Consider the following 144,179-nt stretch of genomic DNA (forward strand, 5'->3'; position numbering starts at 1 on the left):
TAACACACAGCCCAGAATATCGAAATCAATGAGTAACACACAGCCCAGAATATCAAAATCAATGTGTAACACACAGCCCAGAATATCAAAATCAATGTGTAACACACTGCCCAAGATATCAAAATCAATGTGTAACACACAGCCCAGAATATCGAAATCAATGAGTGACACACAGCCCAGAATATCGAAATCAATGAGTAACACACAGCCCAGAATATCGAAATCAATGTGTCGCACACAGCCCAGAATATTAAAATCAATGTGTAGCACACAGCCCAGAATATCAAAATCAATGTGAAACACACAGCCCAGAATATTAAAATTAATGTGTACCACACAGCCCAGAATATTAAAATCAATGTGTAGCACACAGCCCAGAATATCAAAATCAATGTGTAACACACAGCCCAGCATATCAAAATCAATGTGCAACACACAGCCCAGAATATTAAAATCAATGTGTAGCACACAGCCCAGAATTTCAAAATCAATGTGTAAGACACAGCCCAGAATATTAAAATTAATCTGTACCACACAGCCCAGAATATTAAAATCAATGTGTAGCACACAGCCCAGAATATCAAAATCAATGTGTAACACACAGCCCAGAATATCAAAATCAATGTGTGACACACAGCCCGGAATATCAAAATCAATGTGTAACACACAGCCCAGAATATCGAAATCAATGAGTAACACACAGCCCAGAATATCGAAATCAATGTGTAGCAGACAGCCCAGAATATTAAAATCAATGTGTAGCACACAGCCCAGAATATCAAAATCAATGTGTAACACACAGCCCAGAATATTAAAATTAATGTGTACCACACAGCCCAGAATATTAAAATCAATGTGTAGCACACAGCCCAGAATATCAAAATCAATGTGTAACACACAGCCCAGAATATTAAAATCAATGTGTAGCACACAGCCCAGCATATCAAAATCAATGTGCAACACACAGCCCAGAATATTAAAATCAATGTGTAGCACACAGCCCAGAATATCAAAATCAATGTGTAACACACAGCCCAGAATATTAAAATTAATGTGTACCACACAGCCCAGAATATTAAAATCAATGTGTAGCACACAGCCCAGAATATCAAAATCAATGTGTAACACACAGCCCAGAATATTAAAATCAATGAGTAACACACAGCCCAGAATATCAAAATCAATGTGTAACACACAGCCCTGAATATCAAAATCAATCTGTAACACACTGCCCAAGATATCAAAATCAATGTGAAACACACAGCCCAGAATATCGAAATCAATGAGTAACACACAGCCCAGCATATCGAAATCAATGTGTAACACAGCCCAGAATATCAAAATCAATGTGTAACACACAGCCCAGAATATCAAAATCAATGTGTCACACACAGCCCAGAATATCAAAATCAATGTGTAACACACAGCCCAAGATATCAAAATCAATGTGTAACACACAGCCCAGAATACCGAAATCAATGTGTCACACACAGCCCAGAATATCAAAATCAATGTGTAACACACAGCCCAGAATATCAAAATCAATGTGTAACACACAGCCCAGAATACCGAAATCAATGTGTAACACACAGCCCAGAATATCAAAATCAATGTGTAACAAACTGCCCAAGATATCAAAATCAATGCGTAACACACAGCCCAGAATATCGAAATCAATGAGTAACACACAGCCCAGAATATCAAAATCAATGTGTAACACACTGCCCAAGATATCAAAATCAATGTATAACAGACAGCCCAGAATATCAAAATCAATGAGTAACACACAGCCCACAATGTCAAAATCAATGTGTAACACACAGCCCAGAATATCAAAATCAATGTGTAACACACAGCCCAGAATATCAAAATCAATGTGTAACACACAGCCCAGAATATCGAAATCAATGTGTAACACACTGCCCAAGATATCGAAAACAATGTGTAACACACAGCCCAGAATATCGAAATCAATGTGTAACACACAGCCCAGAATATCAAAATCAATGTGTAACACACTGCCCAAGATATCGAAATCAATGTGTAACACACAGCCCAGAATATCGAAATAAATGTGTAACATACTGCCCAAGATATCAAAATCAATGTGTAACACACAGCCCAGAATATCGAAATCAATGAGTAACACACAGCCCAGTATATCAAAATCAATGTGTAACACACAGCCCAGAATATCAAAATCAATGTGTAACACACTGCCCAAGATATCAAAATCAATGTGTAACACACAGCCCAGAATATCGAAATCAATGAGTGACACACAGCCCAGAATATCGAAATCAATGAGTAACACACAGCCCAGAATATCGAAATCAATGTGTCGCACACAGCCCAGAATATTAAAATCAATGTGTAGCACACAGCCCAGAATATCAAAATCAATGTGAAACACACAGCCCAGAATATTAAAATTAATGTGTACCACACAGCCCAGAATATTAAAATCAATGTGTAGCACACAGCCCAGAATATCAAAATCAATGTGTAACACACAGCCCAGAATATTAAAATCAATGTGTAGCACACAGCCCAGCATATCAAAATCAATGTGTAACACACAGCCCAGAATATTAAAATTAATGTGTACCACACGGCCCAGAATATTAAAATCAATGTGTAGCACACAGCCCAGAATATCAAAATCAATGTGTAACACACAGCCCAGCATATTAAAATTAATGTGTAACACACAGCCCAGAATATTAAAATTAATGTGTACCACACAGCCCAGAATATCAAAATCAATGTAGAACACACAGCCCAGAATATCAAAATCAATGTGTAACACACAGCCCAGAATATCAAAATCAATGTGTAACACACTGCCCAAGATATCAAAATCAATGTGTAACACACAGCCCAGAATATCGAAATCAATGAGTAACACACAGCCCAGAATATCAAAATCAATCTGTAACACACAGCCCAGAAGATCAAAATCAATGAGTAACACACAGCCCAGAACATTGAAATCAATCTGTAACACACAGCCCAGCATATCGAAATCAATGTGTAACACACAGCCCAGAATATCAAAATCAATGTGTAACAAACTGCCCAAGATATCAAAATCAATGCGTAACACACAGCCCAGAATATCGAAATCAATGAGTAACACACAGCCCAGAATATCAAAATCAATGTGTAACACACTGCCCAAGATATCAAAATCAATGTGTAACACAGCCCAGAATATCGAAATCAATGAGTAACACACAGCCCACAATGTCAAAATCAATGTGTAACACACAGCCCAGAATATCAAAATCAATGTGAAACACACAGCCCAGAATATCAAAATCAATGTGTAACACACAGCCCAGAATATCGAAATCAATGTGTAACACACTGTCCATGATATCGAAATCAATGTGTAACACACAGCCCAGAATATCGAAATCAATGTGTAACACACAGCCCAGAATATCAAAATCAATGAGTAACACACAGCCCAGAATATCAAAATCAATGTGCAACACACAGCCCAGAATATCAAAATCAATGTGTAACACACTGCCCAAGATATCAAAATCAATGTGTAACACACAGCCCAGAATATCGAAATCAATGAGTGACACACAGCCCAGAATATCAAAATCAATGTGTGACACACAGCCCGGAATATCAAAATCAATGTGTAACACACAGCCCAGAATATCGAAATCAATGAGTAACACACAGCCCAGAATATCGAAATCAATGTGTAGCAGACAGCCCAGAATATTAAAATCAATGTGTAGCACACAGCCCAGAATATCAAAATCAATGTGTAACACACAGCCCAGAATATTAAAATTAATGTGTACCACACAGCCCAGAATATTAAAATCAATGTGTAGCACACAGCCCAGAATATCAAAATCAATGTGTAACACACAGCCCAGAATATTAAAATTAATCTGTACCACACAGCCCAGAATATTAAAATCAATGTGTAACACACAGCCCAGAATATCAAAATCAATGTGTAACACACAGCCCAGAATATCAAAATCAATGTGTGACACACAGCCCGGAATATCAAAATCAATGTGTAACACACAGCCCAGAATATCGAAATCAATGAGTAACACACAGCCCAGAATATCGAAATCAATGTGTAGCAGACAGCCCAGAATATTAAAATCAATGTGTAGCACACAGCCCAGAATATCAAAATCAATGTGTAACACACAGCCCAGAATATTAAAATTAATGTGTACCACACAGCCCAGAATATTAAAATCAATGTGTAGCACACAGCCCAGAATATCAAAATCAATCTGTCACACACTGCCCAAGATATCAAAATCAATGTGAAACACACAGCCCAGAATATCGAAATCAATGAGTAACACACAGCCCAGCATATCGAAATCAATGTGTAACACAGCCCAGAATATCAAAATCAATGTGTAACACACAGCCCAGAATATCAAAATCAATGTGTCACACACAGCCCAGAATATCAAAATCAATGTGTAACACACAGCCCAAGATATCAAAATCAATGTGTAACACACAGCCCAGAATACCGAAATCAATGTGTCACACACAGCCCAGAATATCAAAATCAATGAGTAACACACAGCCCAGAATATCAAAATCAATGTGTAGCACACAGCCCAGAATATCAAAATCAATCTGTCACACACTGCCCAAGATATCAAAATCAATGTGAAACACACAGCCCAGAATATCGAAATCAATGAGTAACACACAGCCCAGCATATCGAAATCAATGTGTAACACAGCCCAGAATATCAAAATCAATGTGTAACACACAGCCCAGAATATCAAAATCAATGTGTCACACACAGCCCAGAATATCAAAATCAATGTGTAACACACAGCCCAAGATATCAAAATCAATGTGTAACACACAGCCCAGAATACCGAAATCAATGTGTCACACACAGCCCAGAATATCAAAATCAATGTGTAACACACAGCCCAGAATATCAAAATCAATGTGTAACACACAGCCCAGAATACCGAAATCAATGTGTAACACACAGCCCAGAATATCAAAATCAATGTGTAACAAACTGCCCAAGATATCAAAATCAATGCGTAACACACAGCCCAGAATATCGAAATCAATGAGTAACACACAGCCCAGAATATCAAAATCAATGTGTAACACACTGCCCAAGATATCAAAATCAATGTATAACAGACAGCCCAGAATATCGAAATCAATGAGTAACACACAGCCCACAATGTCAAAATCAATGTGTAACACACAGCCCAGAATATCAAAATCAATGTGTAACACACAGCCCAGAATATCAAAATCAATGTGTAACACACAGCCCAGAATATCGAAATCAATGTGTAACACACTGCCCAAGATATCGAAAACAATGTGTAACACACAGCCCAGAATATCGAAATCAATGTGTAACACACAGCCCAGAATATCAAAATCAATGTGTAACACACTGCCCAAGATATCGAAATCAATGTGTAACACACAGCCCAGAATATCGAAATAAATGTGTAACATACTGCCCAAGATATCAAAATCAATGTGTAACACACAGCCCAGAATATCGAAATCAATGAGTAACACACAGCCCAGAATATCAAAATCAATGTGTAACACACAGCCCAGAATATCAAAATCAATGTGTAACACACTGCCCAAGATATCAAAATCAATGTGTAACACACAGCCCAGAATATCGAAATCAATGAGTGACACACAGCCCAGAATATCGAAATCAATGAGTAACACACAGCCCAGAATATCGAAATCAATGTGTCGCACACAGCCCAGAATATTAAAATCAATGTGTAGCACACAGCCCAGAATATCAAAATCAATGTGTAACACACAGCCCAGAATATTAAAATTAATGTGTACCACACAGCCCAGAATATTAAAATCAATGTGTAGCACACAGCCCAGAATATCAAAATCAATGTGTAACACACAGCCCAGAATATTAAAATCAATGTGTAGCACACAGCCCAGCATATCAAAATCAATGTGCAACACACAGCCCAGAATATTAAAATCAATGTGTAGCACACAGCCCAGAATATCAAAATCAATGTGTAACACACAGCCCAGAATATTAAAATTAATGTGTACCACACAGCCCAGAATATTAAAATCAATGTGTAGCACACAGCCCAGAATATCAAAATCAATGTGTAACACACAGCCCAGAATATTAAAATCAATGAGTAACACACAGCCCAGAATATCAAAATCAATGTGTAACACACAGCCCTGAATATCAAAATCAATCTGTAACACACTGCCCAAGATATCAAAATCAATGTGAAACACACAGCCCAGAATATCGAAATCAATGAGTAACACACAGCCCAGCATATCGAAATCAATGTGTAACACAGCCCAGAATATCAAAATCAATGTGTAACACACAGCCCAGAATATCAAAATCAATGTGTCACACACAGCCCAGAATATCAAAATCAATGTGTAACACACAGCCCAAGATATCAAAATCAATGTGTAACACACAGCCCAGAATACCGAAATCAATGTGTCACACACAGCCCAGAATATCAAAATCAATGTGTAACACACAGCCCAGAATATCAAAATCAATGTGTAACACACAGCCCAGAATACCGAAATCAATGTGTAACACACAGCCCAGAATATCAAAATCAATGTGTAACAAACTGCCCAAGATATCAAAATCAATGCGTAACACACAGCCCAGAATATCGAAATCAATGAGTAACACACAGCCCAGAATATCAAAATCAATGTGTAACACACTGCCCAAGATATCAAAATCAATGTATAACAGACAGCCCAGAATATCGAAATCAATGAGTAACACACAGCCCACAATGTCAAAATCAATGTGTAACACACAGCCCAGAATATCAAAATCAATGTGTAACACACAGCCCAGAATATCAAAATCAATGTGTAACACACAGCCCAGAATATCGAAATCAATGTGTAACACACTGCCCAAGATATCGAAAACAATGTGTAACACACAGCCCAGAATATCGAAATCAATGTGTAACACACAGCCCAGAATATCAAAATCAATGTGTAACACACTGCCCAAGATATCGAAATCAATGTGTAACACACAGCCCAGAATATCGAAATAAATGTGTAACATACTGCCCAAGATATCAAAATCAATGTGTAACACACAGCCCAGAATATCGAAATCAATGAGTAACACACAGCCCAGAATATCAAAATCAATGTGTAACACACAGCCCAGAATATCAAAATCAATGTGTAACACACTGCCCAAGATATCAAAATCAATGTGTAACACACAGCCCAGAATATCGAAATCAATGAGTGACACACAGCCCAGAATATCGAAATCAATGAGTAACACACAGCCCAGAATATCGAAATCAATGTGTCGCACACAGCCCAGAATATTAAAATCAATGTGTAGCACACAGCCCAGAATATCAAAATCAATGTGTAACACACAGCCCAGAATATTAAAATTAATGTGTACCACACAGCCCAGAATATTAAAATCAATGTGTAGCACACAGCCCAGAATATCAAAATCAATGTGTAACACACAGCCCAGAATATTAAAATCAATGTGTAGCACACAGCCCAGCATATCAAAATCAATGTGTAACACACAGCCCAGAATATTAAAATTAATGTGTACCACACGGCCCAGAATATTAAAATCAATGTGTAGCACACAGCCCAGAATATCAAAATCAATGTGTAACACACAGCCCAGCATATTAAAATTAATGTGTAACACACAGCCCAGAATATTAAAATTAATGTGTACCACACAGCCCAGAATATCAAAATCAATGTGGAACACACAGCCCAGAATATCAAAATCAATGTGTAACACACAGCCCAGAATATCAAAATCAATGTGTAACACACTGCCCAAGATATCAAAATCAATGTGTAACACACAGCCCAGAATATCGAAATCAATGAGTAACACACAGCCCAGAATATCAAAATCAATCTGTAACACACAGCCCAGAAGATCAAAATCAATGAGTAACACACAGCCCAGAACATTGAAATCAATCTGTAACACACAGCCCAGCATATCGAAATCAATGTGTAACACAGCCCAGAATATCAAAATCAATGTGTAACACACAGCCCAGAATATCAAAATCAATGCGTCACACACAGCCCAGAATATCAAAATCAATGTGCAACACACAGCCCAAGATATCAAAATCAATGTGTAACACACAGCCCAGAATACCAAAATCAATGTGTCACACACAGCCCAGAATATCAAATTCAATGTGTAACACACAGCCCAGAATATCAAAATCAATGTGTAACACACAGCCCAGAAAATTGAAATCAATGTGTAACAAACAGCCCAGAATATCAAAATCAATGTGTAACACACTGCCCAAGATATCAAAATCAATGTGTAACACACAGCCCAGAATACCGAAATCAATGTGTAACACACAGCCCAGAATATCAAAATCAATGTGTAACAAACTGCCCAAGATATCAAAATCAATGCGTAACACACAGCCCAGAATATCGAAATCAATGAGTAACACACAGCCCAGAATATCAAAATCAATGTGTAGCACACAGCCCAGCATATCAAAATCAATGTGTAACACACAGCCCAGAATATTAAAATTAATGTGTACCACACAGCCCAGAATAAACAAAACAAGAACAAAGAACAAAGATAATTACAGCACAGGAACAGGCCCTTCGGCCCTCCAAGCCTGCGCCGATCCAGATCCTCTCTCTAAACATGTCGCCTATTTTCTAAGCTTCTGTATCTCTTTTCTTCCTGCCCATTCATGTATCTGTCTAGATACATCTTAAAAGACTCCATCGTGCCCGCATCTACCACCTCCGCTGGCAATGCGTTCCAGGTGCCCACCACCCTCTGCGTAAAGAACTTTCCACGCATATCCCCCCTAAACTTTTCCCCTTTCACTTTGAACTCGTGTCCTCTAGTAATTGAAACCCCCACTCTGGGAAAAAGCTTCTTGCTATCCACCCTGTCTATACCTCTCATGATTTTGTACACCTCAATCAGGTCCCCCCTCAACCTCCGTCTTTCTAATGAAAATAATCCTAATCTACTCAACCTCTCTTCATAGCTAGCGCCCTCCATACCAGGCAACATCCTGGTGAACCTCCTCTGCACCCTTTCCAAAGCATCCACATCCTTTTGATAATGTGGCGACCAGAACTGTACGCAGTATTCCAAATGTGGCCGAACCAAAGTCCTATACAACTGTAACATGACCTGCCAACTCTTGTACTCAATGCCCCGTCCGATGAAGGAAAGCATGCCCAGAATATCAAAATCAATGTGTAACACACAGCCCAGAATATCAAAATCAATGTGTAACACACAGCCCAGAAAATCGAAATCAATGTGTAACACACAGCCCAGAATATCAAAATCAATGTGTAACAAACTGCCCAAGATATCAAAATCAATGCGTAACACACAGCCCAGAATATCGAAATCAATGAGTAACACACAGCCCAGAATATCAAAATCAATGTGTAACACACTGCCCAAGATATCAAAATCAATGTGTAACACACAGCCCAGAATATCAAAATCAATGAGTAACACACAGCCCACAATGTCAAAATCAATGTGTAACACACAGCCCAGAATATCAAAATCAATGTGAAACACACAGCCCAGAATATCAAAATCAATGTGTAACACACAGCCCAGAATATCGAAATCAATGTGTAACACACAGCCCAGAATATCAAAATCAATGTGTAACACACTGCCCAAGATATCAAAATCAATGTGTAACACACAGCCCAGAATATCGAAATCAATGAGTGACACACAGCCCAGAATATCAAAATCAATGTGTGACACACAGCCCGGAATATCAAAATCAATGTGTAACACACAGCCCAGAATATCGAAATCAATGAGTAACACACAGCCCAGAATATCGAAATCAATGTGTAGCAGACAGCCCAGAATATTAAAATCAATGTGTAGCACACAGCCCAGAATATCAAAATCAATGTGTAACACACAGCCCAGAATATTAAAATTAATGTGTACCACACAGCCCAGAATATTAAAATCAATGTGTAGCAAACAGCCCAGAATATCAAAATCAATGTGTAACACACAGCCCAGAATATTAAAATCAATGTGTAGCACACAGCCCAGCATATCAAAATCAATGTGCAACACACAGCCCAGAATATTAAAATCAATGTGTAGCACACAGCCCAGAATATCAAAATCAATGTGTAACACACAGCCCAGAATATTAAAATTAATCTGTACCACACAGCCCAGAAAATTAAAATCAATGTGTAGCACACAGCCCAGAATATCAAAATCAATGTGTAACACACAGCCCAGAATATCAAAATCAATGTGTGACACACAGCCCGGAATATCAAAATCAATGTGTAACACACAGCCCAGAATATCGAAATCAATGAGTAACACACAGCCCAGAATATCGAAATCAATGTGTAGCAGACAGCCCAGAATATTAAAATCAATGTGTAGCACACAGCCCAGAATATCAAAATCAATGTGTAACACACAGCCCAGAATATTAAAATCAATGTGTACCACACAGCCCAGAATATTAAAATCAATGTGTAGCACACAGCCCAGAATATCAAAATCAATGTGTAACACACAGCCCAGAATATTAAAATCAATGTGTAGCACACAGCCCAGAATATTAAAATCAATGTGTAGCACACAGCCCAGCATATCAAAATCAATGTGCAACACACAGCCCAGAATATTAAAATCAATGTGTAGCACACAGCCCAGAATATCAAAACCAATGTGTAACACACAGCCCAGAATATTAAAATTAATGTGTACCACACAGCCCAGAATATTAAAATCAATGTGTAGCACACAGCCCAGAATATCAAAATCAATGTGTAACACACAGCCCAGAATATTAAAATCAATGAGTAACACACAGCCCAGAATATCAAAATCAATGTGTAACACACAGCCCAGAATATCAAAATCAATCTGTAACACACTGCCCAAGATATCAAAATCAATGTGAAACACACAGCCCAGAATATCGAAATCAATGAGTAACACACAGCCCAGCATATCGAAATCAATGTGTAACACAGCCCAGAATATCAAAATCAATGTGTAACACACAGCCCAGAATATCAAAATCAATGTGTCACACACAGCCCAGAATATCAAAATCAATGTGTAACACACAGCCCAAGATATCAAAATCAATGTGTAACACACAGCCCAGAATACCGAAATCAATGTGTCACACACAGCCCAGAATATCAAAATCAATGTGTAACACACAGCCCAGAATATCAAAATCAATGTGTAACACACAGCCCAGAATATCGAAATCAATGTGTAACACACTGCCCAAGATATCGAAAACAATGTGTAACACACAGCCCAGAATATCGAAATCAATGTGTAACACACAGCCCAGAATATCAAAATCAATGTGTAACACACTGCCCAAGATATCGAAATCAATGTGTAACACACAGCCCAGAATATCGAAATAAATGTGTAACATACTGCCCAAGATATCAAAATCAATGTGTAACACACAGCCCAGAATATCGAAATCAATGACTAACACACAGCCCAGAATATCAAAATCAATGTGTAACACACAGCCCAGAATATCAAAATCAATGTGTAACACACTGCCCAAGATATCAAAATCAATGTGTAACACACAGCCCAGAATATCGAAATCAATGTGTAACACACAGCCCAGAATATCAAAATCAATGTGTAACACACTGCCCAAGATATCAAAATCAATGTGTAACACACAGCCCAGAATATCGAAATCAATGAGTGACACACAGCCCAGAATATCAAAATCAATGTGTGACACACAGCCCGGAATATCAAAATCAATGTGTAACACACAGCCCAGAATATCGAAATCAATGAGTAACACACAGCCCAGAATATCGAAATCAATGTGTAGCAGACAGCCCAGAATATTAAAATCAATGTGTAGCACACAGCCCAGAATATCAAAATCAATGTGTAACACACAGCCCAGAATATTAAAATTAATGTGTACCACACAGCCCAGAATATTAAAATCAATGTGTAGCAAACAGCCCAGAATATCAAAATCAATGTGTAACACACAGCCCAGAATATTAAAATCAATGTGTAGCACACAGCCCAGCATATCAAAATCAATGTGCAACACACAGCCCAGAATATTAAAATCAATGTGTAGCACACAGCCCAGAATATCAAAATCAATGTGTAACACACAGCCCAGAATATTAAAATTAATCTGTACCACACAGCCCAGAAAATTAAAATCAATGTGTAGCACACAGCCCAGAATATCAAAATCAATGTGTAACACACAGCCCAGAATATCAAAATCAATGTGTGACACACAGCCCGGAATATCAAAATCAATGTGTAACACACAGCCCAGAATATCGAAATCAATGAGTAACACACAGCCCAGAATATCGAAATCAATGTGTAGCAGAAAGCCCAGAATATTAAAATCAATGTGTAGCACACAGCCCAGAATATCAAAATCAATGTGTAACACACAGCCCAGAATATTAAAATCAATGTGTACCACACAGCCCAGAATATTAAAATCAATGTGTAGCACACAGCCCAGAATATCAAAATCAATGTGTAACACACAGCCCAGAATATTAAAATCAATGTGTAGCACACAGCCCAGCATATCAAAATCAATGTGCAACACACAGCCCAGAATATTAAAATCAATGTGTAGCACACAGCCCAGAATATCAAAATCAATGTGTAACACACAGCCCAGAATATTAAAATTAATGTGTACCACACAGCCCAGAATATTAAAATCAATGTGTAGCACACAGCCCAGAATATCAAAATCAATGTGTAACACACAGCCCAGAATATTAAAATCAATGAGTAACACACAGCCCAGAATATCAAAATCAATGTGTAACACACAGCCCAGAATATCAAAATCAATCTGTAACACACTGCCCAAGATATCAAAATCAATGTGAAACACACAGCCCAGAATATCGAAATCAATGAGTAACACACAGCCCAGCATATCGAAATCAATGTGTAACACAGCCCAGAATATCAAAATCAATGTGTAACACACAGCCCAGAATATCAAAATCAATGTGTCACACACAGCCCAGAATATCAAAATCAATGTGTAACACACAGCCCAAGATATCAAAATCAATGTGTAACACACAGCCCAGAATACCGAAATCAATGTGTCACACACAGCCCAGAATATCAAAATCAATGTGTAACACACAGCCCAGAATATCAAAATCAATGTGTAACACACAGCCCAGAATATCGAAATCAATGTGTAACACACTGCCCAAGATATCGAAAACAATGTGTAACACACAGCCCAGAATATCGAAATCAATGTGTAACACACAGCCCAGAATATCAAAATCAATGTGTAACACACTGCCCAAGATATCGAAATCAATGTGTAACACACAGCCCAGAATATCGAAATAAATGTGTAACATACTGCCCAAGATATCAAAATCAATGTGTAACACACAGCCCAGAATATCGAAATCAATGAGTAACACACAGCCCAGAATATCAAAATCAATGTGTAACACACAGCCCAGAATATCAAAATCAATGTGTAACACACTGCCCAAGATATCAAAATCAATGTGTAACACACAGCCCAGAATATCGAAATCAATGAGTGACACACAGCCCAGAATATCAAAATCAATGTGTGGCACACAGCCCAGAATATCAAAATCAATGTGTAACACACAGCCCAGAATATCGAAATCAATGAGTAACACACAGCCCAGAATATCGAAATCAATGTGTCGCACACAGCCCAGAATATTAAAATCAATGTGTAGCACACAGCCCAGAATATCAAAATCAATGTGTAACACACAGCCCAGAATATTAAAATTAATGTGTACCACACAGCCCAGAATATTAAAATCAATGTGTAGCACACAGCCCAGAATATCAAAATCAATGTGTAACACACAGCCCAGAATATTAAAATCAATGTGTAGCACACAGCCCAGCATATCAAAATCAATGTGTAACACACAGCCCAGAATATTAAAATTAATGTGTACCACACGGCCCAGAATATTAAAATCAATGTGTAGCACACAGCCCAGAATATCAAAATCAATGTGTAACACACAGCCCAGCATATTAAAATTAATGTGTAACACACAGCCCAGAATATTAAAATTAATGTGTACCACACAGCCCAGAATATTAAAATCAATGTGTAGCACACAGCCCAGAATATCAAAATCAATGTGTAACACACAGCCCAGAATATTAAAATCAATGAGTAACACACAGCCCAGAATATTAAAATCAATGTGTAGCACACAGCCCAGAATATCAAAATCAATGTGTAACACACAGCCCAGAATATTAAAATCAATGAGTAACACACAGCCCAGAATATTAAAATCAATGTGTACCACACAGCCCAGAATATTAAAATCAATGTGTAGCACACAGCAAAGAATATCAAAATCAATGTGTAACACACAGCCCAGAATATCAAAATCAATGTGTAACACACAGCCCAGAATATTAAAATCAATGAGTAACACACAGCCCAGAATATCAAAATCAATGTGTAACACACAGCCCAGAATATCAAAATCAATGTGTAACACACTGCCCAAGATATCAAAATCAATGTGTAACACACAGCCCAGAATATCGAAATCAATGAGTAACACACAGCCCAGAATATCAAAATCAATCTGTAACACACAGCCCAGAATATCAAAATCAATGAGTAACACACAGCCCAGAACATAGAAATCAATCTGTAACACACAGCCCAGCATATCGAAATCAATGTGTAACACAGCCCAGAATATCAAAATCAATGTGTAACACACAGCCCAGAATATCAAAATCAATGTGTCACACACAGCCCAGAATATCAAAATCAATGTGTAACACACAGCCCAAGATATCAAAATCAATGTGTAACACACAGCCCAGAATACCGAAATCAATGTGTCACACACAGCCCAGAATACCGAAATCAATGTGTAACACACAGCCCAGAATATCAAAATCAATGTGTAACAAACTGCCCAAGATATCAAAATCAATGCGTAACACACAGCCCAGAATATCGAAATCAATGAGTAACACACAGCCCAGAATATCAAAATCAATGTGTAACACACTGCCCAAGATATCAAAATCAATGTGTAACACACAGCCCAGAATATCGAAATCAATGAGTAACACACAGCCCACAATGTCAAAATCAATGTGTAACACACAGCCCAGAATATCAAAATCAATGTGTAACACACAGCCCAGAATATCAAAATCAATGTGTAACACACAGCCCAGAATATCGAAATCAATGTGTAACACACTGCCCAAGATATCGAAATCAATGTGTAACACACAGCCCAGAATATCGAAATCAATGTGTAACACACAGCCCAGAATATCAAAATCAATGTGTAACACACTGCCCAAGATATCGAAATCAATGTGTAACACACAGCCCAGAATATCGAATTAAATGTGTAACATACTGCCCAAGATATCAAAATCAATGTGTAACACACAGCCCAGAATATCGAAATCAATGAGTAACACACAGCCCAGAATATCAAAATCAATGTGTAACACACAGCCCAGAATATCAAAATCAATGTGTAACACACTGCCCAAGATATCAAAATCAATGTGTAACACACAGCCCAGAATATCGAAATCAATGAGTGACACACAGCCCAGAATATCAAAATCAATGTGTGGCACACAGCCCAGAATATCAAAATCAATGTGTAACACACAGCCCAGAATATCGAAATCAATGAGTAACACACAGCCCAGAATATCGAAATCAATGTGTCGCACACAGCCCAGAATATTAAAATCAATGTGTAGCACACAGCCCAGAATATCAAAATCAATGTGTAACACACAGCCCAGAATATTAAAATTAATGTGTACCACACAGCCCAGAATAATAAAATCAATGTGTAGCACACAGCCCAGAATATCAAAATCAATGTGTAACACACAGCCCAGAATATTAAAATCAATGTGTAGCACACAGCCCAGCATATCAAAATCAATGTGTAACACACAGCCCAGAATATTAAAATTAATGTGTACCACACAGCCCAGAATAAACAAAACAAGAACAAAGAACAAAGATAATTACAGCACAGGAACAGGCCCTTCGGCCCTCCAAGCCTGCGCCGATCCAGATCCTCTCTCTAAACATGTCGCCTATTTTCTAAGCTTCTGTATCTCTTTTCTTCCTGCCCATTCATGTATCTGTCTAGATACATCTTAAAAGACTCCATCGTGCCCGCATCTACCACCTCCGCTGGCAATGCGTTCCAGGTGCCCACCACCCTCTGCGTAAAGAACTTTCCACGCATATCCCCCCTAAACTTTTCCCCTTTCACTTTGAACTCGTGTCCTCTAGTAATTGAAACCCCCACTCTGGGAAAAAGCTTCTTGCTATCCACCCTGTCTATACCTCTCATGATTTTGTACACCTCAATAAGGTCCCCCCTCAACCTCCGTCTTTCTAATGAAAATAATCCTAATCTACTCAACCTCTCTTCATAGCTAGCGCCCTCCATACCAGGCAACATCCTGGTGAACCTCCTCTGCACCCTTTCCAAAGCATCCACATCCTTTTGATAATGTGGCGACCAGAACTGTACGCAGTATTCCAAATGTGGCCGAACCAAAGTCCTATACAACTGTAACATGACCTGCCAACTCTTGTACTCAATGCCCCGTCCGATGAAGGAAAGCATGCCCAGAATATCAAAATCAATGTGTAACACACAGCCCAGAATATCAAAATCAATGTGTAACACACAGCCCAGAAAATCGAAATCAATGTGTAACACACAGCCCAGAATATCAAAATCAATGTGTAACAAACTGCCCAAGATATCAAAATCAATGCGTAACACACAGCCCAGAATATCGAAATCAATGTGTAACACACAGCCCAGAATATCAAAATCAATCTGTAACACACTGCCCAAGATATCAAAATCAATGTGAAACACACAGCCCAGAATATCGAAATCAATGAGTAACACACAGCCCAGCATATCGAAATCAATGTGTAACACAGCCCAGAATATCAAAATCAATGTGTAACACACAGCCCAGAATATCAAAATCAATGTGTCACACACAGCCCAGAATATCAAAATCAATGTGTAACACACAACCCAAGATATCAAAATCAATGTGTAACACACAGCCCAGAATACCGAAATCAATGTGTCACACACAGCCCAGAATATCAAAATCAATGTGTAACACACAGCCCAGAATATCAAAATCAATGTGTAACACACAGCCCAGAATATCGAAATCAATGTGTAACACACTGCCCAAGATATCGAAAACAATGTGTAACACACAGCCCAGAATATCGAAATCAATGTGTAACACACAGCCCAGAATATCAAAATCAATGTGTAACACACTGCCCAAGATATCGAAATCAATGTGTAACACACAGCCCAGAATATCGAAATAAATGTGTAACATACTGCCCAAGATATCAAAATCAATGTGTAACACACAGCCCAGAATATCGAAATCAATGAGTAACACACAGCCCAGAATATCAAAATCAATGTGTAACACACAGCCCAGAATATCAAAATCAATGTGTAACACACTGCCCAAGATATCAAAATCAATGTGTAACACACAGCCCAGAATATCGAAATCAATGAGTGACACACAGCCCAGAATATCAAAATCAATGTGTGGCACACAGCCCAGAATATCAAAATCAATGTGTAACACACAGCCCAGAATATCGAAATCAATGAGTAACACACAGCCCAGAATATCGAAATCAATGTGTCGCACACAGCCCAGAATATTAAAATCAATGTGTAGCACACAGCCCAGAATATCAAAATCAATGTGTAACACACAGCCCAGAATATTAAAATTAATGTGTACCACACAGCCCAGAATATTAAAATCAATGTGTAGCACACAGCCCAGAATATCAAAATCAATGTGTAACACACAGCCCAGAATATTAAAATCAATGTGTAGCACACAGCCCAGCATATTAAAATCAATGAGTAACACACAGCCCAGAATATTAAAATCAATGTGTAGCACACAGCCCAGAATATCAAAATCAATGTGTAACACACAGCCCAGCATATTAAAATTAATGTGTAACACACAGCCCAGAATATTAAAATTAATGTGTACCACACAGCCCAGAATATTAAAATCAATGTGTAGCACACAGCCCAGAATATCAAAATCAATGTGTAACACACAGCCCAGAATATTAAAATCAATGAGTAACACACAGCCCAGAATATTAAAATCAATGTGTAGCACACAGCCCAGAATATCAAAATCAATGTGTAACACACAGCCCAGAATATTAAAATCAATGAGTAACACACAGCCCAGAATATTAAAATCAATGTGTACCACACAGCCCAGAATATTAAAATCAATGTGTAGCACACAGCAAAGAATATCAAAATCAATGTGTAACACACAGCCCAGAATATCAAAATCAATGTGTAACACACAGCCCAGAATATTAAAATCAATGAGTAACACACAGCCCAGAATATCAAAATCAATGTGTAACACACAGCCCAGAATATCAAAATCAATGTGTAACACACTGCCCAAGATATCAAAATCAATGTGTAACACACAGCCCAGAATATCGAAATCAATGAGTAACACACAGCCCAGAATATCAAAATCAATCTGTAGCACACAGCCCAGAATATCAAAATCAATGTGTAACACACAGCCCAGAATATTAAAATCAATGAGTAACACACAGCCCAGAATATTAAAATCAATGTGTACCACACAGCCCAGAATATTAAAATCAATGTGTAGCACACAGCAAAGAATATCAAAATCAATGTGTAACACACAGCCCAGAATATCAAAATCAATGTGTAACACACAGCCCAGAATATTAAAATCAATGAGTAACACACAGCCCAGAATATCAAAATCAATGTGTAACACACAGCCCAGAATATCAAAATCAATGTGTAACACACTGCCCAAGATATCAAAATCAATGTGTAACACACAGCCCAGAATATCGAAATCAATGAGTAACACACAGTCCAGAATATCAAAATCAATCTGTAACACACAGCCCAGAATATCAAAATCAATGAGTAACACACAGCCCAGAACATAGAAATCAATCTGTAACACACAGCCCAGCATATCGAAATCAATGTGTAACACAGCCCAGAATATCAAAATCAATGTGTAACACACAGCCCAGAATATCAAAATCAATGTGTCACACACAGCCCAGAATATCAAAATCAATGTGTAACACACAGCCCAAGATATCAAAATCAATGTGTAACACACAGCCCAGAATACCGAAATCAATGTGTCACACACAGCCCAGAATACCGAAATCAATGTGTAACACACAGCCCAGAATATCAAAATCAATGTGTAACAAACTGCCCAAGATATCAAAATCAATGCGTAACACACAGCCCAGAATATCGAAATCAATGAGTAACACACAGCCCAGAATATCAAAATCAATGTGTAACACACTGCCCAAGATATCAAAATCAATGTGTAACACACAGCCCAGAATATCGAAATCAATGAGTAACACACAGCCCACAATGTCAAAATCAATGTGTAACACACAGCCCAGAATATCAAAATCAATGTGTAACACACAGCCCAGAATATCAAAATCAATGTGTAACACACAGCCCAGAATATCGAAATCAATGTGTAACACACTGCCCAAGATATCGAAATCAATGTGTAACACACAGCCCAGAATATCGAAATCAATGTGTAACACACAGCCCAGAATATCAAAATCAATGTGTAACACACTGCCCAAGATATCGAAATCAATGTGTAACACACAGCCCAGAATATCGAAATAAATGTGTAACATACTGCCCAAGATATCAAAATCAATGTGTAACACACAGCCCAGAATATCGAAATCAATGAGTAACACACAGCCCAGAATATCAAAATCAATGTGTAACACACAGCCCAGAATATCAAAATCAATGTGTAACACACTGCCCAAGATATCAAAATCAATGTGTAACACACAGCCCAGAATATCGAAATCAATGAGTGACACACAGCCCAGAATATCAAAATCAATGTGTGGCACACAGCCCAGAATATCAAAATCAATGTGTAACACACAGCCCAGAATATCGAAATCAATGAGTAACACACAGCCCAGAATATCGAAATCAATGTGTCGCACACAGCCCAGAATATTAAAATCAATGTGTAGCACACAGCCCAGAATATCAAAATCAATGTGTAACACACAGCCCAGAATATTAAAATTAATGTGTACCACACAGCCCAGAATAATAAAATCAATGTGTAGCACACAGCCCAGAATATCAAAATCAATGTGTAACACACAGCCCAGAATATTAAAATCAATGTGTAGCACACAGCCCAGCATATCAAAATCAATGTGTAACACACAGCCCAGAATATTAAAATTAATGTGTACCACACAGCCCAGAATAAACAAAACAAGAACAAAGAACAAAGATAATTACAGCACAGGAACAGGCCCTTCGGCCCTCCAAGCCTGCGCCGATCCAGATCCTCTCTCTAAACATGTCGCCTATTTTCTAAGCTTCTGTATCTCTTTTCTTCCTGCCCATTCATGTATCTGTCTAGATACATCTTAAAAGACTCCATCGTGCCCGCATCTACCACCTCCGCTGGCAATGCGTTCCAGGTGCCCACCACCCTCTGCGTAAAGAACTTTCCACGCATATCCCCCCTAAACTTTTCCCCTTTCACTTTGAACTCGTGTCCTCTAGTAATTGAAACCCCCACTCTGGGAAAAAGCTTCTTGCTATCCACCCTGTCTATACCTCTCATGATTTTGTACACCTCAATAAGGTCCCCCCTCAACCTCCGTCTTTCTAATGAAAATAATCCTAATCTACTCAACCTCTCTTCATAGCTAGCGCCCTCCATACCAGGCAACATCCTGGTGAACCTCCTCTGCACCCTTTCCAAAGCATCCACATCCTTTTGATAATGTGGCGACCAGAACTGTACGCAGTATTCCAAATGTGGCCGAACCAAAGTCCTATACAACTGTAACATGACCTGCCAACTCTTGTACTCAATGCCCCGTCCGATGAAGGAAAGCATGCCCAGAATATCAAAATCAATGTGTAACACACAGCCCAGAATATCAAAATCAATGTGTAACACACAGCCCAGAAAATCGAAATCAATGTGTAACACACAGCCCAGAATATCAAAATCAATGTGTAACAAACTGCCCCAGATATCAAAATCAATGCGTAACACACAGCCCAGAATATCGAAATCAATGAGTAACACACAGCCCAGAATATCATAATCAATGTGTAACACACTGCCCAAGATATCAAAATCAATGTGTAACACAGCCCAGAATATCGAAATCAATGAGTAACACACAGCCCACAATGTCAAAATCAATGTGTAACACACAGCCCAGAATATCAAAATCAATGTGTAACACACAGCCCAGAATATTAAAATTAATGTGTACCACACAGCCCAGAATATTAAAATCAATGTGTAGCACACAGCCCAGAATATCAAAATCAATGTGTAACACACAGCCCAGAATATTAAAATCAATGTGTAGCACACAGCCCAGCATATCAAAATCAATGTGCAACACACAGCCCAGAATATTAAAATCAATGTGTAGCACACAGCCCAGAATATCAAAATCAATGTGTAACACACAGCCCAGAATATTAAAATTAATCTGTACCACACAGCCCAGAATATTAAAATCAATGTGTAGCACACAGCCCAGAATATCAAAATCAATGTGTAACACACAGCCCAGAATATCAAAATCAATGTGTGACACACAGCCCGGAATATCAAAATCAATGTGTAACACACAGCCCAGAATATCGAAATCAATGAGTAACACACAGCCCAGAATATCGAAATCAATGTGTAGCAGACAGCCCAGAATATTAAAATCAATGTGTAGCACACAGCCCAGAATATCAAAATCAATGTGTAACACACAGCCCAGAATATTAAAATTAATGTGTACCACACAGCCCAGAATATTAAAATCAATGTGTAGCACACAGCCCAGAATATCAAAATCAATGTGTAACACACAGCCCAGAATATTAAAATCAATGTGTAGCACACAGCCCAGCATATCAAAATCAATGTGCAACACACAGCCCAGAATATTAAAATCAATGTGTAGCACACAGCCCAGAATATCAAAATCAATGTGTAACACACAGCCCAGAATATTAAAATTAATCTGTACCACACAGCCCAGAATATTAAAATCAATGTGTAGCACACAGCCCAGAATATCAAAATCAATGTGTAACACACAGCCCAGAATATCAAAATCAATGTGTGACACACAGCCCGGAATATCAAAATCAATGTGTAACACACAGCCCAGAATATCGAAATCAATGAGTAACACACAGCCCAGAATATCGAAATCAATGTGTAGCAGACAGCCCAGAATATTAAAATCAATGTGTAGCACACAGCCCAGAATATCAAAATCAATGTGTAACACACAGCCCAGAATATTAAAATTAATGTGTACCACACAGCCCAGAATATTAAAATCAATGTGTAGCACACAGCCCAGAATATCAAAATCAATGTGTAACACACAGCCCAGAATATTAAAATCAATGTGTAGCACACAGCCCAGCATATCAAAATCAATGTGCAACACACAGCCCAGAATATTAAAATCAATGTGTAGCACACAGCCCAGAATATCAAAATCAATGTGTAACACACAGCCCAGAATATTAAAATTAATGTGTACCACACAGCCCAGAATATTAAAATCAATGTGTAGCACACAGCCCAGAATATCAAAATCAATGTGTAACACACAGCCCAGAATATTAAAATCAATGAGTAACACACAGCCCAGAATATCAAAATCAATGTGTAACACACAGCCCAGAATATCAAAATCAATCTGTAACACACTGCCCAAGATATCAAAATCAATGTGAAACACACAGCCCAGAATATCGAAATCAATGAGTAACACACAGCCCAGCATATCGAAATCAATGTGTAACACAGCCCAGAATATCAAAATCAATGTGTAACACACAGCCCAGAATATCAAAATCAATGTGTCACACACAGCCCAGAATATCAAAATCAATGTGTAACACACAGCCCAAGATATCAAAATCAATGTGTAACACACAGCCCAGAATACCGAAATCAATGTGTCACACACAGCCCAGAATATCAAAATCAATGTGTAACACACAGCCCAGAATATCAAAATCAATGTGTAACACACAGCCCAGAATACCGAAATCAATGTGTAACACACAGCCCAGAATATCAAAATCAATGTGTAACAAACTGCCCAAGATATCAAAATCAATGCGTAACACACAGCCCAGAATATCGAAATCAATGAGTAACACACAGCCCAGAATATCAAAATCAATGTGTAACACACTGCCCAAGATATCAAAATCAATGTGTAACAGACAGCCCAGAATATCGAAATCAATGAGTAACACACAGCCCACAATGTCAAAATCAATGTGTAACACACAGCCCAGAATATCAAAATCAATGTGTAACACACAGCCCAGAATATCAAAATCAATGTGTAACACACAGCCCAGAATATCGAAATCAATGTGTAACACACTGCCCAAGATATCGAAAACAATGTGTAACACACAGCCCAGAATATCGAAATCAATGTGTAACACACAGCCCAGAATATCAAAATCAATGTGTAACACACTGCCCAAGATATCGAAATCAATGTGTAACACACAGCCCAGAATATCAAAATCAATGTGTAACACACAGCCCAGAATATCAAAATCAATGTGTAACACACAGCCCAGAATATCGAAATCAATGTGTAACACACTGCCCAAGATATCGAAATCAATGTGTAACACACAGCCCAGAATATCGAAATCAATGTGTAACACACAGCCCAGAATATCAAAATCAATGTGTAACACACTGCCCAAGATATCGAAATCAATGTGTAACACACAGCCCAGAATATCGAAATAAATGTGTAACATACTGCCCAAGATATCAAAATCAATGTGTAACACACAGCCCAGAATATCGAAATCAATGAGTAACACACAGCCCAGAATATCAAAATCAATGTGTAACACACAGCCCAGAATATCAAAATCAATGTGTAACACACTGCCCAAGATATCAAAATCAATGTGTAACACACAGCCCAGAATATCGAAATCAATGAGTGACACACAGCCCAGAATATCAAAATCAATGTGTGGCACACAGCCCAGAATATCAAAATCAATGTGTAACACACAGCCCAGAATATCGAAATCAATGAGTAACACACAGCCCAGAATATCGAAATCAATGTGTCGCACACAGCCCAGAATATTAAAATCAATGTGTAGCACACAGCCCAGAATATCAAAATCAATGTGTAACACACAGCCCAGAATATTAAAATTAATGTGTACCACACAGCCCAGAATAATAAAATCAATGTGTAGCACACAGCCCAGAATATCAAAATCAATGTGTAACACACAGCCCAGAATATTAAAATCAATGTGTAGCACACAGCCCAGCATATCAAAATCAATGTGTAACACACAGCCCAGAATATTAAAATTAATGTGTACCACACAGCCCAGAATAAACAAAACAAGAACAAAGAACAAAGATAATTACAGCACAGGAACAGGCCCTTCGGCCCTCCAAGCCTGCGCCGATCCAGATCCTCTCTCTAAACATGTCGCCTATTTTCTAAGCTTCTGTATCTCTTTTCTTCCTGCCCATTCATGTATCTGTCTAGATACATCTTAAAAGACTCCATCGTGCCCGCATCTACCACCTCCGCTGGCAATGCGTTCCAGGTGCCCACCACCCTCTGCGTAAAGAACTTTCCACGCATTTCCCCCTAAACTTTTCCCCTTTCACTTTGAACTCGTGTCCTCTAGTAATTGAAACCCCCACTCTGGGAAAAAGCTTCTTGCTATCCACCCTGTCTATACCTCTCATGATTTTGTACACCTCAATAAGGTCCCCCCTCAACCTCCGTCTTTCTAATGAAAATAATCCTAATCTACTCAACCTCTCTTCATAGCTAGCGCCCTCCATACCAGGCAACATCCTGGTGAACCTCCTCTGCACCCTTTCCAAAGCATCCACATCCTTTTGATAATGTGGCGACCAGAACTGTACGCAGTATTCCAAATGTGGCCGAACCAAAGTCCTATACAACTGTAACATGACCTGCCAACTCTTGTACTCAATGCCCCGTCCGATGAAGGAAAGCATGCCCAGAATATCAAAATCAATGTGTAACACACAGCCCAGAATATCAAAATCAATGTGTAACACACAGCCCAGAAAATCGAAATCAATGTGTAACACACAGCCCAGAATATCAAAATCAATGTGTAACAAACTGCCCAAGATATCAAAATCAATGCGTAACACACAGCCCAGAATATCGAAATCAATGAGTAACACACAGCCCAGAATATCAAAATCAATGTGTAACACACTGCCCAAGATATCAAAATCAATGTGTAACACAGCCCAGAATATCGAAATCAATGAGTAACACACAGCCCACAATGTCAAAATCAATGTGTAACACACAGCCCAGAATATCAAAATCAATGTGTAACACACAGCCCAGAATATTAAAATTAATGTGTACCACACAGCCCAGAATATTAAAATCAATGTGTAGCACACAGCCCAGAATATCAAAATCAATGTGTAACACACAGCCCAGAATATTAAAATCAATGTGTAGCACACAGCCCAGCATATCAAAATCAATGTGCAACACACAGCCCAGAATATTAAAATCAATGTGTAGCACACAGCCCAGAATATCAAAATCAATGTGTAACACACAGCCCAGAATATTAAAATTAATCTGTACCACACAGCCCAGAATATTAAAATCAATGTGTAGCACACAGCCCAGAATATCAAAATCAATGTGTAACACACAGCCCAGAATATCAAAATCAATGTGTGACACACAGCCCGGAATATCAAAATCAATGTGTAACACACAGCCCAGAATATCGAAATCAATGAGTAACACACAGCCCAGAATATCGAAATCAATGTGTAGCAGACAGCCCAGAATATTAAAATCAATGTGTAGCACACAGCCCAGAATATCAAAATCAATGTGTAACACACAGCCCAGAATATTAAAATTAATGTGTACCACACAGCCCAGAATATTAAAATCAATGTGTAGCACACAGCCCAGAATATCAAAATCAATGTGTAACACACAGCCCAGAATATTAAAATCAATGTGTAGCACACAGCCCAGCATATCAAAATCAATGTGCAACACACAGCCCAGAATATTAAAATCAATGTGTAGCACACAGCCCAGAATATCAAAATCAATGTGTAACACACAGCCCAGAATATTAAAATTAATCTGTACCACACAGCCCAGAATATTAAAATCAATGTGTAGCACACAGCCCAGAATATCAAAATCAATGTGTAACACACAGCCCAGAATATCAAAATCAATGTGTGACACACAGCCCGGAATATCAAAATCAATGTGTAACACACAGCCCAGAATATCGAAATCAATGAGTAACACACAGCCCAGAATATCGAAATCAATGTGTAGCAGACAGCCCAGAATATTAAAATCAATGTGTAGCACACAGCCCAGAATATCAAAATCAATGTGTAACACACAGCCCAGAATATTAAAATTAATGTGTACCACACAGCCCAGAATATTAAAATCAATGTGTAGCACACAGCCCAGAATATCAAAATCAATGTGTAACACACAGCCCAGAATATTAAAATCAATGTGTAGCACACAGCCCAGCATATCAAAATCAATGTGCAACACACAGCCCAGAATATTAAAATCAATGTGTAGCACACAGCCCAGAATATCAAAATCAATGTGTAACACACAGCCCAGAATATTAAAATTAATGTGTACCACACAGCCCAGAATATTAAAATCAATGTGTAGCACACAGCCCAGAATATCAAAATCAATGTGTAACACACAGCCCAGAATATTAAAATCAATGAGTAACACACAGCCCAGAATATCAAAATCAATGTGTAACACACAGCCCAGAATATCAAAATCAATCTGTAACACACTGCCCAAGATATCAAAATCAATGTGAAACACACAGCCCAGAATATCGAAATCAATGAGTAACACACAGCCCAGCATATCGAAATCAATGTGTAACACAGCCCAGAATATCAAAATCAATGTGTAACACACAGCCCAGAATATCAAAATCAATGTGTCACACACAGCCCAGAATATCAAAATCAATGTGTAACACACAGCCCAAGATATCAAAATCAATGTGTAACACACAGCCCAGAATACCGAAATCAATGTGTCACACACAGCCCAGAATATCAAAATCAATGTGTAACACACAGCCCAGAATATCAAAATCAATGTGTAACACACAGCCCAGAATACCGAAATCAATGTGTAACACACAGCCCAGAATATCAAAATCAATGTGTAACAAACTGCCCAAGATATCAAAATCAATGCGTAACACACAGCCCAGAATATCGAAATCAATGAGTAACACACAGCCCAGAATATCAAAATCAATGTGTAACACACTGCCCAAGATATCAAAATCAATGTGTAACAGACAGCCCAGAATATCGAAATCAATGAGTAACACACAGCCCACAATGTCAAAATCAATGTGTAACACACAGCCCAGAATATCAAAATCAATGTGTAACACACAGCCCAGAATATCAAAATCAATGTGTAACACACAGCCCAGAATATCGAAATCAATGTGTAACACACTGCCCAAGATATCGAAAACAATGTGTAACACACAGCCCAGAATATCGAAATCAATGTGTAACACACAGCCCAGAATATCAAAATCAATGTGTAACACACTGCCCAAGATATCGAAATCAATGTGTAACACACAGCCCAGAATATCGAAATAAATGTGTAACATACTGCCCAAGATATCAAAATCAATGTGTAACACACAGCCCAGAATATCGAAATCAATGAGTAACACACAGCCCAGAATATCAAAATCAATGTGTAACACACAGCCCAGAATATCAAAATCAATGTGTAACACACTGCCCAAGATATCAAAATCAATGTGTAACACACAGCCCAGAATATCGAAATCAATGAGTGACACACAGCCCAGAATATCAAAATCAATGTGTGGCACACAGCCCAGAATATCAAAATCAATGTGTAACACACAGCCCAGAATATCGAAATCAATGAGTAACACACAGCCCAGAATATCGAAATCAATGTGTCGCACACAGCCCAGAATATTAAAATCAATGTGTAGCACACAGCCCAGAATATCAAAATCAATGTGTAACACACAGCCCAGAATATTAAAATTAATGTGTACCACACAGCCCAGAATATTAAAATCAATGTGTAGCACACAGCCCAGAATATCAAAATCAATGTGTAACACACAGCCCAGAATATTAAAATCAATGTGTAGCACACAGCCCAGCATATCAAAATCAATGTGTAACACACAGCCCAGAATATTAAAATTAATGTGTACCACACGGCCCAGAATATTAAAATCAATGTGTAGCACACAGCCCAGAATATCAAAATCAATGTGTAACACACAGCCCAGCATATTAAAATTAATGTGTAACACACAGCCCAGAATATTAAAATTAATGTGTACCACACAGCCCAGAATATCAAAATCAATGTGGAACACACAGCCCAGAATATCAAAATCAATGTGTAACACACAGCCCAGAATATCAAAATCAATGTGTAACACACTGCCCAAGATATCAAAATCAATGTGTAACACACAGCCCAGAATATCGAAATCAATGAGTAACACACAGCCCAGAATATCAAAATCAATCTGTAACACACAGCCCAGAAGATCAAAATCAATGAGTAACACACAGCCCAGAACATTGAAATCAATCTGTAACACACAGCCCAGCATATCGAAATCAATGTGTAACACAGCCCAGAATATCAAAATCAATGTGTAACATACAGCCCAGAATATCAAAATCAATGCGTCACACACAGCCCAGAATATCAAAATCAATGTGCAACACACAGCCCAAGATATCAAAATCAATGTGTAACACACAGCCCAGAATACCGAAATCAATGTGTCACACACAGCCCAGAATATCAAATTCAATGTGTAACACACAGCCCAGAATATCAAAATCAATGTGTAACACACAGCCCAGAAAATTGAAATCAATGTGTAACAAACAGCCCAGAATATCAAAATCAATGTGTAACACACTGCCCAAGATATCAAAATCAATGTGTAACACACAGCCCAGAATACCGAAATCAATGTGTAACACACAGCCCAGAATATCAAAATCAATGTGTAACAAACTGCCCAAGATATCAAAATCAATGCGTAACACACAGCCCAGAATATCGAAATCAATGAGTAACACACAGCCCAGAATATCAAAATCAATGTGTAGCACACAGCCCAGCATATCAAAATCAATGTGTAACACACAGCCCAGAATATTAAAATTAATGTGTACCACACAGCCCAGAATAAACAAAACAAGAACAAAGAACAAAGATAATTACAGCACAGGAACAGGCCCTTCGGCCCTCCAAGCCTGCGCCGATCCAGATCCTCTCTCTAAACATGTCGCCTATTTTCTAAGCTTCTGTATCTCTTTTCTTCCTGCCCATTCATGTATCTGTCTAGATACATCTTAAAAGACTCCATCGTGCCCGCATCTACCACCTCCGCTGGCAATGCGTTCCAGGTGCCCACCACCCTCTGCATAAAGAACTTTCCACGCATATCCCCCCTAAACTTTTCCCCTTTCACTTTGAACTCGTGTCCTCTAGTAATTGAAACCCCCACTCTGGGAAAAAGCTTCTTGCTATCCACCCTGTCTATACCTCTCATGATTTTGTACACCTCAATCAGGTCCCCCCTCAACCTCCGTCTTTCTAATGAAAATAATCCTAATCTACTCAACCTCTCTTCATAGCTAGCGCCCTCCATACCAGGCAACATCCTGGTGAACCTCCTCTGCACCCTTTCCAAAGCATCCACATCCTTTTGATAATGTGGCGACCAGAACTGTACGCAGTATTCCAAATGTGGCCGAACCAAAGTCCTATACAACTGTAACATGACCTGCCAACTCTTGTACTCCATGCCCCGTCCGATGAAGGAAAGCATGCCCAGAATATCAAAATCAATGTGTAACACACAGCCCAGAATATCAAAATCAATGTGTAACACACAGCCCAGAAAATCGAAATCAATGTGTAACACACAGCCCAGAATATCAAAATCAATGTGGAACAAACTGCCCAAGATATCAAAATCAATGCGTAACACACAGCCCAGAATATCGAAATCAATGAGTAACACACAGCCCAGAATATCAAAATCAATGTGTAACACACTGCCCAAGATATCAAAATCAATGTGTAACACACAGCCCAGAATATCGAAATCAATGAGTAACACACAGCCCACAATGTCAAAATCAATGTGTAACACACAGCCCAGAATATCAAAATCAATGTGAAACACACAGCCCAGAATATCAAAATCAATGTGTAACACACAGCCCAGAATATCGAAATCAATGTGTAACACACTGTCCATGATATCGAAATCAATGTGTAACACACAGCCCAGAATATCGAAATCAATGTGTAACACACAGCCCAGAATATCAAAATCAATGAGTAACACACAGCCCAGAATATCAAAATCAATGTGTAACACACAGCCCAGAATATCAAAATCAATGTGTAACACACTGCCCAAGATATCAAAATCAATGTGTAACACACAGCCCAGAATATCGAAATCAATGAGTGACACACAGCCCAGAATATCAAAATCAATGTGTGACACACAGCCCGGAATATCAAAATCAATGTGTAACACACAGCCCAGAATATCGAAATCAATGAGTAACACACAGCCCAGAATATCGAAATCAATGTGTAGCAGACAGCCCAGAATATTAAAATCAATGTGTAGCACACAGCCCAGAATATCAAAATCAATGTGTAACAAACTGCCCAAGATATCAAAATCAATGCGTAACACACAGCCCAGAATATCGAAATCAATGAGTAACACACAGCCCAGAATATCAAAATCAATGTGTAACACACTGCCCAAGATATCAAAATCAATGTGTAACACACAGCCCAGAATATCGAAATCAATGAGTAACACACAGCCCACAACGTCAAAATCAATGTGTAACACACAGCCCAGAATATCAAAATCAATGTGTAACACACAGCCCAGAATATCGAAATCAATGTGTAGCAGACAGCCCAGAATATTAAAATCAATGTGTAGCACACAGCCCAGAATATCAAAATCAATGTGTAACACACAGCCCAGAATATTAAAATTAATGTGTACCACACAGCCCAGAATATTAAAATCAATGTGTAGCACACAGCCCAGAATATCAAAATCAATGTGTAACACACAGCCCAGAATATTAAAATCAATGTGTAGCACACAGCCCAGCATATCAAAATCAATGTGCAACACACAGCCCAGAATATTAAAATCAATGTGTAGCACACAGCCCAGAATATCAAAATCAATGTGTAACACACAGCCCAGAATATTAAAATTAATCTGTACCACACAGCCCAGAATATTAAAATCAATGTGTAGCACACAGCCCAGAATATCAAAATCAATGTGTAACACACAGCCCAGAATATCAAAATCAATGTGTGACACACAGCCCGGAATATCAAAATCAATGTGTAACACACAGCCCAGAATATCGAAATCAATCAGTAACACACAGCCCAGAATATCGAAATCAATGTGTAGCAGACAGCCCAGAATATTAAAATCAATGTGTAGCACACAGCCCAGAATATCAAAATCAATGTGTAACACACAGCCCAGAATATTAAAATCAATGTGTAGCACACAGCCCAGAATATCAAAATCAATGTGTAACACACAGCCCAGAATATTAAAATCAATGTGTAGCACACAGCCCAGCATATCAAAATCAATGTGCAACACACAGCCCAGAATATTAAAATCAATGTGTAGCACACAGCCCAGAATATCAAAATCAATGTGTAACACACAGCCCAGAATATTAAAATTAATGTGTACCACACAGCCCAGAATATTAAAATCAATGTGTAGCACACAGCCCAGAATATCAAAATCAATGTGTAACACACAGCCCAGAATATCAAAATCAATGTGTAACACACAGCCCAGAATATCAAAATCAATCTGTAACACACTGCCCAAGATATCAAAATCAATGTGAAACACACAGCCCAGAATATCGAAATCAATGAGTAACACACAGCCCAGCATATCGAAATCAATGTGTAACACAGCCCAGAATATCAAAATCAATGTGTAACACACAGCCCAGAATATCAAAATCAATGTGTCACACACAGCCCAGAATATCAAAATCAATGTGTAACACACAGCCCAAGATATCAAAATCAATGTGTAACACACAGCCCAGAATACCGAAATCAATGTGTCACACACAGCCCAGAATATCAAAATCAATGTGTAACACACAGCCCAGAATATCAAAATCAATGTGTAACACACAGCCCAGAATACCGAAATCAATGTGTAACACACAGCCCAGAATATCAAAATCAATGTGAAACAAACTGCCCAAGATATCAAAATCAATGCGTAACACACAGCCCAGAATATCGAAATCAATGAGTAACACACAGCCCAGAATATCAAAATCAATGTGTAACACACTGCCCAAGATATCAAAATCAATGTGTAACACACAGCCCAGAATATCGAAATCAATGAGTAACACACAGCCCACAATGTCAAAATCAATGTGTAACACACAGCCCAGAATATCAAAATCAATGTGTAACACACAGCCCAGAATATCAAAATCAATGTGTAACACACAGCCCAGAATATCGAAATCAATGTGTAACACACTGCCCAAGATATCGAAAACAATGTGTAACACACAGCCCAGAATATCGAAATCAATGTGTAACACACAGCCCAGAATATCAAAATCAATGTGTAACACACTGCCCAAGATATCGAAATCAATGTGTAACACACAGCCCAGAATATCGAAATAAATGTGTAACATACTGCCCAAGATATCAAAATCAATGTGTAACACACAGCCCAGAATATCGAAATCAATGAGTAACACACAGCCCAGAATATCAAAATCAATGTGTAACACACAGCCCAGAATATCAAAATCAATGTGTAACACACTGCCCAAGATATCAAAATCAATGTGTAACACACAGCCCAGAATATCGAAATCAATGAGTGACACACAGCCCAGAATATCAAAATCAATGTGTGGCACACAGCCCAGAATATCAAAATCAATGTGTAACACACAGCCCAGAATATCGAAATCAATGAGTAACACTCAGCCCAGAATATCAAAATCAATGTGTCGCACACAGCCCAGAATATTAAAATCAATGTGTAGCACACAGCCCAGAATATCAAAATCAATGTGTAACACACAGCCCAGAATATTAAAATTAATGTGTACCACACAGCCCAGAATATTAAAATCAATGTGTAGCATACAGCCCAGAATATCAAAATCAATGTGTAACACACAGCCCAGAATATTAAAATCAATGTGTAGCACACAGCCCAGCATATCAAAATCAATGTGTAACACACAGCCCAGAATATTAAAATTAATGTGTACCACACGGCCCAGAATATTAAAATCAATGTGTAGCACACAGCCCAGAATATCAAAATCAATGTGTAACACACAGCCCAGCATATTAAAATTAATGTGTAACACACAGCCCAGAATATTAAAATTAATGTGTACCACACAGCCCAGAATATCAAAATCAATGTGTAACACACAGCCCAGAATATCAAAATCAATGTGTAACACACAGCCCAGAATATCAAAATCAATGTGTTACACACTGCCCAAGATATCAAAATCAATGTGTAACACACAGCCCAGAATATCGAAATCAATGAGTAACACACAGCCCAGAATATCAAAATCAATCTGTAACACACAGCCCAGAATATCAAAATCAATGAGTAACACACAGCCCAGAACATTGAAATCAATCTGTAACACACAGCCCAGCATATCGAAATCAATGTGTAACACAGCCCAGAATATCAAAATCAATGTGTAACACACAGCCCAGAATATCAAAATCAATGCGTCACACACAGCCCAGAATATCAAAATCAATGTGCGACACACAGCCCAAGATATCAAAATCAATGTGTAACACACAGCCCAGAATACCGAAATCAATGTGTCACACACAGCCCAGAATATCAAATTCAATGTGTAACACACAGCCCAGAATATCAAAATCAATGTGTAACACACAGCCCAGAAAATTGAAATCAATGTGTAACAAACAGCCCAGAATATCAAAATCAATGTGTAACACACTGCCCAAGATATCAAAATCAATGTGTAACACACAGCCCAGAATACCGAAATCAATGTGTAACACACAGCCCAGAATATCAAAATCAATGTGTAACAAACTGCCCAAGATATCAAAATCAATGCGTAACACACAGCCCAGAATATCGAAATCAATGAGTAACACACAGCCCAGAATATCAAAATCAATGTGTAACACACTGCCCAAGATATCAAAATCAATGTGTAACACACAGCCCAGAATATCGAAATCAATGAGTAACACACAGCCCACAATGTCAAAATCAATGTGTAACACACAGCCCAGAATATCAAAATCAATGTGTAACACACAGCCCAGAATATCAAAATCAATGTGTAACACACAGCCCAGAATATCGAAATCAATGTGTAACACACTGCCCAAGATATCGAAAACAATGTGTAACACACAGCCCAGAATATCGAAATCAATGTGTAACACACAGCCCAGAATATCAAAATCAATGTGTAACACACTGCCCAAGATATCGAAATCAATGTGTAACACACAGCCCAGAATATCGAAATAAATGTGTAACATACTGCCCAAGATATCAAAATCAATGTGTAACACACAGCCCAGAATATCGAAATCAATGAGTAACACACAGCCCAGAATATCAAAATCAATGTGTAACACACAGCCCAGAATATCAAAATCAATGTGTAACACACAGCCCAAGATATCAAAATCAATGTGTAACACACAGCCCAGAATATCGAAATCAATGAGTGACACACAGCCCAGAATATCAAAATCAATGTGTAACACAGCCCAGAATATCAAAATCAATGTGTAACACACAGCCCAGAATATCGAAATCAATGAGTAACACACAGCCCTGAATATCGAAATCAATGTGTCGCACACAGCCCAGAATATTAAAATCAATGTGTAGCACACAGCCCAGAATATCAAAATCAATGTGTAACACACAGCCCAGAATATTAAAATTAATGTGTACCACACAGCCCAGAATATTAAAATCAATGTGTAGCACACAGCCCAGAATATCAAAATCAATGTGTAACACACAGCCCAGAATATTAAAATCAATGTGTAGCACACAGCCCAGCATATCAAAATCAATGTGTAACACACAGCCCAGAATATTAAAATTAATGTGTACCACACGGCACAGAATATTAAAATCAATGTGTAGCACACAGCCCAGAATATCAAAATCAATGTGTAACACACAGCCCAGCATATTAAAATTAATGTGTAACACACAGCCCAGAATATTAAAATTAATGTGTACCACACAGCCCAGAATATCAAAATCAATGTGTAACACACAGCCCAGAATATCAAAATCAATGTGTAACACACTGCCCAAGATATCAAAATCAATGTGTAACACACAGCCCAGAATATCGAAATCAATGAGTAACACACAGCCCAGAATATCAAAATCAATCTGTAACACACAGCCCAGAATATCAAAATCAATGAGTAACACACAGCCCAGAACATTGAAATCAATCTGTAACACACAGCCCAGCATATCGAAATCAATGTGTAACACAGCCCAGAATATCAAAATCAATGTGTAACACACAGCCCAGAATATCAAAATCAATGCGTCACACACAGCCCAGAATATCAAAATCAATGTGCAACACACAGCCCAAGATATCAAAATCAATGTGTAACACACAGCCCAGAATACCGAAATCAATGTGTCACACACAGCCCAGAATATCAAATTCAATGTGTAACACACAGCCCAGAATATCAAAATCAATGTGTAACACACAGCCCAGAAAATCGAAATCAATGTGTAACAAACAGCCCAGAATATCAAAATCAATGTGTAACACACTGCCCAAGATATCAAAATCAATGTGTAACACACAGCCCAGAATATCGAAATCAATGAGTAACACACAGCCCACAATGTCAAAATCAATGTGTAACACACAGCCCAGAATATCAAAATCAATGTGAAACACACAGCCCAGAATATCAAAATCAATGTGTAACACACAGCCCAGAATATCGAAATCAATGTGTAACACACTGTCCATGATATCGAAATCAATGTGTAACACACAGCCCAGAATATCGAAATCAATGTGTAACACACAGCCCAGAATATCAAAATCAATGAGTAACACACAGCCCAGAATATCAAAATCAATGTGTAACACACAGCCCAGAATATCAAAATCAATGTGTAACACACTGCCCAAGATATCAAAATCAATGTGTAACACACAGCCCAGAATATCGAAATCAATGAGTGACACACAGCCCAGAATATCAAAATCAATGTGTGACACACAGCCCGGAATATCAAAATCAATGTGTAACACACAGCCCAGAATATCGAAATCAATGAGTAACACACAGCCCAGAATATCGAAATCAATGTGTAGCAGACAGCCCAGAATATTAAAATCAATGTGTAGCACACAGCCCAGAATATCAAAATCAATGTGTAACACACAGCCCAGAATATTAAAATTAATGTGTACCACACAGCCCAGAATATTAAAATCAATGTGTAGCACACAGCCCAGAATATGAAAATTAATGTGTACCACACAGCCCAGAATATTAAAATCAATGTGTAGCACACAGCCCAGCATATCAAAATCAATGTGTAACACACAGCCCAGAATATTAAAATTAATGTGTACCACACAGCCCAGAATATCAAAATCAGTGTGTAACACACAGCCCAGAATATTAAAATCAATGAGTAACACACAGCCCAGAATATCAAAATCAATGTGTAACACACAGCCCAGAATATCAAAATCAATGTGTAACACACTGCCCAAGATATCAAAATCAATGTGTAACACACAGCCCAGAATATCGAAATCAATGAGTAACACACAGCCCAGAATATCAAAATCAATCTGTAACACACAGCCCAGAATATCAAAATCAATGAGTAACACACAGCCCAGAACATTGAAATCAATCTGTAACACACAGCCCAGCATATCGAAATCAATGTGTAACACAGCCCAGAATATCAAAATCAATGTGTAACACACAGCCCAGAATATCAAAATCAATGTGTCACACACAGCCCAGAATATCAAAATCAATGTGTCACACACAGCCCAAGATATCAAAATCAATGTGTAACACACAGCCCAGAATACCGAAATCAATGTGTCACACACAGCCCAAAATATCAAAATCAATGTGTAACACACAGCCCAGAATATCAAAATCAATGTGTAACACACAGCCCAGAATACCGAAATCAATGTGTAACACACAGCCCAGAATATCAAAATCAATGTGTAACAAACTGCCCAAGATATCAAAATCAATGCGTAACACACAGCCCAGAATATCGAAATCAATGAGTAACACACAGCCCAGAATATCAAAATCAATGTGTAACACACTGCCCAAGATATCAAAATCAATGTGTAACACACAGCCCAGAATATCGAAATCAATGAGTAACACACAGCCCACAATGTCAAAATCAATGTGTAACACACAGCCCAGAATATCAAAATCAATGTGTAACACACAGCCCAGAATATCAAAATCAATGTGTAACACACAGCCCTGAATATCGAAATCAATGTGTAACACACTGCCCAAGATATCAAAATCAATGTGTAACACACAGCCCAGAATATCGAAATCAATGAGTAACACACAGCCCACAATGTCAAAATCAATGTGTAACACACAGCCCACAATATCAAAATCAATGTGTAACACACTGCCCAAGATATCAAAATCAATGTGTAACACACAGCCCAGAATATCGAAATCAATGAGTAACACACAGCCCACAATGTCAAAATCAATGTGTAACACACAGCCCAGAATATCAAAATCAATGTGTAACACACAGCCCAGAATATCAAAATCAATGTGTAACACACAGCCCAGAATATCGAAATCAATGTGTAACACACTGCCCAAGATATCGAAATCAATGTGTAACACACAGCCCAGAATATCAAAATCAATGTGTAACACACAGCTCAGAATATCAAAATCAATGTGTAACACACTGCCCAAGATATCGAAATCAATGTGTAACACACAGCCCAGAATATCGAAATCAATGAGTAACACACAGCCCAGAATATCAAAATCAATGTGTAACACACAGCCCAGAATATCAAAATCAATGTGTAACACACTGCCCAAGATATCAAAATCAATGTGTAACACACAGCCCAGAATATCGAAATCAATGAGTGACACACAGCCCAGAATATCAAAATCAATGTGTGACACACAGCCCGGAATATCAAAATCAATGTGTAACACACAGCCCAGAATATCGAAATCAATGAGTAACACACAGCCCAGAATATCGAAATCAATCTGTAACGCACAGCCCAGAATATCGAAATCAATCTGTAACGGACTGCCCAGAATATCGAAATCAATGTGTAACACACAGCCCAGAATATCGAAATCAATGTGTAACACACAGCCCAGAATATCGAAATCAATGTGTAACACACAGCCCAGAATATCGAAATCAATGTGTTACACACAGCCCAGAATATCGAAGTCAATGTGTAACACACAGCCTAGAATATTGAAATCAATGGGTAACACAGTTATAGCCCAGTTGTTTTCCTGGTGATGTATAAACTGTGTGGATGATATGACTCTGGGATAGTGGAAACCCTCCTGTATTGGTTCAGTGCGTGACTACACATCACAACAGGGGAGATCATGCCCATGGTAACCAGTGTGCTAGATCCTCATGTGATGGGGGAAGACTGAGTCTGATATCACACCCCTCAGTGATAACAGGGTTAATTTGACGCCAAGGACCCTGAGCACTGTTAGCTTCTTACATGTGTACAGGGCAATGTCACAGTTACAAAGACCTGAGTAATGGATCTCCAGGTAACTGCTGCTCCAAGCTGATCTCCACACCCCACTTCTAGAGACTCAGACTGAAAGGATACACTGAACAGGACACATTAATACAACCAAACACCTGCACAAAAGGGCATGCCCATAAAATATTTGTATTTATCTCAAGAATCTGATGGGGATTAATGGTTGTGTCCATTTGAGACATAAATAAAACAGATCATCACTCCAACTATACACAGCACATTCTGTCTTGATTTAGTGTAAAGGGACTCAAATCCCCGTCCAAGCAGGAAAATAAATTCTATTCATCATCAAATAGTTTCTCTCCATTTTCCTCGTTCTCCTTCTCTTCCTCTTCATCTGCATCTGTGTAAATATCCTTTGGACTGTAGTTCAACATTGTTTTCGTCAAGTCGACCTCGATGGGAAACACGTCAGCATCTTTTAAGACGGCGTAACACTCATCATAGTACTTGGACATAGCGGAGACAAAGCGTTGGAGCTGGAACACGATGTCTTGCACTGAGAGTTGGAACAGACCATAATGAGACTCAACACAGAGCGGTGAGGGCACAGGGTGGGGGGGGGGGGGGGGGTGAAATACAAAGGGGTCTGAGAGGGTGTGTATACATAGAACTTACAGAAACAACCCTTGTGGAACATCACTTCCCACCTTTTTCCAGTCTGAGTACCTTTAACCGCTACTCTCTGTTTTCTGTGTAGCCCAGCTTGCTATCCATTCTGCTACTTGTCCCTGACTTCACAAGCTCTGACCTTAGTCATGCGTTTACTGTGTGGTATCTTATTGAACGCCTTTGGGAAATTCAAATATATTACGTCTAATGCCCTTGCCCACCATTTCTGTTACTCTTCAAAGAATTCAATAAGGTTGGTCAAGCCTGACCTTCCATTTTGAAATCTGTGCTGATTATTCTTTATTATATTTTCAGTTTCTAGATGTTTTTCTACTACAGCTTTGAGTAAAGATTCCATTATCTTTCCTACTACCGATGTTAAGCTAATTGGTCTACTGTTTCCCCAAACTTGCTCTATCTCCCTGTGTAAATGCAGGAATCACAATAGCTGTCTGCCAGTCCTCTGGTACTATTCCTTTCTCTAATGTATTTTTATATATGTGTAATAGTGCCTCTGTTGTTGCTTCTCTAACTTTATGTACCATGTGTAGATACAATATTTGGTGTAAAAGGAGATTGAAGGGATGGTATTTTAGGGTGGGTTTGGAGACTGGGGGTAAAGACAGACTGGGATTAGAGGTTAGGATTAAGACACGAGTGAGACTGGGGAGAGACTATCTAGCTTCTTTTGTGCTAAAAGCACCAAATTGGTCATGTCACTTTTATCCTCATTTTAATTGCTCAAGTACCTGAAGGAGCTGCTGCCTTCCCTCTACTTCTTGTGGGAATGAGTCTAGTTGATAACTGAATCACTTTCTGATTGAACGCTTTCCCTTGTAAATCTGCAGTCTCTGGTCCAGTGCCCTATTTACCTCACTGAGTTGGGCTTGTTCCAGTAACTACCATCACTTTGATTGCTCTCTACTCAATTTTATATCAAACCGAATTACATTAAGGCCACTTTTTCCTGGTTATTCTCTTGCCCTTCCATTACCTAGTCACTGCATCTTCTAGATCTGGATCCAGCTCAGCCTCTTTCTGTGTTGGACTATTAATACAGATAGAATCAGAGAATGGTTACAGCACAGGAGGCACTCTAACCCTATCGATTTCTTGAAGGGTTGTGCTGTTGCTGCAGTTTGTCTCATCTGATAAAAGAAAGACTTGCATTTCTATAGCGCCACTCACGACCTCCGGACCTCCCAAAGCATTTTAAAGCCAATGAAGTACAAATGAAGTGTACTTACTGTCGTAACGTAGGAAAGGTGAAAAAAAGTACAAAAGGTGAAGTCACACGGGATCAGAGGTGAGCTGGCAAGATGGATACAGAACTGGCTCGGTCTTAGAAGACAGAGGGTAGCTTTTCTGAATGGAGGGCTGTGATTAGTGGTGTTCTGCAGGGATCAGTGCTGGGACCTTTGCTGTTTGTAGTATATATAAATGATTTGGAGGAAAATGTAGCTGGTCTGATTAGTAAGTTTGTGGACGACACAAAGGTTGGTGGAGTTGCGGATAGTGATGAGGATTGTCAGAGGATACAGCAGGATATAGATCGGTTGGAGACTTGGGTGGAGAAATGGCAGATGGAGTTTAATCCGGACAAATGTGAGGTAATGCATTTTGGAAGGTCTAATGCAGGTGGGAAGTATACAGTAAATGGCAGAACCCTTAGGAGTATTGACAGGCAGAGAGATCTGGGCGTACAGGTCCAAAGATCACTGAAAGCGGCAACGCAGGTGGATAAGGTAGTCAAAAAGGCATACGGCATGCTTGCCTTCATCGGTCAGGGCATACAGTATAAAAATTGGCAAGTCATGCTGCAGCTGTACAGAACCTTATTTAGGCCACATTTGGAATATTGCGTACAATTCTGGTTGCACACTACCAGAAGGATGTGGAGGCTTTGGAGAGGGTACAGAGGAGGTTTACCAGGATATTGCCTGGTCTGGAGGGTATTAGATATGCGGAGAGGTCGGATAAGCTCGGATTGTTTTCACTGGAACGACGGAGGTGGAGTGGCGACATGATAGAGATTTATAAAGTTATGAGTGGCATGGACAGAGTGGATAGTCAGAAGCTTTTTCCCAGGGTGGAAGAGTCAGTTACTAGGGGACATAGGTTTAAAGTGAGAGGGGCAAAGTTTAAAGGGGATGTGCGAGGCACGTTTTTTACACAGAGGGTGGTGAGTGCCTGGAACTTGCTGCCAGGGAAGGTGGTGGAAGCAGGTGCGATAGCGACGTTTAAGAGGCATCTTGACAAATACATGAATAGGATGGGAATAGAGGGATACGGACCCCGGAAGTGCAGAAGGTTTTAGTTTAGACTGGCATCATGATCGGCGCAGGCTTGGAGGGCCGAATGGCCTGTTCTTGTGCTGTACTGTCCTTTGTTCTTTGAAATGCGGCAGCCAATTTGTGCACAGCAAGCTCCCACATACAGCAATGACTGAATAATCTGCGATGTTGATTAAACATACGAACATACGAATTAGGAGTAGGCCACTCGGCCCCTCGAGCCTGCTCCGCCATTCAACAAGATCATGGCTGATCTGATTGTAACCTTGACTGCACATTCCCGCCTACCCCTGATAACCTTTCACCCCCTTGCTTATCAAGAATCTATCTACTCTGCCTTAAAAATAGTCAAAGACTCTGCTTCCACTGCCTTTTGAGGAAGAGAATTCCAAAGTCTCACGACCTTCTGAGAGAAATAATTTCTTCTCATCTCTGTCTTAAATGAGCAACCCCTTATTTTTAAACAGGGACCCCTAGTTGCAGATTCTCCCACAAGGCGAAACATCCTTTCCACATCCACCCTGTCAAAACCCCTCAGGATCTTCTTTGTTTCAATCAAGTCGCCTCTTTCTCTTCTAAACTCCAGCAAATACAAGCCCAGCCTGTCATGGCACCATGGACCAGGAGGCAGTCCAAGGGGAGCGAAGAACAGAATAGAAAGGCTGTAGTCATAGGGGATTCTATAATTAAAGGGATACATAGCGTTCTCTGCAGCCGAGACTGAGAGTCCAGCCAAGACAGAGTCCAGAATGGTGTGCTGCCTACCTGGTGCAAAGGTAAAGGATATCATGGAGCAACTGTAGAGAATCTTCTAGTCGTTGTGGACTATTTTGGAATCAATGACATAGGGAGAAAAGGGAGGAGGTCCTGCAAAGGGAATTTCCAGAAATGACTTTAAAAAAAAAGGCCCTCACAGGTGTTAACCTTGGGACTACGACCAAAGCCAGGTGCTAATTGGCTGATTGATAGGCAGATCAGAAAGGTGAGCACCTGGCTGACAGACTGGTCTGGGAAGGAGTTCCATTTCACTCGTTTCATTTCATTGGCACTGTATAGGAATAGGAAGGAGCTGTACCACCAGGATGGGCTCCACCCGAACAGGAGTGGACCAGTGTCCTTGCAGAAAAGATAGTTAGGGCTGTCATTCGGGCTTCAAGCTCGTCAGATGGGGGGAGGGATCTGGTGAAAATAACTTAAAATAATAAAATAACATAAGTGATAAATATTGGCTGGGACAGTGCCAAGTCGAATCGTGCCATGGGATCTTTAATGCCCACCTGAGAAAGCAGCTTTCATCTAAAGGACAGTACCTCCAACAGTGCAGCATTCCTTCAGAACTGCACTGAAGTGTCATACCGTCATTGTGGCACAGAAGGCCATTCGGCCCATCGACTCCATGCCAGTTCTCTGTAGGGAAATCCAATCAGACCCATTTCCACACTCTATTCTTGTAGCCCTGCAAGTTTATTTTCCTCATGTACCCATTCGATTTCCTTTTGCTACATTTTTGTGCTCAAGTGGTTAGCACCGCAGCCTCACAGCTCCAGCGACCCGGGTTCAATTCTGGGTACTGCCTGTGCAGAGTTCGCAAGTTCTCCCTGTGTCTGCGTGGGTTTCCTCCGGGTGCTCCGGTTTCCTCCCACAGCCAAAAGACCTGCAGGTTGACAGGTAAATTGGCCATTATAAATTGTCCCAAGTATAGGTAGGTGGTAGGGAATATAGGGACAGGTGGGGATGTGGTAGGAATATGGAATTAGTGTAGGATTAGTATAAATGGGTGGTTGATGGTCAGCACAGATTTGGTGGGCCGAAGGGCCTGTTTCAGTGCTGTATCTCTAAAAAAAAAGTCTCAAGTGGGACTTGAAGCCACTACATCCTGACTCAGAGGTGAGGGAGCGACCCACTGAGCCACAGCTGACACTGTTACTTCCATCCTGCTCTATACCTATAGTAAATGACCAGAGAGAACCACACCTGACCCGGCACTGCCACACACCTGACCCGGCACTGCCACACACCTGACCCAGCACTGCCACACACCTGACCCAACACTGCCACACACCTGACCAGGCACTGCCACACACCTGACCCGGCACTGCCACACACCTGACCCGGCACTGCCACACACCTGACCAGGCACTGCCACACACCTGACCCAACACTGCCACACAACTGACCCAACACTGCCACACACCTGACCCAGCACTGCCACACACCTGACCCAACACGGCCACACACCTGACCCAACCCTGCCACACACCTGACCCAACACGGCCACACACCTGACCAGGCACTGCCACACACCTGACCCGGCACTGCCATACAACTGACCCAACACTGCCACACACCTGACCCAACACGGCCACACACCTGACCAGGCACTGCCACACACCTGACCCGGCACTGCCATACACCTGACCCAACACTGCCATACACCTGACCCAACACTGCCATACACCTGACCCAGCACTGCCACACACCTGACCCAACACGGCCACACACCTGACCAGGCACTGCCACACACCTGACCCGGCACTGCCATACAACTGACCCAACACTGCCACACACCTGACCCAACACGGCCACACACCTGACCAGGCACTGCCACACACCTGACCCGGCACTGCCATACACCTGACCCAACACTGCCATACACCTGACCCAACACTGCCATACACCTGACCCAGCACTGCCACACACCTGACCCAACACGGCCACACACCTGACCCGGCACTGCCACACACCTGAACCGGCACTGCCATACACCTGACCCAACACTGCCATACACCTGACCCAACACGGCCACACACCTGAACCGGCACTGCCACACACCTGACCCAACACGGCCACACACCTGACCAGGCACTGCCACACACCTGACCCGGCACTGCCATACAACTGACCCAACACTGCCACACACCTGACCCAACACGGCCACACACCTGACCAGGCACTGCCACACACCTGACCCGGCACTGCCATACACCTGACCCAACACTGCCATACACCTGACCCAACACTGCCATACACCTGACCCAGCACTGCCACACACCTGACCCAACACGGCCACACACCTGACCCGGCACTGCCACACACCTGAACCGGCACTGCCATACACCTGACCCAACACTGCCACACACCTGACCCAACACTGCCACACACCTGACCCAACACTGCCACACACCTGACCAGGCACTGCCACACACCTGACCCGGCACTGCCACACACCTGACCCGGCACTGCCACACACCTGACCCGGCACTGCCACACACCAGACCCAACACTGCCACACACCTGACCCAACACGGCCACACACCTGACCAGGCACTGCCACACACCTGACCCGGCACTGCCACACACCTGACCCAACACTGCCACACACCTGACCCGGCACTGCCACACACCTGACCCAACACGGCCACACACCTGACCAGGCACTGCCACACACCTGACCCGGCACTGCCACACACCTGACCCAACACTGCCACACACCTGACCAGGCACTGCCACACACCTGACCCAACACGGCCACACACCTGACCCGGCACTGCCATACAACTGACCCAACACTGCCACACACCTGACCAGGCACTGCCACACACCTGACCAGGCACTGCCACACACCTGACCCGGCACTGCCATACACCTGACCCAACACTGCCATACACCTGACCCAACACTGCCACATACCTGACCCAACACTGCCACACACCTGACCCAACACGGCCACACACGTGACCAGGCACTGCCACACACCTGACCCGGCACTGCCATACACCTGACCAGGCACTGCCACACACCTGAACCGGCACTGCCATACACCTGACCCAACACTGCCACACACCTGACCCAACACGGCCACACACCTGAATCGGCACTGCCATACACCTGACCAGGCACTGCCACACACCTGAACCGGCACTGCCATACACCTGACCCAACACTGCCACACACCTGACCCAACACGGCCACACACCTGACCCAACACGGCCACACACCTGACCAGGCACTGCCACACACCTGACCCTGCACTGCCACACACCAGACCCAACACTGCCACACACCTGACCAGGCACTGCCACACACCAGACCCAACACTGCCACACACCAGACCCAACACTGCCACACACCTGACCCGGCACTGCCACACACCAGACCCAACACGGCCACACACCTGACCCAACACGGCCACACACCTGACCCAACACTGCCATACACCTGACCCAACACTGCCATACACCTGACCCAACACTGCCACACACCTGACCCAACAGGGCCACACACCTGACCCAACACTGCCATACACCTGACCCAACACTGCCACACACCAGACCCAACACTGCCACACACCAGACCGAACACTGCCACACACCTGACCCGACACTGCCACACACCAGACCCAACACGGCCACACACCTGACCCAACACTGCCACACACCTGACCCAACACGGCCACACACCTGACCCAACACTGCCACACACCTGACCCAACACTGCCACATACCTGACCCAACACTGCCACACACCTGACCCAGGAGAACCTACCTGACCCAAGATGTACAAATTTGCCAAAACAAAGAGAAACGGACTTGGGCAAGTTAGAACTAACCATGTTTTTGGTCCAAAAGTTCGATTTTTTCCAGAACATCCTTCCTCATCTTGGCGAAGCGTGCTCGGGCCTCCTGGCGACAGCGGAGGATCAAACGATATTCATAGTTTCCAGTGCCAACTCGGTATAGAGGCTCCTGCAGAGCCTAGGGAAGGCCGACAAGCAGAGAGACAGGTTAAACACTCCAACACATTGTATAATGTTTAGTTTAGTTTTAGTTTAGTTTAGAGATACAGCACTGAAACAGGCCCTTCGGCCCACCGAGTCTGTGCCGACCATCAACCACCCATTTATACTAATCCTACACCAATCCCATATTCCTACCACATCCCCACCTGTCCCTATATATTTCCCTACCACCTACCTATACTAGGGGCAATTTGTAATGGCCAATTAACCTATCAACCTGCAAGTCTTTGGCGTGTGGGAGGAAACCGGAGCACCCGGAGGAAACCCACGCAGACACAGGGAGAACTTGCAAACTCCGCACAGGCAGTACCCAGAAACGAACCCGGGTCCTTGGAGCTGTGAGGCTGCGGTGCTAACCACTGCGCCACTGTGCCGCCCCAGACAATAATGGACAACAACAATTCAGACAAAGACACAGCAGCACAACCTCTGGTTAAAAATGGGCAGAGGGGGAACCCAGTGGGTTCCAGTGCACGGGAGACCCCAGCCCTCTGTGTATCAGAGGCCTCTCGCCCAAGTGCCCTGTGCCAGAGGCCCTTTCCCACCAGCACATCAGGGGCCCCTCTGTCTGACTGCGTCAGGGACCCCTCCCCAGTGTGGCAGAGACCCCTCCCACCAGTGCAGCAAAGGCCCTTTCCACGACTGTCCCCAGTGCAGCAGAGAGCCCTCCCACCAGTGCAGCAAAGGCCCCTCCCACGACTGTCCCCAGTGCAGCAGAGGCTCCTCCCACCGGTGCATATCACCCCCTTCTCAGTGTTGCCTCTGGCCCTGAGTGAACGATGTGTCCTGCTTTAGATAGTCCACAGCTTTACACTCTGTACAGTGACATTATTGCCAGTATCTGAATCCATTCATATTCTTAATTCCGATCAGCTCCACACACATCGTGAGCCTCCTCAACACAAGCTGCTCACAAGAAGTCAGGTCAGTCAGCACGAGAGGCTGTCAGACTCTCCTGCGATCACTCACTATGCAGCTGTATTCTTCATCATCCATTTCTTTCACCTTCAAGCAATACGACTGCAAGAAACAAGAGAGAGACTGAGTCAGAGGAAGCAGCAACTCATTCCAAGTATTTGCCACAAGCACCCCATTTAATTCCAAATCGCCAAAGTGATTGATAGGTTTATGCACAACCTCAGGATGTCACAAAGTACTTTACAGCCAATGATGGGCTTCTGAAGTGTAGTCACTGTTGTAATGTTGAGAGGCACACAGCAAGCTCCCACAAAGAGCAATGAGGTAATGACCAGATAATCTGTTTTAGTGATGTTGGTTGAGGGATAAATGTTAGCTCCAGGTCACCAGGGAGAACTCTCCTGCTCTTCTTTGAACAGCTAGTGCCGTGCAATCATTTAAATCCACCTGAGAGCGCAGAGAGTGCCTTAGTTTAACATCTCATTCAAAAGACAGTACTGCCAACAGTTCAGCGCCCTGTCAGCACCACCTCACCTGACATTGCAGCGCTCCCTCAGCACCGACCCCTCTGACAGTGCAGCACTCCCTCAGTGCTGACCCCCTCCGACAGTGCACTGCTCCCTCAGCGCTGACCCCCTCCGACAGTGCACTGCTCCCTCAGCGCTGACCCCTTCCGACAGTGCAGCACTCCGTCAGTATTGACCCCCTCCGACAGTGCACTGCTCCCTCAGCACCGACCCCTCCGACATTGCAGCGCTCCCTCAGTGCTGCCCCCCTCCGACATCGCAGCGCTCCCTCAGCACCGACCCCTCCGACATCGCAGCGCTCCTTCAGCGCCAACCCCTCTGACAGTGCAGCATTCCCTCAGTGCTGACCCCCTCCGACAGTGCAGCGCTCCCTCAGCACCGACCCCTCTGACAGTGCAGCACTCCCTCAGTGCTGACCCCTTCCGACAGTGCAGCACTCCCTCAGTATTGACCCCCTCCGACAGTGCAGCGCTCACTCAGCACCGACCCTTCTGACACTGCAGCACTTCTTCAGTGCTGCACCCTCCAACAGTGCAGCGCTCCCTCAGCGCTGACCCCCTGACATTGCAGCACTCCCTCTTCAGTGGGAGCATGTCCACTTCTTCAGTGCTGCACCCTCCAACAGTGCAGCGCTCCCTCAGCGCTGACCCCCTCTGACAGTGCAGCACTTCTTCAGTGCTGCACCCTCCAACAGTGCAGCGCTCCCTCAGCACTGACCCTTCTGACACTGCAGCACTTCCTCAGTGCTGCACCCTCCAACAGTGCAGCGCTCCCTCAGCGCCGCCCCCTCCGACATCGCAGCACTCCCTCAGTGCTGACCCCCTCTGACAGTGCAGCACTCCCTCAGTGCTGACCCCCTCCGACAGTGCACTGCTCCCTCAGCGCCGCCCCCTCCGACATTGCAGCACTCCCTCAGTGCTGCCCCCCTCCGACATCGCAGCACTCCCTCAGTGCTGACCCCCTCCGACAGTGCACTGCTCCCTCAGCACCGCCCCCTCCGACATCGCAGCACTCCCTCAGTGCTGCCCCCCTCCGACATCGCAGCACTCCCTCAGTGCTGACCCCCTCCGAAAGTGCACTGCTCCCTCAGCGCCGCCCCCTCCGACATCGCAGCACTCCCTCAGTGCTGCCCCCCTCCGACATCGCAGCGCTCCCTCAGTGCTGACCCCCTCTGACACTGCAGCGCTCCCTTAGCACTGACCCCTCTGACACTGCAGCACTTCCTCAGTGCTGCACCCTGACAGTGCAGCACTCCCTCAGCACTGACCCCTCTGACACTGCAGCACTTCTTCAGTGCTGCACCCTCCAACAGTGCAGCGCTCCCTCAGCACTGACCCTTCTGACACTGCAGCACTTCCTCAGTGCTGCACCGTCCAACAGTGCAGCGCTCCCTCAGTACTGCACTGCAGTACTTGGGTTGATAACAGTTGTGTCTATAATAAAGCTGTGGGTTGGGCTTGTGAGAGGCACGGGGCCAGTGATCTTTTCTGGTCCCTTTGACGGACAGAGACTGAACTGGATTGGGGAATTAGAAGCAGTGTTTCTGTGCATATGCAAGAAGTGAAAGAGATAGAGGAGAAGAGTAAAGATTACAATTACTGGACTGTCAATAGGTACCGACAGACTGGTCTTACAACCTATCACCAAATACTGAGCAGGTGAAGACATATACCGAGTCAGAGAGGATTAACGGCCCGGAAAGGAGTGTGTAACTGGACTCAAGGAGAAGTTGTAGCTCAAATACCACAGACACATAGAACCTCAATGCACCTGCTAAAACTACTCAGGGCAAAGGATTTGAACTCAGCAGTGAGATTCTGAACAGAGTCCAAGGAACAGAGATACATAAATATCTTAAAACTGGGGAGTTGAGGTAGGAAAAGCCATAGGGAAAATGGGATTCTGAGATTTAGAAATTGGGTGGTTCGATGTTGAATTGGTACCAGGCTGCCATCTGAGTACAGGGGTGCAGTTCTGGGCTCCCTCAAACTGTCTCCCTCCTGCCCATTCAGTATCTACTCTCTGCTTCCTATTCACAGTGTTCTATCCATCCACTGACTGCATGGCCTTTAATAATCAATGCCTTCATTTTCATAGCCAGATTGCTGTGCTACTGGAACAATCTTTCTGTCCTGTAAGATTCTATGAGAATCTTCTGAAAGATCAGCTGGAAATCTGCCGCATTCCCTGCACCTGTCCTCCAATCAAAAGACGGAATTAAATTAGCCAACCACAATCTGCTCCTCGCAGACTCTCGCAGGCTATCTCAGATTGGCCATGTCAGCGAGTTCACTAGTTCCTCCTGTGCTGGATTTGACGATTCCTTTACAGGAAGAGAATGTTGGGCTTTTCACTGTTTCTGTTTTGACCAAGGCTCAGGAGGACAAGCTGGTGTCCAAAGCCTCACTGCCATCTGAGGACTGTGTCCGCCGACTAAGAACCATGCTTCAACAAAAAGATATTTCAAAACTAGTCATGAAATATCTCAAAATATGTTCCTAAAAACTCATTTTGTTATAAAAATTAAACCGATAAAACACAGTACAGGATCAGAGCTGGGACAGCAGACTGAGGTACTGTACAGGGCTGCTCACCGTTTAGAGGGACAATGTCAGGTGCCTGTTTAGTTTGTAAGTGAGACTCAGCTGGGGTGGAGTTGGGGTCAGTATCAGGGGGAGTCAGTGACAGGATCAAGGTTAGGATAATGGTGCACTATTGAAAGAAGAGATTAGAGTACGTACCAAATATTCAAACTTGACATCAAGGTATTTTTTGATGGTGAGCTTGGTGTCAGGAATGGCTTTGTTAAGATACGTGTTCAGGTCACTCAACATCTGCAAATCCAGAAATCAACCATTACTCAGTGAGAAAGAACGCAGCTCACATCCTGGGCACAAATAGGACAGAAACAACTGAGTGACAAAAGAAATCTGCAACAAATATGCACCATTCCTCAGGCACAAAACAATCCCAGGTACTTCACTTCTCCATCCTAATGAGTGATGGTGCAGGAAGCATCACACAGAATAAGGAGGGATCACACCAAATAAAATCTCCAGGCACTCAGCAAAACAGCCAGGGCAGTAGAAACACAGAAACATAGAAATTAAGAGCAGGAGTAGGCCATTCGGCCCTTCAGGCCTGCTCCGCCATTCAAAAAAGATCATGGCTGATCGTCTAATTCAGTACCCTGTTCCCGCTTTCTCCCCATATCCCTTGATCCCTTTGGCATTAAGAAATATATCTATCTCCTTCTTGAATATATTTAATGACTTGGCTTCACCCTCTGAGTGAAGAAATTTCCGCTCATCTCAGCCTGTCCTTTGATAACACTTGCTGATACAGCACTGACAGAGGTACTAACTATTGTTTTGGTGTCTGAACCTCTGCTCTTTTCTGGTTTCCTCTTTGTACTGTACTCAAGTTATGGCCATTCATTTATAGAAAAAAGTGGGCAGCACAGACCCCCAAGATGCACCTTTCTCCAGTTTGAGCAACACCCACCAGTCCTTTTTTTGGCCCACTCCTTGCCCGCCGGCCCGGCCCACTCTCCGCCTCTCTACCTGGCCCACTCCCTGCTGCCAGCTCGGCCCACTCTCTGCCTCTCCAGCCCAGCTCACTCCCTGCCTGCCTGGCCCACCTCCTGCCTGCCCAGCTCAGCCCATGCCCTGCCTGCCTGGCCCACTTACTGCCCAGCTCAGCCCACTCTCTGCCCACATGACCCACTCCCTGCCTGTCCTGCCCGGCCCACTCCCTAAGTCTTGATTTGTGTTTTTACCATTCGACTGAATGTTACCAAGAGGACTTGTCGACCTTGTTCTGAAGCTCCACAAAGATACCTGCTGCATTCCCTCATTGATCCAATTGATCACTTAGTCTAATCGATTTGTCAAACAACTTGCCTTTATCAAATTCATGCACTTCAATAGCTGAATAATTATGGATTCTCACAATTTGCACACAAAGCTCCTCTAAATCTACATTATCTTTCCTTCGTTTCTTGAATTACATCAAAGGAAACTGCCTTTAACAGCCTATTACCCAGTGACCTGGTGGCTCAGTGTGAGAGCAGTGTCCAGTGACCTGGTGGCCCAGTGTGAGAGGAGTGTCCAGTGACCTGGTGGCTCAGTGTGAGAGGAGTGTCCAGTGACCTGGTGGCTCAGTGTGAGAGCAGTGTCCAGTGACCTGGTGGCTCAGTGTGAGAGGAGTGTCCAGTGACCTGGTGGCTCAGTGTGAGAGGAGTGTCCAGTGACCTGGTGGCTCAGTGTGAGAGCAGTGTCCAGTGACCTGGTGGCTCAGTGTGAGAGCAGTGTCCAGTGACCTGGTGGCTCAGTGTGAGAGCAGTGTCCAGAGGCCTGGAGGCTCAGTGTGAGAGCAGTGTCCAGTGACCTGGTGACTCAGTGTGAGAGCAGTGTCCAGTGACCTGGTGGCTCAGTGTGAGAGGAGTGTCCAGTGACCTGGTGGCTCAGTGTGAGAGCAGTGTCCAGTGACCTGGTGGCTCAGTGTGAGAGGAGTGTCCAGTGACCTGGTGGCTCAGTGTGAGAGGAGTGTCCAGTGACCTGGTGGCTCAGTGTGAGAGGAGTGTCCAGTGACCTGGTGGCTCAGTGTGAGAGGAGTGTCCAGTGACCTGGTGGCTCAGTGTGAGAGCAGTGTCCAGTGACCTGGTGGCTCAGTGTGAGAGGAGTGTCCAGTGACCTGGTGGCTCAGTGTGAGAGGAGTGTCCAGTGACCTGGTGGCTCAGTGTGAGAGAAGTGTCCAGAGGCCTGGTGGCTCAGTGTGAGAGCAGTGTCCAGAGGCCTGGTGGCTCAGTGTGAGAGGAGTGTCCAGTGACCTGGTGGCTCAGTGTGAGAGGAGTGTCCAGTGACCTGGTGGCTCAGTGTGAGAGAAGTGTCCAGAGGCCTGGTGGCTCAGTGTGAGAGCAGTGTCCAGAGGCCTGGTGGCTCAGTGTGAGAGAAGTGTCCAGTGACCTGGTGGCTCAGTGTGAGAGGCGTGTCCAGTGACCTGGTGGCTCAGTGTGAGAGGAGTGTCCAGTGACCTGGTGGCTCAGTGTGAGAGAAGTGTCCAGAGGCCTGGTGGCTCAGTGTGAGAGCAGTGTCCAGAGGCCTGGTGGCTCAGTGTGAGAGAAGTGTCCAGTGACCTGGTGGCTCAGTGTGAGAGGAGTGTCCAGTGACCTGGTGGCTCAGTGTGAGAGAAGTGTCCAGAGGCCTGGTGGCTCAGTGTGAGAGTAGTGTAAACTCACTGGTTTCACCGTTTTCAGAAGTCTTATGCCAAATTTCTCGATACTCCGATGAGCTTCTGCGAATTTGACGAAAGCCTCACTGGCAGCTGGCTGGGGCTCCCTCACCCCAATAACAGAAAACACATCACCAAAACCTGCAACAAATCAGAACACTGTTCACAATCCCAGCCCCATAGACAGCAGAACCAGCAGCACATAACTCCCTCTGCCAGGTACCCCGAGGAGCACTGACAGTCAACAGCTGTGAAATCCGCCACAAGTGTTTGTACAATCATAGAATGATATAGCACAGAGAGAGGCTATTCAGCCCATCGCGCTGGTGCTATCAAATTAATCACACACAGCCCCCCTCCTCCCCCCACTCTTTCCCCAAAGTCCTGCAGTTGCTATTGAATCAACTGCCGCCAGATCACAACAACTCGCAAAATGCTCTGGTTCTTTTCCCAATAATTTGACATTGGTGTCTTCTGGTCACCAAATCTCCTAGCACTGGAAACAGTTCCTCCTGATATACTCTATCCATACTCTTCATGATTTTGAATGCTTCGATTAAATCTCCCTTTAACCTTCTCAGTTCTAAGGAGAACAACTCCAGCTTCTCCAGAACAAAAGCAAAAATACTGCGGATGCTGGAAATCTGAAATAAGAACAGGAATTGCTGGAAATACTCAGCGGGTCAGGCATCATCTGTGGAGAGAGAAACAGAGTTAATGTTTCAGGTCAGTGACCCTTCATCACAACGGGATGTGTATTCCCAAGCACTTTCTGTTTTTAATCCCAGCTTCTCCGGTGTCAATTCCCCTCAAGCTGGCCATTTTCAGGCTTTAGTTTCCAGTTCTGGGGCTCCTTACAGGACTGTATTACTGGGGACTTAATTCATTAGGACCCTGGCAATCCCCCACCCCCAACCTGGTATATGATACACCTAAGTGAGGCACTTAAGATAATTAAAGGAGTTTTCGGGTAGACAGAGAGAAACTATTTCCTCTGGTGGGAGAGTCTAGAACAAGGGGGCGGAACCTTAAAATTAGAGCCAGGCCGTTCAGGAGTGATATCAGGAAGCACTGCTTCACACAAAGGGGAGTGGAAATCTGGAACACACTCTCCCACAGAAAGCTGTGGGTCAATTGGATTGATCGATCTTTGCTGGATAAGAGCATCAAGTGATGTGGAGCAAAGATGGGTAAATGAAACTGAGGTACAGATTAGCCATGATGTCATGGTTCGAGGGGCTGAATGGCCTCTTCATGTTCCGATTGTCGCTCCGGCACTCCCTTGTGTGCACACAGGTTCTGGGGAATGAACATTGTTTGGTGCCTGTAACTGCATTAATCTGGTCTAAGTCACTGCACCCAATCTCCTGTAAACATGATGAACAGAAGAATTTACCTCGGTGTGTCTGTGACAGCTCAAAGAATGCCCTCAGCAGCCGCTTTGTGTGCTCCATCAGTCCTGTCACACATTGAGAAGAAGGAAATATTTTAGCATTTCAAACTGAGATTTAAAAATGCACTTTCCTCTCTTGACTGTTTCCTGCCCCGTCCCCCTTTCTCTCTCTCTCTCTCTCCCTGCCACTGCTTTTGCCACTCAGCAGTTGTCCCTTGGTCCTGCCCTCCTTGGGTCTGTGGGCATCAGCGCGAGGGTGAACAGAGCCCTTGTTTCAGGGAACTCAGTCTGATGCCAGTCGCTGCCACAATACACCCAGCACAGACAGATCCTGCCACTGAATCCCTGAGATCAGGAGAACCCAGGCAGATCTCCTGTGTGATGCTTGGGCTGTGAGTCACAGGCTGTTCCCTGCCTCACGTGTTGGGCTAATTCATTCACAAACTAAAGGGCCAGGTTTGAGATCGGAGGAACCTCTCCTCGCAGCGGTGTGAAGAAGATTCAGAATGTGCCACTCACAAGATACACTCCGCCATGCCAGCCACGCACTCGTCACTCTAACATATTGCAACTATTCCCCGCCATGGCAGGGAACCTGCCCTTAGGGAGGCCGAGTGAGGGAGAAGGGGCAGTGAACAGGACATCCACAGTTTGGGGGTCAGGAGGTACAAAGACCATTACTGACGCAAGAGGACAGTTGTATCTGACACTGGACGGGCTTATACACCAGAACCCTCCAAAAACAGCATTCCCACAAAACTCATCTCCCCAAGATCCTCTCCCCATCCCACTCTGAATCCCCATGCTCTCGATTCTCTCCCCCACTTCCCCAGTGCTCATCCCCAGTGCTCCACTACCCCTTACCTCTGTACAGCTCTGCCGTTCTTTCCAGTTCCTCCAGTTTCTTCACAAGTCCATCTAGAAGAAAGACCACTTGTTGAATCTGTAGGTCATCAGGCCCCACTCCCCACACAAAACCGGATAGAGTAAAAGCTCAATCTCACTCCCCATTAAACCGGATTAACCCCCAGTCTCACTCCCTACTAAACCGGATTAAACCCCCCAGTCTCACTCCCTATTAAACCAGATTAAACCCCCCACACTCACTCCCTATTAAACCGGATTAAACCCCCCAGTCTCACTCCCTATTAAACTGGATTAAACCCCCCAGTCTCACTCCCTATTAAACCGGATTAAACCCCCCAGTCTCACTCCCTATTAAACTGGATTAAACCACCCCAGTCTCACTATTAAACCGGATTAAACCCCCCAGTCTCACTCTCTATTAAACCGGATTAAAGCCCCCAGTCTCACTCCCTATTAAACCGGATTAACCCCCAGTCTCACTCCCTATTAAACTGGATTAAACCCCCCCCCCCCCAGTCTCACTCCCTATTAAACCGGATTAAACCCCCCACACTCACTCCCTATTAAACCGGATTAAACCCCCCAGTCTCACTCCCTATTAAACTGGATTAAACCCCCCAGACTCACTTCCTATTAAACCCCCCATTAAACCGGATTAAAGCCCCCAGTCTCACTCCCTATTAAACCGGATTAAATCCCCCAGTCTCACTCTCTATTAAACCGGATTAAATCCCCCAGTCTCACTCTCTATTAAACCGGATTAAATCCCCCAGACACACTCCCCATTAAACCGGATTAAAGCCCCCAGTCTCACTCCCTATTAAACCGGATTAAATCCCCCACACTCACTCCCTATTAAACCGGATTAAACCCCCCAGACTCACTTCCTATTAAACTGGATTAAACCCCCCCCCCAGTCTCACTCCCTATTAAACCGGATTAAACCCCCCACACTCACTCCCTATTAAACCGGATTAAACCCCCCAGACTCACTTCCTATTAAACCGGATTAAACCCCCCATTAAACCGGATTAAAGCCCCCAGTCTCACTCCCTATTAAACCGGATTAAATCCCCCAGTCTCACTCTCTATTAAACCGGATTAAATCCCCCAGTCTCACTCCCTATTAAACCGGATTAAATCCCCCAGACACACTCCCCATTAAACCGGATTAAATCCCCCAGTCTCACTCCCTATTAAACCGGATTAAATCCCCCAGACACACTCCCCATTAAACCGGATTAAAGCCCCCAGTCTCACTCCCTATTAAACCGGATTAAATCCCCCAGTCTCACTCCCTATTAAACCGGATTAAAGCCCCCAGTCTCACTCCCTATTAAACCAGATTAAATCTCCCAGTCTCACTCTCTATTAAACCGGATTAAACCCCCCAGTCTCACTCCCTATTAAACCGGATTAAACCCCCCCCATCTCACTCCCTATTAAACTGGATTAAAGCCCCCAGTTTCAGTCCCTATTAAACCGGATTAAACTCCCCAGTCTCACTATCTATTAAACTGGAATAAACGCCACTCTCCACCCCCCCCATCTCACTCCGCTATTGAGCCAGAATGACTCACAGTTTCACTCACCATTACACAGAATGGCTCGGCTCAGGCCCAGAGCATCAGCTGTGCCAGAACTCATGTTCTCCACTAGCCGATGCTTGACTTTCTTCAGAACTGCAAAACACAATACAAGTTGTCACTGTTAAATGTTCACCCCCACTCCTTGGTTTTCATTAAAGTGAAGCTGAATTGTAGAGTTGTCTCACCCTCTGTATGATGGGAACACTGTCTGCTTTCTGGGAGCTGCACTTACGGAATGCGCTGTTTGAAAGGGGCATCTCGCTGGGTTTTGCTCTGCACCCTACAGCTTGAAAAATGTTTGTGCTCAAGTTTCTGGAAGTGCGAGAGGATAATGGCACAGCAAGAGCAACGGGGAATCTGGAACCTTAGTAAACGACAGGACAAACAGTGTATCTCCTGAATCCATGAGATTTAAGGATTCAAAAATAAACAGAAGAACGACAAAGAAGGAATTAGGGTGAAGGAAATTAGGTACAGAAAGAGAAATAGAGAGGGAAAGAAAGATTGGATTAAAGACAGAGAATAAAAAGGACACAAAAAGGAAAGAAAAAAATTAAAAATTTTCATAATCTCTAACAACAATTTACTACCTGTAGAAATGAGGCTCCACAGTTCCCTTTCTGGGACGGAGAGGTTGCTTGGCATTGCAGGAATATATATCTTCCACATAAAGAGTCCTGATGTCATTAAATACCAGACCTAACTTTTTCCAGCAAGTTTAATAGGCAATTAACATGCAAATACAGCAACTTTGCAACACTCATGCAAAGATTGAGGGTGAGCTGGTATTTTTATGAGGCTGATGGCAGAATGACAAAGATTGTCCAGAAAATTTTGGCGATTCACAACTCACGGTGTACCTCTTCCTCGCCACAAGTTGCTGGGTTATTAACACTTTAGTAAAGGTGAGTGCATTAAACTTGCTGTTACTTTGGTGGTAAATTATGGCCCAAGGTTTGCTGCGTTTTGTAAGTTATAAACTCACTTCAGGCACAATGCTGGGTTCATTGATGCAGAGCAGAATGCTGGAGAGGGGAGCAGAGCGGAGCAACACCAAAAGCGGGAGCTGACTAACACCTCTCACCCGTCACTGTCACTCATGATACAACACAGCACAAAAGCATGAGGGGGAAGCAGTAGCCAACTGACCCGCATCAGGTGGGGCTGAGGAAGCCGGGGCTAGAGGATTAATGGGAAAGGAGAGAAAAGAAAACTATTAGCACACTGAATATTTAGGGCAATGCCTACCTATATCCAAAGTCTTGCCTTGTTTAGGATCGGCCTGGAGTTTATTATAGTGAATTGTAACTTCTCCCTTGCAGGATGTTAAAAGAACAATTAGTGCATAAAAAAAACAGCAACTTAAAATACTTATCACTGTAATGAAACCCCAGTTAGAGAATACACTCCATAACTAGAACAAGACAGGAGACAGTCAGGATGAGAAAATGAAGTTTGCTCCAAAGCCCATCTAGTCCCTAAATTCACCCATCTATGCCCATCTCTCTAATCTCCTACCTAATACAATCAAAGTTCATCCCTCTAGTCCCTAACGCTCCGTCAATACTCAACCTTCTAGTCCCCAAACTTGCCCATCCCTTTAGTATCCCAACTCTTCCATTCCTATAACTTCAACACTCCCAATGAATCCCGTCCTCTGGAGTTCTAACTCTATCAAAGCCCGTTCTTCTAATCCCCCGCCTCTCCCTCAAAACCTGTTCCTCTTGAACCCGCCTCTCCCTCAAAGCCTGTTCCTCTTGACCCCGCCTCTCCCTCAAAACCTGTTCCTCTTGAACCCGCCTCTCCCTCAAAGCCTGTTCCTCTTGACCCCGCCTCTTCCTCAAAGCCTGTTCCTCTTGACCCCGCCTCTCCCTCAAAGCCTGTTCCTCTAGCTCCCGACTCTCCCATCAAAACCCATTCCTCCAGCCCCCACCTCTCCCTCAAACCCCGTTCCTCTCGTCCCCCGTCTCTCCCATCAAAGCCCGTTCCTCTAGTTCCCCTGTCTCTCCCTCAAAGCCGGGTCCTCTAGTCCCCCACCTCTCCCTCAAACGCCGTTCCTCCAGTCTCCCAACTCTCCCTCAAAGCCGGGTCCTCTAGTCCTCCAACTCTCCCTCAAAGCCCGTTCCTCTCGTCCCGACTCTCCCTCAAAGCTTGTTCCTCTAGTCCCGTCTCTCCCATCAAAGCCTTTTCCTCTCATCCCCCGTCTCTCCCATCAAAGCCCATTCTTCTCGTCCCCCGTCTCTCCCATCAAAGCCCATTCCTCTCGTCCCCTGACTCTCCCATCAAAGCCCGTTCCTCTCGTCCCCGTCTCTCCCATCAAAGCCCATTCTTCTCGTCCCCCGTCTCTCCCATCAAAGCCCATTCCTCTCGTCCCCTGACTCTCCCTCAAAGCCCGTTCCTCTCGTCCCCCGTCTCTTCCATCAAAGCCCGTTCCTCTCGTCCCCTGTCTCTCCCATCAAAGCCCATTCTTCTCGTCCCCCGTCTCTCCCATCAAAGCCCATTCCTCTAGTCCCCCTGTCTCTCCCATCAAAGCCCATTCCTCTCGTCCCCCCTCTCTCCCATCAAAGCCCATTCTTCTCGTCCCCCGTCTCTCCCATCAAAGCCCGTTCCTCTAGTCCCCCTGTCTCTCCCATCAAAGCCCATTCTTCTCGTCCCCCGTCTCTCCCATCAAAGCCCGTTCCTCTAGTCCCCCTGTCTCTCCCATCAAAGCCCATTCCTCTAGTCCCCCTGTCTCTCCCATCAAAGCCCATTCTTCTCGTCCCCCGTCTCTCCCATCAAAGCCCGTTCCTCTAGTCCCCCTGTCTCTCCCATCAAAGCCCATTCTTCTCGTCCCCCGTCTCTCCCATCAAAGCCCATTCCTCTCGTCCCCCTGTCTCTCCCATCAAAGCCCATTCCTCTCGTCCCCCCTCTCTCCCATCAAAGCCCATTCTTCTCGTCCCCCGTCTCTCCCATCAAAGCCCATTCCGCTCGTCCCCTGACTCTCCCTCAAAGCCCATTCTTCTCGTCCCCCGTCTCTCCCATCAAAGCCCATTCCTCTCGTCCCCCGTCTCTCCCATCAAAGCCCATTCCTCTCGTCCCCTGACTCTCCCTCAAAGTCCGTTCCTCTCGTCCCGACTCTCCCTCAAAGCCCGTTCCTCTCGTCCCCCGTCTCTCCCATCAAAGCCCATTCCTCTCGTCCCCCGTCTCTCCCTCAAAGCCCATTCTTCTCGTCCCCCGTCTCTCCCATCAAAGCCCATTCCTCTCGTCCCCCGTCTCTCCCTCAAAGCCCATTCCTCTCGGTCCCCGTCTCTCCCTCAAAGCCCATTCCTCTTGTCCCCCTGTCTCTCCCATCAAAGCCCATTCTTCTCGTCCCCCGTCTCTCCCATCAAAGCCCGTTCCTCTTGTCCCCCGTCTCTCCCATCAAAGCCCGTTCCCCTCGTCCCCTGTCTCTCCCTCAAAGCCCATTCTTCTCGTCCCCCATCTCTCCCTCAAAGCCCATTCCTCTCGGTCCCCGTCTCTCCCTCAAAGCCCATTCCTCTCGTCCCCTGTCTCTCCCTCAAAGCCCATTCCTCTCGTCCCCTGTCTCTCCCTCAAAGCCCATTCCTCTCGTCCCCCGTCTCTCCCTCAAAGCCCGTTCCTCTCGTCCCCCGTCTCTCCCATCAAAGCCCATTCCTCTCGTCCCCCGTCTCTCCCTCAAAGCCCATTCTTCTCGTCCCCCGTCTCTCCCATCAAAGCCCATTCCTCTCGTCCCCCGTCTCTCCCTCAAAGCCCATTCCTCTCGGTCCCCGTCTCTCCCTCAAAGCCCATTCCTCTTGTCCCCCTGTCTCTCCCATCAAAGCCCATTCTTCTCGTCCCCCGTCTCTCCCTCAAAGCCCATTCCTCTCGTCCCCCGTCTCTCCCATCAAAGCCCGTTCCTCTCGTCCCCCGTCTCTCCCTCAAAGCCCATTCTTCTCGTCCCCCATCTCTCCCTCAAAGCCCATTCCTCTCGGTCCCCGTCTCTCCCTCAAAGCCCGTTCCTCTCGTCCCCCGTCTCTCCCATCAAAGCCCGTTCCTCTCGTCCCGACTCTCCCTCAAAGCCCATTCCTCTCGTCCCCCGTCTCTCCCTCAAAGCCCATTCTTCTCGTCCCCCGTCTCTCCCATCAAAGCCCATTCCTCTCGTCCCCCGTCTCTCCCATCAAAGCCCGTTCCTCTCGTCCCGACTCTCCCTCAAAGCCCATTCCTCTCGTCCCCCGTCTCTCCCTCAAAGCCCATTCTTCTCGTCCCCCGTCTCTCCCTCAAAGCCCGTTCCTCTAGTTCCCCTGTCTCTCCCATCAAAGCCCATTCTTCTCGTCCCCCATCTCTCCCTCAAAGCCCATTCCTCTCGGTCCCCGTCTCTCCCTCAAAGCCCGTTCCTCTCGTCCCCCGTCTCTCCCATCAAAGCCCGTTCCTCTCGTCCCGACTCTCCCTCAAAGCCCATTCCTCTCGTCCCCCGTCTCTCCCTCAAAGCCCATTCTTCTCGTCCCCCATCTCTCCCTCAAAGCCCATTCCTCTCGGTCCCCGTCTCTCCCTCAAAGCCCGTTCCTCTCGTCCCCCGTCTCTCCCTCAAAGCCCATTCCTCTCGTCCCCCGTCTCTCCCTCAAAGCCCATTCTTCTCGTCCCCTGTCTCTCCCATCAAAGCCCATTCCTCTCGTCCCCCGTCTCTCCCTCAAAGCCCATTCTTCTCGTCCCCCGTCTCTCCCTCAAAGCCCATTCCTCTCGTCCCCCGTCTCTCCCTCAAAGCCCATTCCTCTCGTCCCCCGTCTCTCCCTCAAAGCCCATTCTTCTCGTCCCCCGTCTCTCCCTCAAAGCCCATTCCTCTCGTCCCCCGTCTCTCCCATCAAAGCCCGTTCCTCTTGTCCCCCGACTCTCTCATCAAAGCCCATTCTTCTCGTCCCCCGTCTCTCCCATCAAAGCCCATTCCTCTCGTCCCCCGTCTCTCCCTCAAAGCCCATTCTTCTCGTCCCCCGTCTCTCCCTCAAAGCCCATTCTTCTCGTCCCCCGTCTCTCCCTCAAAGCCCATTCCTCTCGTCCCCCGTCTCTCTCCCTCAAAGCCCGTTCCTCTAGTCCCCCGACTCTCTCATCAAAGCCCATTCCTCTCGTCCCCCGTCTCTCCCTCAAAGCCCATTCCTCTCGTCCCCCGTCTCTCCCTCAAAGCCCATTCTTCTCGTCCCCCGTCTCTCCCTCAAAGCCCATTCTTCTCGTCCCCCGTCTCTCCCTCAAAGCCCGTTCCTCTAGTCCCCCGACTCTCTCATCAAAGCCCATTCCTCTCGTCCCCCGTCTCTCCCTCAAAGCCCATTCTTCTCGTCCCCCGTCTCTCCCTCAAAGCCCGTTCCTCTAGTTCCCCTGTCTCTCCCATCAAAGCCCATTCCTCTCGTCCCCCGTCTCTCCCTCAAAGCCCATTCCTCTCGTCCCCCGTCTCTCCCTCAAAGCCCATTCTTCTCGTCCCCCGTCTCTCCCTCAAAGCCCATTCTTCTCGTCCCCCGTCTCTCCCATCAAAGCCCATTCCTCTCGTCCCCCGTCTCTCCCATCAAAGCCCATTCCTCTCGTCCCCCGTCTCTCCCTCAAAGCCCATTCTTCTCGTCCCCCGTCTCTCCCTCAAAGCCCATTCTTCTCGTCCCCCGTCTCTCCCATCAAAGCCCATTCCTCTCGTCCCCCGTCTCTCCCATCAAAGCCCATTCCTCTTGTCCCCCGACTCTCTCATCAAAGCCCATTCCTCTCGTCCCCCGTCTCTCCCATCAAAGCCCATTCCTCTCGTCCCCCGTCTCTCCCTCAAAGCCCATTCTTCTCGTCCCCCGTCTCTCCCTCAAAGCCCATTCCTCTCGTCCCCCGTCTCTCCCATCAAAGCCCATTCTTCTCGTCCCCCGTCTCTCCCTCAAAGCCCATTCCTCTCGTCCCCCGTCTCTCCCATCAAAGCCCATTCCTCTTGTCCCCCGACTCTCCCTCAAAGCCCATTCTTCTCGTCCCCCGTCTCTCCCTCAAAGCCCATTCCTCTCGTCCCCCGTCTCTCCCATCAAAGCCCATTCTTCTTGTCCCCCGTCTCTCTCCCATCAAAGCCCATTCTTCTTGTCCCCCGTCTCTCTCCCATCAAAGCCCATTCCTCTCGTCCCCCGACTCTCTCATCAAAGCCCGTTCCTCTAGTCCCCCGACTCTCTCATCAAAGCCCATTCCTCTCGTCCCCCGTCTCTCCCTCAAAGCCCATTCTTCTCGTCCCCCGTCTCTCCCTCAAAGCCCATTCCTCTTGTCCCCCGACTCTCCCTCAAAGCCCATTCTTCTCGTCCCCCGTCTCTCCCTCAAAGCCCATTCCTCTCGTCCCCCGTCTCTCCCATCAAAGCCCATTCTTCTTGTCCCCCGTCTCTCTCCCATCAAAGCCCATTCTTCTTGTCCCCCGTCTCTCTCCCATCAAAGCCCGTTCCTCTAGTTCGCCAACTCTCCCACCAAAGTTCATCTCTCCAGTCCCCAAACATTTTAGCCCTGGTAATATTCTGGTGAATCTGCGTTGCACCTCCTCCAAGGCTACTACATCCTTTCTGAGGTGTGGTTCACAGAACTGACTGCAGTAAATGAGGTCTCACCAGAGCTCTGCAGAGCTGTAACAACCCTTTATAATCCAGCTCCCTTGTGATGCAGGCCAACGTTCCACTAGCCTGTTTGATTATTTGTGTACGTGCCCACCAGCTTTAAGTGATTTCTATACCCGAACCCTTAAACCTCTCTGTCCATCCACAGTTACTAGATTTTCGCCATTTAGAAAATACTCTGATCGATCTTTCTTCGGTCCAAAGTGGATGACCTCAAATTCCCCACATTAAAATCCATCTCCCACAGTTTTGTCCACTCACTTAATCGATCAGTGTCCCTTTGTACAGGGCTTAGGTGAGTTTGCATCAGGAGCAACATCCCCTTTTTTTTTGTTCTGTACAGCCTATTCTTTTAAGTTTGTGGGCCCTTTAAACATTTTTGGGTGGCCGTGCAGGCCAGCAACTTGAAGGGGCCGAACTGTGCGTGCTCTGCACAGGAACGTACATGTTGCTGTATTGTTACGCAGCTTAGAGGGAATGATGACCTGGATTACTGTGTACAGTTTTGGTGTCTTTACCTAAGGAAGGATAGACTTGCTGAAAGTTCCTTAAATTGTTTCCTGGGATGAAAGGGTTGTCCTATGAAGAGAGATTCAGTAAATTAGGCCTATATGCTCTGATGTTTAGAAGACTAAGAGGTGATCTCACTAAATCATACAAGATTTTGGGAGGACTTGACAGGGCCGATGCTGAGAGCCTGTTTCCCTTGGCTGGGGAATCTAGAACATGGTGCAGTCTCAGGATAAGGCTCAATCATTGAAGACTGAGATGAAGAGGGATTTCTTCAAACAAAGGGTTGTGAACCTTTGCAATTCTCTACCTGAGCTATGGACAAACAGTCGCTGAGTATGTTCAAGACTGAGATTGTTAAATGTTTGGACCCTAAGGGAATCAAGGGGTATGGGGAACAGGCGGGAAAGTGGAGTTGAGTTGAATGGCGGACCAGACTCGAGGGGCCCTATGGTCTACTCCTGCTCCTATTTCTTATGTTTTTTGCAACTTTCTGTTCTAATCTACACTTTTACTGTGCCACCTAACTTAGTGTCGGTAGCAAACTTCGATATATGGCTCGCTATTCCTTCATCCAGGTCATTTATAAATATAGTGAAAAGCTGCGGCCTAGTGGGGGACACCAGTAGTTATATCCTGCCAATTGGAGTACATACCCATTATCTCTATTCTGTGTTGCCTCCCTTCTAACCATGTCCATGTGCTCTGTTGTTAACAGTCTGTGTGGAATAAGCAATTTTAAATCCCCAACACAGACTCCTCCCCTCTGCCACCCTGTACAGCCCCCTCCTTTATTCCGCATATGATCCCCTCCTCTGCCCTCCCCCTCAGGCCCCCTCCTCGCCCCATCACACCTTCACAGCTTGAATCATCTTGGCCACCTCCACTTTAGTTTTTCCCTTCACCGATTTCCCAGTCACTCCCACAATTTCATCGCCTGCGGCCAGGGTCCCGTCCATAGCAGCTGGAGTGTTGTCAAAAACCTGTCAGTAAAAACACGCCACATTAGTCACAGGGTCTCACCAACAGAGCAGGAGAGCAGCTGGTGCTGGAGCACAGGCACAGCTGTAGCAGAGCTGGAGCGGAGATGGAGCACAGCCGGAGCGGAGGTGGAGCACAGCCGGAGTGGAGATGGAGCACAGCCGGAGCGGAGATGGAGCACAGACGGAGCGGAGATGGAGCACAGCCGGAGTGGAGATGGAGCACAGCCGGAGTGGAGATGGAGCACAGCCGGAGTGGAGATGCAGCACAGCTGCAGCAGAGGTGGAGCACAGCCAGAGCGGAGCTAGAGCACAGCTGGAGCACAGCCGGAGTGGAGATGGAGCACAGCCGGAGCGGAGGTGGAGCACAGCCGGAGCGGAGGTGGAGCACAGCCGGAGCGGAGGTGGAGCACAGCCGGAGCGGAGATGGTGCAGAGCCGGAGCGGAGATGGAGCACAGCCGGAGCGGAGGTGGAGCACAGCCGGAGCGGAGGTGGAGCACAGCCGGAGCGGAGATGGTGCACAGCCAGAGCGGAGATGGAGCACAGTCGGAGTGGAGATGCAGCACAGCTGCAGCAGAGGTGGAGCACAGCCAGAGCGGAGATAGAGCACAGCTGGAGTGGAGATGCAGCACAGCTGCAGCAGAGGTGGAGCACAGCCAGAGCGGAGATGGAGCACAGCCGGAGTGGAGTTGGAGCACAGCCGGAGTGGAGATGCAGCACAGCTGCAGCAGAGGTGGAGCACAGCCAGAGCGGAGATGGAGCAGAGGCGGAGCAGAGATGGAGCAGAGCCGGAGCGGAGATAGAGCACAGCCGCAGTGGAGATGGAGCACAGCCGGAGCGGAGATGGTGCACAGCCGGAGCGGAGTTGGAGCACAGCCGGAGCGGAGATGCAGCACAGCTGCAGCAGAGGTGGAGCACAGCCAGAACGGAGGTGGAGCACAGCCGGAGTGGAGTTGGAGCACAGCCGGAGCGGAGATGCAGCGCAGCTGCAGCAGAGGTGGAGCACAGCCAGAGCGGAGATGGAGCAGAGCTGGAGCGGAGATGGAGCAGAGCCGGAGCGGAGATAGAGCACAGCCGCAGCGGAGATGGAGCACAGCCGGAGCGGAGATGGAGCACAGCCGGAGCGGAGATGGTGCACAGCCGGAGTGGAGTTGGAGCACAGCCGGAGCGGAGATGCAGCACAGCTGCAGCAGAGGTGGAGCACAGCCAGAGCGGAGATGGAGCAGAGCCGGAGCGGAGGTGGAGCACAGCCGGAGTGGAGATGGAGCACAGCCGGAGCGGAGATGGAGCACAGCCGGAGCGGAGATGGAGCACAGCCGGAGCGGAGATGGAGCAGAACCGGAGCGGAGATGGAGCAGAGCCGGAGTGGAGATGCAGCACAGCTGCAGCAGAGGTGGAGCACAGCCAGAACGGAGGTGGAGCACAGCCGGAGCGGAGATGGAGCACAGCCGGAGCGGAGATGGAGCACAGCCGGAGCGGAGATGGAGCAGAGCCGGAGCGGAGATAGAGCACAGCCGGAGCGGAGATGGAGCTAGCCAAAGCGGAGCAGGAGCAGAGCAATAGTGTATCCTGTTCCACACTGTATCACACTCGAGCAATTGGACAGTGGGAAACCTAGAGTTGCCGTGAGTGGCTATTGGGGTTACCATTAGGCTTTGAAAATATCCAAGAGTCTGCTGGGAAGAAAGCACACCTGAACAGCTGAGTAGGCAAGGGATTGAACTGAGCTCATAGTGGAAACAACAGACACTCTCAACTTTAGCAAGGTGGATAGAGATGGGAAGAGCAGAGAGCTGGACTGAAACATACTGTTGGAAGCAGGACCAGAGGGGAAATTGAATACCTTCGGCATTACTGAGAATCATCGGAAATGAGCATATGCGAGGAAGGATGAAACCGACATCGCAACATGCGAAGTGATAGGGGAGTCGTGAACCTAGAACGGACATGTGAACAGAGCCTTTCACAGCAGACCCAGCCACAGGTGGAAAGAGACAGCCAAGTTACCTTATTTCAGGAGAGGAAGTTTACACTGGGTTTCTTTACCTGTACAATATATAAACAGGGACAGTACTGGGCCCCTCCTCCAATGCTGATCCCAATTAAATTCTGAGAATCCTTTTTAAGTGTCACTGTTCCAGGCACAGTCGGAATACCCCTGATCAAAAAAAAAAGATCATTAAAAAGTTGATATTTATTACATCATTATTAAAACAACACTCCCAGCCCATTCAAATCGAAGGGCAACACGGTAACAATATTATACATGATCTACTGTGGTACTGCTACCTTGCTAACTGAAACAGGCACAGGATAGATTTAACTGCACAAAGTGGCTGGCTTGAGGTGCTGTGGGCCATCAACAGCAGCAAAACTGTACACCAGGCTGTGTAACCCCACTCGACAATCACCATCTAACCGGAAGAGTAACTGTCACGCACACCAGAAGTGCGATGAAGAGTTATGAAAAACAGACTTTTGTCTTTAAAAAATGAACCTTTAGTTTTTAAAGTGAATAATGGTCCATAATGGCCGTCGAAGAAAAAGGGATTGGTCTTTCGTGTATTCAAACAGTCTGACAAAGACGAAGGATAAATCTTCAAAGCCAAAAGATGTTAATGGAACCCATCTTACACCTATCCTAAAACATTCCAGAAGTAGGTGTGAAGTAGCCACGTCCTGGGCCACTGTACAATCACCATGTGGAAGAGATGAGAACATCTCCTACTAGGAGGTGCGAGGTGACACAGTTTTTTACCTTAAAAAAAGACAGCCAGAGAGCGAGAGAGCGGGAGACTGACCCAGAAGTTGAAGCTACTTGTAACAGCTGGAATTCCAGCCAAGCCAGGAAGCACGGTGTCCTGCTGAAAAAATCCGACATCTACAGTATACATCAGTGAGAGCTAGAAGTAACCCACCATCTTCAACAGAGCCTTCAATCAAGAGAGAAATCTACAATCATCTCAGGCCTGCATCCATCTAGAACTTGATTCTCAAGAGAATTCAACATGTTTATCGTAACCTTTCCCCCCCACTAAAAGCCACATTCCTCCTTTCCTTCTCTATCTGTTGCTTCTTTTGTGTGTGTGTGTGTGAGTGAATGAGGTTGCAACAATTTTGGGATAAGGCATATTGATCAATAAACAATTGATTTTTCTGTTATTAAAACCTAAAGAAAACCTGTCACTGTCCGTTTATTTGAAAAGTAAAACACAAAGTGGCTAAACTCTAATACAAACACTTGCTGTGATCAGGTGGGAGTCGAACAGTGAGAACCACCCACACCCCTCACCATGTGGGCGTAACAAATTGGGGGCTTGAAGCCAGGATCTGAACCGCTCAATAAGTGAGATATTTGGAAAACAGGAGGAAAATTGTTCTCTAAATTGTTGAAAAGTAAACAAATAGTTTTTCTTGTATTTTTCTCTCAGGAGTTTGTGGAGCAGGGAGAGATATCCCATGATAGGTTAAACAAATTAAGTATTGAAGATTTAAAAATCTTAGCTACAGAGGTGGGAATCACTTTCAAACAGAAGAGAGGGAGGCAGTGGCATAGTGGTAATGTCGCTGGACTAGTAATCCAGGGACTCAGGCCAATGCTTTGGGGACATGGGCTCGAATCCCACCACAGCAGATGGTGAAATTTGAATTCAATTAATAAATCTGGAATGAAAAACTAGTCTACTGGTGACCATCAAACCACTGTCGATTGTTGTAAAAACCCATCTGGTTCACTAATATCCTTTAGGGAAGATCAGCCATCCTCACCTGGTCTTGGCCTACATGTGATTCCAGACCCACAGCAATGTGGCTGACTCTTAACTACCCTCTGAAATGGTCAAGCAAACCACTCAGTTGTCAAGGGCTATTAGGGATGGACAACAAATGCTAGCCTTGCCAGCAACGCCCACATCCCATGAATGAATAAAAAAAGCACAGAAACCTAAACAGATGAAAAGTCAGGCCAAACATTTTAATTTTGCCTTGAACTAGAAGAAAGCCTAGAATCTGAGTCCGAAAAAATAATTCTAGCTAGAATCCAGTTACAGATGAAAAAGAGAGTTTCAAAAGGAAAATGAGGAAAGAGAGATGCAGCTAAAAAGGGAAGAGATTCAATTTCAGAAGGAAAAAGAGAGATGCAAAGAGAGGAAGCAGCAAGAATGTTTGAGTTACAAAGACTGCAAACCAAAATGAAAATGCTGCTAGTCACTCAAACCTTATCCCCAATTCAGAGCAAAACTTTGATGTGCTGAGGCACTCAAGACTAGTGCCAAAATTTAATGAGGAAAAGGTTGAGTCATATTTTATCCCATTTGAGAAAATAGCTAGCTGGCTAAAATGGCCAAAAGAATTCTGGACTCTCCTCTTACCAGGCGAGTTCGTGAAGCTTTTTCCCTGTCACAGAGGAAAGTTCCCTGAATTTGAACAAACTAAAACTGCAATTCTAAATGCAGATGAGCTTTATCAGGCAAGCACCACCACCCCCCTCCCCGACTCCCCCCAACCTGCCAGGACAGCGGCACACATCATTTCGCCACATGAACACTGAAACTTAAAATTGTGGCTGGGAATAAGAGGTCCCATCACAAGGAATTGCCAAGCCCCTGACTGGAAAGACATTTGCATGCTAGCAGACAGGGACCCAGTCCTTGCTTCCCCAAAGCACAGAAGAAGTGGTCAGACCAGTTTAGTCACATGACTGGCTGGCTGTTGGTTTTTTGAATTTGAACTGGCCACAGAATTTTGAACTCAGAAAGCTGTTCGCTCCTGGACTGGAAAAGACCTCTCTCCTGTCTACTCTCATCTCATTCTCACCAGCTTCGGAAACCACTGAAGACACGTAAACTCAAAGAGAGAAAAGTCTCCTACGTGACAAGGTTTAAGAAGAATACTTGGCAACGAAAAGTAAGAGCTGTCTACAATCAAAGACTCCACGGTGAGCTGGAAACACAGAAACAGTAACAAGAAATCCCCTTCAGAGACTGCCTCAATCATCTCTACTTTATTTTTCTTCTGCTCTTCTCTGTCCCTATTTGCATGTGTGTATCGCATCTGCATGTTAGCGTGGGACGCGGCATGTATCCATAGGCATTAACCGAATTAGAGTTGAAGTTTAAGTTTTAATAAAATTTCACTTTTCTTCTTTAAACCTAAGAAAGCCAAATTGGAAAGTGGTGAACAAGGATTCACCAAGGGGGAGCTCAAAACACAGTGTGTTTAAAAATTAAACCCTGTTACAATAAGACCAGGTGAAGACAGTAAAAGACACCTTTCTTACCTGGTCGTAACAGCTGTTATTGAAAGCATATAGACAGAAATTCTGACACATACGAAAAAGACCCACACAGACTTACATTGAATTTGAAACAATTAAACATATGGTTTTTGATCGCTGGATATGATCTCTCAAGCTAGAACCCTCATATGAAAATTTGTGAGAAGTGATGTTGCCAGAAGAGTAGCAAAAATAGCAGCTCAAGTACTATAAAAACACACATCGAAGAACAAAGAGTCACAAGAGTAAAGGAAGTAGCTAAAATGGCCGACGACTATGAATGAATACACAAATCCCTAACTCCGAATAAATTTGGGTCCAGTAACTCTTACAAGCTAGGGAGAGATAGCAAGGATGCAGAGGAAGCAGAAATGGGCTCGCGAGGAAAGGAAAGCAGGGAAGGAAAACCCAACTTTCAAAAGACGGAACCTAGGGGATAAACCAGTAGGGGTCTGCTCAACATGTTTCCAGTGTGGCAAATCTGGGCATGTCTAGGCTAATTGTTGGTATGCCAAAAAACCAGCAGGAGGGGTTGCAGTCAAGCCTGCATCTGTGTCTTTGAAAGTGATAAGCCTGTGTTCTAATATAATGCAGACAGAACTTTTTGCACAAATATGATTCACTCCACGTGATATCAAGAAACGGCTGAAGGCACTGGATACTGCAAAGGCTATAGTACTGAAGACTTGTGCTCCAGAACTAGCTGCGCCCCTAGCCAAGCTGTTCAAGTACAGCTACAACACTGGCATCTATCTGGCAATGTGGAAAATTGCCCAGGTATGTCCTACGCACAAAAAGCGGGATAACTCCGGCCCGGCCAATTACCGCCCCAGTCTACTCCCGATCATCAGTAAAGTGATGGAAGGGGTCGTCAGCAGTGCGATCAAGCAGTACTTGCTCAGCAATGACCTGCTCACCGATGTTCAGTTTGGGTTGCACCAGGGCCACTCAGCTACTGACCTCATTACAGCCTTGGACCAAACATGGTCAAAAAAGCTGAACTCCAGAGATGAGGTGAGAGTGACTGCCCTTAACATCACGGCAGCATTTGACCGAGTATGGCATCAAGGAGCCCTAACAAAACTGGAATCAATGGGAAATGGGGGGGGGGAAACTCTCCACTTGTTGGGAGTCATACCTAGAACAATGGAAGATGGTTGTGGTTGTTGGAGGTCAATCATGTTAGTCCCAGGACATTACTGCCAGAGTTCCTCAGGGAACTGTCCTAGGCCCAACCATCTTCAGCTGCTTCATCAATGACCTTCCCTCTATCATAAGGTCAAAAGTGGGGATGTTCACTGATGATTACACAATGTTCAGCACCATTCATGACTCCTCAGATACTGAAGCAGTCTGTGTGGAAATGCAGCAAGAACTGGACAATATCCAAGCCTTACAGGTGGCAAGTAACATTTGCGCCACACAAATACCAGGTAATGACCATCTCAAACAAGAAAGAATCTAACCATCTTCCTTTGATGTTCAATGGCATTGCCATCCCTGAATCACCCCCTATCAACATCCTGGGGGTCACCATTGACCAGAAACTGAACTGGAGTAGCCACATAAATGTTGTGGCTACAAAAGCAGGTCAGAGGCTGGGAATTCTGCAGCAAGTAACTCACCTCCTGACTCCCCAAAGCCTGTCCACCATCTACAAGGCACAAGTCAGGAGTGTGATGGAATACTCTCCACTTGCCTGGATGGGTGCAGCTCCAACAACACTCAAGAAGCTCAACACCATCCAGGACAAAGCAGCCCACTTGATTGGTACCCCATCCACTACCATTCACTCCTTCCACCACCGACGCACAGTGGCAGCAGTGTGTACCATCTCCAAGATGCACTGCAGGAACTCACCAAGGCTCCTTAGACTGCACCTTCCAAACCCGTGAACCCTAGCACCTAGATGGGCAAGGGCAGCAATTACATGAGAACACCACCACCTGCAGGTTCACCTCCGGGCCACACACCATCCTGACTTGGAACTATATCGCCGTTCCTCCACTGTTGCTGGGTCAAAATCTTGGAACTCCCTTCCTAACAGCACTGTGAGTGCACCTACACCCCAACAACCGCAGCAGTTCAAGAAGGCAGCTCACCACCACCTTCTCAAGGGCAATTAGGGATGGGCAATAAATGCTGTCCTAGCCAGCGGTCCCACTTCCCCCGAATGAATAGAAAGAACTAGACGCCACCTTCCTCCATCCTGTGTGTGTGCGCGCATGCCAGAGTGAATGAGGTTGTGACAATTTTGCAATAAGGCGTATTGATCAATAAACAATTGACTTTCTGACTCTACAACCGTTGCTGTCTATTTACAAAATAAAACACCGAGGGGCTAGACTCTAACACAAATACACTTGCTGCAGTCAGGTGGACAGTTGAACAGTGGGAACCAACCATGTCACACCATGTGGCCGTAACACTGTCCTATCAGATTCCTGCCCTAATCATTAGTAAAGTGAGGGATGGAGTCATCAATTGTGCCATCAAGTGACATCTACTCAGCAATAATCTGCTGATCCGCAGTTCGGGTTAAACAGACTCATTTGGCTCCAAATCTCAGCACAGCCTTGATCCAGACATGGATGCAAAAGCTGAATGTCAAAGAATAGGTGAGAGTGCTTCCCCTTGGCAGCGAGGCCGAATTCGACCCAGTATGGCACCAAGGAGCTTTGGCAGAACTGAGCTCAAAGCAGGAGGGGGGGAGAAAGGGAAAACCCTCCAGTGTTTGAGTCACACTCGACACCAAGAAGGTGGTTGCAGTTGTCGGAGGCAGTCATCAAGCCCCAGGACATCATTGCAGAAGTTCCTCGGTAAAATGTTCTCAGCCCGCCATTTTCAGCTGCTTCATCAATAACATTCCCTTTGTCACAAGTGGGGCTGTTCACTGGCAATTCCAGAGTGTTCAGCTCCATTTCCTCTCAGAATGAAGAAGCCCATGCCAGTCTACAGCAGGGTCTGGATGACACCCAAACTTGGGCTGATCGGCACCATTGACCAGAAGATGAACTAGAGCTGCACTTCAATATCATGGCAGCAGCTGGGTATTCAAAGAAGCTAAGGAAGAAATAGCCGAGGCATATATATAAAAAAAAGTTAATAGAAAAGGGAATAGTGCCAGAGGACTGGTGGACAGCTAATGTGATTCGTGTATTTAAAAGGCGAGATAGAACAAATCCAGGGACTATAGACCAATTACCTTAGCATCAATGGTAGGAAAGACAATGGAATCTTTACTCAAAGATGTAATAGACAAACATCTAGAAACTGCAACCATAATAGTCAGCACGGATTTCACTTTATTGAATAGATGCATTTAAGGAGAAGCTGGATAAACATATGAGAGAGAAAAGAATAGAAATTTATGTTGATAGAGTTTGATGAAGAGAGGTGGGAGGAGACTTGTATGGAGCATTAACACCAATTGGATCTGCTTCTGCACTATAAATTCTATGCAATTCTATGTACTTTGTCAACAGTGGCTCACTTTCTGACACCACAAAGCCCGCTAGCACCTACAAGGCTCAGGTCAGGAGTGTGATGGGACAACAACCACTCACCTGGATTGCAGCAGCCACAGCAACATGCAAGAAGCTCGCTACCAACCCGGACAGAGCAGTCCACTTGGTCGTTGCCCCTAAGTATGGACTCCCTCCACCACTGGCACACCGTGACTGCAGTGTGTACCAACTACAAGAGGCACTGCAACAGTTCACCAAGGCTTTGACACCGGAACCTCCCAAACACACGACCTCTACCATCGCAAAGCAGGTATATGGGAACACCACCACCTTCTAGTTCCCCTCCAAGTCATACACCATCCTGACTTGGACATATATCACCATTCCTTCATTGTCATTGGATCAAAATCTTGGAACTCCCTACCTAACAGCGCTGTGGGAATACCTTCACCATATGGACGGCAGCAGTTCCAGAAGGTTCTCAGAGACAGCAGAGATGGGCAATAAATGCCAGTCTTGCCAGTGACACCCACATCCCATGAATGCATGCAAAATCAGTAAGTTAACGTTTTAGTGCCACTGGGGTATTTATTCAGAGTAACAATTACTCACAATTTATCCTCTTCAATTTCAAAATCCATGTCGCTGAACATTGTAGCTTCCCTGTCAGTCCCTTGCTGCTCCTGGACTCTGTGGAAAAGGACATTTCATTAGCGGGACCCAACATTCATGCTCAATGTTGCACTGGAGAGTTTAACAGGCTCTGTTCAAAATCTGCCTTTATTAACATGCTCTCCCCTGGCAATGTTCACAAGCAAAAGGGAAGATGCAAAATTTTATATGGACAGAATCCATATAAATAGGGACAGAAACCTATAGACAGGATCCTGACATACGGACAACACCCTAATCTCTGGACAGGATCCTAATGTACAGATAGGATCGATAATGCAGAGACGGAGGGAGGTGCCTCCAATACCTAATAGTTGTTTGTTTCTGGTAAATAGTTCATTTAATCTATCTGTGTTTTCAGTACCTTTGGTGGTGTATGGTGGGGTAGCCGGGGCCAGACGACCAGTGGGGCATCCAAAGTTCCGCTTGAAAGATACTTGCCAGCGTGCCCTGAAGGCCCTAAATGTCGACTATCGTACTTGGGAGTCACTCGCTGGCAAAAGAGGGAAATGGTGACACATCGTGTGGACTGGTGTGCACTACACGACGACCAGTTGCAACAGCAGCTTGGCAACAGGCGCCAACGTCAAAAATAACAACAAACAGTGTCACTTGGCAGCTCCACATGCGGCACTTGTGACAGAACCTGCCTCTCAAGAATTGGCCTTCACAGCCATCAGCAAAGGTGCACCAAGAGAAGACACCCTGCCGAAATGGATTGTTTGTGTCCATCATCTTTCGTAGATGGAAGGATGTCTATCTACTTATAACTTAAACTACATCAAGTGCTTACTTAAAATATTAAACACTATAATCTAAGTTGATCAAATGCATAGAATAGTTAACTATTAGGGATTGCAGCACTGGTGGTGTGCCACAACTGCAGCACGTGGGAGTTTGTGGAGGGCATCGCGATTCCAGACATCTGCAGTAGGTGTCTGCATCTCGAGGAACTTCAGCTCATCTTTGTTGAACTGGAGTCCGGGGTGCAGACATTGCAGGGCATCAGGGAGATGGGAGTTACTCCTTAGGTTAGGAAGTGGTACAGGTCTAGTTAGTGGTGAGGGACAGGAGGGTGTGACGGTGAGTCAGGCAGGTAAGGGGACCCCAGGTGCACTGCTGGAGGAGCCTTGACCTTTGCACTTATCCAACAGGAACGAGGTTCTTGCTGCCTGTGTGGATGAGGGCAACGTCTGCAGGGTGGATGAGCAAACTGGCCACAGGACCATGGTACAGGAGGCCACTCAAGTGGGGAGAAGTGAAATGGAATGTTGTAGTGATAGAGGACAGTATTGTCAGGGTGATGGATACTGTTCTCTGCTGCCATGACCAGGAGTTCCGAAGGTTGTGTTGCCCGCCCGGTGCCAGCGTTAAGGACATCTCCTTGCGGCTGGAGAATAACTTGGAATGGGAGGGGGAAAGTCCAGTTGTCATGGTCTACGTAGGAACCAAGACATAGGTAGAACATGGAATGCTGTTCTGCTGAGGGAGTTTGAGGAGCTGAGATCCAAATTAAAATGCAGACCCTCAAATGTAATACCTCTAAATTACTACCTGAATCATGTGTCAATTGACACTGAGGCAAATAGAACAAAGAGTTGAATGGGTGGCTCAAAGAGTGGTATGGGAGGCAGGGGTTTCAATTCATTGGGCACTGGGACCTGTACTGGGGAAAAGTGGAACTGTTCTGTTGGGACGGGCTGCACTTAAACCAGACTGGGACCAATGTATGAATCGTATAACTGGGGTTGTAGATCAGGTTTTAAACTAAAAAACATTTACATTTATATAGCATCTTTCATGACCACAGGACATCCCAAAGTGCTTTACAGCCAATGAAGTACTTTTGAAGTGTTGACACTATTGTAATGTAGGGAAAGTGCCAGCCAATTTGCGCACAGCAAGCTCCCACAAACAGCAATGTGATAATGACCAGATAATCTGTCACTGTAATGTTGCTAGAGGAATAAATATTGTCCAGGATACTGGGGAAAACTCCCCTGCACGTCTTCGGTCGGGGGGTGGGGGGGAAGATGCAAGAGAAAGAGGAATGTATAAATCAAAAAAGGCAAGGCCACAGAGCAGTGTAGTGTTTTGGGTAAAGATAAGCAGAGTGTGACAGGAAGAGCCACAGAGTTTAACAATAAGGGTCAAAGACTGGTGTGGTAGAAGTAGGTTCCGGTTCGTGCGGCACTGGCACCAGTACTGGACAAAGTGGTGGCTGTACTGTTGGGATGGTCTACACCTAAACCGTGTTGGGGCTGCTGTTCTAGCGAGCTGCATAACTAGGGAAGTAGAGAGGGTTTAAAACTGAATAGTGGGGGCAAGGGATCAAATCTGGGAAGATATGGTAAATCAAGGAGTAGAGACAAGGCAAGAGAGAAAGCTATTAATACGGGAAATAATAGACAGACTGTACAAATCTAAGAGTAAATCAACAGATAAGGTTAGAGGTTACAAAAATAATAAAAGGACAAAACTAAAGGCTCTATAGTTGAATGCACACAGCATTCGAAACAAAACAGATGAACTGAGAGCGTAAATAGAAATAAATAAGTACGATCTGATAGTCATTACAGAGACATGGCTGCAGGACGACATAGATTGGGACCTGAATATTGAAGAGTACGTGGCATTTAGGAGGCTAGGAAAAGGTGGAGGGGTAGCTCTGTTAATTAATGATGGTATTAGCACAATGGAGAGGGATGACCTAAGTTCAGGAGACTAGGATTTAGAAGCAGTTTGGGTAGAAATGAGAAATCATAAAGGCAAGTCACTTGTGGGAGTGGTGCAAAGGCCACCTAACATTAACCACGCTATAGGACGGGGTATAAAGGAAGAAATAATGGCAGCTTGTCAGAAAGGTATAGCGATAATTATAGGAGATTGTAACCTACATATAGACTGGAAAAATCAGATGGGCAGAGGTAGCCTAGATGAGGAGTACAAAGAATGTTTTCAGGATAATTTCTTGGAACAATACGTTCTGGAGCCAACCAGAGAGCAGGCTATACTAGACCTGGTACTGTGCAACGAGATAGCATTAATTAATGACCTCATAGTTTTTTTAGAACATTACAGCGCAGTACAGGCCCTTCGGCCCTCGATGTTGCGCCGATCATCTGACCTACACTATTCCATTTTCATCCATATGTCTATCCAATGACCACTTCAATGCCCTTAAAGTTGGCGAGTCTACTACTGTTGCAGGCAGGGCGTTCCACGCCCCTACTACTCTCTGAGTAAAGAAACTACCTCTGACATCTGTCCTATATCTATCACCCCTCAACTTAAAGCTATGTCCCCTCGTGTTTGCCATCATCATCCGAGGAAAAAGACTCTCACTATCCACCCTATCTAACCCTCTGATTATCTTGTATGTCTCTATTAAGTCACCTCTCCTCCTCCTTCTCTCTAACGAAAACAACCCCAAGTCCCTCAGCCTTTCCTCGTAAGACCTTCCCTCCATACCAGGCAACATCCTAGTAAATCTCCTCTGCACCCTTTCCAAAGCTTCCACATCCTTCCTATAATGCGGTGACCAGAACTGCACGCAATACTCAAGGTGCGGCCTCACCAGAGTTTTGTACAGCTGCATCATGACCTCGTGGCTCCGAAACTCGATCCCCCTACTAATAAAAGCTAACACACCATATGCCTTCTTAACAGCCCTATTAACCTGGGTAGCAACTTTCAGGGATTTATGTACCTGGACACCAAGATCTCTCTGCTCATCTACACTACCAAGAATTAGCCCAGTACTCTGCATTGCTGTTACTCCTTCCAAAGTGAATCACCTCACACTTCTCCGCATTAAACTCCATTTGCCATCTCTCAGCCCAGCTCTGCAGCCTATCTATGTCCCTCTGTACCCTACAACACCCTTCGACACTACAAGTTAAGGCGCCCCTAAGTAGCAGCGATCATAATATGATTGAATTTTACATTCAGTCTGAGGGAGAGAAGAGTGGGTCCAAGACTAGGTATTTTAAACTTAAATAAGGGCAATTATGAGGGCATGAAAGCAGAGCTAGCTAACGTGAACTGGCAAATCACGTTAAAGGATAGGTCAATAGAGATGCAGCGTTAGACATTTAAGGGATATTTCAGACTACACAGAATAGATACATTTCAATGAGAAAGAAAAATTCCAAGGGTGGGGCCCGCCAACTGTGGTTAACTAAAACAGTTAAAGATCATATCAAACTTAAAGAAAAAGCCTATAATTACACAAAGATGGGTGGCAGGTTAGAAGATTGGACAGAATATAAAAAACAGCAAAGAATGACTAAAAGTTTGATAAGGAAGTTAAATTAGAGTATGAGAGAAAGCTAGCTAGAAATATAAAGACAGAGAGTAAGAGTTTCTATAGATATTTAAAAAGAATAGTTAACAAAGTGAGCGTTGGTCCTATAGAAAGTGAGCCTGGGGAATTAATAATGGATAATAAGGAGATGGCAGATGAATTGAACAGATATTTTGCATCGGTCTTCACTATTGAGGATACAAGTAACATCCCAGTATTAGCTGTAAGTCAGGAAATGGAAGGGAGGGAGGAACTCAAGAAAATTACAATCACCAGGGAAGTGGTACTGAACACATTGTTGGAGCTGCGGCTGACAAGTCCCCGTGTCCTGATAGACTTCATCCTAAGGTGTTAAAAGAAGTGGCTAACGAGATAGTTGATGTGTTAGTTTTGCTTTTCCAAAATTCCCTAGATTCCAGGAAGGTTCCGTTAGATTGGAAAATAGCGAATGTAACTCCTTTATTCAAAAAGGGAGGGAGACAGAAAGCAGGAAACTACAGGCCAGTTAGCTTAACAACTGTCTCAGGGAAAATGTTAGAAGTTATTATTAAAAACGTTATAGCAGGGCATTTAGAAACATTCAAGGTAATCATGCAGAGTCAACATGGTTTTGTGAAAGGGAAATCATGTTTAACAAATTTATTGGAGTTCTTTGAGGGAGTTACATGTGTTGTGGATAAAGGGGAACAGGTGGATGTATTGTACTTAGATTTCCAAAAGGCATTTGATAAGGTGCCACATCAAAGGTTATTGCAGAAAATAAAAGCTCATGGTGTAGAGGAAACATATTGGCATGGATAGAAGATTGGCTAGCTAACAGGAAACAGAGAGTACACATAAATGGGTAATTTTCTGGTTGGCAAGATGTAACGAGTGGTGTGCCACAGGGATCTGGGGTTTCAACTTTTTACAATTTATATAAATGACTTGGATGAAGGGACCAAAGGTATGGTTGCTAAATTTGCTGATGGCACAAAGATAGGTAGGAAAATAACTTGTGAAGAGGCCATAAGGGAGCTACAAAGGGATATAGATAGGTTAAGTGAGTGGGCAAAGACCTGGCAAATGGAGTATAATGTGGGAAAGAGGGAAATTGTCCACTTTGGCAGGAAGAATTTAAAAAAAGACATATTATCTAAATGGTGAGATTGCAGAGCTCTGAGGTGCAGAGGGATCTGGGTGTCCTAGTACATGAATCACAAAAGGTTAGTATGCAGGTACAGTAAGTAATTAGGAAAGCTAATATAATGTTATTGTTTATTGCGAGGGGAATTGAATACAAAAGTAGGGAGGTTATGCTTCAGCTACACAGGACATTGTTGAGACCACATCTGGAGTACTGTGTACAGTACTGGTCTCCTTATTTAAGGAAGGATGTAAATGAGTTGGAGGCAGTTCAGAGAAGGTTTACTAGACTAATACCTGGAATGGGCGGCTGTCTTACAAGGTTAGATTAGACAGGCTAGGCTTGTATCCACTGGAATTTAGAAGAGTAAGAGGCAACTTGATTAAAACATATAAGATCCTGAGGGGTCGTGACAGGGTGGATGTGGAAAGGATGTTTCCCCTTGTGGGAGAATCTAGAACAAGGGGTCACTGTTTAGAAATAAAAGGTCACCCGTTTAAGACAGAGATGAAGAGAATTTTTTTCTCTCAGAGGGTCATGAGTCTTTGGAATTCTCTTCCCCAAAAGGCAGTGGAAGCAGAGTCTTTGAATATTTTTAAGGCAGAGGTAGATAGATTCTTGATAAGCAAGGGGGTGGAAAGTTATCAGGGGTAGGTGGAAATGTGGAGTAATCAGTTCAGCCATGAACTTATTGAATGGCAGAGCAGGCTCGAAGGGCCGAGTGGCCTACTCCTGCTCCTAATTCGTATGTTTCTAATTCGTATGTTTGTATGTAATGGTGCATCAGTGGATAAGGTCAAATCAGGGAAAAATGGTAAAAAGTTAAAATTAAAGGCGCTTTATCCGAATGCACGAAACATTCATAGCAAGACGCACCAGTCAATGGCACAAATAGAGATAAATAAATGGGTTTGATCTAGTAGCCATTACAGATACATGATTTCATGGTAACTAAAGTTGGGAACTAAATATTCCAGGGTAAAGACAGACAAAATGGAAAAAGAGGACAGGATAGCCCTGATAATAAAGGATGACATAAGGATAGTGGTAACAAAGGATCCTGGCTTGGAAGAGCTAGAAATAGAATCAGTATGGTTGCAAATAAGAAATAACATGGATTAGAGAATGCTGGTGGGAGTAGTTTATAAGCTCACTAGCAATATTTTCCTGTTGGACAGAATATTAATCAAGAAATAAGAGGAACTTGTAACAAAGACATTGCCATAATCATGGGGACATTAATCCTCATACAGACTGGACAAATCAAATCGGCAAAAGTAGTTTGGAGGATGAATTCATGGAATGCATTCCAGACATAAGAAAATAAGAAATAGAAGCAGGAATAGACCATTTGGCCCTTCGAGACTGCTCCATCATTCAATATGATCATGGCTGATTTTCCGCCTCTACTCCACTTTCCTGCCTGCTCCCCATATCCCCTGATTCCCTGAGAAACCAAAAATCTGTCAATCCCAGCCTTAAATGTATTCGACAATGAAGCATCCACAACCCTCTGGAGTACAGAATTCCAAAGATTTACGACCCTCTGAGTGAAAAACTTTTGCCTCATTTAGTCTTAAATGATCAGTTCCTTATCCAGAGGCTGTGTCCCCGTGTTCCAAATTCCCCAGCCAGGGTAAACAACCTCTCGGTGTCTACTCTGTCAAGGCCCTTCAGAATCTTTTATGTTTCAGTAACAGAACCTCTTGTTCTAAGTTCCTGAGAATATAGACCCAATTTACTCAGTCTGTCATCAAAGGACAACCCTCTCATCCCAGGAACCAATCTAGTGAACTTGCACTTCTTAGAACAGTACGTTGTGGAACCAACCAGGGAAGAGGCTATTTTAGATCTTATTTTAAGGTTAATTAGTAACCTCATCGTAAGAAAGAGTGAACTTAATATGGTAGAATTTCACACTACAGAGTAACGTACCTAAGTCTGAAACCAGAGTATTGAATTTAAATAAAGCCACAATAGACAGCAAAGTACATTACATGATGGGATGCCGCAAATGTTGTTACACTCAGTATAGACAGTACCTTAACACTGCAATAAGTTAATATAGTATCTATTCATCGCACTGGGGCAAAATTTCACTGGATCAACATTCTCACCAAATACTAAAGCAATCCATAAAGCAAACAAAGAGGCATGGAGTGTGAAACATCCGATAGAAGGAGAAATGTAGATGGAGAGGGTAACAATTAGGAAGGGATTGATAGGCATGGAGAAAGAGGTAATCGCTGGTAATCTCTCTTCATCTTTATCTCTCTCTTCCCCTCTCTGTTACTCACTTTCCAAGTCTATCTCACCGCTTTTCTCTTTCTATCTCCCTCTGTATACTCCCTATCTTAATCTCTTCCTTTTTCTCTGTGGATGGGGAGTGGGAGAAAGAGGGTCAGAGACAGGGTGTCGCAGGTAGTGAGAGATGTGGAGAAACAGACAGAGGTTGAGTAAGGGTGGCATTAGTAGTTGGAGCTTTACTCTGTATCTAACCCGTGCTGCCGTATTGATAACCTAGACCTTGGTGTACAGGGCACAATTTCAAAATCTGTAGACGATATGAAACTTGGAAGCATTGTGAACTGTGAGAATAGTGTAGAACTTCAAAAGGACATAGAGACGCTTATGGAAGATGAAGTTCAATGAGGAGAAATGGGAAGTGATTCGTTTTGGTAGGAAGAACATGGAGAGATAATATAGAATAAAGGGTACAATTCTAAAGTGGGTGCAGGAGCAGAGGGACCTGGGTATATATGTGCATAAGTCAGTGAAGGTGGCAGGGCAGGTTGAGAGAGTTAATAAAGCATACAGTATCCTGGGCTTTATTTATAGGGGCATAGAGTACAAGAACAAGGAGGTTATGTTGAACTTGTATAAGACACTAGTTCGGCCTCAGCTGGAGTATTGCGTCCAGTTCCGGAAGCCGCATTTAAGGAAAGACGTGAGAGCATTGGACAGAGTGCAGAAAAGATTGGTTCCAGGGATGAGGAATTTCAGTTATGGAGATAGATTGGAGAAGTTAGTATTGTTTTCCTTGGAGAAGAGAAGGCTGAGAGGTGATTTGATAGAGGTATTCAAAAGCATGAGGGGTCTGGACAGAGTAGATAGAAAGAAACTGTTCCCACTCGTGAAAGGATCAAGAACGAGAGGGCACAGATTTAAAGTAACTGGCAAAAGAAGTAAAGGTGACATGAGGAAAAACTTTTTCACGTAGCGAGTGGTTAGGATCTGGAATTCACTGCCAGAGAGTGCGGTGGAGGCAGGTTCAATCGAGACATTCAAAAGGGAATAGTTACCTGAAAAAGAAGAACGTGCAGAGTTATGGGGAGAAGGTTGGGGATTGGCACTAGGTGAACTGCTCATTCAGAGAGCCGGTGCAGACACGATGGACCGAATGGCCTCCTTCTGTGCTGTAACAATTCTATGATATGAGGGTGAGTTGGCAAAGGTAGATTAGGAAATTAGATTAAAAGGTTTGATGATATGTGAGCAATGGTGAACGTTTAAAGAAATATTTCACAATTCTCAATGAATCTACATTCTATTGAGAAATAAACTCCATGGCAAAGAGATCCATTCATGGCTATCTAAAGAGGTTAAGCATATTTTTAGATGAAAAGAGAAAGCTTATAATATTACCAAGAAAAGCAGCAAGCCTGAGAATTGGGAGTTTTAGAAACCAGTAAAGGAGGATCAAAAAATTGATAAAGAGGGTGAAAACAGAATCAGTAAACTAGCCAGAAATATAAAACCATCCACAAGTATGTAAAAAGGAAGAGAGTAGCAAAAGTAAATGTGGGTTCCTTAGCGGCTGATACAAGAGAAATTATAATGGGGAGTAAGGAAATGGCGGAGATGTCAAATACACATTCGCGGTGAAGACACCAGAAACATAGCAGGAACAGTTGGGAGCCAAGAGTCTAATGAGAGTGAGAAACTTAAATGATTTAATATTAGCAAAGAAAAAGTACTAACAAATTAATGGGACTGAAAGCTGACAAATCCCCTGGACCTGACGGCTTTAAAAGGGATAGTGGCTGCACTGGCTGTAATAGAAACATAGAAAATAGGAGGAGTAGGCCATTCGGCCATTCTCCGCCATTCAAAAAAGATCATGGCTGATCGTCTAATTCCATATATGTCAGCAAATGTAACACTGCTATTCAAGAAAGGAGAGAGGAAGCAAGGAACGATAGGCCAGTTAGCCTGACATCAGTCTCCAGGAAAATGCTGGACTCCATTTTTAAGGAAGTGGCAACAGAACATTTAGAAAATCATGATATGATTAGGCAGAGTCCACATGGTTTTATGAAAGGGAAATTCTACTAGAGCTTATTGAGGATGTAACTAACAGGGTAGATAAAGGGGAGCCAGTGGATGTTGTGTATTCGGATTTTCAAAAGGCACTCAGTAAGGTGTCACTCAAAAGGTTGTTGTCATGTGGTTAGGGGTAATATATTAGCAAGGACAGAAGTTTGGTTAAAGAACAGAAAACAGACAGAAGGAATTTAATGGGTCATTTTCAGTTTGTCCACAAGGATCTGTGCTGGGGCCTCAGCTATATACAATCCATCTAATCAAGTTTGCTGACAATACAAAGCTAGGTGGGAATGCAGGCTATGAGGAGGACACAAGAGTCTGCAGGTTAGACAGGTTAAGTGAGTGGGCAAGAATGTGGCAGGTAGAGTATAATATGGGGAAAGTGTGAGATTCTTCACTTTGGTAGGAAGAGCAGAAAATAGAATTTTTTTAAATGGTGAGAGGCTATTCAATGTTGGTGTTCAGAGGGATTTGGATATCCTTGTATCAGAAACACAGGAAATTAACATGCAGGTACAGCAAGCAATTCGGAGGGTAAATGATATATGTTGGCCTTTATTGCTAGGGGATTGGTGTACAAGGATAAGGAAGTTTTGCTGCAATTGTACAGAGCCTTGCTGAGGCCACATCAGGATTACTGTGTACAGTTTTAATCTTCATTTCTAAGGAAGGATATATTTGCCTAAGAGGGGGTGCAACAAAGATTCAATAGAGAGGGCTGTCTATGAGAAGAGATTGAATAGAATGGGCCTATACTCTGGAGTTTAGAAGAATAAGAGGTGAGGAAGTGGAGTTAGGGTCGAGGAACAGCCATGATCCTATTAAATGAAGGGCCCATTTCGTCTACTCCTGCTCCTATTCCTTATGATTTTATGTTCGAATATATGAACAGGATCTTAAAGTAAGGACAGGATCCCAAACACTTCCCAGGAGATCCCAAACCCCTCCCCTCAGATCCCAAACCCCTTCCCGGGAGATCACAATCTCCCTCACCCCTCAGATCCCAATCCATCTCCCCTCAGATCCCAATCCATCTCCCCTCAGATCACAATCTCCCTCACCATTCAGATCCCAATCCATCTCCCCTCAGATCCCAATCTCCCTCCCCTCAGATCCCAATCCATCTCCCCTCAGATCCCAATCCATCTCCCCTCAGATCCCAATCCATCTCCCCTCAGATCCCAATCTCCCTCCCCTCAGATCCCAATCCACCTCCCCTCAGATCCCAATCTCCCTCCCCTCAGATCCCAATCCATCTCCCCTCAGATCCCAATACCCCTCCCCTCAGATCCCAATCCATCTCCCCTCAGATCCCAATCTCCCTCCCCTCAGATCCCAAATCCCTTCCCGGGAGATCCCAATCTCCCTCCCCTCAGAACCCAAATCCCTTCCCGGGAGATCCCAATCTCCCTCCCCTCAGAACCCAAATCCCTCCCCGGGAGATCCCAATCTCCCTCACCCCTCAGATCCCAATCCATCTCCCCTCAGATCCCAATCCATCTCCCCTCAGATCCCAATCTCCCTCCCCTCAGATCCCAATCCATCTCCCCTCAGATCCCAATCTCCCTCCCCTCAGATCCCAATCCATCTCCCCTCAGATCCCAATCTCCCTCCCCTCAGATCCCAATCCATCTCCCCTCAGATCCCAATCCATCTCCCCTCAGATCCCAATCTCCCTCCCCTCAGATCCCAATCCATCTCCCCTCAGATCCCAATCCATCTCCCCTCAGATCCCAATCTCCCTCCCCTCAGATCCCAATCCATCTCCCCTCAGATCCCAATCCATCTCCCCTCAGATCCCAATCTCCCTCCCCTCAGATCCCAATCCATCTCCCCTCAGATCCCAATCTCCCTCCCCTCAGATCCCAATCCATCTCCCCTCAGATCCCAATCCATCTCCCCTCAGATCCCAAATCCCTCCCCGGGAGATCCCAATCTCCCTCCCCTCAGATCCCAATCCATCTCCCCTCAGATCCCAATCTCCCTCCCCTCAGATCCCAATCCATCTCCCCTCAGATCCCAATCTCCCTCCCCTCAGATCCCAATCCATCTCCCCTCAGATCCCAATCTCCCTCCCCTCAGATCCCAATCCATCTCCCCGGGAGATCCCAATCTCCCTCCCCTCAGATCCCAATCCATCTCCCCTCAGATCCCAATCTCCCTCCCCTCAGATCCCAATCCATCTCCCCTCAGATCCCAAATCCCTCCCCGGGAGATCCCAATCTCCCTCCCCTCAGATCCCAATCCATCTCCCCTCAGATCCCGGTTTTTCACCTTATTCCTGACGCTGTTTCTGTTTTTGAATGACGTCACCTCCGATGCACTTTATTTGTTCACATCCTCTTCCGGAGGACTAACCCGGAATTAATTTTCCGCCCGAACGATGAAAACACCAGCACTTAACCGGAAATTAAAGTCCCGAGTGGCCGCTCCACCCGCATGCGCCTTCGGCAATGAGGCTATTTCCATTGCTTTACCGCCATGTTTAGTACAGGCAGAGCTTTCTCCCGCCAAACCCAACAACAAACCCCAATTCAACCCAGTCTCAAAACTCAAACCCAACCCCTAACCCAGCCTCAATCCTCAGCCCCACCCAATCCTCACCTCCACCCCCCGAAACCCAGCCTCAATCCTCACCTCCACACCAAACCCAGCCTCAATCCTCACCTCCACCCCTAAACCCAGCCTCAATCCTCACCTCCACCCCAAACCCAGCCTCAATCCTCACCTCCACCCCAAACCCAGCCTCAATCCTCACTTCCACACCAAACCCAGCCTCAATCCTCACCTCCACCCCTAAACCCAGCCTCAATCCTCACCTCCACCCCAAACCCAACCTCAATCCTCAGCTCCACCCCCTAAACCCAGCCTCAATCCTCACTTCCACACCAAACCCAGCCTCAATCCTCACCTCCACCCCAAACCCAGCCTCAATCCTCACCTCCACCCCTAAACCCAGCCTCAATCCTCACCTCCACCCCTAAACCCAGCCTCAATCCTCACCACCCCAAACCCAACCTCAATCCTCACCACCCCAAACCCAACCTCAATCCTCAGCCCCACCCAATCCTAGCCTCAATCCTCACCTCCACCCCTAAACCCAGCCTCAATCCTCACCTCCACCCCTAAACCCAGCCTCCATCCTCACCTCCACCCCAAACCCAACCTCAATCCTCACCTCCATCCCTAAACCCAGCCTCAATCCTCAGCTCCACCCCCTAAACCCAACCTCAATCCTCACCTCCACCCCTAAACCCAACCTCAATCCTCAGCTCCACCCCCTAAACCCAACCTCAATCCTCACCTCCACCCCTAAACCCAACCTCAATCCACAGCTCCACCCCCTAAACCCAGCCTCAATCCTCACCTCCACCCCTAAACCCAACCTCAATCCTCAGCTCCACCCCCTAAACCCAGCCTCAATCCTCAGCTCCACCCCCTAAACCCAGCCTCAATCCTCACTTCCACACCAAACCAAGCCTCAATCCTCACCTCCACCCCAAACCCAACCTCAATCCTCACCACCCCAAACCCAACCTCAATCCTCAGCTCCACCCCCTAAACCCAGCCTCAATCCTCACTTCCACACCAAACCCAGCCTCAATCCTCACCTCCACCCCTAAACCCAGCCTCAATCCTCACCTCCACACCAAACCCAGCCTCAATCCTCACTTCCACACCAAACCCAGCCTCAATCCTCACCTCCACTCCTAAACCCAGCCTCAATCCTCACCTCCACTCCTAAACCCAGCCTCAATCCTCACCTCCACCCCTAAACCCAGCCTCAATCCTCACCTCCACTCCTAAACCCAGCCTCAATCCTCACTTCCACACCAAACCCAGCCTCAATCCTCACCTCCACCCCTAAACCCAGCCTCAATCCTCACCTCCACACCAAACCCAGCCTCAACCCAACCCCTAAACCCAGCCTCAATCCTCACCTCCACCCCTAAACCCAGCCTCAATCCTCACCTCCACACCGAACCCAGCCTCAATCCTCACCTCCACACCGAACCCAGCCTCAATCCTCACCTCCACCCCTAAACCCAGCCTCAATCCTCACCTCCACACCAAACCCAGCCTCAACCCAACCCCAAACGCAGCCTCAATCCCCAACTCAACCCAAAGAAGGGTCACTGACCCGAAACGTTAACTCTGCTTCTCGTTTCACAGATGCTGCCAGACCTGCTGAGTGGTTCCAGCATTTCTCGTTTTTATTTCAGATTTCCAGCATCCGCAGTATTTTGCTTTTATCAACCCAATCCCTATTCAACCAGCCCCAAAACGCAGCCCCTAACCCAACCTCAATCCCGAACCTGACCCCAAAAATAGTTTGACACCCCAACACAGCCTCAAACCCCAACCCCAAGCCAGCACCAGCCCAATCCAATTTCAGTTCAAACCATCCCACTATAGATCTAAATGAATTCCCATTTTGTATGCAGTTTCAATCGTAATAATCGGAGCAAATCCTACTGAAGGATGGGAGCGCGTAAATAGGTGAGTGGATTTGGGGGCAATATTGAAGAAAGTGGAGAGTTTATGGGTTGATATATGATTGAACCTCTTCCTCGTATTAAAAATGTTTTCGATGAATATTGCTAAACACATTGAAAGAAAAGCTGTTTTGTAAATCAAACTGCACAAGGTCTTTATTCAAAAGCAATCTTTCAGAACTCATTTGAGTAGAAATCTTTACCCCAAAAATCTCATGGGCAGTGATGCCGGATTGACTCACAATTGGAATAAATTTAATAAATTCATGCTATGGTGTCTGAAGTCTGACAGGACAACTCTAGCATAGGTCATGTGATGCAGATTGTACCATGATTTTGAGTGGAGGGGTGTTTATCACATTTCCACATGAACCTGGACAACAGTCTTACAAGGTGCGTGTGAAGCTCACATGGGCTTCATGACAGCTGTCGGTTGTCTGTGACTACAGAGATGTTGCACGATTTAGTGAACCCGATTAACACTTTCTTCTGTCATTTATCAAAATCCTTCTGGAGGCAACTAATGATCAACTGTTTTAAGTCAAACAGATGAGTCTCTGCTTCTCAGATCTACACGTCTCTCACACACACACACACACACACACACACACACACACACACACAATGCTGCTCCATGCAGGAATCTGGAACATGGTGGAACCCTGAGGTATGTTGGGCTCTGGACTCCATCACTTTGTTTGCAGATTTTCTCACAGCTCCAACTGAACCTTCACTTCCATCTGACTTGCATAACGGAATAATAGCGGCCGAACCTCCTGCTCCAGGAATCTGGTAACCTTTCAGGGCAAAATTCAAATTGAATCAATACCAAGATCACATACTCTCATGGGATTAAGATCCATGTTGAAGAGACCAGTCTCAACCTTCCCCAGCATCTCGAGCATAACGGTGGGGAACTATAGTGAGAGGAACACCAGAGGGAGTTCCAGACAGAGGAAATGGCTGCATATCACAGCTGTGAGGGCAGGTCGGCACTAAGGCACGTGACATCAGCCAGTATCAACCTGTGGCATCAATGATTATTTAGCAGTGACAAGCTCACCGTGTACCCCATGTTTCTGTGCCTTGCTCTCACCTGCTGTGGGGCGCACCCAATGAAGGACTTCGGGTCAAGCAGTGCCTCGAGCTTCCCGTGGATGGGGCTGAAGTAGGAGTCGTCCCGAATTCTGCTGATCAGGTCATTGTCGCCTCCCTCCTGTTTGACCACGGCAGCTGCCTGCTGGGACAGAACACGGATTCGCTCGTGGCAATCCTATAAAAGACGGGAAGGAAATAAATCCCAGTCAAAGGCGTTACGGTGAGGGTCACATGAGAAACTCCAGAGATGGGGAAAACAGCGGAGTCTCAGGGAAATTAAATCCTAACATACCACCCGTGTCAAGCCCAGGCTCCCCAAACACCAAATCTCTACCTTGTGCTAAATGTCTGGAGCCATGGATTCAATTCGTTTTCTGAGCATCCACTGCAGATAGAACAATCAGCAGGAAAAACATCAGGTTAAAATTACTAAATCATTCTTATCTTAATAAAATTATACAGAAGTACAAATAATCAGATTTTTAAAGATTTGTCTTTAATCCTTAATCTTTCAGTGAGCATTTGACCTAAATGTTGCTTAAAATGAAGTACACAATTTCTTCCAAATTGAATCTGGTGCAACACATTTTCATATACTCCCTACCCCAGCCGTGGTGGAGGTCGGGGGGAGTTGTGAGGTGCAACCCATTTTCCTACCCCCAGAAATGGGGTGCAACCTGTTTTATGTCCCACAAACACAGGGGGGGGGGGGGGGGGGGGGAAAAGGGTGACTCATCTTACTTCCTGCCCAACACCTGGGGGTGTGACCAGTTTTACTCGCCCCCAGACACAGGCGGGGGTTGGTGACCCGTTTTACTGCCCCTCCATCCCAAGCACAGGGGAACACTGACCTGCCTGTTTTCGCCGGCTTTCACCATTGCCATGATGATGTTTTCTGTTGCCATGAATGGAAGCTCATGACGAATGTGGCGTTCAATTACCTGGAACAGAAAGTAGAGTAGCGAGAATGGCGGTGAGTGGGGGCAGACAGCAAGATTGAAGAGTGAGCACACTCCGACACTCTGTACTCCCACCCTCTACCCCTACCCATCCTGAGAGTGCCAGAGATACCCTGTATACCCACTCTCCCTGCCACTCCCCGCAAGTATCCAAATACCCCTTGCTCTCTGTAGTCGTGGAGATGCTGCAGCGAGCAGCCACTACTGAGGACCGTCACTCACTCCCAAGCGCACAAGATCCCAGAGCTGTTGCGAACCGCAATGTCGACTCAGAAATTCATATTTCGATGCTGTTGCTCCCTACAATGCTCAACAAAATTATAGGGCTCCCCACCCCCCATCTCAGGTCTGCAAACACATCAGGAACGATTGGCTGCAGCATCTTAATCTTGACCAATCTCCCCTTATCATTCACAGGAGACATAGCAGTCCTACCTTTGGGTAAACGACCAGCCCTTCAGTGATGTTCTGGAGTGTGCTCAGGATAATATCTGCAGTGAGGAACGACTCCGGTAGACAGATACGTCTGAAGAGTGGTAGGAAAGCATTGGGGGGGGGGGGGGGGGGAGGTGGGGGGGGGGCCAAGAGAGAGGGAGAAAGTAAGTGTGTGGCAGGGTGGGGGGAGCGCAGAGAACGAGAGAGAGAGCACACATGCAAGAGTGAGCATGGTGGCGGGGAACAGCAAGATGTGTGTGGGGGTGGAGAGGGGGGTTGGGGACAAGAAAGGTAGGGGAGGAAGAGGGATAGATGTAGTGTCAGAGAGAGAGAGAGAGAGAGAGGGAGAGGGAAAGAGAGAGAAAACATGTCAGTGACGAACACACACCCTGACAATGTCCAGACATACTCAGCACATTATTGGACACACTTGCTGCAACCTGTCCAAAGAAATCCAGCCACACAGTCTCAAGGGTCTGGGTTCATTCGCAGCCCAGAAAGTCTCCGTCACTGCTGCGGTTCGTGCTCTCATCAGTTTGACATCTTGATCCAGCACCCTGAGGGACTGACTCAAGGACACAGCTGGCAGTCTCAGCAATGCCTGCGGTACAAATCCCAAACACTCTCACCAGCGGCACTGACCATTCCTCATGTGAACCGTCAATGCGAGTGCCGTCTATTCAGCTTTGCAAGGCATCACCATGGAGCCTGACCATGTCCCACACAACATGCAGAGAGACATGCCCACACAGGATAGCAATAGGAAGGAAGCTAGGGTGACTGCAATGGCGGAGAACAGAAAATGCAACAAAGAGCAGGGAGAGGAACCCGTCAACTACTGGTCCCAACGACACTGATTTACCCCGGTTTGGGGGGGGGGGGGGGGGGGTTGATTTGCACCCCTCCTTCTCCACCTCCATTGGTCAGTTGGTTGCTTGTCAAGTATGGAACCAATCAGGAAGTGGCTCCTAAGATGTGGCGAGGTTACCTGTTGGCGGTGTCGTCCAGTGTTCGCTCAAACCACTGCACAGCCGCTGTCTGCAGTGGGTCTAGGATCAGCATCATGAGGTGCCGGGCCAGACTGCAGCAACGTTCACTGCGCATCGGGTTCCTCTTGTAGGGCATCGCACTGGACCCTGCAAACGACAAGCATAGTGACAGGCAATGAACCTGTATCCCCAGAACTGCAACTGTACCCTGTCCGCAGACTGACCGACTGTCTCCTCCCCTCCCTCCTCCCCGGCACTGACCAACTGCCCCTCCTCCTGCTCTCCGGCACTGACCAACCGCCCACCTCCCAAGCCCGGATTAACTGACTGCTCCTCCCACCGATCACTGACTGACTGTCCCCTCCTATCTTTCCCACCACATGTTCCTCAGTCAGTGACTGCAGCAAAGCAATGGACTGATGGATTAATTTTTCTATTTCTTACCCTCCCTTCCTTAAGAAACGGGGCAGATCTTTCACCTTTCAGTTCTGGTGGTGCCAGTGCAGGTCGAGTCAGTCAGGGCCAGGGAGAATGTGACGACAGGCCTGAGCTGGACCCTGACCCCAGCGTTCACACACGTACTTACCAACGGGGGCCTGTGGGAATCTTAGCTGATTTCCCCACCATCTCAGGGGTACTGATGGTCACTGGAGCTCAGGAGACCAAGTTTAGAACAAGGACCCATCCGCTCAGAGTCTGTACTACACGCGGTGGGGAGGGTCATTCACACCGACCTATTAGGCCCTGGATCCCCAAAATCAGCAGAGGAGTGAGCTCGATAACCGTCGTGTCCCTTCGCTGAACCGGGAGGGGCATGTCAGCTTTACAGACCCACAGAGCCCATTGGAGCAAACACCCACTGGACACCCACCTGACACAAAATTCCCCCCCCCCCCCCCCGAGGCAGAAAATACCCCTCCCCTGAAGGGTCATGTCTCCTCGCCCAGTCACGTCCTTCCCCACTCACCAATCTGATCTTTCTCAAAGGGCTCCTCAATCTCTTTCAGATTTGCCAGAAGACGGATATCAGTGCAGATCTGAGGGAAACAAAGGGTTGGATTATCCGTTTACTCCCATACTCAATAGCACTGGTTGACACCGTTCAGGCCGCCATAAACCCCTGCACCAAACCCCACCCTATACGCGTTCAGCTCCTGAGGTGTGCCACCTCTGTTCAGCTCCCAGCTGGCCCGATGACTTCAGGGCTAAGGGAGACTGTTTCCTCCCAGTCCAGACTGACTATGCTGAGAAACAGGAGACACTGGAACTCTCCTGTAGCTCAGTCAGGCTCCAGAGTGAGCAAGCACCAACAAAAATACTTCTCACATTGTCCAAACGCAATGCAACATTGACCTTCACACTCCTACTGCTCAAAAACCCAGCCCTGGAGTTTTTCCCCAATCAAAAACTGAATATTTATTTCCCAGAGTCTCTTACTCTTACTGATCGTTGCTTTCTTTGACTCTATGAGCTACATTCACACTCGACACGAACGCAAACCCAGGTCACTTTGCTAACCTTGTGAATGGTTGCCCCAAGGCTCGAGAGCACAGCTAGTGAGTCGATGTCCACTTTGCGACTGTATGTCTGTCCAGTCACCAGGTAGGTCCTGAGGGAAAACATAGAAAATGTTTGAACTCATGTTCTTGCCCACCAACGCTCAACACTGCTGTACTGGGTTTTGCGGGGGCCGGGAGGGGGGGGGGGGGGGGGGAAGCGGGGAAGAGGAGAGGTGGATGGAGGGCAGAGGGAGTACGGCACCTGTTGGTACCCTCGAGCAGACTCACTGACCACACAGGGTAGAGGGGAGGGGCGGGCGGTGCTGACTATCAACAAGCACACTCACAGATCATAACTCACTGTTTAAATCCTGCCATCTCTGTGACTAAGCGGTCGAGCTCTTCAACCTGAAAGAGAGGGGAGCCAGAGAAGAGCATGAGAACAGCAGCAGAGAGTGTGAGAAAGTGCCAACAGTAGCAGTGGGGAAAGCCGGGGGGGGTGGGGGGGTGGAGAAGAGAGAGAGTGCAAGAGCAAAGCAGACACAGAGCAGAACCGGGACCAATCAGACTTTCAGTGTTCATGTATTAATTAGAAGTGGATGTCAGGGGTGATGGAAGGGTGCAGTGTTCAGAGTGTCTTTTGGAATAGAAATTTATACTGCAGGAATGTTTTCACTAGAACAAAGAAGTTTCCAGGGTGATTTGTGCCTTTTAAAACTATGAAGAGTTGGAACAAACAAAAATGCTGAACTTCGATAGAGAGAAGTGTGAAGATGGTGCCTTTTGGTAGGAAGAATAAGGAGGTCACATTCTCCTTGGGAAATAAGTGTCTAAATGGGGTAGAGGAACAGAGGGATCTGGGGGTCCAGATACACAAATCACAAAGTAGCGACACAGGTTAATTAAGTCATAATAAAGTTAACAAAGCATTGGGATCCTTTCGCGAGGGATAGAATTGAAAAGCAGAGAGAGTTATGTTCAACTTGTAAAGAACCTTGGCTACACCAGGGGGAGGAGCCTCAGCTCCGGGGGGGGGGGGGGGTGAAGTGGATCAGGATTTCCATTGGTATTTATAACTGACCTTCTGTGATGAGCGTGCAGCCACTGAAGTCGACCATCTCCCATCCCGAGTTGCTCGCACTCACCTTGCTATGGTCTCCCTCGAAGAGCTGCAGGAAGCTGGCCTGAGTGCCTGTCGTTCCCTTCACTCCCCGGAATCGCAGCTCGTTGCGGGCACGCTCCAGGCTTCTCAGGTCCATGCAGAGATCCTGGAGCCAGAGGCAGCAGCGCTTCCCGACGGTGGTCAGCTGGGCCGGCCTAGCCAATCACAGCATAGAATCCAGTGAACAAACCAATCATGGCACAGGATCCATTCCACAATCACAGTCACACTCAAATAATTAGAACACAGCACAAACCACCAACTTGCATTTCTTCATGATCTTCAACAGAACATACGAACTAGGAGGCGGCCACTCGGCCCCTCAAGCCTGCTCCACCATTCAATAAGATCATGGCTGATCCGATTTATAACCTCAACTCCACATTCCTGCCTACCCCCAATAACCTTTGACCCCCTTGCTTATGTTCCAAAAATGTTCCAAAGCACTTCACAAGAAATAATCAAAAAATGGAGACCAAGATATTAGATGGGGTGATCAAAGCTTGGGAATAAAGCTAAGTTTTATTGAGAGGGCGGGGGGAATGAAAGGATTTAGGGAGCAAAGTACAGAGCATGGGGTCTATGCAACTGAAGACACGGCTGCCACTGGTGAAGCAAATGGAAGGGAGGCTGCACAAGGGGCCAGAGTTGGAGGGACAAAGTTTGGGCAACAGGCCAATCAAGCCTGCCCCACCATTCAAGACAATCATGGCTGATTTAGGCCTCAACTCCATTTCCCCACCCCCATATCCCATGATTCCGAGACCAAAAATCTGTCTACACCAGCCTTAAAGATATTTAACAATGGAGCAACCACAACCCTCTGGGCCAGAGAATTCCAAACATTCACAACCCTTTGAGTGAAGAAATTTCTCATCTCAGTCCTAAATGATTGTCCCCTTATCCTGAGACTGTGCCCTCATGTTTTAGATTCCCCAGCTAGCAGACACAATCTCAGTGTCTACCCTGTCAAACCCCTTCAGAATCTTGTATGCTTCAATGAGATCGCCTCTCTTTGTTCTAAACTTCGGAGAATATAGACCCAATTTACTCAGCCCTTCATTATAGGACAACCCTCTCATCACAAGGAACAATATAGTGAACCTTCGCTGTACCGACTCCAATGTAGATAGTATTCCAGGTGTGTTCTCACCGAGGCTCTGTACAATTGTAGCAAGACTTCTTTATTCTTGTACTCCAATCCTTTTGCAATAAAGGCCAACACATCATTTGCTTTAATTGCTTTCTGTACCTGCAGGCTAACAGTGTTCCTTGCATGAGCATATCCAAGCCTCTCTCAACATCAACATTTATAGCTTTCACGCCTTTTAAAAATATTCTGCTCTTCTACTCTTATGACCAAAGTGAAAAACCCTACACATCAGGACATAGGCTATCAGATCCTGGGGTTTTGTCAGATTTTAGTCCCTTAAGTTTCTCCAACGCCTTTTCTCTATTAATTACCTTTATTTCCTCACTCTTTTTAGCCCTTAGGTTACCCTCTATTTCTGTTATGCAACTTGTAACTTCTATTGCAAAGACAGAAAATATTTGTTCAATGTCTCTGCCATTTCCTCATTCCCTGTAATAATTTCTCCTGTCTCTGTTAAGGGACCAAAGTTCTTACAATCCATTTTAATATTCCTAGCTAGTTTACTCACATTCTATTTCTTCCTCTTTTGATCAACTTTTTTGCCGGCCCTTTGCTGGTTTCTAAAACACTCCCAATCTTCAGACTTGCTCCTATCCTTTGCAATATTATAAGCCTCTTCTTTTAATCTAATACTACCCTTAACTTCCTGAGTAAGCCATGGATGGATCCATCTTGATTTTTTATTTTTCAAATGGAATATTTTTGAACATTTTCAATTGTTTCTTTAACTGTTTATTTCTGCCATGCCTTTTAATCTACTCACCCGAACAACCTCAGCCAGCTTTTTCCTCATACCTACGTCACTGGCTTTATGTTTAAGATTCTTGTTTGTCATTGGAGTATGTCTTTTCAAGCTTAACATGGATTTCATTTGTATTATGATCACTATTTCCCAGCGGATCTTTTACCATGAGATCACTAATTAACATGGGATGTGGGAGTCACTGCTAGGCCAGCATTTATTGCCCATCCCCAATTGCCCTTGAGAAAGTGGTGGTGAGCTGTCTTCTTGAACCGCTGCAGTCCATGTCGTGTAGGTACACCCACAGTGCTGTTAGGGAGGAAGTCCAAGGATTTTGACCCAGCAACAGTGAAGGAACAGCGATACAGTTTCAAGTCAGGATGTGTATGGTTTGGAGAGGAACTTGCAGGTGGTGGTGTTCCCATGCATCTGCTACCCTTGTCCTTCTGGGTGGTAGAGGTCACGGGTTTGGAAGATGCTGTCAAAGGAGCCTTGGTGAGTTGCTGCAGTGCATCTTGGAGACGGTACACACTGCTGCCACTGTGCGTCGGTGGCGGAGGGAGTGAATGTTTGTGGATGGGGTGCCAATCAAGTGGGCTGCTTTGTCCTGGATGGTATCGAGCTTCATGACTGTTGCTGGAGCTGCACCCATCCAGGCAAGTGGAGTCAGGCGAGTTACTTGCTGCAGAATTCCCAGCCTGTGACCTACTCTTGTAGCCACAGTACTTATAGGGCTGGTCCAGTTCAGTTTCTGGTCAATGGTAGCCCCCAGGATGTTGATAGTGGGGGATTCAGCAATGGTAATGCCATTGAATGTCAAGGGGAGATGGTTAGATTCTCTCTTGGTAGAGATGGTCATTGCCTGGCACTTGTGTGGTGCGAATGTTACTTGCCACTCATCAGCCCAAGCCTGAATGTTGTCCAGGTCTTGTTGCAGTTCTACACGGACTGCTTCAGTATCTGAGGAGTCGCAAATAGTGCTGTACATTGGGCAACCATCAGCGAACATCCCCACTTCTGACCTTATGATGGAGGGAAGGTCATTGATGAAGCATCTGAAGATGGTTGGACTTAGGACACTACTCTGAGAAATTCTTGCAGTGATGTCCTGGAGCTCAGATGATTGACCTCCAACAACCACAACCATCTTCCTTTGTGCTAGGTATGACTCCAACCAGTGCAGAATTTTCCCCAATTCCCATTGACTCCAGTTTTCCTAGGGCTCCTTGATGCCATACTCAGTCAAATGCTGCCTTGATGTCAAGGGCAGTCACTCTCACCTCACTTCTTGAGTTCACCTCTTTTGTCCATGCTTGAATTAAGGCTGGAATGAGGTCAGGAGCAGAGTGGCCCTGGCAGAACCCAAACTGAGCATCAGTGAGCAGGTTATTGCTGAGTAAGTGTTGCTTGACAGTGCTGTCAACGACACCTTCCATCACTTTACTGATGATTGAGAGTAGACTGATGGGGCGGTAATTGGCTGGTTTGGATTTGTCCTGCTTTTCTTGTACAGGACTTTCCTGGGCAAATTTTCACATTGACGAGTAGATGCCTGTGTTGTAGCTGTACTGGAACAGCTTGGCTAGGGGCGCAGCCAGTTCTGGAGCACAGGTCTTCAGTACTATTGCTGGAATGTTGTCAGGGCCCATAGCCTTCAGCTGTTTCTTGATATCATGTGGAGTGAATTTAATTGGCTGAAGACTGGCATCTGCAATGCTGGGGACCTCAGGAGGAAGCCGAGATGGATCATCCACTCAGCACTTCCGGTTGAAGATTGTTGCAAATGCTTCAGCTTTGTCTTTTGCACAGACGTGCTGGGCTCCCCCATTATTGAGGATGGGGACATTTGTGGAGCTTCCTCCTCCAGTTGGTTGTTTAATTGTCCACCATTCAGGACTGGACGTGGCAGGACCGCAGAGCGTAGATCTGATCCGTTGGTTATGGCATCACTTAGCTCTGTCTATCGCATGCTGTTTACGCTGTTCAGCATGCATGTCATCCTGTGTTTTAGCTTCACCAGGTTGACACCTCATTTTTAAGTATGCCTGGTGTTGGTCCTGGCATGCCCTCCTGCACTCCTCATTGAACCAGGGTTGATCCCCGATAGCTTAATCCCAAGTTGGTTCCACATGTATTGCTCCAGGAAACTGCCACAAAAACATTCTACAAACTCATCTTCTAGATCACCCTTGCCAATTTGATTGATCCAGTGTACAAGATTAAACTCCCCCACAATTATTACATTACTTTTGTTACAAGTTCCAATAATTTCTTGTTTGATGCTCTGACAAGTGGTTTAACTCCTTTGAGGCGGCCTATAAACTGCTCCCACCAGCATTTCTGACTCTTGCTGTTCCGAATCTCCACCCATACTGATTCTACTTCTTGATCCGAGTCCAGGTCCTTTTTCATGAATATGCTTATGTCATTCCTTTACTATCAGAAGTGCTGTAGATTACAGAGATAGGGCAGAGCGAGGCCATGGAGTGGGGGGAGGGGGTGATTTGAACACAGTGATGAGAACTCTAAATTCAAGGTTTTGCCAGGTCAGGACCCAGTGTAGGTCAGCGAGCACAATGGGTGATGGATGAATGGGACTTGGTGCGAATTAGGATATGGACAACAGAGTTTTTGATGAGATGAAGTTTACAGAGGCTGCAGGATGGAAAGTCATCCAGGAGGGCAGTGATATAGTCAAGTCTTGCAGGTTACAAAGGTGATGGGGGCGGAAGCTCAGTTCCGGGTCAAGACTCAAAAACAGTCTGGCTCAGCCTAAGAACTGCAACTCTTCCCTAACAGCACTATGGGTTTACCCACACCACATGGTCTACAGTGATTCAAGGCAGCAGCTCACCACCACTTCTCAAGGGCAATTAGAGACAGACAATTAATGCTGGCCTAGCCAGTCACTCTCACATCCCAAGAATGAATATTTAAAAAAAAAGTGGCTGGGGAGGGAATAGTATTAGTATCAAGGATAAAGAGTTTATGGTGGATCTTTTCAATGTTTAATGGGAAGAAATTACAGCTCACCCCAGACTGGATGCTAGGCCTGCAAGCCGAGTGATGAGATGGCTGGGGGTGGCCAGTCTTTTGCTGTGAGCAGATATAAAAGTAATGGAAGAATACCTGAGTCATAAGAGAGTGGTATTAATGACAGGAGGAGATTCTCTGTGTTGGAAATGTCTGTGGGCGGAGTGAGCGGTGCTGCGTGCCTTGTGAAATGCCACTTACTGGTAGTGAGTGAAGCCGAGTGTTGGCAGGTCAGCGTGTTTCTGGGCAAAATCCGCCAGACGGCTGATGACTCGAGCCAACTGCAGAAAAGGGAACGAGAGACAGTCCATCAAAGCAACTCTCACACATCAACTGAGCGACTGCAGAAATCAGCACATAAGCAGCCTCACCTTGGGCAGGAGAAGGTCAAAACCATCACGGAGAACAATCAAATCCTGGGAGGGTGGGGAAGAGAAAGGAACAATTAATACAAAAGAAATAGAAAAGTGAGGGTGGTTGGGGGGGAGGGGGGTCATGGAGACAGGGATACAGATATGGGAGGTGATGACACACACATCAGGACACAAATTGGGTGGGGAGGGGTGGTTGGAGAAACAGGGTTGCAGACGCTGGCTTTTGAGGGGGGTGGAGGTGCTTTTGTCTATGTCATGTACCTCCACTCCATACAGCTGGGAAGGACAAAGGCACTTTATATTTAGAGCCAATACTGCAATACTAATTGAGTTGACACAGAACGATCAACTACAAGAACTCCATTACAGACACCAGCATAATGGGTCAGCACTTGCTCCAGTGACACACAACCAAGAATTGTAGGACAGAGCAGATCGGAACCTGTCATGGGCCTGGGTCCTGTTTGCAGACATGGCCTCTCATCTGGTTTCAAAACCGGACCGGACTGTTGACAGGAAATTCAATTCCGCTAACTGGCTAGAAGGGAGCGTGCAGAAGGAGTTTTACTTTGAATCCAATCATAGCTAGAGAATCACCAGTAACAGCTTCTCTTCCCACTCCCAGTGTTAACTCTCAAGTCCAAGGATCTATCCTTGGCCCTTCTCCTGTTTCTCATCGACATGCTACCCTCAGTATCATCCAAAAACATATGTTCCACACATACGCTGACGACACCCAACTCTACCTCACCACCACCTCTCTCGACTGGGCGGCACAGTGGTGCAGTGGTTAGCACCGCAGCCTCACAGCTCCAGCGACCCGGGTTCAGTTCTGGGTACTGCCTGTGCGGAGTTTGCAAGTTTTCCCTGTGACCGTGTGGGTTTCCTCCCACAGCCAAAGACTTGCAGGTTGATAGGTAAATTGGCCATTGTAAATTGCCCCTAGTGTAGGTAGGAGAATGGTGGGGATGTGGTAGGGAATTTGGGACTAATGTAGGATTAGTATAAGTGGGTGGTTGTTGGTCAGCACAGACCTGGTGGGCTGAAGGGCCTGTTTCAGTGCTGTATCGCTCTATGACTCCTCCAATGTCATTGAGTTATCAGACTGCTTATCCAATATCCAGTATTGGATGAGCAGAAATTTCTCCCAACTAAATATTAGGAAGCCATCGTCTTCAGTCCCCGCAACAAAGTCTGTTCCCGAACTACAGACTCCAATCCTCTATCTGGCAACTTCTGAGGCTGAACCAGTCTGTTTACAGCCTTGGTGGTGTATCTGACCAAGAGATGAGCTTTTGACTACATATACATTCCATCACCAAGATCGCCTACTTACACCTCCATAACGTCGCCTGAATGGTCTCTGCTTCAGCTCATTTGCTGCTGAAACCCTCATCCATGCCTTGATAACTGCTAATGCACTCCTGGCCCACCTCCCATCTTCCACCCTATATAAACTTAATCTCAACCAAAACTCTGCTATCTATATTCTAACTCGAACCAACTCCTGTTCACCTATCAGCCGTGGTGTTCATTGCCCATATTGGTTCCCAACTGTTTTCAAATCCCTCTATGGCCTCTCTCCTGCCTATCTCTGTAATCTCCTCTAGCCCCACAACCCAGAGATCTCTCCAGGCCTCTAATTCTGACCCCTTGGGCATCCCTGATTTTAATCGTTCCACCACTGGCATCCATGCTATTTAGCTGCAGAAGACCGAAGATTTGGAATTCCCCTCCTAAACCTCTCTCTCCTCCTTTAAGGAGCTCCTTAATACCTACCTTTGACCAAGCTTTGTCATTTGACATTATTTCTCCTTACTTGGCTCGGTGTCAAACGGTTTGATAATGTTCCTGTGAAGCTCCTCGAGACATTTTACTACATTAAAGGCTCTATATGAATGCAAGTTTCGTTGTTATCTAACCCCCGTGCTGTACCTGCTCTGGGAGTGTTTGATGGGGACAGTGTAGAGGGAGCTTTACTCTGCATCTGACCCCGTGCTGTAGCTGTGCTGGGAGTGTTTGATGGGGACAGTGTAGAGGGAGCTTTACTCTGTATCTGACCCCCGTGCTGGGAGTGTTTGATGGGGACAGTGTAGAGGGAGCTTTACTCTATATCTGACCCAGGCTGTACCTGCTCTGGGAGTGTTTGATGGGGACAGTGTAGAGGGAGTTTTACTCTGCATCTGACCCCAGTGCTGTAGCTGTGCTGGGAGTGTTTGATGGGGATAGTGTAGAAGGAGCTTTAATCTGTATCTATACCGGGCTGTACCTGCCCTGGGAGTGTTTGATGGGACAGTATAAAGTTTGGTGGCTCTGTCTACAATAATTGGGTCAGTCCCAAGACGAGAACCATCATCTAACCGTGTTGTCCCCAACGTAGCAGGACGTGGCACCAAGATGTATAATGGCAGCAGCTTTCGGGCAGCAATGCGCAAACGTGTGTACATGGGCCATGACATCATGGCGAAGCTTCTTCTCCTCCTCGACGGCCATCCTGAAATCAATGTTTTCGAGATTTGACTCCATTTCCTGGAGCTGCTCTTCTGTGATTGGCAGCCCCAGCTCCTGCAGACAGAAAGAGCAGTGAGAACCAGAATGAGACATGGACTGAAGCAATGCACACACCAGCTAGTGTGCACAATCCCAGCACAGACACCACTAGCCATCTTACTGCACTCACACACAGCCCAGTATATGCAACCTCAGCACATACATGCTACCTACTATAATCAATCCAACTACATACAAAGAACCCAGTACATGCAATCCTGGCACACCCTCGATACACAGAAACATACAGGATCAGGACTAGGCTATTCAGAAAAGGTTAAGGGGAGACCCAATATATATATTCAAAACTTTGTGGAGTTTTGATAGAGTAAGTGGGGAGTAAACACTACCCAGTAGAAGCAATCCTGGCACACCTCACTGAATAGTAACAGCAGTAAGCCATTCAGCCCCGTAAGGCTGCTCCGCCATTCAACTGGATCATGCAGAGGGAGCTTTACTCTGTATCTAACCCATGCTGTACCTGTCCTGGAAGTATTTGATGGAGACAGTGTAGAGGGAGCTTTACTTTATATCTAACCTATGCTGTATCTGTCATAGAGTCAGAGTCGTACAGCATAGAAACAGGCCCTTCGGCCCACCACGCCTATGCCGACCATAATGCCTATCTGTACTAATCCCACCTGCCTGCATTAATTCCACATCCCTCTATGCCTTGCACATTCAAGTACCTGTCCAGCTGCCTCTTAAATGTCGCTACTGTTCCTGCCTCCACCACCTCAGGCAGCTCATTCCAGATACCCACTATTCTTTGTGTGAAAAATTTACCCCTTTGATCCCCTTTAAACCTCCTCCTTCTCACCTTAACTCATGCCCTCTAGTTTTAGTCACCCCTACCATGGGAAACAGACTCTGGCTATCTACCCTATCTATGCCTCTCATCATTTTATATACCTCTATCATGTCCCCTCTCAGCCTCCTTTGCTGCAGGGAAAACAGAGCCAGCCTATCCAATCTCTCTTTTTAACTCAAGCCCTCCAAACCAGGCAACATCCTTGTGAATAATCTTTTCTGCACCCTCTCTAGCTTAATCACATCTTCCCTGTAGTGCGGAAACCAGAACTGCACACAGTACTCCAAATGCGGCCTGACCAACATTATGTACAACTGTAACATGACATCCCAACTCTTGTACTCAATGCCTTGGCCGATGAAGGCAAGCATGCCATACGCCTTCTTCACCACCCTGTCTACCTGTGTTGCCACTTTCAGGCAACTATGTACTTGCACCCCAAGGTCTCTCTGCTCAACAACACTCCCCAGGGCCCTACCATTCACTGTATATGTCCTGCCCTGGTTTAACTTCCCAAAATGCATCACTTCACACGTGTCTGCATTAAATTCCATTTGCTAATCTCTTGCCCACTTTCCCAGTTGATCTATATCCTGTTGTAACCTCACAACCTTCTTCACTGTCCACTATACAACCAATTTTGGTGTCATCTGCAAACATACTAATCATGCCCCCTACATTCACATCCAAGTCAATATATATGACAAACAGAGGGCCCAGCACCAATCCCTGCGGCACACCACTGGTCACCAGCATCCAATCTGAAAAACAACCCTCCACTACCACCCTCTGCCTCCTATCACCAAGCCAATTTTGTATCCAACTGGCTAACTCACCCTGGATTCCATGTGTTCGAACCTTCTGGACCAGCCTACCATGTGGTTCCTGGGAGTGTTTGATAGGGACAGCATAGAGGGAGCTTTACTTTGTATCTAACCCCATGCTGTACCTTCCCTGGGAGTGTTTAATGGGGACAGTGTAGATGGAGTTTTACTCTATATCTAGCCCATGTTGTACTTGCCCTTGGAAGTGTTTGCTCATTCCCAGCATTCCTCCCTACATTACTAACTGCAGTATAAATGGAGAGGTGAATTTAAACCAGTGAGAAACCATCCATATGACTGTGTAAACACTGAAACAGCTCAGCATCTCCAAAGGGGCTGCCATTGTATCTCTGCTATCTTATGCAGCCTAATTGTTTCCCCATTCCTCACCCGTGCCAATGAATCCCGTCCCGCCCCCACCAAGCAGCAGAATTCGAGGAGACTCCGGCTAGATTACGTAACTGGAGACCACCAAAGGAATTCTGCAGTCAGTCCAGTGTGGTACTTCTACTCTCTCCCCCCAGAGAGCACAAGCTCCCTCCTGCTTAAGACAGCAAAGGCATTAAAACGTACTTAAAGGTGTAGTTCCAGAGGACTGCTGGATAACTAACGTAATTCTATATTTAATAGGGGGGACAGAACATGCCCAAAGAATTATAGACCTATCAGCTCAACGGTGGTAGGAAAAATAATGGAATCCCTACTAAAGTAGGGAATAGAAGAGCAGCTAGAAAAGAAAAATATAATAATGTATAGTCAGCATGAATTTCAAAAAGGAATATCTTGTTTGACCAGCCTCATTGAATTTGAGGAGGTTGAGACAGAGTTGACAATGGTGATGCAATAGATGCTCTTCATCATGATTTTCAAAAGGCATTCGATAAAGTGCCTCATAATAGACTAATAAATAGGGCCAGAGATTATGGTCAGGGGACAAGTGGCAGAATGGATTGCTAGCTGGCTGCAAGACAGAAAGCAGAGATTTGGAGTAAAGGATAGTTATTCAGAATGGCAGAAGGTGGGAAGTGGTCTTCTACAGGGATCAGTGCTGGGACCACTGCCATTCACAATTTACTTATAACTTGGAATCAAAAACACAATTTCTGAATTTGCAGATTACACCAAATTGGGGAGATAGCCAACACAGAGGAGGACTGCAACAAATTACAGGAGAACATTAAACTTGCAAAATGGGCAAATGAAGTTCCACATGGATAAATATGAGGTAGTAGATTTTGGTAGGAAGAATAGGGAGGTCACTTATTACTTGGAAGGTGCGAGTCTAGGTGGAGTAGAGGAACTAAGGGATCTCAGAGTACAAATACACCAATCACAAAAATTTGTGCCACAGGTTAGCAAAGCCATAAAAACAAACCAAGCAGTAGGCTTTATAGCTAGAAGGATAGAATTGAATAATAGGGAAATTATGCTAAACCCGTATCGAACTTTGGTTTTTGCGTGCAGTTCAGGTCTCCGCATTATAAAAATATAGAGGCACTGGAGAGGGGTGCATTTAAGATTGATAAGGGTGACACCAAAAATGCGTGGCTACATATCAGCAAACGATAAACACACTGGGTTCCGAAGAAGCGTTCCAAACGAAACGTTAACTCTGCTTCTCTTTCCACAGATGCTGCCAGACCTGCTGAGTGGTTCCAGCATTTCTTGTTTTTATTATAAATACATTGGGTCTTGCTTCTCTTGAAAAATGGTGAGGGGTGACCTAATAGAGGTCTTTAAAATTATGAAAGGCTTTGATAGAGTGGATACAGAGTTTGTTTCCAATTGCGGGGCAGCGCATAACTAGAGCCCATCAATACAAGATAATCACTGAGAAATCCAATGGAGAATTCAGAAGAAATTTCTTTACTCAGAGTGGTGAGAATGTGGCCTCCGTGTCTCGAGACACAATGGGTAAACGCCTGGAGGTGGTCAGTGGTTTGTGAAGCAGCGCCTGGAGTGGCTATAAAGGCCAATTCTAGAGTGACAGACTCTTCCACAGGCGCTGCAGATAAAATTTGTTGTCGGAGCTGTGACACAGTTGGCTCTCTCCTTGCGCTTCTGTCTTTTTTCCTGCCAACTGCCCACTCTTTAGTGGAACTTACTACCAGAGGAAGTGGGTGAAGTGAATAGTACAGATGGATTTAAGGGGAAGCTAGACAAGTATATGAGGGAGAAGCAAAGAGAGGGTCACGATGATCAATTTAGATGCGTAAAGACGGGAGGAGACTCAAGTGGAGATAAACGCAGGCATGGATTAGTTGGGCCAAATGGCCTGTTATGTGCCGTATATCCTGTGTAATCCTGCTGCCTCTGCTCAGACATGTTCACAATGGCATTCCTGTCAGTCCAGTAACTGGGTTACAGCAAACATCACAAAGCGTTCCTATCCATAGGACAGGAAATGAGATAAACCCAAAACAAAGAGACTGAGGGAGGGCAGGAGTAAGTGGGCATGGGAGAGGGTAGAGAGAGCTGGTGGGTGGGGAAGGAGAGGGTAGAGAGAGCTGGTGGGTGGGGAAGGATCACTGACTCCAATGGGGGCCTCTCTCTGCTAGGGTTGGAGCTGCTTCATTTGCTCCCACTGACAATATGGCAGAAATAATGAATCTGGGACAAACTTGAAACTCTAACCTTTGTCCCAACCCACCCACCGGCTCTCCCACTGCTCTCTCACTTCTCCGTAGACCCCAATCCACCCCCCGGCCCCCTCGCCCACCCTCTGACATCTCCTTGCCCCCCTCTCCAGTCCCCTGCCCTCTCCTCACCTCCCCCATTCCCCCCAGGCCCTCTCCCCCCGCCTCCCCCATTCCCCCCACGCCTTCTCCCCCCGCCTCCCCCATTCCCCCCACGCCTTCTCCCCCCGCCTCCCCCATTCCCCCCACGCCTTCTCCCCCCGCCTCCCCCATTCCCCCCACGCCTTCTCCCCCCGCCTCCCCCATTCCCCCCACGCCTTCTCCCCCCGCCTCCCCCATTCCCCCCACGCCTTCTCCCCCGCCTCCCCCATTCCCCCCACGCCTTCTCCCCCCACGCCTTCTCCATTCCCCCCACGCCCTCTCCTCGCCTCCCCCATTCCCACCACGCCCTCTCCTCGCCTCCCCCATCCCCCTCCTTCTCCCCCCATCCCCCTCCTTCTCCCCCCATCCCCCTCCTTCTCCATGCTCCCTCACACCCACCCTCGCCTTGCCCCCTCACCCCTCCTTGCTTCCCCCAGGCCCGCTGCCCACTCACCCTCTCGCCCCTGGCCAGGTAAAGCCAGAGCCTGCGCCACGTGCTGAATTTCTTGAACTCGCTGAAGTTGAAGGCCATCTCCGGGGACGAGTACCTGCTAACTAGCGGCGAGCGGTACCGCATGAAGTCGCCGCTGTCCCCCTGGCCCCTCCGCTCCAGACCCCCGACCAGCGCCATAGAAACAAGCAGCTCACCGCCACCCGTGACCCGCTCTCCCCCGTTCCCCACCCCCGGGGCAAAACAGCTAATTGGTCGACACCCAGCCAATAGCAGTGTCCGGTTACACCCGCAGCCAATGGCAATGTCCGGTTACATCCTCAGCCAATGACACTGTCCGGTTACACCCCAGCCAATAGCAGTGTCCTGTTGCATCACTAGCCAATGGTAGTGTCCGGTTACACCCCTTCCGCTTTCTCAGTCTGCTGTAGTCTCAGCCAATCAGCGTGCGAGGAGCGGAGAATGAGCTGAGAGCCGCCCCAGCAGCAACTGATATTTATGTAGCGCCTTTAACACAATAAACTATCACCAGGTTTCACAGGAGTATTAAAGAACAAAATTACAGATTGAGCCACTTCAAGAGCTATTAAGGCAGGTGGCTAAAAGCTTGGTCAAAGAGAACATCTTAAAGGAGTAAAGTGATACAGAGAGGTAGTGAGGCACAGGAATGTAGGGAGGATATTCCAGAGCTTAGGGCCTCCTCAACTGAAGGCACAGTTACCAATGATGGAGCAATTAAAGTCTTGGATGCTTAAGAGGCCAGAATTAGAGGAGTGGTGATATCTCAGAGGGTTGTGGAGGTGGAGATTACAGAGATAGGGACGGGCGAAGCAATTGAGAGATTTGAAAACAAGGATGAGAATTTTAAAATCAAAATGTTAGTTAACCAGGAGCTAATGTAGGTCAGCGAACACAAGGATGATTGGTGAGGGTTGGGATATGGCTTCTCTTCCGGTCATTACTTCACTGATGATCTGCTGTTTTGTCAGGTCACCAATAAGCTGCTTGTGCAGTTAGTCTGTGCGCAGGAGTCAGTGAGGGGACACAGTGAGAAGGAACATTTGCCTGAGTGAGAGACATTGCCAGAGTGAAGCTGGAATTTGGTGCATGTGAGAATTCGCTGCAGAGGGGAAAAGAGGGGCTCCTTTTCCTATCGTTTTATAGCCTCCAGCAGCTGGTGAGTCGCCTTCCTTTGACTCCAAGGTAGGTGATTGGCTGCTGAGTGTTTTATCATTTATCTTTCAAAACTCAGGTAATTTTAGAAATTGTAAGATTTTTATTTGGTAATACTAGTTAAGCTTAGTAGATTGGGAAACACGGAGTTAATTAAGAAAGTGATTAATTAACTAATAGCATAAGTAACAATGGCAGGACAGGTGTTATGTTGCAGCTGTGGTATGTGGGAGCTTTTGGATGCCAAGGCGATCCAGGACAAACACGTCTGCAGAAAGTGTAAGCTGCTAGAGGAATTCCGGATCAGGATTATTGATCTGGAAGCCAAACTGCAAACACGGCACAACGTAAGGGAGGGGGAGGAATACCTGGACATTTTCTTCCAGAAGACAATCACACCTCTTATAATTGGGTCATCTGTTTTGGTCAGCAGTGAGGGACAGGAGGATGTAACTTTGAGTGAGGCAGGTAAAGGGACTGAGCAGACAGCAGTTGAGGAGCCTCAGACTTTGCAATTGTCAAACAAGTTTGAGGTGCTCTCAACCTGTGTGGATGAAAGCAAGGTCTGCAAGGTGGATGAGCAGACTGGCCATGGCACTGTGGTATAGGAAGCCATTCAAGTCGGGGAGCAAAAAGAAATGTAGTGGTTGTAGGGAATAGTATATTGAGGGGGATTGACACTGTTCTATGCAGCCGAGAGCTTGAGTCCAGAAGGCTGTGTTGCCTAGCCGCTGCCAGGGTTCGGAGTGGGAGGGGAGGATCCAGTTGTCCTGATCCATATAGGCACCAATGACATAGATAGGTCTAGGAAGGAGGTTCTGCTTTGACAGCATTAGGAGCTAGACATCAAATTGAAGAGCAGAACCTCAACGGTAATAATCTCTGGATTATTACCTGAAGCATCAGGTGGCAGGACTATATCTCCAACACAGAAGTCCTTGAAGCGGCCAACACCCCCAGCTTATACACACTACTGAGTCAGCGGCGCTTGAGATGGCTTGGCCATGTGAGCCGCATGGAAGATGGCAGGATCCCCAAAGACACATTGTACAGCGAGCTCGCCACTGGTATCAGACCCACCGGCCGTCCATGTCTCCGTTATAAAGACGTCTGCAAACGCGACATGAAATCGTGTGACATTGATCACAAGTCGTGGGAGTCAGTTGCCAGCATTCGCCAGAGCTGGCAGGCAGCCATAAAGACAGGGCTAAATTGTGGCGAGTCGAAGAGACTTAGTAGTTGGCAGGAAAAAAGACAGAGGCGCAAGGGGAGAGCCAACTGTGCAACAGCCCCAACAAACAAATTTCTCTGCAGCACCTGTGGAAGAGCCTGTCACTCCAGAATTGGCCTTTATAGCCACTCCAGGCGCTGCTTCACAAACCACTGACCACCTCCAGGCGCGTATCCATTGTCTCTCGAGATAAGGAGGCCCAAAAGAAAGAATTACCTGAAGCATGTGCTAATTGGCAGAGGGCACATAAGATTAGTGAAATGAATATTTGGCTCAAAGACTGGTGTGGGAGAAGTGGGTTTCAATTTGTCGGGCACTGGCACCAGTACTGGGAAAAGTGGGGGCTGTACCGTTGGGACGGTCTGCACCTGAACTGTGCTGTGACCAGTGTTCTAGCAAACAGTATAACCAGGGAAGTAGAGAGGGCTTTAAACTAAACAAGGGGGGGGGGGGGGGGGTGAGGGATCAAGCCTGGGTAGACGTAGCAAATCAAGGGGTAGAGTAAAGGCAGGAGAGAAGTATAGTAAAATGGGAAATGAAGGTCAGAGAATGGCAGGAAGGGACAGAGGGGGAAAAAACCTAATAACACACCAACAGTCAAGACTAGATGTTACAAAGTTAACAAAAAGACAAAACTAAAGGCTCTGTATCTGAATGCACGTAGCATTCATAACAAAGTAGATTGAAGTACATAAATATGATCTGATAGCCATTACAGAAACGTAGCTGCAGAATGGCAAGGATTGGGTCCTGAATATTGAGGGGTCTATGATGTTCAAGAAGAATAGGAAACTAGGTAAAAGTGGAGGGGTAGCACTCTTAATCAAGGAAGGCATTGGTGCAATACTTAGAGATCACCTTGGTTCAGGAGACAGGACTCTACCTCCAACAACCCCGCCACCACCCCCCCCCCCCCATCACATTGCTTAACTTAAAAAAAAACTGTTATGTTTTGTTTCTGAGGGGTGGGCGTGGCTCTTCGACGCCATGGCAAGCCCCTCTTCACCGGTGGCGGGGCATTCTCACATGTATGCTGCTGCGGCTGCACCTGTTGCCCAATCACCGTTTGCGCTGATAACTTCAAAGCATGGGGGTCAAGAGCTACATCCACCCCAACATGTCAATAGAGGCATGTGTGAAAGCAATGGCCATTGTTGTTGCCTTTAAAATCTACGGGAAGGCAGTGTTTTTCCTGAAGACCGATTGGGGGGGGTGTCCCTGGTACTGAGCAAGGGGCTCAACATGGGCGGGACCTTTCTGCCAGTGGACCCCCTGGAGGCCACTGCGTAATGGATTATTTTGTATAATGTCCTGCCCTTCATTCCTGGTGAGCTCCTCCTTCCTCACCTGCACCATCTGGGGGAAGTAAAGACAGGGCTCACCCCAGTCCTGCTTGGTCTTCGGGAGAACGGTCTCTGGCATGTATACTCCTTCTGCCGCCAGTTCTTTATGCAGCTGGTGCGGGAGAAGTTTACGGAGGGCCAGTTTAATGTGGAATTCCAGGGGGCAGCCTACCGTGTCTTCTGAACCTCGGACAGGGCACGGTGCCATGCCTGAAAGGGGGTGGGGCATGTTTGGAAGAGGTGTCCCAACCGCCAACTCCACCTCGGCAGCCCAGGGTAGTGCCGCTGCACCTTCTCCTATATCTGCAACAACCACCACTCAGGTGGTTCCAGAAACCATGGTGTTCACAGCCTCCGGTGGGGACGGGTGGCCCATCTGGGTGGAAGGAAGGCATGGCGCAGGTCGAAACACCCAAAGGCCTGGAAACAGAACAACTAAATGAGCCTGAGCTTAGCCCTAGGCTCGATCCAGGGGAGCCCACCTGCCCCGTGGCTGAATTCGGGCCCAAGGAATCTGGGTGGGCGGGGGTACGGAGGTAGAAGCAGAGGCCTTGAGTGAGATGAAGTTCTTTCAGCCTCTCCGCCACTCCCGGAATAAGAGGAGGAGGCACCCCTCCTCTGAAGTAGGCCTGAATTACAGGGTCCATTTCCTAGCGCGGGTCCTTGGGCTCCCCCCACCACCAGCACCATGAGGGCCTCGAGCCCTGGGCAGGAACCCTCCATCCCTCGGAACGGAGTTGGGGGAGTGGGGAGAAGATACCCCTGTAATCTTGGCAACTCCTGAGGTGGGGGACCCGCCCATGTTGGGGAAGCCTGTAGACCCACCAGGACAAAATATTCCCTCTGCCGCTGGGTCGGGTGGCCTGGGAGGGAGTGAGTCTTGTGAGGGTCAGCCTTCCCAGCAGCCTGACACTGCCACCCGGGATGTGCCCGACCCAGAAGCCAACTTGTGTAATTCCCCATCTGCTGGGTCTGTGGGTGCTGGTGGAGCGGGAGATGGCCTCCTCTCTTCGCCTCCAGTCCCAACTCCGGCTGGATTTCCGGAGTTGGGAACTACCAACTCTCCTAGGCCGCTCATTGGCCTGGGGAAGGAGGTGGAGGGGGCTCCTGAACCGCTTGCGCCCATAGGCTCCAGCCCAATAGTTGAACCCAGAGAGGACCCCTCCGCCATCGATCCTGGGGGTGCGATCTTGGAGGCGAGACCAACAGGTGCGGCTGGGAGATCTGTCCCACTGTGTGTGGTGGGTGTGTCGGCTGCTGGCGATGACGACCCGGAAGGGGATGGGGACTTGGTGTGGGGCACAGAGGATGACCTTGAATCCAGTGCCAGTGAGGCGGTGGACTCCCTCGTGTCTCCCACGGAGTCTCTTCTCATTCCCACCGCAGAACTTCAGAACTTCCTCGCGGCATGTAGGGGTTGCTGCAGTAAAGTTCAGCGGGTCCTCGGCTGGTGGTTGAGTTTGGAGCTGATCGTCCATTCTGTCTGTGCCACCCTCAAGAAGGGAGGGAAGGGTGCGGGCGTGAAACTGGTTGAGAGGCGCCGGTTTAAAGCGTTCCACAATGGGTTGCTGGGGAAGTGGAAGGCCAGGTGCGCTTCCGCTCCCTCCTCACAGTAAGATGTTGGTTAAGGGATCAAAGCACGGCACAGTGGCTCGCACCACAGCCTCACAGCTCCAGCAACTTGGGTTCAGTTCTGGGTAATGCCTGTGCGAAGTTTGCAAGTTCTACCTGTGACCACATGGGTTTCCACCAGGTACTTCGGTTTCCCCCCACAGCCAAAGACATGCGGGCTGATAGGTAAATTGGCCATTGTAAATTGCCCCTAGTTTGGGGATGTGGTAGGGAATATGGGATTAATATAGGATTAGTATAAATGGGTGGTTGTTGGTCGGCACAGACTTGGTGAGCCGAAGCGCCTGTTTCAGTGCTGTATCTCTCTATGACATGAAGATAACCATAGCCAGCCTCAACATCAACGGCAGCAGGGGGTCTCTCCGCAGATTTCACAATCTCTCCTTCCTCAGGGAAGGGAGGTATGGGGTGAACATTCGGCAGGAAACACACACCGTTCCGGGAGATGGAGCCACCTGGCTCCTGGAGTGGCAGGGTGGGGTCTACATGAGTCACCTCACCTCTATTTCTAGTGGGGTGGCTATCTTGTTGGCCCAGACTTTTCAGCCGGAGATCTTATGGGTCAAGGAGCTTGTACCAGGCTGTTTGCTCCACCTCGCCGTTCGCCTGGGTAGCGTGCCACTCCATTTGTGAACGTGTACGCGCCCAGGCCCGGCACGTTGCAAGCACGCTTCTTTAAAGAACTGTCCGTTCTCGATCTCTGTCGCTAGTGGCGAGTGCATCATCCTCGGGGCTGGGGGGGGGGGAGGATTTTAACTGTACCCTTGAGGTGAGGGATCACTCCAGTCCCCAGCGCAGCCAAGCATCGGTGGAGAAGTTGAGGGAACTGATCAGCTCCCTCAACTTGGTGGACGTCTGGCAGAATCTCCATCCCGACTCCAGCGCCTTTATGTGGAGGTCTGGAGGAAGAGGGTCCCGAATCGACCGCCTCTATATTTCGCAGGCGTACGTGTCCCGCGTCTCAGCGGTTTTACAACCAGGTGAGAAAGGTGTCTAGGGGTCCCTCTCAGCCTTCACCTGGTCTTACCGTAACAGGGCTTAATTTTAAACACACAGTGTTTTTAGCTCCCCCTTGATGAATCCTTGTTCACCACTTTCCAATTATAAGGCAAAGAAACCAGCAGTTTTCTTAGGTTTAAAGAAGAAAGGTTGACATTTATTAAAACTTAAACACTCTAATGTGGTTGACGCCTACGGAAACATGACGTGCCCACGCTAGCATGCATACGCGTTACACACATGCAAATAAAGACAGGAAAGAGCAAAAGAAAAAGAAAAGTGGAAAAGTTTGAGGCTATATCTGAAGAGTTTTTGTTATGGTTCTTCAAGCTCACTGTAGTGTCCTTGATTGTAGGTAGATCTTGCTTTTCGTTGGGGCCCAGTACTCCTCTTCAACCTTGTTCGCTGTAGGAGACTTTTCTCTCTTGGGGTTCATGTGTCTTCAGTGGATTCAGAGGCTTGAGAAAGAGATGGGAGCAGACAGGAGAGATCTTCTCAGTCCAGGAGCAAACAGTCTTTCTCAGTTCAAACTGTTTGTACAATTCAGAAAAAACAGTTTGCCAAGCAGGCTAGTCATGTAACCAGCTGGTCTGACCACATCTGTTTGTGGATTTGGCTATCCCAACAGTCATCCTGAAATTCGAGCTCCGTCACCTTCAATGTCTGGTGCTCAAAGTCCATTGTGGGTTAAATTGGATAAGGGAAGTAACCTCTCTTGTTCCTACTGTAATGCAAATATCCTCCATCCAAGTCTGACAGCCCTTGTAACAGTCCTTCTCTTCTCCCTAGCAACAATTTGAAAGTTTATGTCCATATAGTGAAATTAATATGCCTCATTCTTGGCAGGTGGGGACCCAGCATGACAGCGTGCCGTGCTCAGACCACCACCTGGTATGGGTGGAGTTCACTCCGCTCCGCATGCGGGCGGGGTCCGCGTTCTGGCACTTTAACAACCGTCTGTTGGAGGACGAGCGATTCAGGGACTCGTTCCATCAATTCTGGGCCGACTGGAGAAGGAAGCAGGGGGGCTTCCCCTCCTTGAGGCTGTGGTGGGATGTGGGCAAGACTCACATCCGTGTCTTGTGTCAGGAGTACGCGAAGGGGTCGACCAAGAGGCGGGAAGCCAAGATTGGACACCTAGAGAGGGAGGTGCTCGACTTGGAGTCCCGCCTCAGCGGACCCGGCCCTGTGGCAGGTGTACAAAGAGAAGGGCATGTTGAGGGACCTGCAGCTCATAAGGTCCCGAGGCACGTACGTGAGGTCGTGGATCCAGATCCTGGAAGATTTGGACCGGGCCTCACCCTTCTTCTACACGCTGGAAAAATGGCTGGGGTTCCGTAAGCAGCTCGTTGAGCTGCTGGCCGACAACGGATCCTCCATCACGGATCCGGAGGGAATGGGCCTCCTGGTCCGTACCTATTACAGTGCATTGTGCTCTCCGGATCCGTCCAGCGAGGACGCGCACAGAGTTTCGTGGGAGGACCTGCTGAAGCATTTGAGGCTCTGTTCACATAGGAGGAGCTGACCGGTGCACTCCACCAGCTTTCGAGAGGCAAATCCCCGGGGCTGGACAGGCTGACATTGGAGGTCCTCAGGTTGCTCTGGGAAGTCCTGGGGGATGATTATGCGCAGGTCCTGGGAGAATGCCTGGTGACCGGGGAGATGCCCCTCTCGTGGCGCAGGGCAGTCATCATCCTGTCGCCTAAGAGGGGCAAACTCCGCCTGCTTAAAAACTGCCGTCTGGTCTCCCTCCTCAGCATGGATTATAAGATCTTTGCCCAGGCTATGTCTACCCGCCTGGGCTCCCTCCTCAGGTGGCTCTCATGATCCACCCCGACCAGTCGTACACGGTCCCGGGCCAGTCCATCCAGGACAACATTTACCTGGTCCGGGACCTGATCCATCTTTCATGAGACTGGTCTGTCAATCGCCTTTCTCTCCCTCGATCAGGAGAAGGCGTTCGACAGGGTGGATCACAAATACCTTTTCGGGACTCCGCGCTTTTTTATGGCCCGGGCCCGACTTGTATACGCCGCAGTCGAGTGTCTGGTCAAAGTTAACGGGTCTTTGAAGGTGCCCATTCGCTTTGGGAGAGGAGTGCGTCAGGGATGCCCCATGTCCGGCCAGTTGCATACCATCTGTGTGGAGCCGTTCCTGTGTATGCTTCGCAGGAGGTTGACGGGATTGGTTCTGTGCGAGCCGATAATGCGGGTCGTCCTCTCGGCTTATGCCGATGACGTGCTCCTCGCGGTCACAGATCCCGTTGACTTGCGAGGATGCGCGACTGCCAGATCTTTCCTGCCGCGTCCTCTGCAAGGATCAATTGGATAAAATGTCACTGTCTCCTGGTAGGTCAATGGTGGGTGGACTCCCTGTCGGAGGAGTTGACCCCTTTTGTGTGTAGCACCACACACTTCCTCTATCTGGGAGTCCACCTTAGCCCCGCTGAGGAAGCCCAGCCAGCAAACTGGCAGAAGTTGGAGGCGAAAGTCACCACTTGGCTGGGGCGCTGGACAGGACTGTTCAGAGTGCTTTCCTACAGGGGCCAAGCACTGGTCATAAACCAACGGGTGGCGTCGATGCTGTGGTACCAGTTGGTCACTTTGGCCTGCCCCCTGCATTTGCCACCAAGATCCAGAAGAAGCATGACAATTTCTTCTGGGGCAAGAGGAAACACTGGGGGCTCTGTTCTCGATCGAGGAGGGCGGGCAGTTGCCGATGTGTCTTCGGACCCTGCAGATACCTGTACTTCGAGCGTCCTCCCAGATGGTGCGTGCTGGCGACGTATTTCTTTCACCAGTGTCACTGCCTTCAAGACGACACGCAGCTCCCGGCGGAGTTCGTTAGCCACGTTTCTGAGGGAGTTGCCTGTCTTTTACCAGGCTCTATTCAGAGTCTGGAACATGGTCGCCTCCAGTCAAGGCACTCCACCGCCGACAGAGGAACGCGCCTCGGCAGTCCGGGCGGCCAGCTCCGGGGACAGACCAACGGACGGAGTAACCGAAGCCCCTGGGACGCCCCACACTGCGGGTGACGAGGGGGCTCGGGAGCGCAGAGCACTTCCGACTGGAACTGTTCATCAGACCCAGATCCCGAAACCCTCCTTAGGAGCCAGTCCCGCACAACCCAAGTCATTCCAATCAGCGCAGAGGCTTCCTGTACAGGCTGCTCCTGCACACTCTCCACTTCCTCACCCTCGTCAGCTGGCCAGACATGCCCTGGCGGTCCGCATTGCCATCTGGCGGCGAAGGGAAACCCAGGTGGAGTTCTCCCTACGCGGGAGTTCTCCCCCATTACATCGGGGACCAGGGGTGGAGGGTGTTGCACAGGGCAGTCCCATGCAATACTTTTAAGTAGGTTCACCGTCTCCCAGGCCACATGTAATTTCTGCAGCCTGGAGGAGTCCGTGTTCCATGTATATATGGAGTGTGTGAGATTGCAGCCCCTGTTTGAGTACGTGAAGGGACTGCTCCTCAGGTTTTGGTTGCACTTCAGCCCCACGCTCCTGATCTTTGGGCACCCGGTGTGGAGGGTCGTGGGCCAGGAGGAGGATCTCCTCGTCGGTCTGCTCCTGGGCCTGGCCAAGGTGGCAATTCACAGGGCCAGGCTGCAGGCCGTCTGGGGGGTCCATCCTTCCTGATTGCCTGCCCCTCTTCCGCGGTTACGTTCACGCCCGGGTGTGCCTGGAGAAGGAGCATGCGGCGTTTGCCGGTACGCTTGAGGGCTTCCACGACCGGTGGGCACTGCAGGGGCTGGAGTGCATCATCGACGCAGACGATGGCATTTTGATTTGAGTGTTTGTTTTATTTATCTGTTCATTAAAATAACTTTATTAAAATGTCTATAAAGAGGGCCTGGAAGACAAAGGCCCCCTCGACAGAAAATACATAAACGGGGCCTGCGGTATGAAGGCCACCTTTAAAAACAGATGAGGCTAGATACGGAGTAAAGCTCCCTAAAAAAAAAAAGGGTTACAGAGTAAAAGCTCCTTCTACACTGTCCCAATGGTGTGTATGAGGTCAAACATCAGGCCATACCTTTTATCCCAGTGTGCTTCCATTCTGTTTCCCACCTGATTGCCAACTGGTCAGAATTGAAGGCACTGTGGACTTCTGGCCACTGGCAGCTCAGCCAAAAGTGCCCACACTGGGCATGTGCAGCCAGCAGTGAGACTGACCTTCATCCCATCGTTCTGGGCTGCGTTCGGACCCCAATTTCAGACTTGATACCCCAGCACCTAAAATCAGGTTACTGCCTATCCAATTATGCTTATAGGCTCGACCAGGCAAGTGAGCCTTGCTCCATCCCTTGTGGGCCTGTGCCATGAATGATCCTTATTAATATCTCTTTACTTAACCTGCTCAGCCCCTTCAGAAAGGCTTTGCATTCACAGCATGGTATTGGAATTACGTGTAGGCCAGACTGGGCAGAGGTGGCAGCTTCTCTTCCCTGAAGGACACGAGTGATCCAGTTGGATTTTTAAAACAATTTGGCTGGTGCCAACCCAAAAATCACTAGATTTTATGAATCGTATTTTACAGTGGCTGTGGCAGAATTCAAATTTGTGACCTCCATGCTGGAAGCTCAGGACCTGAACAGCTGCATGGAGCAGCTGGGCCTGACTGCTGCCAGAGCTTGTTCCCCTCTTTTATCAGGCAGATTAAATCCCTCACAATCAAGCATCAAGCGTTTATTAACCACATGTACAAGTCAAACAGCACAACTGTCACCTTTCACCATTTCTGCAGGCTGCGTGTTCAAACTGATCTCATCTCAATGTGACGTGTGGTGGAGGGTTCCCCAGCGGCAGGTCGCCCCAGTCTCAGGTAAATTCACTGAAGTGCAATCACTTGGGCTTCCAAACCCAACAGAATGTAAAGTGATCCAACTGGCCAGGTTACCAGCTCACGTCACACTAGAACCCAGTGAGCACCAGGTTTGCTAATCAGCCTGTGGGCCACCCATCTCCCAGGTTTGAAGGGACAGATCAGGCTGGCACGTCTCTTACCTTGGTGAAATGCTGGCCCTCTGCCAGGGTTCTGGGGGCAATGTGTGCCACTGGTCTCACCAGACCTGAGCCACAGACATGCCTATCAATCACCACAGGCAATAACACTGTCTCTATATACAAGAACCAGCGCAGGTCAAGATGCCCGCAAAACTGCAACTCCCGCCCATTCTGTCAGCTGAGGGGTGGGGGGGGGCACAGACTGACGGATGGACACCCCTCCACTGGACTGCACTGGCACACAGCAGTTCCTCAAACCCCTCCACTGGACTACACAGGCACCAAGCAGTCCTTCACACCCCTCCACTGGACTACACAGGCACCGAGCAGTCCTTCACACCCCTCCACTGGACTACACAGGCACCGAGCAGTCCTTCACACCCCACCACTGGACTACACTGGCACACAGCAGTCCCTCACACCCCTCCACTGGCACACAGCAGTCCCACAAACCCCTCCACTGGACTCCACTGGCACACAGCAGTCCCTCAAACCCCTCCACTGGACTACACAGGCACCAAGCAGTCCTTCACACCCCTCCACTGGACTACACAGGCACCGAGCAGTCCTTCACACCCCTCCACTGGACTACACAGGCACCGAGCAGTCCTTCACACCCCACCACTGGACTACACTGGCACACAGCAGTCCCTCACACCCCTCCACTGGCACACAGCAGTCCCACAAACCCCTCCACTGGACTCCACTGGCACACAGCAGTCCCTCAAACCCCTCCACTGGCACACAGCAGTCCCTCAAACCCCTCCACTGGACTCCACTGGCACACAGCAGTCCCTCATACCCCTCCCCTGGACTACACTCGCACAGAGCAGTCTCTTAGACCTGAGCTGCCAATCTGGCAAAAATTAATTCCACGCTCTCATAACTGGTGCCCAAAGTTTCTGAAGAAATGACTCAAACAAATGGTGCCTGTGACTCAGGCAAGTTGCAGTTCATTAGTAAAAGGGGGCTGAAAATCAATCAAGCTGCCCCTCCCCCCTCCCCCCCCCCCCCCCCACATTACTATCCAGCAGATTTTAGTTCAGATTCTTCCCACCACACAACCCTTCTGACCAGTTGACTGTTCACAGATGGGATGGTTAGTCTATCTTGCTGTCCGATTGGTCCTGAGGTGAACACTGAGGATTAACTCGCTGGCGATGAGCTGACACAGCAGCTGTTCACAGTGCCAAGTCCCCTCCCCATCCAAAAGTACATCAATCCCATAACCCCCTCCCCCTGCTCCATCAGCAGTTCTCACTCAGAGCATCCAATCCATTATATTTTCCCTGGAACTGGTGGTGGCAGCAATCCTGGTATTCCGCCAGACATTCCTGTATTCGGGCCCAACAGAATCTGGGAGAAAATTAATCAAATTAGGAGAACAGAAATTAAACCATACAGAAAAATAGCAAACCGTCCTCGCGGCAACACCCACCCCATCTGCTGCAATCGCCTCTGTCCATTCCCCAGAATTACATCCCCAGCTCCCCCTCTCCGTGCCCAAAGCCCAACTCCACTCTGCCCATACACCAACTTCTCTCCCTGTGCCCACCCCCACTCCATGTCCATCCCCCACCCCCTCTCCGTGCCCACTTCTCTCTCACTCACTCTTCCTGTGCCCATTCCCCACTCACTCTCTCTGTGCCCATTCCCCACTCACCCTCTCTGTGCCCACTCCTCACTCACTCTCCCTGTGCCCATTTCCCAGACCCACTTCGTACCTGTCTCTGTTGCTGGATTTGCTGTTGCTCCAGTTGTAGTTTCTCAGTTTCAAACACCACCGGCAGGACCAGGATCATGAAAGAAGTTGTTCCCACCCACAGGGCCGAACGGGTAAAACTGTAAAAACACACACACACCTAGGTAAATACCAAATCAACTGCCACTGCACACAGCACCAAAGACACCATCTATCCTGACACCGAGCACAGCAGACGCCGTCTGCCCTCAGGGCAAGCACGACGGACGCCGTCTGCCCGCACACTGATCGCGGCAGACACCAGTTCCCCTACAATGAGATCAGCAGACAACATCTCTATTGCACACATCATGAAAGGATTGAGGTACAGGGCCTGATGACATGGGTCTGATCCACTGGCAGAGCCCAGGGCTGGGCTACAGGGTCTGATGCCACGAGCATCTCTGATGAAAGAACACAGGACAGTCTGACAGTAGGAAAACTCACCAAGTGACTGGCTCTATGACATAAAGTGTGAAAGTTGATCCAGGTCCCCGACTTTAGATTCAAACAACTACTTAAAATGCAGAATAACTTCACTGGGGAAATCCCAGCAATAAACTTTCAATTATTCCTAAATACTGTGGCTGTCCTCTTCCAGGGCAGGTAAATTACAGAGTAAAGCTCCCTCTACCCTGTGCCCATCAAACACTCCCAGGGCAACTACAGCACAGGGTTAGATACAGAGTAAACCACCCTCTACACTATCTTTATCAAACCCTTCCAGGGCAGGTACAGCATGGGTTAGAGTAAAGTTGCCTCTACACTGTCCTATCAAATACTTTTTAAAAATTATTTTCATGGGATGTGGGTATCACTGGCTATGCCAGCATTTGTTGCACATTGCTAATTGCCCTTGAGGAGGTGGTAGTGAGCTGCCTTCTTGAACCGCTACAGTCCATGTGGCGTAGGTACACCAGTGTATTAGGAAGGGAGTTCCAGGATTCTTGACCCAGCGACAGTGACGAAACAGCGATATATTTCCAAGTCAGGATGGTGTATGACTTGGAGGGGAACTTGCAGACGGCAGTGCTCCCACGTGTCTACTGCCCTTAACCTTCTAGGTGGAAGGGGTCGCAGGTTTGAAGGTGCTGTCGAAGGAGCCTTGGTGAGTTGCTGCACTGCATCTTGTAGATGGTGCACACTGCTGCCACTGTGCATCGGTGGTGTTTAAGGTGGTGGATGGGATGCTGATTAAGCGGATTGCTTTGGCCTGGATGGTAGCGAGCTTCTTGAGTGTTTTTGGAGCTGCACCCATCCAGGCAAGTGGAGAGTATTCCATCGCACTCCTGAGTTGTGCCTTGTAGATGCTGGACAGGCTTTGGGGAATCAGGAAATGGGTTACTCGCTGCAAAGTTCCCAGCCTCTGACATGCTCTGGAAGCCACAGTATTTATGTGGCTGCTCCAGTTCAGTTTCTGGTCAATAGTAACTCCAATTCAGCGATGGTAAAACTGTTGAAAGTCAAAGGGAGATGGTTAGATTCTCCCTTGTTGGAGATGGTCATTACCTGGCACTTGTGTGGCACAAATGTTACTTGCCACTTATCAGCCAAGCCAGGTCTTGCTGCATATGGACACGGACTGCTTCAGTATCTGAGAAGTTGCGAATGGTACTGAACATTATACAATATCACTGAACATCCTCAGTTCTGACCTTATGATGGAGGGAAGATCAATGATGAAGCAGCTGAAGATGGTTGGGCCTAGGACACTACCCTGAGGAGCTCCTGCAGTGATGTCCTGGAGCTGAGATGATTGACCTCCAACAACCACAATCTCCTCCTCTGTGCTAGGTATGACTCCAACCAATGAAGAGTTTTCCCCGATTTCCATTGACTACAATTTTACTAAGGCTTCTTGATGCCACACTCGGTCAAATGCTAGCATGATATCAAGGGCAATCACTCTCATCTCGCTTCTTAAGTTCAGCTCTTTTGTCCATCTTTGTACCAAGGCTGTAACGAGGTCAGGAGCCAAGTGGCCCTGGCGGAACCCAAACTGAGCATCAGTGAGCATGTTATTGCTAAGCAAGTGCCACTTAATATCACATTAGGGGCACGGCCAGTTCTGCAGCACAAGTTTTCAGTGCGACAGCTGGGATAATGTCTGGACCATAGACTTTGCAGTATCCAGTGCCTTCAGCCATTTCTTGATATCATGTGGAGTGAATTGAATTGACTGAAGACTGGCATCTGTGATGCTGGGGACTTCAGGAGTAGGCCAAGATGGATCATCCACTTGGCACTTCTGGCTGAAGATGGCTGCAAGTGCTTCAGCCTTTTCTTTTGCACTGACGTGCTGGTCTCCTCCAACATTGAGGTTGGGGATATTTGTGCAGCCTCCTCCTCCAGTTAGTTGTATAATTGTCCACCGCCATTCACAACTGGATGTGGCAGGACTGCAGAGCTTAGATCTGATCCGTTGGTTGTGGGATTGCTTAGCTCTGTCAACTGCATGCTGTTTGCAATGCAAGTAGTCCTGGGTTGACACCTCATTTTTAGGTATCATGGTGCTGCTCCTGAAATGCCCTCCTGCACTCTTTACTGATATAGAGTTGATCCTTTGGCTTAATGGTAATGGTAGGGTGGGGGGGGGGAAATCAGCCAGATCATGAGGTTACCGATTATGGTTGAATACAATTCTCCTGCTGCTGATGGTCCACAGCGCCTCATAGATGCCCAGGACAGCTGTAGCACCCCTGAGATCTGGAGCTCTCTGTTGCTCAGATTGCTGATTAGTGCTGTGTTATGATTAGTTTTGCTATGGCCTCACTGCCCACACACTGTCTCGATGCCAACCCTCACATCCAGCAGACAAAGCAGGCATCCATCCCACTAGTCATACCTGGATTTAAAGCCAAGTCCTGGAATGTAAGGCTTGTGTCTGAGACATTAGGTATAGGAGGAGTCCATTTAGCTCCTCGAGCCTGTTACATCATGGCTGCTCTGCATCTTAACTCCGTCTACCCGCCTTGGTTCCATGACCCTTAAACCATGACCGAAATCAACAATCTCCCAATCTCAGTTTTAAAATTTTCAAGTCACTCCCAGCCTCAACAGCTTTTCAAGCAGTGTTCCAGATTACCACTAGCCTTTGTGTGAAGAAGTGCTTCCTGACATCACCCTTAATCTTCTATACTCAACTGGCCTGAAACGTTAATTCTATTTCTATCATTCTTTCAAAGTTAGTCATATCTAAGTTTAAATCTATGATCTCTGACCACTTGCCAGAGGAAGGTTTCTCCCTACTTGCTCTATCAAAACCCCTCACAATTCTGAATACCTCTATTAAATCTCCCCTGAATCTTCTCTGCTCTAAAGAGAACAATCCCAGCTTCTCCAACCTTTCCACATAACTGAAGCCCCTCATCCCGGGTATCATCTTTTGCACCATCTCCGAAGTCTTGACGCCCTTCCTAAAGTGTGCTGCTCAGAACTGACCTAACCAGTGACTTGTAAAGATTTAGCATAACTTCCTGGCTTTTGTTTTCAATGCCCCTATTTACAAACCACCTTATCAACATGCCCCAGCACCTTCAAAAATTTGTGAATATGCATCCCTATGTCTCTCTGTCCTTGCACCCTCTCAAAATAGCACATTTAGATCAGGGTTGTCTACCATACAGCCCACAAGCCAGCATCTGGCCCGCGGATGCAAACTGTAGTTGGGGCCGTTCCTCATCCTCCCCAGGGCTCAGTGACTGGAGATGGGAAATTTCCCTGTCTTCTTCTTGCACAGCAGCCTTTTTAAAAACATCACGCTGTCAGTTTCACAGCTGACAGCTGCTGAAGCAGGAATTCACCTCCCAACTTTGGACAGATTCAGGGTTGGCTGACACTTTTTTTTTTAAAAGCCCGCCGGAAAACCCCAAATCTGTCCACAGTTGGGAACGGCTTTCCTGCTTCAGCAACTGTCAGCTGTGAAACTGACAGCACGATGTTTTTAAACAAACTGAAACTACAAATAAAAGCAAAATACTGGAAATCTGAAATAAAACAAGAAATGCTGGAAATACTCAGCAGGTCAGGCAGCATCTGTGGAGAGAGAAGCAGAGTTAACATTTCAGGTCAGTGACCATCAGAACTAGCAGATATTAGAAATGTGAAAGATTTTAAGCAAGTACAGCGGGGGTGGGGCAAGAGATAACAAAGGAGAAGGTGTAGATAGGACAAGGTCACAGAGAATAACAGACCAGAAGGTCATGGAGCAAAGGCAAACGATATGTTGTGTTGAAAGACAAAGCATTAGCACAGATAGGCTGTTAATGGACTGAAAACTGAACAGCCACAAGCACAAACATGAAGAAAAGTGGGTAGGAAAACTGAACAAACTAAGATAAAATAAAAAACAAGAAAATATTTTTTAAAAACTAAAAAGTAAAATAGGGGGCCCATCATGCTCTGAAATTATTGAACTCAATGTTCAGTCTGGCAGTCTGTAATGTGCCTAATCTATAAATGAGATGCTGTTCCTCGAGCTTATGTTGGTGTTCACTAGAACACTGCAGCAATCCCTGGACAGAGATGTGAGCATGAGAGCAGGGGTGTGTGTTGAAATGGCAAACAACCGGAAACTCAGGGTCATGCTTACGGACTGAGCGGAGGTGTTCTGCAAAGCGGTCATCCAATCAGCATTTGGTCTCCCCAATGTAGAGGAGACCACATTGTGAGCAGTGAATACAGTATACTAAATTGAAAGAAGTACAAGTAAATCGCTGCTTCACCTGAAAGGAGTATTTGGGGCCTTGGATAGTGAGGAGAGAGGACGTAAATGGGGGGTGGGACGCAGGGAGGGGGGGTGGGACGCAGGGAGGGGGGGTGGGACGCAGGGAGAGGGGTGGGACGCAGGGAGAAAGACAGATAGAGGGGGCAACGAGACAGAAAGGGCGGCACAGTGGTTAGCACCGCAGCCTCACAGCTCCACAGCTCCAGCGACCTGGGTTCGGTTCTGGGTACTGCCTGTGCAGAGTTTGCAAGTTCTCACTGTGACCGCATGAGTTTCCACCGGGTACTTCGGTTTCCTCCCACAGCCAAAGACATGCAGGCTGATAGGTAAATTGGCCATTGTAAATTGCCCCTAGTGTAGGTAGGTGGTAGGAGAATGGTGGGGATGTGGTAGGGAATATGGGTTAATGTAGGATTAGTATAAATGGGTGTTTGTTGGTCAGCACAAGCTCGGTAGGCCAAAGGGCCTGTTTCAGTGCTGTATCTCTAAATAAAATAAATACTGGGGGGAGTGGGACACAGAAAGCGAGGACAAAACAAAGAGGGGGGGAAACAGAGAGAGAGACAGAGAGAGATCAAGATCACTCCCGACAGACGGACATCTATCCAGAATACTATGCATTGCTACAAGCGTGCGAGAAAACACTGACTACCTCTGCAAACAAAAACAATGCAAGGCATGTCACTAAATCAGTTTTCAATATAGTGACAAGAAAGTAAGTCAATACATTAGTCTTCTCATTAAAGGCTTCTTGGCAAAAATGCACATTTGTTGTTTTTACTAGTAAGACAAATTTTTAATGCCTTTATCTTTCGAAATTTGCTCACTGGCCCCTGGGGCCAAGCAAAAATTGTAATGTAGTCCTCCACCCGAAAAGGTTGATCAACGCTGATTTAGATTTACTGCCTCTCCCTGTTTTGTTCCTTACATGACATATATTTGTGTATATAATTTTTGTTTGGGCAATGAACCAAGTCCTTTTTCACAGATTCTGATTTGCTCACACTATTTAACTTTTCAAAATTCTTGTTTACCATCACTCTTGGTATATTTTGATCAGTTATTTCCCACATTCTTTTCTGAACCACCTGATTCTCCCGGCAAAGAACAAAGCGTTCAGTGGGAAGAGCTCACCGCACCACTCCCTGCCATTCCCAGACACCTCACCACACTCCCTGCCATTCCCAGACACCTCACCACACTCCCTGCCATTCCCAGACACCTCGCCACACTCCCTGCCATTCCAGACACCTCACAACACTCCCTGCCATTCCCAGACACCTCACCACACTCCCTGCCATTCCCAGACACCTCACCACACTCCCTGCCATTCCCAGACACCTCGCCACACTCCCTGCCATTCCCAGACACCTCGCCACACTCCCTGCCATTCCAGACACCTCGCCACATTCCCTGCCATTTCCAGACACCTCGCCACACTCCCTGCCATTCCCAGACACCTCGCCACACTCCCTGCCATTCCAGACACCTCGCCACACTCCCTGCCATTCCAGACACCTCGCCACATTCCCTGCCATTTCCAGACACCTCGCCACACTCCCTGCCATTCCCAGACACCTCGCCACACTCCCTGCCATTCCCAGACACCTCGCCACACTCCCTGCCATTCCCAGACACCTCGCCACACTCCCTGCCATTCCCAGACACCTCGCCACACTCCCTGCCATTCCCAGACACCTCGCCACACTCCCTGCCATTCCCAGACACCTCACCACACTCCCTGCCATTCCCAGACACCTCACCACACTCCCTGCCATTCCCAGACACCTCACCACACTCCCTGCCATTCCCAGACACCTCACCACACTCCCTGCCATTCCCAGACACCTCACCACACTCCCTGCCATTCCCAGACACCTCACCACACTCCCTGCCATTCCCAGACACCTCACCACACTCCCTGCCATTCCCAGACACCTCACCACACTCCCTGCCATTCCCAGACATCTCACCACACTCCCTGCCATTCCCAGACACCTCACCACACTCCCTGCCATTCCCAGACACCTCACCACACTCCCTGCCATTCCCAGACACCTCACCACACTCCCTGCCATTCCCAGACACCTCACCACACTCCCTGCCATTCCCAGACACCTCACCACACTCCCTGCCATTCCCAGACACCTCACCACACTCCCTGCCATTCCCAGACACCTCACCACACTCCCTGCCATTCCCAGACACCTCACCACACTCCCTGCCATTCCCAGACACCTCACCACACTCCCTGCCATTCCCAGACACCTCACCACACTCCCTGCCATTCCCAGACACCTCACCACACTCCCTGCCATTCCCAGACACCTCACCACACTCCCTGCCATTCCCAGACACCTCACCACACTCCCTGCCATTCCCAGACACCTCACCACACTCCCTGCCATTCCCAGACACCTCACCACACTCCCTGCCATTCCCAGACACCTCACCACACTCCCTGCCATTCCCAGACACCTCACCACACTCCCTGCCATTCCCAGACACCTCACCACACTCCCTGCCATTCCCAGACACCTCACCACACTCCCTGCCATTCCCAGACACCTCACCACACTCCCTGCCATTCCCAGACACCTCACCACACTCCCTGCCATTCCCAGACACCTCACCACACTCCCTGCCATTCCCAGACACCTCACCACACTCCCTGCCATTCCCAGACACCTCACCACACTCCCTGCCATTCCCAGACACCTCACCACACTCCCTGCCATTCCCAGACACCTCACCACACTCCCTGCCATTCCCAGACACCTCATCACACTCCCTGCCATTCCCAGACACCTCGCCACACTCCCTGCCATTCCCAGACACCTCGCCACACTCCCTGCCATTCCCAGACACCTCGCCACACTCCCTGCCATTCCCAGACACCTCGCCACACTCCCTGCCATTCCCAGACACCTCGCCACACTCCCTGCCATTCCCAGACACCTCGCCACACTCCCTGCCATTTCCAGACACCTCGCCACACTCCCTTCCATTCCCAGACACCTCGCCACACTCCCTACCATTTCCAGACACCTCGCCACATTCCGTGCCATTCCCAGACACCTCGCCACACTCCCTACCATTTCCAGACACCTCGCCACATTCCGTGCCATTCCCAGACACCTCACCACACTCCCTGCCATTTCCAGACACCTCGCCACACTCCCTACCGTTTCCAGACACCTCACCACACTCCCGAGCATTTCCAAACACCTCACCACACTCCCTGCTATTTCCAGACACCTCGCCACATTCCCTGCCATTCCCAGACACCTCGCCACACTCCCTACCGTTTCCAGACACCTCACCACACTCCCGAGCATTTCCAAACACCTCACCACACTCCCTGCCTTTCCCAGGCACCTCACCACACTCCCTGCCATTTCCAGACACCTCGCCACACTCCCTGCCATTTCCAGACACCTCGCCACTGTCCCTGCCTTTCCCAGACACCTCGCCACACTCCCTGCCATTCCCAGACACCTCACCCCATTCCCTACCATTTCCAGACAGCTCACCACACTCCCTGCCATTTCCAGACACCTCACCACACTCCCTGCCATTCCCAGACACCTCACCCCATTCCCTACCATTTCCAGACACCTCACCACACTCCCTGCCATTCCCAGACACCTCACCACACTCCCTACCATTTCCAGACACCTCACCCCATTCCCTACCATTTCCAGACACCTCACCACACTCCCTGCCATTCCCAGACACCTCACCACACTCCCTACCATTTCCAGACACCTCACCCCATTCCCTGCAATTCCCAGACACCTCATCAAATTGCCTGCCAATCCAGGATACCTCAGCTCACTGTCACATACCTGTAGATCTTCTTGGCCAGCATCATTGAGCAGTCTGCGGCGAGCCCAGAGGCATTTCTCATGCCCTCAGGGAACATCTCAGTCAAACCCCATAGTCTTTCTGAGAGGGATTCATCAAGCTGCAAGCACAGAAAATCAGCAAATTAATCTTTTGACAAATAGATCAATGCAGCACCAGAATTGAGACACGGGCACTCTCAACATTCAGTGACAGCAAAGTCCTCTCGGCAGCAGCGAGGGTGAAGCTGAGCCTGGAGCCAGCAGCTCTTTGTCACAAAGGTGAGATCTTGTTGGGAGGCCGAGTGCCACCTATTCTACCGCCTACTGACCATTCCCTGTGTCAGACGCAGCCAGCACCAAACTGTTCAGTGCCATGGACAGTTAACAGGGGCAGGAATAAGCAGCTTTCTCTGAGATCAACCATTGATAATCTCAGACTCTGTAAACAATTTGCTTTTATAAACCACCTTGAATGTAGTAAAATGTCCCGATGAGCTTCACAGAAACAATTGTTGACGCTTTTTCTCTGTAGGGGATCAACTGACGTGACGGACAAAGATACACTAAAACCAAAGTCTCGTATAACTTCATTTTACTAGTACTAAAATCACTTAAAGCATGCAAATGCTTACAACTGTTTTATTTAGACACTGAATAAGTACAAGTCTCACTTATTGTCCAAGATACTACCCGTCAACACAGAGGTGATCAGTCTCTTGTCACGGTTGATCACTGAGCCTCCAGACTCAGGGTCCTAACTTCGAGAGTTGTTCCCGGGTTCTCGCCGAGAATACCCTCCAGTGTTAACCCTTATATATTCTTTGAAGGCTCCTTGCTCAACCCATGACTTACATGATCTTGTTTTGCACAAATCTGAAAGCATTATCTCATCTTTGGCAAGTATTAGCCATTTAGCCACCTGGACAGAAGTCCAGACTTGTTTACAATAACCACTGTTCATTCCCCTATATCTGTTCCCGTTATCTATTCTTGTTCAACACTCTAGTCTAATGGTCACATATCCCTAACCACAAGCTTCGACATGTCTGTTAGCTTACTTCAGCAAGTTCTGTGCTTATCTTTAGCTGCCTTAGAGCAAGCTGGGTATAAAGCGTTACTTGATCAACTTTTCAGGGCCCACACAATTATCAAACAAAATTTGACATTGAGTCACATGAGGAGATCTTAAGCCAGGTGGTTTCAAGGAGTGTCTTAAAAGTCAAGAGGTTTAGTGAGGAAATTCCAGAGCCCTTGGCTGCCAGTGGTGGAGCGATAAAAATTAGTGATGTTCGAAGCCAGAATTAGATGAGAGCAGTTATCGGAGGGTTGTGAGGCTGGAAGAGATTACAGAGATAGGGAGGGGCGAGGCCATTAAGGGACTTGAAAGTAAGTAGGAGAATTAAAAGTTTTTTTATTCATTCATGGGATGTGGGCATCGCTGGCTAGGCCAGCATTTATTGACCATCCCTAATTCCCTTGAGAAGGTGGTGGTGAGCTGCCTTCTTGAACCACTGCAGTCCATGTGGGGTAGGGACACCCACAGTGCTGTCTGGAAGGGAGATCCAGGATTTTGACCCAGTGACAGTGAAGGAACAGCGATATAGTTCCAAGTCAGGATGGTGTGTGGCCTGGAGGGAAACATGCAGGTGGCAGTGTTCCCATACATTTGCTGCCCTTGTCCTTCTAGTTGATAGTGGTCGTGGGTTTGGAAGGTGCCGTCTAAGGAGCCTTGGTGAGTTGCTGCAGTGCATCTTGGAGATGGTACACACTGCTGCCACGGTGCGTCGGTGGTGGCTGGAGTGAATGTTGGTGGATGGGATGCCAATCAAGCGGGCTGCTTCGTCCTGGATGGTGTCGAGCTTCTTGAGTGTTGTTGGAGCTGCACCCATCCAGGCAAGTGGAGAGTATTCCATCACACTCCTGACTTGTGCCTTGTAGATGGTGGACAGGCTTTGGGGAGTCAGGAGGTGTGTTGCTCACCGCAGGATTCCTAGCCTCTGACCTGCTCCAATTCAGTTTCTGGTCAACAGTAACCCCCCAGGATGTTGATAGTGGGGGATTCAGCGATGGTAATGCCACTGAAATTCAAGGGAAGATGGTTAGACTCTCTTGTTGGAGATGGTCATTGCCTGGCACTTGTGTGACACGAATGTTACTTGCCACTCATCAGGCCAAGCCTGTATATTGTCCAGGTCTTGCTGCATTTCTATACGGACTGCTTCAGTATCTGAGGAGTTGTGAATGGTGCTAAACATTGTGCAATCATCAGCGAACATCCCCACTTCTGAACCTATGACTGAAGGAAGGTCATTGATGAAGTAGCTTGAGGCGTTTCTTAACTGAGAGCCAATGCAGGTCAATGATCACATGGGGAAATAGGTAAACAGGGCTTGGTACTAGTCAGGACATGGACAGCAGAGGTTTGGTTGACCTCAAATATACAGAGAGTAGAATGTGGGAGAGCAGCCACAAGTGCATTAGAACCGTCAAGTCTCGAAGTAACAAAGGCATGGATGAGGGTTTCAGCAGCAGATAAGAGGAGAGGGGCAGAATAGGGCAATGTTAGAGGTAGAAGTGGGTGGTGTTAGTGGTGGTGCAAATGTGATATTGGAAACGCAACTTGGGGTCAAAAATGACACCAAGATTGTGAACAGTTTGACAACTTCAGGATGAATGGAGTCAGTGTCTGGGCAGCGAAAGACCCTCATCCACCCTCCTTCCCCCGGGAGACCCTCATCCACCCTCCCTCCCCCGGGAGACCCTCATCCACCCTCCCTCCCCCGGGAGACCCTCATCCACCCTCCCTCCCCCGGCTAACCCCCATCCACCACCACCCCCCGCCCCGCCGAGGAACCCCACCCTCCCCCCTGGGAACACTCCTTCCCCGCCGTTATCCCTCATCCCTCCCCTGGAGTGAGTGCGGGCTCAGACAGCACCCGCACCAGGAACACACATTGAAGACTCGGGACCAGACGCAGGCCTCGGGTTGCTTCCCCCCCGGCCTTTCCCTTTCACCTCATCATCATCCTCGATTTCGTCCTCAGCCTCGACCCGCCGCTCCACACTCAGCTCCTCCGCCATCGCCACGATTCGAGCAAGGCCGAGGCCGCCGCGCCTGCGCACAGTGGCCGGAGGCGCCAACAGCAGCGCCACCAGCCGACAAGGAGGAGTGTGCAGCAGCATCACCAGTCAGCCGGAGGACTGAACAGCAGCGCCGCCAGCCGGCTGGGAGGAGCACCTGCCTCATTATTTTTGACCAAAGCATTTTGTGAAAAGTTGGAATATAAGAATCTTGCATTCGGCCCATTATGCCTATGCTGGCTCTTTGAAAGGGCTATCCAATTCATAGAATCATAGAATGCTTACAGCACAGAAGGCCATTTAGCCATTGTGTCTGCGCCAGCTCTCTGCAAGAGCAACTCACCTAGTCCCACTCCCCTGCCTTTTCCTGTAGCCCTGCAATTTTTTTTCTTTTCATATCATTATTCAGTTCTCTTTTGGAGGCCACTCCACACTCTCAGGCAGTGCATTCCAGATCCTAACCACTCACTATGTAAAAATGTTTTTCCTCATGTCCCCATTGGGTCTTCTGCCAATTACCTTAAATCGATGTCCTCTAGTTCTCAATCCTTCCACCAATGGGAACAGTTTCTTCCTATCTACTTTGTCCAGACCCCTTATGATTTTGAACACCTCTATCAAATCTCTTCATTTTCTCTTAGCCCCTAGCTTCACATACCTATCCATGTAACTGAAGTTCCTCATCTCTGAAACAATTCTTGTGATTTTTTACTGCACCCTCTCTAATGCCTTCACATCCTTCCGAGACCCACACTCTTTCTCCATCAGCATAGGCCTGCATGCTTTTCCTCTTCAAGTATTTATCTAATAAAGGAAAGAATGATTTGCATTAATATAGCACCTTTTATGACCTCAGGATGTTCCAAACTGCTTTCATGTTTAATGAAGTACTTTAGAGTTGTAGTCACTGTAATATAGGAAATATGGCAGCCAATTTGCAAACAGCAAGCTCCCTCAAACAGCAATGTGACAATAACTAGATATCAGTTTTTGAGTGAATTTAATTGAGGGATAAATATTGGTCCTTTTGAAAGTGACAATTGAATATGCTTCCATCCTCTTTCAAGCAACACGTTCTAGATCACAACAGCTCACTGCATCAATAATGTTCTGCTCATGATGCCTCCATGCTGCAAACATGGGGGTAAATTCCATTTGACTTTCTTCCACTCCTCTGCCCTAATCCCTAGACTTCAGCATCAACGCAACAGGAATAGGTTTGAAAGCAGAGCACACCCCACAAATAAAATGGACATTGATGAAAAATCCCATTGATCATCCTGTGTCTGCAGCAGCAACTTCTCTCTTGAACAACCTGGGTCTGATTTTAAGGCTATGTTCCCTTGTCCTAGACTCTCCCACCAATGGAAAAGCTTTCTCTCTACCCTAACAATTAGAAGCTTTGGCAACATAGGAACAGGAGGAGGCCATTTAGCTCCTCAAGCCTATTCTGCCATTTAATGAGATCATGGATAATCTGCAACTTTACTCCATATATATGCCTTTGCCTCATATCCCTTCATACTTCTGATTAACAAAAATCTCAGATTTAAAATTGGCCATTGAGTAAGCATCAATTGCCATTTTCGGAAGAGAGTTCCAAACTTCTATCTTCCTTTGCGTGTAGAAGTGTTTCCTAATTTCACTCCTGAAAGTTCTTGCTCTAATGTTTAGTCTATGCCTCCGAGTCCTAGACTCCCAATCTCACTCTCTATCAACCCCATCTTTTCCTCTTAATATCTTGAAAACTTTGACCAAATCACCCCTTAACCTTCTAAATTCCAAGCAATGCAACCCTAATTTGTGTAATATCTCCTCATAAGGTAACCTTAGGAATTCAGGTATCATTCTGGGAAAACATGACAATTCTGCACTCCCTCCAAGGCCAATATATCCTTCCTAAGGTGGGGTGCCCAGAACTGCTCCCAGTGCTCCAAATGTGGTCTAACCAAGGCTTTGTACAGCTGAAGCATGACTTCAACCCCCTTCTGTTCTAGTCCTCTAGATATAAAGGCCACCATTCCGTTCGCCTTATTAATTATTTTCTGTGCAGGTCTGGCAGCATCTGTGGAAAGAGAAGCAGAGTTAACGTTTCGGGTCAGTGACCCTTCTTCGGAACTGACAAATATTAGAAAAGTCACAGATTATAAACAAGTGAGGTGGGGGTTGGGCAAGAGATAACAAAGGAGAAGGTGCAGATTGGACCAGGCCACATAGCTGACCAAAAGGTCACGGAGCAAAGGCAAACAATATGTTAATGGTGTTTTGAAAGACAAAGCATTAGTACAGATTAGGTGTGAAGATACTGAATATAGAACATCAGCAAGTGCAAACCTGAAGAAAAACAACCTGAAAAAAACAGTGGGTAAGCAAACTGAACAAACTAATATGAAATGAAATAAATGCAAAAAATGTAAAAAGGAATGCAAAAAAAAGGAAGAAAAATTAACTAAAAATGACTAAAAATGAAAGTAAAGTGGGGGGCTGTCATGCTCTGAAATTATTGAACTCAATGTTCAGTCCGGCAGGCTGTAGTGTGCCTAATCGGTAGATGAGATGCTGTTCCTCGAGCTTGCGTTGATGTTCACTGGAACACTGCAGCAATCCCAGGACAGAGATGTGAGCATGAGCTTCATTGAAAACTGTCGGCGAGACATTGGTCGTCTCAATTTCTCTGCCCCCCTCACTCACTCTAACCTGTCCCCCTCTGAACTTGAGGCACTCCGTTCTCTCAGGTCTAACCCCGACATGGTCATCAAACCTGCAGACAAGGGTGGTGCTGTTGTTGTATGGCGTACCGACCTCTACCTTGCAGAAGCTCAATGCCAACTCACAGACACCTCTTCCTACCTCCCTCTGGACCATGACCCCACCACCGAACATCAAGCCACCGTCCAAAGGACTGTCACTGACCTCATCTCCTCTGGAGATCTTCCCTCTACAGCTTCCAACCTCATAGTCCCGCAACCCCGGACAGCCCGCTTCTATCTCCTTCCCAAAATCCACAAACGGGACTGTCCCGGCAGACCCATTGTGTCAGCCTGCTCCTGCCCAACTGAACTTATTTCTTCCTATCTAGACTCTATCTTTTCTCCGCTGGTCCAGTCTCTTCCCACCTACATCCGTGACTCTTCTGACGCCCTACGTCATTTTGACAATTTCCAGTTTCCTGGTCCCAACCGCCTCCTCTTCACTATGGACACCCAATCGCTCTACACCTCCATCCCCCACCAGGATGGTTTGAGGGCTCTCCGCTTCTTCCTGGAACAGAGGCCCAACCAGTCCCCATCCACCACCACCCTCCTCCGCCTGGCTGAACTTGTTCTCACATTGAACAACTTCTCCTTCAACTCCACGCACTTCCTTCAAGTAAAAGGTGTCGCTATGGGTACCCGCATGGGTCCTAGTTATGCCTGTCTTTTTGTGGGATATGTCGAGCATTCTTTGTTCCAGTCCTACTCAGGCCCCCTCCCCCAACTCTTTTTCCGGTACATTGATGACTGTATCGGTGCCGTTTCCTGCTCCCGCCCCGAACTCGAAAACTTTATCAACTTTGCTTCCAATTTCCACCCTTCTCTCACCTTTACATGGTCCATCTCTGACACTTCCCTTCCCTTCCTCGACTTCTCTGTCTCCATCTCTGGGGATAGGTTGTCTACCAATATCCATTATAAGCCCACTGACTCCCACAGCTACCTCGACTACACTTCTTCACACCCTACCTCCTGTAAGGACTCCATTCCATTCTCCCAGTTTCTCCGTCTCCGACGCATCTGCTCTGATGATGCTACCTTCCATGACGGTGCTTCTGATATGACCTCCTTTTTCCTCAACCGAGGATTTCCCCCCACTGTGGTTGACAGGGCCCTCAACCGTGTCCGACCCATTCCCCGCACCTCTACCCTCACCCCTTCCCCTCCCTCCCAGAACCGTGACAGGGTTGCCCTTGTCCTCACTTTTCATCCCACCAGCCTCCATATCCAAAGGATCATCCTCCGCCATTTTCGCCACCTCCAGCGTGATGCCACTACCAGTCGCATCTTCCCCTCCCTTCCCCTGTCAGCATTCCGAAGGGATCGTTCCCTCCGCGACACCCTGGTCCACTCCTCCATTACCCCCACCACCTCGTCCCCGTCCCAGGGCACCTTCCCTTGCAATCGCAGGAGGTGTAACACCTGCCCATTTACCTCCTCTCTCCTCACTATCCCAGGCCCCAAACACTCCTTTCAGGTGAAGCAGCGATTTACTTGTACTTCTTTCAATGTAGTATACTGTATTCGCTGCTCACAGTGTGGTCTCCTCTACATTGGGGAGACCAAGCGCAGACTGGGTGACCGCTTTGCGGAACATCTCCGCTCAGTCCGCAAGCAGGACCCTGAGCTTCCGGTTGCTTGCCATTTCAACACTCCCCCCTGCTCTCATGCTCACATCTCTGTCCTGGGATTGCTGCAGTGTTCCAGTGAACATCAACGCAAGCTCGAGGAACAGCATCTCATCTACCGATTAGGCACACTACAGCCTGCCGGACTGAACATTGAGTTCAATAATTTCAGAGCATGACAGCCCCCCACTTTACTTTCATTTTTAGTCATTTTTAGTTAATTTTTCTTCCTTTTTTTTGCATTCCTTTTTACATTTTTTGCATTTATTTCATTTCATGTTAGTTTGTTCAGTTTGCTTACCCACTGTTTTTTTCTGGTTGTTTTTCTTCAGGTTTGCACTTGCTGATGTTCTATATTCAGTATCTTCACACCTAATCTGTACTAATGCTTTGTCTTTCAAAACACCATTAACATATTGTTTGCCTTTGCTCCGTGACCTTTTGGTCAGCTATGTGGCCTGGTCCAATCTGCACCTTCTCCTTTGTTATCTCTTGCCCAACCCCCACCTCACTTGTTTATAATCTGTGACTTTTCTAATATTTGTCAGTTCCGAAGAAGGGTCACTGACCCGAAACGTTAACTCTGCTTCTCTTTCCACAGATGCTGCCAGACCTGCTGAGTGAATCCAGCATTTCTTGTTTTTGTTTCAGATTTCCAGCATCCGCAGTATTTTGCTTTTAATTATTTTCTGTACCTGTTCATGGCATTTTAATAAACTGTGTGCCTGGACTCCCAAGTCTCTTTGGACTGTCACTGTTTCTAGCTTTTCACCATTTAGAAAGTACCCCGTTCTACCCTTCTTCAGTCCAAAATGGATGACCTCACATTTGCCTACACGGAAATCCATTTGTCACAGTTTTGCCAATTCACTTCATCTATCAATATCTCTCTGTAATTTTGTTCTTTAATTTATGCTGCTATCTTTGTATCATTGGCAAATTTGGATATGTGGCCTTCCAGTCCATCATCTAAGGCGTTAATAAATACGTTGAATAGTTGAGGCCCCAATACAGATCCTTGCAGGACACCACTTATTACATCCTGCTAATTAGAGTATCTGCCCATTATCCTGACTCTCTGTCTCCTGTCACTCAACAAATTTCCAAACCAAATCAACGATTTACCTTCAATTCTATGAACTACAATTTTACCTAACAATTTCTTATGAGGGACTTTATCAAATGCCTCCTGGAAGCCCATATAAATAACATCCATAGCCATTCCCCTGATCACTACTTTAGTTGCCTCTTCAAAAAAATTTTATCAGATTCATTAGGCCTGACCTACCCTTTACAAATCCATGCTGGCTCTCTGTCGCTGACACCCTGTCTTTAATTATAGACTCTAGCAAATTTACAACAACAAATGTTAGGCTAACTGGTCTATAATTCCCTGGTTTCCCTCTCTCACCTTTCTTAAATAGCAGAGTGGCATGTGTAATATTTCAATCTAAAGGAATAGTTCCCGAATTGAGTGAACTTTGGAAGATCGGGCATCTGCAATGGGGGTTCTCACCTATTTCCTTTAAAATCCTGGGATGGAAATCATCTGATCCTGGGGATTTGTCTCCATTCAGTGCCATTATTTCCTTCATTACTGTTATTTTGCTTGTGTTAATTTTGGTGATTCCCTGTCCCTGGTTCAATATTAATTTCCTTGGGCTTTCTGGTATGCTGACCTCTTCCTCTACTGTAAATACTAACACAAAGTAGTTACTCAGCATGTCTGCCATTTCATATGTCTATTGATAATATCACCATTACCAGTTTTCATTGCTCTTGTTCAAAGAATTCAATAAGCTTTAGAGTGTCATAAAATGACACAGCACAGAGGGAGTCCATTCACCTTTACTGAATGACCCCCTCGGTATACTATCTGTTCCAACTCTATGTCTACCTGTAATTCTTGTACGGAGTATCTGACCATATGGGCTAGAAGAGGTTTTATATCCACAGACAGAAAACCCATGATCGTAGCTCCAAAAATGGAAACTAGATGGGAAGGTCATCGTAAGGCTGATGAATTAGCTAAGACGGGTGCAGAGAAAGGAACTTTCTGGGGCCCCTATCAATCGGGGGTGATGAATGCTGTGGTCCCTACTCAAAAGGAGGTGCCTCTCCCGCCAGACCTTAAGGACGTTCAATTGAAAGACGGAGTGCTAAAAACCATCATGAAAGCGAAAAGGAAGGGTCAGAGATAGAAGGAATGGGGTGAGAGATGTAGGAATTAAAGAAGGGATGTATTTTAAGTGGATAGTTCTGGAGGAATACTGGAAAAAGTTTATTCAGTTAGCATCTGGAGGTCCAGGGGCAGGACACCCGGGACCTGAGAATACCTCAAAGAGGAGAGGAAGTGGGGTTGTGAGTGTACTTAAGAGAAGGCGTAGAGGACTTTTGTAGGAGTTGTTGGCAGCGTGCATCAAACAACCCTGACCCAAACCGGAAAAAAACTCCTCTGGGACACACGGGCCATGTTGAAGGACTACGGTAGTGTCTGCAAATAGACTTTATCAGGCATCTACATACCACTAAGAAAGGAAACAAATATTGTTCAGTTCTGGTGGACAATTTCACTAAGTGGGTGGAATCATTTCCATTGTAAATCAGCAATGGCATTGAGAACAGCAACAATACTGGTCAGAGCAGTATTCTGTAGGTGGGGATTATTGAAAGTGATAGAATTGGAACAGGGAAGATACTTTAGGGGTAAAGTAATGCAAACCACCCTGAAAATGTTGGGAATTGTAGGGAAATGGCATGTAGTCCACAACCTGTGATCATGGGGAATTGTGGAAAGACTGAATCGCACATTAAAGAAGAGAACTGGACGAAAAGCACACCAAGTGGGACGAAGTACTGCCCCGTTCTCATGGGAATCTTGAGTAGGGAATAAAAGGGACAGGATATTCCCCTCACGAGTTGGTGACAAGGAGACCCGTGCAGACTCCCACACATTTGTTGGTTCCCACCCTCACCAAAAAGCAAATTACAGAAGTAATCAGGGTGAAGTTCCTGAAAGATTGGTGGGAAACACTGAATGAACTTCATTGGGGTGTGGCCACCAAAATTAACAAAATGTATCACGGTAACAGGCTCCTATTAGCCCCATCCAAACCGCAGGATGGAACATGGGAAACCAGGTGATGGTAAGAAACTATGCAAGAGTATGTGTGTTTGGACTCCTCTATAAGGGGCTGTACGTTATAGTAGATAAGGTAAGTCCTATGGTGAATGCAGTTCTATTGCCTAAAAAAGTTAAATGTTTTCATATTAACCAAATGAAACTAAAACCCACGGAAGCCCAGGTGGAGCAACCACGAAGGACTGGAACCATTATGTACATGGTCAGGAGCATGCCGTGGATCGTCGACGCAAAAGAAGTGAAACGTGTGCCCATACCACACCTTATCGCCCTCAGAGCCCTTGTCTAGACATCATAGTCTGGAACCCCAATCCTAACGTGCCTCTAAGAGACAGAGAAAACCCTCAGATAAATTCAGTCCCTCTGATAGAGCCCAACCGAAAAAGAAAATGTAGGTCTTTCCCAACACCTTTTTTCCCCCCTCTTTTTCCAGGAAACAAAATGAAAACAAAAAACAATTAGAGCAGGCACAGGAGAGACAGGCTAGTACCGGAAAAAAAAAATCTCAGCGATATAACCTCTAGGGACAAATAAATGGGGAGACGGTGGTATAGTGGCAATGGCTATAATAAACTAGTAATCCAGAGACCCGAGCTAATGCCCTGGGGACGGGTTCTAATCCCACCTTGGCAGCTGGTGGAATTTAAATTCAATTAATTAATTTAAAAAATGAAAGCTAATCTTGACAGGGTGGATGTGGAAAGGATGTTTCCCCTTGTGGGAGAATCTAGAACTAGGGGTCACTGTTTAAAAATAAGGGGTCGCCCATTTAAGACAGAGATGAGGAGAAATTTTTTCTCTCAGAGAGTCGGGAGTCTTTGGAATTCTCTTCTTCAAAGGGCAGTGGGAGCAAAGTCAGAGGTAGATAGATTCTTGATGAGCAAGGGGGTGAAAGGTTATCAGGGTTAGGCAGAAATGTGGAGTCGAGGTTACAATCCAATCAGCCATGATCTTATTGAATGGCAGAGCAGGCTTGAGGGGCCGAGTGGCCTACTCCTGATCCTAATTAGTATGCTCGTATATCTCAGTAATGGTGCCATGAAACTATCATCAATTGTTGTAAAAACCAACTTTTGTCACTTTGATAGTTAGGAGAACTGGAACAGCTAAGAGGTGAGAGAGTTATGGGTCTGATTGGAATTGGAAATATATGAACCAGATCACTGCCAGCCCAGAAAAACAAACCTCCGGAAAATACCTGAGAAACAGTCCATGACGGGGAATTGCCAAACGAGATGTGCAGGAGCTAGAATCCAGATAATTTCATATGAGGTGAAGGAAGGAAAAGGGGTGTGTTTAACATGCAGGCAGGGAAACGACTCCCAAAGGTGGGAATGGTTCATTTAAAATGTTAAAAAAAAGATAATACATGTTTTCACCAGGTTTACCACTTGTTGGATGTGACTTTGGGGTAACTGAAGGAAGGCCCTCTTTCCTCATAGTGTTCAGCATGGGTAACATCAGTGACACGTGGTGTCTGCTATCAATGGTTAGAAGATGATGCAATTACCATGTCATTATCATGTGCCAGAGTGTGTGGGAGGGAGTATACAGACAGTTGAATTTAAAGTTCGTTTTAAACTCCTTTTTCCCAAAACCACAACTCAAGCCCCGGCCCAAGCAAAATTATCCCAAATGCACTCCAGGACCGTCCAACGGATTAGTTTTCATTCTTCCAATGAGTTTATACCGTGGCATCCATCATGAGGTAGTGCCTGTAACGTTAAACCTAATAAGTCTGGAGTTACCAAAATTTTGTGAGAAAATAAAATCACCCTTTGGTTCAAAAGCTGTTACAATAAGTTGTCGCTGATTTCCAGGCCTGAAATGGTGGTAGTTATGGGTCCCATCACAACAGCAAGATCAATGGGAGTCAGAAGGGGGAAGAAACCCATATTATAAGACAGTGAGGCCTACCAAATGATGCAACAACTGACTTTAATACAGGGATGTCACTTGTAAATAGTTTGGATTTAGCCACTTTAGATAAATAATTAAAGATACAAAAGCACAGCTTAATGAAATTCTACAAGGAATGAATACTAATCAGGATCAAGAGCTCAATGAAGACCAAATCATGACAATCCATTTCCAACATATAATTACACATTTGGTATCAAATGCCAAAACGATAAACAAAATAATAAAGGATGTTGAGATGCTTCTACTAATGCAGCACAAAATGATCCAAACATGCATGCGGCCATACGAATTAGGAGCAGGAGTAGGCCACTCAGCCCCTGGAGCCTGCTCCGCCATTCGTATGAGGGTATCAAAGGGTTAATCTTGAGAGAATGTAAAGATTACAGCCCACCATGATGAGGTAAGAGATCATGTGGGAGAGACTCAGGAACTGTTACAGCATGGCTTTAGAAGGAGACACACAGGCTAGTGTGGAGCATATACTATACAATAAAGACAATAAAGATTAATGTTTAAACAATCCAGTCTAAGAACCTCTCTGGCTAGACTCTATACAGTGGCAGCATAAAGAACCAAATATATAACATGGTGAACTGCGCTGGGATCGAAGTCCTATACCCAGAAGAGAGAGTTTGAAGCAACAATCATCCCTCAGCCAGAAGAGAAGAAACTTTCAAACAAGTAGCTGAAGAAAAGGCAGTAGAAGGCAGAGAAAAGCTCCACAGAACGGAAGCAGGTCTGAAAAGCAAGTGACCGGGTGAGTCATTGAGCCGACGATCGAGAAATCCTGCTTAACAATAAGCCTTGGAAGAGATTAAAAAGTTAATTTTATAAAGGCGCTATGTGGGCAAGATAAAAAGGGGAAATTCCAATCCCTCACTGGGGCTGAACACGAGGGCGGAGAGCAGGAAAAGCACTTGAACTGAGAAAAAAGGTCTGCAGTGAAAAAAAAGCGCAAGGATAAAGAACTTGGGATGGAACAAGTCCAACAAATTTGTCAGGTACACAGACAAGATAAAAAAAAACCTCTAATTTCGACCCAATTCCCAACTAGACCGTGTTAACAGTTGGCGATGGATTTATTCTTCTTTGAGGGAAGATCCTATCTAATTATCGTTGATTACTTCTCAAGATGGATCAAAGTTAAGCGAATGTGCACAATAACAACTGAAGCAGTCATCAGAGTTTTACAAGAAGTTTTTGCAACACATGGTATATCTGATCAGATAGTATCTGATAATGGACCACAATTTGCAAACGATTACGTCATGCGCTTTGCAGAAGAATGTGGATTTGTTCACCAAACAAACTCTCCTAAGGATCCACAATCAAATGGAGAAGAGCAATCAGAACCATTAAAACTATGTTGATGAAAAACCAAGATTTCCAATTAGCACTACTGACATATGGAACTACTCCATTAGTGTGTGGATTAACGCCATCAGAACTCTTAATGGGAAGAAAACGTCGAACGCAACTTCCAATTCTACCCAAGAAATTACTTCCAGGATTGTAAAGCAAGAAAGCACAGGACAAAGAAAAGTTGTATCGAAACAAACAGACCCATAATTATAACAGAAGATACCGTACAAGAAACCTACCAAAGTTGTCAGAAGGGCAAAAGGTATGGGTACGAGATCAAAATAGAGGAGTCATTTTCCAGAAAGACGAG

The 144,179-nt window shown here is 46.2% G+C and overlaps 3 protein-coding genes across 3 annotated transcripts; all 3 read right to left on the bottom strand.

Annotated features, from left to right (window-relative positions):
• Window positions 1–39,573: 39,573 nt before the first annotated feature.
• On the bottom strand, window positions 39,574–87,268 carry pick1 (protein interacting with prkca 1). Its single transcript, XM_068019963.1, has 13 exons — window positions 87,201–87,268; window positions 75,109–75,186; window positions 67,801–67,912; window positions 65,628–65,756; window positions 58,937–59,003; window positions 57,692–57,781; window positions 56,097–56,150; window positions 55,236–55,298; window positions 53,847–53,980; window positions 51,349–51,441; window positions 48,132–48,182; window positions 46,974–47,118; window positions 39,574–39,957 (listed from the first exon to the last, which is right to left on the bottom strand). The coding sequence occupies exons 2-13, from the start codon at window positions 75,147–75,149 to the stop codon at window positions 39,737–39,739; spliced, it is 1,200 nt and encodes a 399-aa protein (XP_067876064.1). The 5' UTR covers window positions 75,150–75,186; window positions 87,201–87,268; the 3' UTR covers window positions 39,574–39,736.
• Window positions 87,269–89,551: 2,283 nt separating this feature from the next.
• On the bottom strand, window positions 89,552–108,500 carry adsl (adenylosuccinate lyase). Its single transcript, XM_068019333.1, has 13 exons — window positions 108,283–108,500; window positions 103,228–103,431; window positions 100,864–100,908; window positions 100,694–100,773; window positions 95,548–95,719; window positions 94,764–94,810; window positions 94,422–94,512; window positions 93,871–93,940; window positions 92,903–93,050; window positions 91,915–92,005; window positions 91,372–91,461; window positions 90,519–90,695; window positions 89,552–90,219 (listed from the first exon to the last, which is right to left on the bottom strand). The coding sequence occupies exons 1-13, from the start codon at window positions 108,457–108,459 to the stop codon at window positions 90,133–90,135; spliced, it is 1,479 nt and encodes a 492-aa protein (XP_067875434.1). The 5' UTR covers window positions 108,460–108,500; the 3' UTR covers window positions 89,552–90,132.
• A 10,832-nt stretch (window positions 108,501–119,332) lies between these two features.
• Window positions 119,333–133,106, bottom strand: tomm22 (translocase of outer mitochondrial membrane 22 homolog (yeast)). Its single transcript, XM_068019334.1, has 4 exons — window positions 132,996–133,106; window positions 129,981–130,099; window positions 121,390–121,507; window positions 119,333–121,021 (listed from the first exon to the last, which is right to left on the bottom strand). The coding sequence occupies exons 1-4, from the start codon at window positions 133,059–133,061 to the stop codon at window positions 120,944–120,946; spliced, it is 381 nt and encodes a 126-aa protein (XP_067875435.1). The 5' UTR covers window positions 133,062–133,106; the 3' UTR covers window positions 119,333–120,943.
• Window positions 133,107–144,179: the final 11,073 nt, after the last annotated feature.

Source organism: Heterodontus francisci, chromosome 41 (assembly GCF_036365525.1).
Source record: "Heterodontus francisci isolate sHetFra1 chromosome 41, sHetFra1.hap1, whole genome shotgun sequence".
Taxonomy (NCBI): domain Eukaryota; kingdom Metazoa; phylum Chordata; class Chondrichthyes; order Heterodontiformes; family Heterodontidae; genus Heterodontus; species Heterodontus francisci.

What these genes read in the sequence shown, in the direction of transcription:
- pick1 (XM_068019963.1), bottom strand. Translation starts at nt 75,149, where the DNA reads ATGTTCAGCGACATGGATTTTGAAATTGAAGAGGATAAATT. An exon ending in AGATGATTCAAGCTGTGAAG is followed by an intron (nt 59,004 to 65,627) that starts GTGTGATGGGGC and finishes ACATCCTGCAAG; the next exon opens with GGAGAAGTTACAATTCACTA. An exon ending in AGGCAAGACTTTGGATATAG is followed by an intron (nt 57,782 to 58,936) that starts GTAGGCATTGCC and finishes TGTGTTTTGCAG; the next exon opens with TTCTGAAGAAAGTCAAGCAT.
- tomm22 (XM_068019334.1), bottom strand. Translation starts at nt 133,061, where the DNA reads ATGGCGGAGGAGCTGAGTGTGGAGCGGCGGGTCGAGGCTGAGGACGAA. An exon ending in CTGGCCAAGAAGATCTACAG is followed by an intron (nt 121,508 to 129,980) that starts GTATGTGACAGT and finishes GTGTTTTTACAG; the next exon opens with TTTTACCCGTTCGGCCCTGT. An exon ending in AAATCCAGCAACAGAGACAG is followed by an intron (nt 121,022 to 121,389) that starts GTACGAAGTGGG and finishes ATTTTCTCCCAG; the next exon opens with ATTCTGTTGGGCCCGAATAC.
- adsl (XM_068019333.1), bottom strand. Translation starts at nt 108,459, where the DNA reads ATGGCGCTGGTCGGGGGTCTGGAGCGGAGGGGCCAGGGGGACAGCGGC. An exon ending in CTCGGCTTCACTCACTACCA is followed by an intron (nt 95,720 to 100,693) that starts GTAAGTGGCATT and finishes GTGATTGGCTAG; the next exon opens with GCCGGCCCAGCTGACCACCG. An exon ending in GGCTGGTCGTTTACCCAAAG is followed by an intron (nt 91,462 to 91,914) that starts GTAGGACTGCTA and finishes TTTCTGTTCCAG; the next exon opens with GTAATTGAACGCCACATTCG.